Source organism: Amyelois transitella, chromosome 9 (genome assembly GCF_032362555.1).
Source record: "Amyelois transitella isolate CPQ chromosome 9, ilAmyTran1.1, whole genome shotgun sequence".
Classification (NCBI taxonomy): Eukaryota; Metazoa; Arthropoda; class Insecta; order Lepidoptera; family Pyralidae; genus Amyelois; species Amyelois transitella.
Window position 1 is genome coordinate 7,657,799 of NC_083512.1, and position 121,896 is coordinate 7,779,694.

The 121,896-nt window shown below is 33.7% G+C and overlaps 1 protein-coding gene across 1 annotated transcript; it reads left to right on the forward strand.

Annotated features, from left to right (window-relative positions):
• Positions 1–29,088: 29,088 nt before the first annotated feature.
• On the forward strand, positions 29,089–118,036 carry LOC106143237 (uncharacterized). Its single transcript, XM_013345261.2, has 21 exons — positions 29,089–29,195; positions 29,284–29,487; positions 101,268–101,374; positions 103,534–103,647; positions 104,134–104,360; positions 104,664–104,999; positions 105,335–105,488; positions 105,963–106,063; positions 107,797–108,030; positions 108,734–108,808; positions 108,998–109,145; positions 109,479–109,668; positions 113,505–113,547; positions 113,769–113,901; positions 114,912–115,135; positions 115,245–115,574; positions 116,031–116,177; positions 116,260–116,361; positions 116,468–116,713; positions 117,262–117,484; positions 117,849–118,036. Exons 1-21 carry the CDS (start codon positions 29,089–29,091, stop codon positions 118,034–118,036), a joined length of 3,633 nt encoding a protein of 1,210 aa, XP_013200715.2.
• The last annotated feature ends 3,860 nt before the right edge of the window (positions 118,037–121,896 follow it).

Sequence of the window (121,896 nt, forward strand, 5' to 3'; positions counted from 1 at the left end):
ATATTTACAGGTAGGTTAACCCACACTCCTGAATTTGACAGAGTCTTATAAAAACTTTCATGTCTACCTAGCCTAGGTAGAACATGTCCAGAAGGAAGCTTCTTTAACTGCAAGATGTGTTGTGTCTATCCAGACATTAACCTCGTTTGAAAAACATCACCGATAACAGGCACGCCTCTTTGTTATGTCACTGCATGATTAAATTTAACTATGATTACGTTCAAAATTATTTTTCGATGGTGAAATTTAGAGGACAATGCTCTTATAGCGTGTATTTATCTATCGTCGTATGGAAATGGCGACCGGACGGACGGGAGGATAACGGCGGGCCGTTCACATAACATAGTAACGCGACCGTGTCCGGCAGTCATACACCGTGTAATACCACGGTGTATGCGACAATAACTGTTTGTATTTAGAGCGTTTATATATATTTCACACTAGCTTTTCCCGGGACTCGACAACGTGGAAAGTAAAAGCTGTACCTTCTGCATACCTTTAGAAAAGATGCTTGATTTTATAAATATATTATGTATATATATATAAATATGTTATGTATATTTATTATAAATTATAAAATAAATAAAGCCTATTCATATCATAATTCAGCAGCATCAAAATTCGCCAGATGAGACTGCCATCCTCGCATTTCGATCTATAAAGTTAGCAGCGGCTTGCATCCCAAATGTTCTTACATCTTCAACTTTAAAAGTTCAAAATGAAACTTACTCGGTCTACTCTATCCATACATCTAATGTTTGTTTTTTTTGGTTTGGAATAAATAAATTAAAAAACAACTTATTTTGGTTGTCCCCATAGGAGTGAAGCACTTGTCGCAGACTGGTTGGAAAGAAAACGACATTATATCCGTATTTGTAGATTACAGATCTTATTTTTCAATCAGGCACTGTCCGTTTCCTGGCAGCCAGATCTGGCAGCGGTCCACAGCCCTCGTGTATATATCATACTGTTGTGACACCTTCAGCGTCCTGTCGCCGGTACACTAGCGTTATTTTCTGATGGAAAATATATACATATATATATCCCTCGCAGGTTAGACAAAGCCAACAATCTTGTAAAGACTGATAGGCCATGTTCAGCTATTTTGCTTAATGATAGAATTGAGATTCAAATAGTGACAGGTTACTAGGTAGTCGCCAAAAAGAAGAATCCCAAGTTTGAAAGCCTATCTCTTAACTGCCTTTAACGACATCCATGGGAAAGAGATGGAGTGGTCCTATTCTTTTTTCTATTCGTGCCGGGAACCGCACGGCACTGATCCTGACTCAAGCCAGCCTTTTTACAAATTTTAACTATCTTACTCTAAGCTTGTCATGTTTTCTTTTGGAAGCTAAACATATATAGGTACATATATATTAGTTGATCATGCCATCAATTTACTTAAAGTGCACTCTTTATATTTTAATGAACATGAATAGATGATATGTAGCTAGTGATAACTGTTTGAGATTAGAGACCTTGTTTATCAAGCGAGAACTACGTTTTCTGGCAACCTGGTCTGGCAGTAGTCCATGGTTCCAGTGAATATATCATCGTGTTGTGATATCTTCAACGTCCTGTCGACGACATTTGTATATCCAAATGTATCTCCCAATGGAAAACCCTGACAAAAATTAAAACAAAATTTGATCTTCCTTAGCAGTGGGTCGTACAAAAACCTTTTCAGGAGTGCTATACTCAATGTCAACGATCATATATCCACCAAAAAGATGTTTACACCAAATGATCAACATATATTCCTAAAAAGAAATCCTATGTTTAACGAATTTAAATATTATCGCTTTCTCCTCTTCTTGGAAGTAAAACAAACTCTATTTTTTAATATACTTCTTTAATTCGCGCTGTAAATTTAGTTTTACGTATACCTATTAGCTAATAGCTTTTGCGCGGAACTTTGCTACTATGGTGATTTCCAGAAACATAGTCCATGTCCGCCTCTCCTCTAAATATCACCAAAATCGGTCTAGCAGTTTTAAGTTTATTCGTTATTCCTAGCGTTACAAAAAATGTCACTTAATGGTCCCACTTCATTAAATAGGTACATACGTTAATCTAGAGCTTTAGTGATGTGCGTTTTCACACTTTCGCCTTCATTACGACAGGGGTGTATGTTAGCAATTAACAGTATTCTGCAGGTCGCAGGTGAGTCTGGTTTCATTAGCGGTCTGGACTTAATGTCATTTCATGCTTTATCTGTTTGGGATGTGGGTTTAATTTGCGGTTCGGACTATTTCATTACAGTTCCAGAGTATGCGAAAGGATGGCTATTCGCTTTGATCGAGTATGTAATTAAACTTGTAATTATCTGAATCTATTGTACTATTTAGGTTCGCATAATATGAATCTTATTGGATAATTTTTAAATAGGTAGATGAAGAAGAGAATGGAGGAGAAATTCATGGAGTGCACTGCGTAAGTAAATTACGAGCACTTATTTCTTAAATCTATTCTTATATATATCGAGATGATCGAAAAAGAAAATCTCTAGTAGCAAATAGTCGTTCGTAAAAACTTTACCAATTCATAATTTAATTTTAAGGCAGAAGAGGAAAAGTTTTAAAATCTGCCTGCCAACTTTTGCTTGATGGACTATCTGCATTTTCATGTTCCTTCTCTCCAATTTACATTTGATACAATTATCTTCCGGCACCGCATACTGCAAATTCACGAACAATGTAGACTCAATTTTCTTACAACGCGTTTTGAGTTACTGCACTTATTTCACCCCCAGGGTTATAATAAAAGGCGCGTATTTCCAAACTATGTCAGAACGAGAGCTGTATTCGCGCAGTCTATCGCAATTCCGCAAGTTCTCGGTGTAAGTGTATTCCTTGTGGACCTCCGGCTAGGATTATACTGTTTCTGGAGATGATTGTCTTTGATAAAAGTGGTCTAAGTGCGATCTGATTTATTTTTACTAGACAAAGCCTGAATAAGATTTATTTGCATCTAGGGTAATGGTTAATTGAATAAGAAAAAATATTTCGTACTCACAAAAAACAGGTTTGGGACATTTTGCAAATGAAAGATCCAAAACAGCACTCATAGCACAGTTTCGAAGCTAAACAAGCAGTTACCTTTAACGTTTATCACGAAAGTAAATTATACGTTTCGTATAATGGAAAATTTAAAAAAAAACGTTATGATTAAATTTATGGCACATGAAAAACCTTACACTTTGGATCTTTGTATTATTTTCAAATAATACAAAGATCCAAGGAAGAATTAAAATATGAAACAATTCGTTGTTTGATACTAAGTGGCCCAAAGCTTTAGACGCCAAGAGGAGCCAGCTCTACTCGCAGTCTTATGAAATAATCAAACGAGCGAGTAGGCGGCGACAAGCTTCAGAATACGGTCATCAATAATGTATGAGTTTCAAACGACAAAGTATGAAGACAAACAGGACGTTTGCAGGGTGGTTCATTTGCGCGTACCAATAGAATCGAACAGTACTCACATCACATGCGAGAAGGGTGCGGTCATGTTATTAGCTTAGCATGGGATTGATTGATTTTTATTTAAATTGATATAAATAGAAACTTTATATTTTATTCAACGAATGAAATGAAATACATATATGTCGTATTTATTTGAAATGTAGTTTTATACTATCGCCAGAAGAATAAAACCTTTTACTAGGAGTAGGTTCCAAAATTTTTCCAAAGACTCTGTGTTTTTAAACACTTCTCCCTGTCGTTAATATTAGGTTTCATAAAGTTTTTTTGAATACACGAAACACCTAAAAGAAGGTTATAGAATATCTTGTAATTGTCGCCGTTCTTTAATACATTTGAAAACTTAAGCTGGCTGCAAAATCAGTGTAAGTAGAAATACTGCATTGAAACTTTACACCGACTGCACGGTCCTGGTGCCATTAATATCAAGTTTCTTGGTTCTTTTCTTTACTTACAATCAAGGTTTATTCACTGAAACTTCAGACTGTAGTTGTATTGATCGTACAAACTGTAACTTATAGCTGGATTGTAGTAACTTGTACAATAGTTTCCGTATTAAATTAATATTTATAAAAGTTTTCTTAATCCGGTCGTTTGAAAGGTTATTATTCTGATGAGTAATAATGATGAAAAGTACATGAATCGAGAAGCTTAATGACAAGACTGATAAACAGGAATGGATTGTAAAATGTTGAAAAAACGTAGTCATCTATGTGGTCTCGTATTTTTCAATGTTTCGTTACCTTTTCTAATCTTGTGTATTTATTATTTTATGGCGCGACTAAGTAATTATTGAATTTTATAAAAAAATGCGTCGATTCGATTGTCGCTCGAGCGTTTCTCAGCCGCTGCCGCTTCCTCCCCTAACAATTAAACCACACCTTAAAACTCGGTCGCAGAGCAGTCGCGACAGAACGTGCCTTGCATGCCTAATGTCGGAAAGCGGATTGAATGAAAGTATTGTTCAGGAACAGATAAAATGAAAAACGAACGAACGACTAAGGTGTAGGAAAAATACAATGCCTTTCAAACCCAAGAACAGTTGTCTTCCCAGTCAAATTGAATAAGACCCCACAGTGCATTGTTACTGGGCATTCCGTAGAGTATTTGAATTTAACATGTTTGAACAAGACGTCTCGTATCGTATTCTTTTTACTTACCCTCTGTTTTGCTTGATTTCGTCCATCGGGAATGCTGGTTAGAGGGCGATGTGGAATAAAATAATAAAAATATCGGTGAAAATTTTATACTGAAATCAAAGAGTATTGATAAAATATTCCCAAGGAGGCAGAGGCTACTCTCTCATTTCAAAATCCTTAGATATTATTTCTATAGAGAAACTAAGGATTAGCTAGCTAGCATTATTAACATAAAGCAACCTTTCAATGGCTTAGACCAGGCACTACTGAGTCTTATAGTAAAAATTATCTTATTTGTAGATAAAATCAAAACTAAAGGAATAACTACTACGACGATAAATAAATCTTAAGCTACGAACTAGTTACGAGAAGCTACGAAATGCTACAAAAACAACGCATTTCCATAATATGTAATAGCGTGGCCGACATCATCGTGTATGCATTTATTAAACTTTTCAATACATAATATTGCGAAGCAAAATTTGTTTTAGCATCTGTTGCCGTGTATGCCATCGTCAGCTGTCTCGACAACAAAGCGAATTCAAATTAGGATTCTAAAATGGCATATTAGAACAGTCTATTTGTTTTATTAATACTTAATTTGTTTTTAAAAATTTTCTTTTACTTTAATGAAAATACTGATAATATGATAGTTATTAAAATTACATTTAATTTCTGTAGAGAATTTAGCGCCGCCTACAAAAGAATTCAGGTTTTCCGCAAATCCCACAGAGACTTTAGTTTTTAGCGGGATGAAAGGTATATCCTTCTACAGAATCTTACGGGTAGTTTCTCATGGTAGACATATACGTGATATTTCAAGAAGAATAGTTCAGTAGAAAGCACGTGAATAGGTAAGAAACAACTTACTTTCGCATAATTTATGCTAAAGGGGATAGGTATATTATATACTAGCTGACCCGCGCAACTTCGTTTGCGTGTATCCCGCTACTTCGACAAATACAGTCAACGCACCAACACATATTGGATACTAATTTTCAATTCACAATAACTTCTCTTTCCCTTAACCGCGTTTAAAATATTAAAATGTTTTTTGGTTTCTGTGACTCTTCTTTGATCGCCCCCCCTATCAGTTTTTGGAAAAAATATTTAAGTAATGTACAGATTTTTTTTTGTCTTATAGGGACGTTGCCCCCGCCACCGCGGCCGGCCCGTACCGTGGCGCAATACTAATATCGTGATATCTCCTAAACTATATGTCTAAATAACACACTGTAAACTGCAAAAATAACCTAAATTAAATGCTCGTGATGATGAACTTACTTATTTTGATAAGGATATATGTATTATTGGTTATATCACCAGTTAAACATCACCCAACGAATTAAATGTTTTTTTAATACAGAAAAGTAGTTTTTGTGACTTAAATAAAAAAGCTGGATATATATCATCGCGGACTTTTTTGTAGAACTAATAAAGACCAATGTTTTTGCTATACATTGTTCTTACTTGTATCCAACGGTATAAGCGGCGCACGCACAAATGCAATCTTCAATTAGATTTTTTTTCTGACTTCTTGGACATAAATCGCTATAACTCAGCTAATATAGTTTCAATGTATTTCAATTATATATAAAAACCTGTCGGAGAAAATACTCTTTCTATTAGTGAAAACCGCATCAAAATCCGTTGCGTAGTTTTAAAGTTTTATGCATACGAAGGGACTACAGACAAAATGGGCGACTTTGTTTTATACTATGTAGTGATGATAATATATTTTATCCCTTTCCCAATGTATATGCTTACACAGCGTCTTTTGATTAGAAAATATATCCTTGAAAATCAAGAAAAATCATCTATCAACAAACTATAGTTAAAAATTCTGGCGCCAAATGAAAACAATAATGGCCTCAACCGACTGGCCGAAAAGGAAATAAAACGAAACCGCGTTTGCAAAACGTCCAGGTCAAAGGAAAACTCCCTGAAATTGCGAGCATAATTCGGCTTCCGACAATGTTTTTCGTCCAGTTGATGGCCGCAGAAGCTTTTTATACAATACCCTTCCTTGAGGTCTATGTCACAGTAATTGCCATTTGTGGAGTATGAATAATACATTGCCTACGTCTGAATTCGATTGTATGAATTGTTAAGAGATGTCTATTTTGTTACAAGGTTTCTGCGTGTTAAAAACTTTATAAGTTGAGTTTATGAAATACATATCTAAGTATAACAAAGAGTATATTCACTGATAGATTGATTGACACATTGAAGCACAGCTCAAACTAGTTTTAAAATGATTTGAAATTTGGCATGTCGACTAAGGGAGCACTACAAGAGGATTTCTCCGAATTCCCGCGAAAAGAAATTGACATTTTAGGCAACACGCGGGCGGAGCAATGGACCTACTTTAGTACTTACATATAACGCCTTTCCTCCCCTCTTTCCGCGATAGACAGAGCTACAGGTAACGGTGTCAAGACTTTACTACTACGATTGGCTTAGTGGTTTTATATAGAAAACTAGTTTTAGCAGCTTCGCCCGTGCGAATTTAGCGCCATCTACAAGTAGTGACGAGTTTAGCACCACCTACAAAAAGCAAGAAATTTAGCGCTCCCTGTACGTACGAATTTGTATTTACGCAAAATTTCATATATTAATTCAGTATAGTAACCTGTGTAAAGAAAACAAACAAACAAATAAATAACAAATGTTGAAAACGAAATGAATATTGAAAATTATAATTTCTATTCTACCAACCTAAGCATCAAACTTCACCTTGGGTTTATTTTGCAAACAAAAGTTCAATTTGATATCGGTCATAAAAAATGGAAAATTCCAGTGCTGTCGCTGTCAGAAATATAATAACCGCTGTTAAAGGATAAATTATAGCTGTTCACATAACACGAAGCTGCCAGCAAACAGGTTCGTGTCCACGCATAATTAATTTAAGGTTGTTTTATATAATGTAGTTATTAGTACCACTATACTACTCGTTAATTAAGGACGTCAAGTGATGTGTTACATTGTTCTAAGTATAGATAAGTATTTTAATTGTAGTTGGAAGGAAGCAAATATACATATGTATAAACTTTATTCCTTACGGGGTAGTCAGATGTATCTTACCAGAATAGCCTAAAAAGTACACTGATGTACTGAGACCTCCCCATAGACGCGGGGATTTTATCCACAGTCAATACGCTGAGCGGGCGGGTTGGTGACCGCAGTGTCTATTCATTCTGGACTATGTTGTCAAATCAGCGCATCCTAATGCGCTACTGCCTACCTCCCGCTTAATCCCTACGATCCCACGGGCAGATATGAGGTGGTGCTATTTTACTCTGCCGGCACCACACGTCCGTCCGTAGTCGGATGTAATAGTCGTAAAATCAAAGGCCACGTTTACCAAGATGGCTATTTAGATATCTAAATAAAGCCTTTGATTTTGATCCATCATTTAATGGAAATGAGATTTCGTGGCAGGCAGTTGTGATAGGTAACAAACCCATCGCCTAAAAGAAGAATCCCAAGTTTATCTTTCCTTTTTCCCTCTCATATCATTAATCGAAATAATATCTATCCTAATATAATATTCATGGCGATACCTGACTTTTATTTTGATTTCCCAAAACTCGCTTACAATACAATCACAAAATAATATTGAAACAAATTTTTAAGCTGTTTAGGAAATTCCATTAAAATGCCATAAAATGTTATAAGCCTACAAACATTGTAAGAAGCTCATCTTGTACTCTTAATCTTCAGTTTATCGTCGAAGATAAAATATTCAATCTTCAGATAACAATCTATAGAATAAATGGATTTAGTACAGTTTATAAAGCTGCTTATTCACAAGTTACTTTAGTACATAAAACAATATTGACAATTAATGGCCCTAAACATAAACTAAAGTAACTATACGGAATACGGAAGGAAATATTCCGTGACCAAGTAATTCAAGTGGGAAATTAATTATTTTATTCGGTCAAATGTAACAAATAGCACAAGGTCATGCAAGTTAGTCAGCTTAATGTCATAAACTGAAATTAAAGTATTTATTGAAAAAGAAAATAAAACATTAATATTTGTAGGTATGTTAGTAAATTATACACTTACACCAGAAAATACATATATCATTTGCAAAATAAGGTAATATTCATTCTAAAGTGACTTGTTCATTTTTATTTTTCGTTTATACATTCCTCTCCTTATTGTACATTATCACGAAGATTAACTTACAATACCTGTTGCTATCTGGTCATCTGGTCACTAAAACAATCGCCAATCCCGCCGCGTGCAATTTAACAGGCATTCCTGTTAAATGAAAAATTCTCTGCTGTATCCGACACGACACATTAAGCATGCGACTCGCCGCGGCTGTCTATCAAAAAGCACTTTTGCGGCGCGGACGCCACGTGGCCGCGCGGATTTACCGGAATTTCCATGGCGGCCATTTTCAGCAATATATTGTAGAAACTTAATTTTACTGTCTACCTTATGCACGCAACGTCGCTTTTGTAGATGAAGCAAATCCTACGATGATGAATAAGGTGTAACGTAACGTATGTCCTTCTCTTGGTCCTAGCTTTATTTTAATCAAAAATCACTTTTGCGGGGCGGACTCCGCGTGAATTTATCGCTAAGGAATTTCTAAAGCGGCCATGTAAATACTTAACTTAAAAATTCTAATATATATTTACATATATACTCGTATATATTAATATATATGTAATATAATATTTACACACACTTACATACATTTTAGTATATTTACATATATATATTAATATATATGACACTTTAACTTTTACTGTGATTATATCCTTCTAAAAGCTCCTTCGAGACTAAAGGCCACGTACAGCTTTATGCCGTAATGATGGAATTCGCCTTTTAAGACATCTATGGGAAAGATATGGTCCTATTCTAAAGTGCCCAGAACTAAGTAAATCCTTCTAATGGTTCTAATTCCTGCAGCGCGTACACCAAGTGGGGTTAGAGCGAATTCATCACAAACAAATTCGCGCTTACTGCCTCGACTTCATTCTTTCTTTTGAATCTTTTCAAAATATTATTATCATAATTACATAGCTAATTCCATACATTTATACTTGATAAGTAAGTAACAGATGCAGCTGGCCGCATAATCAAAATTGTATTCACTCGAGTAACTAATGTTGAATTAATCAAATTTACGCAGTAATTTCAAACTGCAGGCGGTATAGTTCTCAAAGTAGATCAGCAAAATGATGAAAGAATAGAAATTGATACTTATAACCAAATTGCGTTCTAGTAAATCTGGAGGCAAATAAAAGAAAAAAGATCTGCGTAATAAATTCCAATCAACAGTTAAGGTTAATGGTTAATCAATAATAATATTATACTTAAGCAATATATAAACAGAAATATTTAAGCATGACATCCGCGTTTCTTACTAAGATAAATAGAAGACAGAAAGAAAAACAACGAGGCAAGTTTAGCTAATTGTTTCAAATTACACGAGAAAAACAATTATGTCCATACTTTGGATGTTCTTGTTTTAAATGTTTCCCTTCTGTAACTGTTATATTTAATGAACAGTTATGCAGTGTGGACGCGTTTTGCATTATTATGGCAGATAACGCGGCCAATTTGGCACAGCTTCGCTTTTTCAGATAATTTCAGTCGCTAGTTTTCATATGTGGTAATCGTTATTTATACAAAACAATTTATTTTTCGATTTATATTCAAAAACAATTGCCTTTAACTCTAGTAGTAGGTATCTGTTCGTTGTAATCTGTTAATTTTTCTCTTTGAATCTGTGTACTTTTTCGTACACGAGTTTTAAGTACTACTACAAAATTAAGCACCCATATATTGGTCTGTATTTTCTTACCTTGATTTATATACACGCCACAAATCAGACTTAGATTAAGCTGACACCCAAGAAAAATTCTTTAAATTTTTATGTAATTGAGTACCTACCTTCTTTTTAATATATATATTGTTTATCTTTGAATGGTATTTTTATTTGGTAAGATACCTTGATAGTAGCTACTTTATTCAAAATTGTTCTGAATACTGTGCCCTTCCTGCAATTTCTTTACGTAGTTTAAAATCCCTATTGCCATGTTACTGCCATTTTTAGAGGGCAATTTATCTAAACAATCTTAACGTCAGCTCACCTCAATGGTGGTATTATGCTTGGAGCTAAACACCCTCTTCCCTTTAATGTCGCACAAAGCAATTTAGATCTTATCTGTGGTGAGTTCAGGATCAACATCTCCACGGCATAAGAATGTACAAACAAACACACAAACTCTTGATGGTTCCGTGATTGCCTACAAATTATTAACAATCCTACGCGCCAGTGATTGTTGTTAGGTTTTAAGTGCGTACTTCAGATATAAAAGGTATTTTATAGCTTTGTCATTTGCTAAATATCTTGAGAATGAGGTTCGAATAAACTTTCAAAAGCTACATTTCATTTTATACGGTTTCCTATATTTTTTTCCAAGAACCGTTTAACTTATTATACCACTTTTTAGTCATTATTAAGTCGTCACTTTTAATATTTTTAAACAATTTTAGACAACAATATAAAATAGAAACTTGGGATTTTTCACTGGGCGATAGGCAAGCAACATGTCACTATTTGAATCTCAATTGCATTAAATCTATAGAACTGAACGTGACTTTTCAGTCTTTTCAAGACTGTTGGCTCTGTTTACCCCGCATGGGATAAAGACGTGATTACATGTATGTATATATAGTACAGATCAATGCAAATAGGCGAGACTAATGAGATAAACGGGCATCCGAATAGTATTGAGGGTTTAATCCAATTTGCCCTCTAATCTTCATCTCTTTCTCATGTATGACGTTAAAGGAGAGCAAGCACGTTTTTTTATGCAGCTTTTACCTTGATCAAAAAGTTGCGGAAGTCAGACGGGGGTCGCTTCGTATGAAAATCTGACTTTTTCAAACCAGTACTATGGTTAAAAGGTACATTCCGGACTTCTTACTTAGAAAATATAGAATGGAACAGAGATAAACGCTAGGAGGAAAAAAAGAAAACTATTAATTTCTCGTAATGTAAATGCCAGTTTGATGGCAGAAAACACTGTACACTGGATGTTTTACACACCTATATAAAATTGTACATATTTCAAGTCCATCAATATCGTAGGTCTCTCTGTGCCCGAGAATTGAGATAAACGAGCATCCGAATAGTGTTGAGGAGTGAATCCAATTTGCCGGTTGCAAATTGAAGAGGGGCGTACAGTTACGTGTGATAGAGCATCGACTAAATATTATGTAGGCAATGTTCACCAAATATATTGCAAATGGGTTAAGACGTGTAACGGAATGAAGATGTCAATCTGAATCAAAAAGTTTGATATTATAAAATACACGAAACGCCACGTAAGTAAAGGATACGAAAGTGTATTGGTGCGTTCAGAAGTTTTCAAAAACAAAATGATACAAATGCTTAATCACTTTATATATTCAAACTTCTGATCCATTTGTAAGGTGTTTAAATTTTTTTTAATAAATTGTTAAGTTTGAAATATTGGGACTACAAACTGAGATATCAAGTGATATTATTGTGAGTTATTTTGTTAAAAGACTTTTCTCATTCTCAGTTCTTTGTCATGTTCAATTAAAAAAAGTAATACAATCATAACCTAGTTTTGACTTTTAGTTTACCCTTTATTTAACTTAGCGCAAAACATTTTCCAATTTGAATTTTTATCAAAATATTGAAATCACTCCAGTAACAATATTTATCAAATTAAAAAATGCGTTGTTAGCACAACTCAATTCCAAATGGTTGTCATTTTTTATTGAAGTTGCTTTAAAATTCACCGTTTATTCAATTTCGTTTCACCAACCCCACGTTTACAAATGTAAATTTTATTTTGCGTCCCCTTGTATACGAGTGCACACGGTATCCAGAAATGATGTAGAACTACAAAATCAAGATAACCCAGAATATCATCATCATCATCTGAATGAATACGAGCTTAGACTACGATCCTGGAATAAGTCAGGATTGTACACGAAGTGACTGCCGCCTGAACTTTACTTTGTAGGGGCTCCTAATCTAGATTGGATTATTCCGAATAAAAATTGTAATATATTTTTTGTTTAAATACCTTTTCTGTTTATTTTACGTACAATGAACAAATTTTTTAAGTGCTGTGATCGATAATCATAATCATAATCATTTATTCCTCGAATATGGTTACAATAAACTTGGGATAAGTTCTTTTGGTTGATGAACTAACAACTATCACTTTCTTAATCTTAATTCTATCATAACGCTATCCAGATGAATGTCATAACTTCAGTTACTCTCTGTACTCTTTTTATTTTTTCAGCCGTAACCCCCAACAGTCAATTTCATGTCGTATTATAGTGAATTGTTTCATAAAACATGTCTTGTGACACAAACATCTGTAGTGAATGACGGTTAAAAATATATTCTATGCCTACGCAATATACATACATACTTTTATTTCAATACATAAGATAGAAGATTTTAATTATTTGCTTTCAATCAAAATTATTTCAGTAAATATTTAAATTATAGAGAGCATGTCATTAAAAAAAAGTTATGATATGGCATACGCGCATACCTTCAAGTGTTAAATTGCGGTGCGAAAGCGGTTATCACATTGCATTAATTGAAGCTTAAAAATCGAAAGTTGTAATCCCTGCCTATCCCTCCGAGAAAGAGACACGTTTTATATAGTTTTTATATATGTATTTGTATATTAATATAAATTAAATTATTTATAAGCACGAAAATGTAATTGACTTGATAAACGTGGTTTCTCACATGCGCTAACGCGATGATATATAGCACAATTTTCTTTACGACCAAAACGGATTTACCACGTAACGTACCGTGAGCGCGAAACAAAATTCATGGAAACGTTTGCATTGTAACTTCGTTATTTTATTTATTCATTTTAATCTTTATAGCACAGAATAAGTATTAAAAGAGGACATTCTGTGAAGTCAAAAATAGTGTTGGGTTATGCTTAAGAGAGTAAACCTTTTTTCTATATTTACAAATAATGTAAATAATATACCTAGTAGATTTTGCGTACAAGAGTTACAAATATACGAAGCCAAAAAATAAGTTAGGTCTTGTATCCGATATAAAACGTGTCTGTAAAAACGAAGGGTTACAATACCCTAGCACATATTTCAAAGCATCACGTACGGTCCTAATACTGCCGACAATCATAAAACGAAACATCATAAGGGGAATAAAAACTGAAAAGAGGCCGTAACGACCGAGGACGGGGTTTTAACAAATCGGTGGTCATCAGTCAGGGTTATAGCCAGGGGGTAGCGGGGTCTTTTGACCGTGTGTATGAAGATAAGTCGGATTTTCTCTTGCTGTGGATAAATTATAGCGTATTCGATTTTTGATAATGTTATACATAAGTTGTTAGTTATTCTGAAAAAAAGTAACAAGAGATGTAAATTAATTTTATGAAATATTCAAGTGTCTTCTCGAATTTACGAATAATGAACATAAAATTGGTTTACTTAGCCTTAAAAAAATATGTGCCTTTTTTAGGTTGGATGTGCTGAAAAGGATTTTGGAGTAGTTGGCTCTGATTCCGGTAGACAATACTTTTGAGTTATAGTTTCGAGTCTGGCTTGATCTACATGGTTCTGATTTTTATATCTGTCAATAATATTTCAAATCCTCACAAGTTATTCATCAATCAATCGTTTATTTGCATTAACTTATATAATTTAATTGCGAATCACTTAGAAGCAAATCTATACTAAACATCAAGTCTTTTAATCTGCTTTTAATTAAAGTTATATCCAAATAAACCCGTAAAATATGACTTAATGAAGCATTTGCAAAATTTCATCAAATCGAGTCTCTTTGATATAAATTTTAATTTTACGCCTAATAATATTAGTCCCGTTGATTAATGTTTTTCATTATAAGAAGTCCAAGTTTCCAAATTGCCAACTTTTTAAAACAATTTGTCTAATGGTGGAGAAATCTATCTCTGTCGGAAAACAAAGGAAAAGTTAGTATCAAAGGAACACCGCTTTATGATAATCGTTTTTAGTTATTATTAGCTTTTAAATATTTCAACTGATCTTTAAGGACTTATACAGAATTCAGTGAAACGGTATGAACAACATTTTTTATTAAATTAACGAAATATCTTTGGTATTTTTGGAATGATATAATTGATTCACTTTATTTAAATAATCAGCTTTTTAGTTTTAGATGCAAAAAACATTAAAAATAGTATATATTTAAAGAATTTCAATGGATTGTAGCTTTTTCTTAATAAACGATGGACAAGAAATGACAACTACACTATTATTTTGTCCTTTTTAAGACTCATTTGACGCAACAACTTCATCATTCCTATTCTCTTCTATTCATTTTTACTTTCCATGTCAGTCGTGGTGAATTTCTGAAATATCCCAAACATAAATTAATAAATAACAATGTCCTCCGCGTTACAAAATAACGAATAAATTTACATAATCTCTCTATCATATAAAATATTTGTTTATTTGCCCAAAATGTGTTTTAACAAATATTTATGGTCAGCATGCGACGCAGTCGTAAACGTATGTCAGGCTTAAGGTTTCCGTTAAAATAAACACGAACAAATCCAACGATGTATACCGACTCCATTGTTACATTTCAGGGGATTATGTCTATTAAACTCGACCTGCGTTAGCGGGTAAATAGGTTTAAGTACATAATTTATTTTATACATTACATACTTCTTCGTTCTCTTGCCGTTAGTCCCGGTTTTGTCATCACATCTCTGGTGAACGTGGCCTAACAGTCTTTTCAAGACTGTTGGCTCTGTCTACCCTGCAAGGGATATAAGCGTGACTTTATTGATATACAGTACTAGTTCATTTGCGATAGATGCTCTTGAGGTATCATATAACCTTGATCAAATGTGGGTTTGGTTCCCTTATAAAGGAAAGGGGTCGCTTTGTGTAAAACATGACTTTAATCCAGAATTGTGGTCAAAGGCAGACCTCTTCTCTAGTAACACCACGACGCAAACGCACAAAATGCTGCATATATACTTAACACACAAAAGTCACAAAGTGATATTAATTTAGCGCCCCCTGCAAAATAATATTTTTTGCAAATTCCACGACAAAATCAGTTTTCACCGGGATGAAACGTGCCCTTTATCTTTTTCTCTTAATTAGAGTATACTTTCGCAATTCGAAAGTTAAACTAACAAACTGTTTGTTTAACTTTCGAATTTAATATATTAGTTGAGATCAGTTTTTTCATAACCATCTATTTTAACTAGGGTCTATGATATGGAGAGGTCATAGGAATACTGTACATATATAGTTACGTTAGTAACCAACTCATCATGGCGTTGAAATAATTTACCCAAAACGTAATTTATTTTTCATTGCCAATTTAATATCTGAGCTTGAACATGATTGCTACATTGTGGCAAGGCCAATTGCGAATTTAAAATTTATGATATCCACATACACAGTAATTTCCGCAGTTCTAAGATTCAAAAGAAGAACATGTTGCGATGTTGAGACAGATTATCGCGTAATCAGTATTAGTTAAAACATAATATTAAATACCATGTTTTGATTCATGAAAAGCATGCTTCTCAGCGGAGCTAGGAAGGCACGCGTGACGCCGTTTTTATTGTGCGATAAACCATCGCTATTTCCCTTTCTATTATGCCTGGTACGGGAACCTCTCATATTTTGAACATCTCTTTGAAATCTTTCCTAGATTAGTTTTTATTCATGGGATCTTAGTGCAGGACATAGGTACAGAAGGCCACGTAGAAAAGTATATCACTTGGGTATCCGCCGTATTAAGATTGTTGGCTCTGGCTGCAAGGGATACAGGCGTGACTATATGTATGTATGTATACGCAGTATCCAAGTTATATCGTCGACGTATCAAAGATGATATACTGTTTTTGTGGCCCACTGTTCATACAACTATAGCATTGCTGCGGCATGTAATACAAGTGTTTGGATAAAGATATAAATGTTAATGAAGTCTTATTAAAATTAATATTAAGAACTATATAATGTACAATGTTCACTATATGAAACAAAGTGAGCACTTTACGACTTACCTAAAAGAACCTTTCAATCATTAAAATACAACGCAGATGCAATAAATCCTGTAGCAAGCCCATAATCTAACAAACTAAGAGAAAGTGCACGTAAAATGGGGGCATTTGGAATTTATCGTCGGAAAATATTACCAGTTTAGAACCAAGTTGCTAACTTGGCAAGCTAATGTTGCTAGCGTATGTACGCAAATAAAATGTAATAGCCTCAGCGAAGAATAAAAACGTTAGCGAAATTCGTGTTGGAAACTTATGTGTTAATTGGTATATATCACCTAAAATATAGCACATAAAACCTGTTACTGTTAATTGGCGGACCCTATACTCAAGAGAGATGAGAATGCAACTGAGACTAACTAACAATTATTTTATTTTAAATTCAATTAATCAATTTCAATAGAACGTACCAAAAATAATAATAATCTCAGCACTTCCGTTATAATATAAATAAAAGTATGTGTAACATCAGAAGGTAAAATTACAAATAACCAGTCAGAAAAATTTAATTTTCATGATGGTCTGGCGGAAATTAGAACCATGTAGCTACACTGTATCTCGGAGGCAAGAACACTTACCGCTGCGCCACAGATGCCGTCAAAATAACACCAATAAATAAATTTACTTCAACTTTTTTAATCAACGGTTTATTCCAGCGTATGAAATGAAATCCAATTCAAAAGTACAGTGAATAAAAAGTCTTAGTTCATTCGTTCGGTCAATAAGTTGGTTTGGCGGCGTGAGTCTCACGTTTCATGGCCCCACTTGGGATCCGAAGCCCGCACTAGATAAGTGAATTGTAGAGGGCGCTCCATACGTGACGTAGGCGGGTTTCACACTGGTGATTTTTACGTCGATGCCAATAATCGACATAGTACGCACAAAGTACAATCAGAAAACGTTTCTCATGTTTAAATTAAAAAATATTAAATTTTAATAATTTATTTAATTACAAAAAAATTGTGCAACAAGGCTTGTTATTGTATTTTAAAAAAATTGAATAATAATTGTGCTGTAACACGAGAGCTAAAAGAAACCTTATCTCTCGCTTACTTGCCTGTTTTTTTTTTCTTTCTCTAAATAAATTTAAAGTTTGCATTTCATTTCAAATGTAAAACAGTGTGATAGCGATTACTATATTTGTTATGAAATCCATGTTAAACTTTGTCATTTTTTTCAGCGTGAAAATAAGTTTAAACCTGCGTTTTAATCCTGCACTCCCGCTTTTTTTCTACAATTATATTTTTTGTGTTTATGCCAATAACCAAAAATACTATGACCTAATAGTACAAAATGCTATGAAGATGTTGTTCGTCTAAACATGCTGACAGAAGTAGACAACATCACACGTATTTAGATCAAAGCGTGAAAAAGAGTAATATTTTCTTTAAAATTTAGTATATCGAGATGTAGGTACGTTTCCTTTCACGGCACAGCTCCAATCAAACGACATTAAAATCATCCTGTTACAAATAACTCTTAAATGGCTTTATCTTTTATTTCTATCGTAAATTTAATTTAGTAACTCGTTCTCTTTTACGACGCTGACTACACATATACCACGCGACTGGGTTTAATAGCAAGTAAAGAGTTTTATAGTAAGTGGAAAGGAGTAGTAAAAAACGCCAGTGTACAACTGGCGTGTGCGCTGAATCTGTTACTTCAAGGTTTCAGCTGAATGGAACGTTATCCAAACTTCTCAGCAAAGTTAGCCGACAGGTCTTTTATTTGCGAAAATGTTTAACTTGATTCTAATTTACTACTTTGATCAAGTTTTAGTACATTTGATAATGTCATGTCTTATTTTGAAACGGACTTATATACTTTTCTATTTTTATAAACCTACTTTTTATTATTAAGTACTTTATGTCTGCATATATAATATTATTTAGACATATTTTGCTAGTAAATTTTTTTAAAATCTGAATTAAAACTTTTTAGGAATAATTCATAACAACTTTTCGTCATACACTTGTATGACGAAATACTAAATTACTTAATCTACCTGTATTATTCAAACGAAACTATCGAAATCATAATAATTAGTAATTAAACTTTAAGAATCTAATTTCCCTTTTTGACTACAGTGTACATTGATGTTCTCATATTTGAGCACTAAAAACGCTATCGGAAATTCAAATTGTACACCAAATAAATTCGAAATTTAAAAATTTACGTGCCAAAACTTCGAGATGCCGTTTATTTCTAACGACGAATCGGCAGTTTTGGAATACCGTTTACCGGCAATCGGGAATCGATTTAATCACGGGAATCATGCGAAGTTTCCGTACAAAGTTTGTTTAAACTTTGGAATTGGAACAAATTGGAGCAACGTGGCCTGCGGCTATGTATTAATGGTAGATTCATGACGCCGAATCTCAGCTTTGATTTGTTACGGATCTAAAAGCACCGGATATGGTACGAAATTTAAAGAGCCATTAATAATGACGTTATGAAATAAAAGTTCTTGCAGTTCGAAAGGAATCAATAATTATATTTGGTCTTTAACAATATAAAATAGAGATTTGTTTCAAGTACTTCAAATAAATATAACGTCATTGAATCCTAATACAATCCATTTTTAGCTCCACAATATCACTACAGCAACTGAACTTCCAAGAACTTTATGTCTATTACGGCTCAATTGAATTTTCTACTGCGGGTACCTTGGCGCGGTTACATACAAAAACAGTTCGACAATATGGCACAGTAAAACGAATTAAGTAGGCCTTATGATTTCCTGCACTTTAGGATAGGATCACGCTATCTCTTTCCCATGAACGACGTAAAAGGCTTCTCCATCTAGTGGAGCTTTTACCATAATCCAATATATAGGTAAGGTTGCCTTGAATGCGGAGGTCCGACGAGAGTCGCTTCACGTAAAAACCTGACTTACCTACTCAATTCAGAGATCATAAAGAAAAGACGCCCTCAGTCTCCTCTTTAGAGAGATATAACTGTGATTAATGCCAGGACAAACAAAAATATAGCACTGTGCTACAAATCCAGGAGGTAAACTGAAATCTTACTCGCAGTCATACACAATGTTACGCTAAGCGACAGGTGGATATCGGGACTTCCATTACGATTTATCGTCCTAACTTAGTGAAACGTGACCATTAAATTCATCGTCAAATCTGTCAAAGAAAGTTTAACAGCTGTGAAGTGGAACAATTTGATAGATAGATAGCTCCAAACTTCTGTCGTAAGTCTCCGATAGTTGGGGTTCCGATTTGACCTTTTGTCTTGAAAATGTTATTAGTCATACCAATCGCAGAATGATATAAAAATGGCGAAAAAATTATAACATTTCCATTTTTTGATAAATGGTTTTCTTATTTAAGTTTCGATAATGGAATTATTTTTTAACATTAACGAATTAATAAATGCCGATTTATTTTTTCACAGTATCGTTTTTGATACTTTGGCTATAAAATAGTTTTCGATAAAAATTTTCCTTTTTTCCTTTTTTTTTAATAAAAATTTACCGCGTTTACCTATAAATGCCACACATCAAATTCCAGCAAACTTCATTCGGACGAAAAATAAAAATTATTTAATGAAAATTTCTGACCTCATCCTCCCAAACTTTTTTGTTAACAAAAATAGAAATCAATACATTTTTCACAAAGCCGCACTATCGCACGCTTCTGAAAAAATTACACACTTCATTGTAATTCTGGCTGCGTGTACGATACGAGATCGATAAAAAAACGACTCCTGAAAGTGAGAACCTCCTTGCTATTCAGCCGGCGACTCTTTGTCATTGAAAAAGAATGCCAGCCGTATTTATGCAATCTTCGACGATAAAAAGGGATAAAATATGGTAAGTACTGTTTTCTTTATGTGAATTTTTATAGCGATGTTAAGGGCGGATGTTACATTTTTCTATGACGTTACGAAGGACTTTTTTATTCTTCAATAGTTGTTGCATGCTTTAGTCTAATGTCAATGTTTATAATGTAACAAGACCAACAAAAATAATATTAATTGTGTGTAATATAATCATAAGTAAAATAAATTTATATATGACTGAATGACTGAATTTTGTTAATTAAATATAAAATAAGTAGCTCTTTTTTAAACTAATATATTCAGTACTAATGAATTCTTGATTTAATATAAAAATATCAGATAGTTACGTCTTTTTTTTTTTGGAATACTTAAAAGTATTTCTGTGTGTGCCATCATACCCTTCAAATATTTTCACGCATAATAAAAAAAATCATAAAAAATCCAATAATTTTCATCGTTGCGCACTCATCACAATTCCCAAGTGTAATAGCACAAGGAGTTCCAAGCGACCATTATAACAAAGCGTTGGTACTTGAAATATCAAAAGAGGCAAAAGAGCGTAACATAGAATTTACATTTAATGAAGCAGCGTTAAGTGCGGTCTGCACAGGCCAGCAATACTGTAGAAATTTGCATTTTTATGGAAATCTCTATGTATCGTCCGGTGTATGCGTCGAACGAAACAATATTTTAGTTTTCAATACATTTCCCCGGAACGTTTTTTTGGAAGAAACGAGAATACATACATATAATCGCGTCTGCATCTCTTGCGGGGTAGACTGGGTCTGGAAGAGACTGAAAAGCCGCGTTTAGCTGTATGGATTAATGATGGAACTTGGATGGATTGATGGATGATGGATGGATGAAAAATTTTGAATTGTGTGTCTTTGAACACTGTTTATCCCGTAACAGTATGACGAATGGACTAATTTGATACCACTGTTGATAACATTCATTAATCAAAACATAAACTTACTTTATCAAATTCCATACCGAGGTGGGCTTAAATTAAATTAAATAATTCTGTTAGCATTACTAATTTCAGGATTGTTCACGTAACATGCATTGATGTATCGTTTATTAAATTATTTTATTTAGTTAGGATACAATGGTGTAGAGGTCCAGATGAAGATCTATAAATAATTCCAACAAATTATTTATAGAATTATAATGACTAGTAATCTATGAAATGATACTATAGTATTTATATTTTTGCTTTGTGATAGTAATCCGGTGGATAGTTATTATAAAAAAATGAAAACGCGAATCGTTTAAATTATAAATATTTGCAAGCAACCTGTGAAAATTTGAATCTCAATTGTAAGTATTATCAAATCCATACACAAATATAGCCTATCAGTCTTTTCAAAACTGTTGGCTCTGCTTATCCAGCAAGAGATATAGACGTGACTATATTTATGTATGTATAGATATGAACACCTTCGTGTGAAAGATAAGATTTAAAAGCATACAACTAAACTTTTATTTTTTTTTACTCGACTACGGCGAAGAAAAACTTAGTATGTGTTCATCTCATTTCTCATAACTTCAAAACTGGTTTAAACAATATCTAGATATCCTTATCTATTCTACATATAACCAGCCAAAATCCTGATAACTTAATCATAGAATGATAAAGGGTACTATTTTCTAAATGTTAAAGAAATCTTTGAACCTCTCCGGCATTTCTTTAGTTTTCTTAAAAACTTTTATTTCTTATCGAAATCACTCAAATTCCAAGTTGAGTAAATTATTTTGCGTATATTTGTACATTAACAAATTAGTCCCTGAAGGTTTCAACGGGCGTCTTATTATTCTGCTCGCTTATCCCCAGTGTCCCGGGTTATTTGCAACGTGTCCCCACATGTCCCCACCTGCCCCGGCTAATTGCCCGGTGCGCTAACAGGATTTAAGTTTGAATCTGGTTAGGTAACGCTTAACGAATTCAGTCTCCCTTAGTTAGCGTCCCACATGCAAGCTTTATACTCTTGTTTGATTGTACTCGTAGTAATAGATTTAAATTTAGAAACAGTGTTCCAATTTGATAATTTCAAATACTGGTTTTTAAACGTGAAAAAAAGTTCTTTTGACTTAGTTTGTGATCGTAAAGCACTGCACTGCACTCTTGAGATCGCCGCGATGATGATGATGGTTTGAATACTCTATTCTTCTCCTCCTTTCACGAAAGATACCTACATATGTATATATGTCCACAAAAATTATTTATTTATAACTTTATTGCACAAAACAAAAGTGTGCAAAAGGCGGACGTAATGCCGTTTGGCATTCTCTACCAGTCAACCCGCTGTCCAAACAAAAAAAAAACTTTAAGTTGGTGGAGCGATAAAGTGCACATGCATACTGAAAAAAAATACATATATTACAAAAAAAATGCATAAATAATATTTATATAGGAATACTATAAAAACATCCATAAAATTCAAAAGTTAACCGCACTTATGGTTTGCTTATGAACTCGACCTATTCAATTAGCAGGTGTATTACCCATAATCATAACACAACTCATCAGCCATAGCCGGTGTCAGTGAATACCTAATGGTTCGAGACAACTGCATTATCTGCGCTCACTGCTCTTGATCGCATCTCACGTAGGACACTGCATCTACTTAGGTAGGCTGCACCATTTTTACTTTAGCTTTACAGTAAAAATTAAAATGAAAATTATTTTGGTAAGCCATTAACCCTGTTACGCCTGTCAAATTTTATGAAATAATTTACCGAATTTATATAAATAACAGCCATTGTACCACTAAAACAACATTGTTAACATTATGTTATTTAATCTAGAAACCATACTTAATAGATTTTATGGTAAATCCCTCTCAAATAATAAGAACTATACATAGGTTGGAAAAGACATTTTTACTATTATTTGTTTAAAAAAATTTGGATTATATTTAAAGAATTTATGATTATAATAATAGAGAATTTTTATTCTGCTACAATCACTTGTATGACACAACTCTGCAAGACATTAATATTTTTATAAATCGGAGTACATTCGAATACCAGGAGACTGAAATAATTCCGGCGATATACCTACAATGATCCGAAAATCCAAGCGTGTGACGTGTGGCGGAATGGATTACAAGCGGTCAACGGATAATTTGAGAGACGATCGTGATATCCGGACACAATCCCTGATATCCCACAAAATTATACGAGTAACGCGGATGTCGTGTGGTCCCCGGCACTTTAGAATATGACTATTAAATATGTTCCCATATTTATATCGTAAGAGGTGACTTAGGCTAATTCTAGACTTCTAATCTTGTGATTCTTCTTGTAGGCCTAACCCATAGGTTAGGTGATGGGCTCTTTCTACTCTGCAAGGGACATAGACGTAAATATATTTATGTATTTTATACGGATGAACCGGTTGCTGAGTCGCTCAATAACTACCCAGTGATCATTGATATGCTCATTGACTAGCGAATGTGAAATTAAATTAGAAATGTCCTATTCATCGCGTACATTGATTAGTGCTCCAATTACAGATTCAATTAATGGTGTCGAATCAATTGATTTGCTGAAATGAATTAATTCATTGAGTTATTATTTATAACTAAAGTACTACAAAAATAAAGCTTTGCAGTTTACCAAAATGTGAGAAAACTTTAGATACGAGAGAATTTTTCTAAGTAACAGTAAACTTTAATATTGATACTGGAAAAGACTATCAACGAAACCGTTGATATATTCTATTATATCATCACATTCATATAAAATTAACATTAGAGTGAATTTTGATTTAATGAGCTATAGAATACATGTATTACGTAAAATAGCACAATTTATAATATCGTTCATTTTGAACTTAAAAATGGTAAGGACTTTCTTTAACTCCACTTTATCTACTATTTCTTAGTTCAACGGTTGGCGAGAAAGGTACAAATTATTGTTACTTATGCCGTCAACTTGGGACCGCTTTAAAATTTTATCTAAACTGTCACCTCCGGAATACACAATTTAAGTTTGCACGTAAAATCTTCCTTTCCTAGTGAAAAATTCACCGCTGCTATAACGTTATATAACCTTAAGTTTGATGAAGTCACGTAGAGCCACTTATTTTTAAGCTAACTAGTTTATTTATTACGACATTTTGTAAGGAAACTCTTTAGTAATAATGGTCTGCTTTCGAACTGAAGTAGTTTTTCAAATAAAATAATAACGAGTTACCCCGTTCGTTGCCTTTTCGGCAGAATTGCATAAGACCACTTAGTTCAGTTGTTGTAAGAGAGAGAGAGCGAGAGGAGTAAAGTAAAAAGGCACAAACTGGATCAAAAATTTTAATGCCTTATCTATACTAATATTATAAAGCTGAAGAGTTTATTTGTTTGTTTGAACGCGCTAATCTGAGGAACTACTGGTTCGAATTGAAAAATTATTTTTGCGTTGAATAGACCTAGACCTAGACTATAAAACATCACGCTGCAACTATAAGGAGCAACGATATAATGGAATATGTGAAAAAACGGGGAAAATAATTCATGCTTGAGGGCTTTAATGATGCCCAAAATAACTAATCCACGCGGACGAAGTCGCGGGCACAGCTAGTAGTAGGTACGTTTTTCCTTTAGTAAGTCCTCAAATTCATCATATGAGAAACTCATTGGGAATATACTGGTTTCAATTATTTATTTAATAAATTAATTGTAGGTAGTTTGATAAAAATATACAGCTATGTGCAGTACAATTCATGTATATCTATAAGTATTCAGAATACTTATTTAAATAAATATTACTTACCTAAAACATTTTCACTCACGAACAAAGTAGATTGTATTAAATTAATACGAAAACATAATACAAAGAAAACAGTCAAAGCGGAGATTTTAGTTCATATTAAGTTTATCCAAAGTTCGCGAGCTTATTGTTTCGTTACTGCAGAAGGAAAATTGAATTCTTACAATCCACAAGATTACGCCCCGCTGCCGTATCAGTTGAATTGTGACCGCTTGCTCGGCTTCTACGATTCTTTACAACAAAGTGAGGATTATAGAACTTTTATTCTGGAGAAAATTAAATATGAATTGAGTACGGAGTAAATGAAGTTGCGGAGGAAGTGTATTATGTAGTTTTATGTTGTAGAGGAAACAATGTTTCTAGCGGAGAGTATGTAACTGAGTAGCTTTGTCAGAAATTAATAGTGTTAATTTACACAAATATTTGCTTGTAGAAATATATCCGGAGTATATGACTGCAATGATTCTCAACGAATGAAAGAAGTAAAAGAAATACAAAATGAGTTCAAATTCAAATTTTTATTTGCATAATATGAGTACAACAAGGTCTTAAATTTATATGTATACCAGATCTTCATATTTACCCTTTCGGATGTTGCAAACATTTATTATGTATTAGTAGCCATACATATACATAGTTTCTAAATAAATGTTACATGTAATGTCCTAGTATATGCATCGGAGTTTCAGATACCTCTGCAAGAAGCCTATGGTTAAGCTCAGTCTTTTGTCGTATTTAAGTATCTAATTTTTCGCCACTGGGTCAGTGGTCAGAAGTAACATTGTGTACTCCCAATAATGCACGAAATCGAATAATCACTGTACAAAATACAGCCCAAATATTTCCAACGTACTTAGTATACGTAGGAACGAAACGTATAAAATGAAGTCTGAATTTCAGTGCAGCAACCAAGCGTGCAATAGCCTAGGCTACGTATCTTAGCCGCTTTCCCTGGAGCCTGTAAGATTCCACGTATTTGATTTTCTTGGGGAATTCCGCCCAATTGCCATAAAATGTAACCGCAAGACTTCAAAGTTGCAGCTTATCTGACGAGCTTTGCGGGAAAGTTAGAGTAATTTCTATTTTGATATGGGGAAGCTTTCAGCTCCTAGTTGGATAAAAGTGTTTTATCCGATCTCCTTTCCATAATTTATAGTGAAAGTTGGCGCGATGTGTTGGTATGTATAAATTTTCTTTCTCTTTTTTTAAATAATGATAAATTTTGTTACCTGTATAATTTAAGTTACCCCGGGTGATACAACCGATTTACCCTAGGCATTTTATATAAAACTTTACTATTACTAACCTAATTCAAAAAAATAAAATCTATCTACCTACATATGTATATATGCATCCACATTCATAACTCTCTTCATGTATGTATATACATGAAGAGAGTTATGAATGTGGATGAAGCGAAGGAAGTGTGCAGAGATGGCAAGTGGAAAGAGGTAGTCTCTGCCTACCCCTCCGGGAGAGAGGCGTGATTTTATGTATTTATGTATGTATACATACATAAACTCACGCTTTTTGCCGGAGGGCAGAGACTAAATACATAGGTTCTTAAATGTTATTAATATTTCAAATGTTTAAAAAAAACTATTATAACCAGATAAGTATATAAAACGTAATGAAGTTTGTAATGTTCGTCCTCAAATAACCGAGTGAAAATGAGCTCTGGTAAACTGGCTTTGCTTATCTTACGCTAAACTGTAGACTCGTACTACTTAAATGTAGATCATTTACAGTAAAATACTATAACAATTATGCAGACTTATCTCACAAGTATTGAAATTTTATCTTTTATTATTCCATAGTATTTTGCTCATTCACTATGTAGATAGGTATTTAATTAAAAATTTAAAACAGTCGCTTATAAAAATGATAAAATAAAGATATCAATAATTGTTGAGAGTGTTTATGTACAATGGTATAAAATCCTGACCTTGCTATGGTATTGTTTCATATGAATATAAGTATAGTGACGTTTGTACTGTTGACTCTAAATTATAAATAGTAAAAAAGCTTTTATTAAATTTTGCATAAATATATTAAAAAATAATATTTAGCGTCTTAGATCAGTCTCAACATAATTTAATTTCATATTAATATCACGGCCCATAAGTTCCGCTTCCAATTTCCTCCGAGACTGATTACGTACTGGTTAATTAATTAAACGAAATAATTTATTCCACAATTGCTATACACTTGATTTTACGATGTTATGGCTTATAAGTAAAGAAGATAATTTTATACACATACTTCATTGCAAATTAATTTTAAGGTAACCTAGGAGAAATCGTTTTTAATGCTAAGGTCGCCTTTTACTGAAATGTTTTTTTTTTAATTTAAACAAGAAATAACAGAGCAATCTGTCTTTTCTTGAGGTGCAATAAAAGGCTTATGTGAAATTTTTGTAAAAATCAACCGAACCGCAGTCTCTTTTTCTTTTTTAAAATACTCTTTTTCATAATTCATTTCTCATTTATCCTGATGTTCAATCAACTGGTACGCTGCGATGTAAGAATACAATAAAAAAATATATGTATCTGTAATATATAATATATGATACTCTAGAAGTTTAAAGTCCATTATTAACCGTTACACTAGACCTAGTAGTATGTATTTTTGCTTAGTCAACCTGCTTTCATTCATTCACTTCGCATAACCAAACCTCCCTCTTCTATCTTCCACACATAGAAAATGTCGTCATTAAATAAATTTTTAATCTTGTATCGAAAGACACTTCATTTATTGGTGTTATTTCATTAGCATTGTTTCTTTCTTATTGGTCCCACAATCCAAATTGTACGAGGGTTGGCGTCAAAGGGACCCGTGTATCGCGCCGTAAATTGCCTACAATAAAATCGCAACATTGTGTTCCTATAGGGTAACTAGAAGCGGTTAATACATTTTGTGCGGTCTCTTTCACTCTCGTTCTAGCAGCTGTTGCCTTCGAGACCTGGCTGCTTATTTACACGCTGTCAGATTATTTTACGAAACACTTGTGCAATACTTACATTAATTTTTATGAAGAAGTTGAAAAGAAATCGATTGATGTGGGGTACAAAAAAAATTTACCATTACCCAGTTCTAAAATATTGTGCATGCGAAAGTAAGTTTGTGTGTTAACTCTTTACAGTTAAGCACTGAAACGATGTCCATTAAATTTTGCGTACCTATCGTGAAGTATGTAAGAGGACATTTTCACGCGAGCGAAGCCACAGGCGAAAGCTAGTTCGATATAATTGACTTACATGGCAACATGGACTAAACACAAACATAAAATTTAGGTAAGAGTGAAATAAAGAAGCGGCAATTTATTCCTAACTCAAAAAAGACTAAAACTAATGACACATCTAGCAAAATTAAAGGGCCATGACGTGCCCCGCTGAATAAGCAAAAGGGAAATAAGGGAGGGTCAAGTAATTAATGCTTACGTTTAATTGTATCTGAAATTGGTACAGACACACCCTCCGAGACGTTAGACAAGACGCGACGAAAAATGATTAATTCAAAATAATATTATTTTTATGTTTCTCCTCTTGGATTTCACGGGTCTATACACCCCGGATTTTTGAGAGGCTTGCGTGGCGATATAAATCCAACACGTATAGGCCCTTTGGAGAAGTTGATGTTATGTTGTTCTCCTGCCAAAACCCGTTCCCGGGCATATCAATAGACGAGATGTCCTTGAACAGGCAGGAGGTGTATCTATTACAAAATAAGGAAAAGGATGATGGGTTATGGAGTTGACGTTTGGATGGATTTAAACTGGGCTATTGCTGGAGAAGTTCGGACACCTGCCATAATCATGGATACGTGACTATTATGTGGCAGGTGGTGACTCACCACTCACTAAATGGGCCCCTCAAATCAGTCACCATAATTGGCAACAAAGGGGCAACATCGGCGTGGGTGGCTAAGGACGTCGAGAGGTGAGACTGCGGGGCGTGAAATCGTGGTGATCCAGTCAGGCACCCCCGGCGTTATGACATTTTACACTTCCATCCTTCGAGCGTATAGCTCTCACGACTCCGCTCTGACCGGCCGGTTAAGGCAAGCTTCAGGTAGGGGTCCTGTCCCTCATCGGTTTCCACTCCGACCTTGGCGAAGGAAGATCGGAGGCGAGGAACAGGGGCCTCCCCTGGGAGCACTCAGGTCTGTGGGGTCGCTACTCCCCAACAGCTCGCCACAAGCTGCCCTGCGGGGACTGATTGCACTGGGAAGGTGACTCAGGAGGCGATGGGGTAGTCACGTCCATATCTCTTGCGGGATAGACACTTTCCTTTATCTATTGTTTTCCTTTACAAAAAAAAAAAAAGAAAAAAAAAACATTGTCTATCATTATTCATTTCGCCATTTAAAACAGTCACATTATACCCACAGCAGTAAAATGCAAGAACAATTATATCCATTATTTAAATGCTGCATGTGAGTCATAGGTCAGCTGGCGATGACAGAATGAAGTCAGCTGTTATACCATACAAATATTTTGTGCAAACCCATGTCACTCAGAGTGGCCAAAAAAATATTTGTACAATGAAAATGATGTGAACTTTTTAATCCTACACTGTTTTTCAGCCAAGTTTATTTAATAGCTTTTGTGGTATGTTTATAAACTGACTTATAACATAGGTAAGTACATACGTGCATTTATCGCGTTTATACCCTGGACAGGGCCAAAATTCAACAAAAAAAAGACTAAGGCTATTCGAATTGAAAATGTAATTACTTGATGATAGATTGAGGTGAAAGATTTCTAGCTTATTTCATAAATAAAAAATCCCATATTTACTTACTGGATATCAAGAGAAATCACTTCATCAAAATATGTGTATTAAAAATTAACTTTTTAGTTACTTTGGGCAAAATGCGTCCACAAATAATAATTATCCAACTTGAGCTTCCATCAGGTAAAACGTTGAAAGTGAAAATCTATTTCTGGGCTGGTATTAATCCCGGTTGCGACGGTTGAAGATATGTCAATAAGTGAAGTTTTCAAATAAAAGGACTTCTCTCCGATCTGATCTGATCACCACAATATTGAAACAGAGAAACCCCAGTGACCTTAATGTACAGGTTTCCCCACGAGATTTTTCCTTACCGTACGACTATCGGTTATCAGTCACAGAAATGAACGTAACTTAGTAAATAATTTTTACTACATAAAAAGTGATTGAATACTCTTTTTTGAGCTATAACAATCCAATAACCGATGTTCACCAAACTATTTTTTCAAAATGCTATAAGAGCGAATTACTCCCACATCAGAACAAAAACACTATTTTTTTCTGCGTGAAAGAGAGCGTTTAGACTCAGTTGTGCAATAAAGGAGGGTGTGTGAGGCTGAATCCAGGAAACTAGCCCCGGGGGCTTTAGATTGATGACCCAATGCCCTCAGGTGATCTGAGGATAAATTGCCACGCCGTAGATGTTACGTTTTTGCTTTATGACCCCTGTTTAAGAAATTATATTTAGCTAGCTTATTGTTGCGTTTTCAGGGCTGTGTCTGAAAAGGGAGACAACTTTTTAATGGGAGTTTCTGTTGTACGTATTTGTCTTGCTCTTTTTACATCTCTTGGTAGAATTATCTATTAATCTTAACGCCAAATGTTTTATTATTTGAGCGGGCCTTATCACCATTATCATGTTAATCTTTTATAAACCCAGTCTCATATGCCTATTTTCAATCTTAATATAAATATATATGTATTTCTAAATTGGCGCCAATCTCTAAGTGAAATTCAGACGTCTTCAATTATTGGATCCCTTTTGCGTAGGCACTCTTATCCATCCAGATTATATTTGAAAAGAGGACTCACATGTGCAGAGGTATGCGTAAAGGTTTTATGATTAAAGAATACTCGAGAAGCAACGTGCATTCAAGTAAACGAGGGAGCTCGTTAAAATTGTTAAAATACCGTGAAATGTATCTCGAGTCGGACACTTGCGAACCCTAACGATGAGACTTATCGGTGTATTCTACTTAGGCTCTATTTATTTGCCTCCCATATTAAGTACGGTTGCTGGATGTAGCTTTACAGTTTTTTGAGATAATTAGCTCTAATATCCCGTTAGGAGTAAAGACGTACATTAGATGAGTACTTACGCATGTTATTGTTTTTGTTTTGATAATACGGTTTTGAAAAAAACAAGAATAATGTGAGCATTTAAAAGCAAGGATATTTATGAAAATGAAGACTGAAACTCATCCTGAAAGTATTAGCTTCTTTTTAATTATTTTATAAATAATATTGTATGATTGTTGCTTTAGAGGCAGATAAAACTGCTTTAAAATTATAAAATAAACAAGACTAGAAAATACGGCTTTTAAGCAAGATCAACGTAGCAGAGACATGTGTTTATGTTACTTATAGAAGTTGAGGAAGTAAAAGTTTAGTTTTGAGTTAAACCTTTATACGATAATAAACATTGACTGGAAGAAATGACAATAGGAATAAGTCCGCCATTGTATTTATTATTTATTCTAGTTACTGTTTTGTATTATATTATTTTATTGTGCAATAAACAGTTTAAAAACAAACGATTAGGAAGAAAATCATTATGAACCATATAATTGAAACTTCGTTGATTATACTAATAAATATTATATTTATTTATTCTAATTAAGCTTTATTTTATAAATCAAACTGTTAACAAGGTGTATTAAAAATAATTTCTTTTTTGAAGGAAAGGCACTAATTTAAAGGTGCAAAGTGTACACGTTCTTTATCAGTTTTATATTTTTCTAATACTTTCCACAGGGATTTTGCATCTTAGAAGTCGGTTCAGTGAACTCAGAAATGGAATGTGGTTAAAGATGATTTTAAAAGGTATATGTTTAAAATTGCTGAAAATAAATCGAAAGTTATTCAACCCCCACGAGGTAAAGTAGAAGAAAATTTATACTAAATATCGATATCCTGTATTCCGAATATTTGTTGTACTCCGCCATTACTTAAGCCACCCAGTTATATTTATTTGCATTACGAGTACCTTTATAATTTATGCTTCTCGTATAAACCAACGAACAGTATTTAATTTTCTACACGCATAATTTCATACAAAACTTTAAGTAATTTTAGCTATTTTCCTACAACTTTGGGTAACATATCAGGGATTCTTCTCAAGTATAAAAGACGACACGGAACAAAGTACAGACGTGAACAGAATTTTCTTTAGCACGTTTTACAATTTGTTACATCGCTTAAATTGTAATAAACCTGCAGGGTAACACTTTTGTTGACGATTACTCTTATCACCATAATGTGAATCACATTTAAAAATGATCTTAAATGTTGTTAATTTTAGAGTTGCTTATCCGGTGGCTATGTGTACGCTTTAATACGTTTTTCCATCAGAGGATTTCCATGAGCTTTATAGAAAGAGGTGTACTGTGAATCCCAGTAGGTTCGTTTTCTATTTACCTTAAGAGATCCCGTCATTATTCTTTAAGCAATGCTTACGATACGACGCTCGACGGGCATATTGACAATGCCTCTGTGAACTTGAATTAACATTGTTCAGTAGGTGTGGTATTTTGTGGCATTGTAAAAATTATCTTTCCATGGGAAGTACTTTTCATTGAAAAACAATACAAGGATTCTTGTTTTAGGCAATGAGTATTTTGTCATTGCATCGGAAACTCTCCATCATAAACACCTAAACGTAGCTCTAGAGTCTTGTGACTATTAGTTCTATCTACGCCGTAAATGAAGATAAATAAATATATAAACGTGAAATATTTAAGTTTATTTAACTTTTCATACTAATTTAAAACGAAGTTTATATTATTTTAATTACATTCCGAGGCAATTACTGGCCAGTACTTTGATAATAAGAGTTCCTACTTTTTATTTCATTTTATACCAATACAATGACATTGCAAGTACAGTCACCAAGATAGATGTGTAAGCAATTAAAAGCAGTTCCGGCCTCGGACTATTAAACACAGACGTCCCTTTATTTCCCGACTAGACGGCGCGAATTAATTGTTAAGTCGTACTCATTATTGCATATTTCATTGTAAGGCAATTACATTGTATTCCAATGGCAATATATTTGTTTGAATTTTTCATATCTTCATATAAATAATGTGATGATTGCTACTGTTCATTTTTAATTATTTATAAACCATTTTTTCTTACCTGACTTTGACAAACTTTCAGTTAAAATATACTAGAACTATTTTATCTGAAATGTCTGGTGAAATATTTAGAAAAATAAATGTGCAAGTTTATTTCAAATCCATCTGGCGGCTATATTAAATCTCCAGACTTTGCGAGTCCTCATGTACCTTTTTCTCACTTTTCTGCTATTCAAGCAACATTTTACGAGTGGATATATCAATTTGTCCTAAAAAAAGTCTTCTAAAATGCGATCCAAACAAACTGAAAGCGCAATTTATCAGAGTAACGAGGTTTCTCGAATCTCCTTTAGGTGACACTCGGTTCATTTATTTTTTCTTCTTATCCATTTTAGCCCGATCACATGTAGGTTATTACTCTTCTCCTTTAAAACCGTTATCGGTGCCCTGTCTTGGTGCGAAAAAGTACTATTTGTCAAGTCGGAATCTTGGAAGAAAGTGTTGGACTGGGACATATTTGATTGTATGTATGGCTTTTACGCTACTTCAGAAACCAAAAAGGTTAGTTTTTCTTTATAAGAATCGTACAAAATAATTGTAGTGAATTCTCCTGGGGAATCTATTGCAATATTTTAAACACTGTGAACTCGAGTAACATGGGAAAAGTATTTTTTCGGGAAAAAAGATAATTTATAAAGATTTATGAAAAAAAAAATAACGTTTGCATGTTAAATAGGTTAATATGAAAACTCATTTTCACTTTTATTTTACTCATAATCACGAAGTAAAGAATAATCTAAGTAACATGAATCGGTACCTAATATTGGGATTAATATATTCTGTGATGACCAATTTGTATACGTGTATTTTATCTACGTAATTGTGTATAATTTATAACATAACAAGCAATTATGTAGTATTAATTTAATTATGGATTCAGGATTTTATTTGCTTTGAGACACGCTTCTCCGAAAAGAAAACGGATCAGAAAAGCGTTAATTTAAACCGGAGTTAGACTTCTTCAAAAAAGGTATTAAACTTCCAATCGTACTTAAATATTTATTCATGCAAGTTAAGGAATCTCAACTTAGCTGAAAGGATTCGGACGAAATTATAATAATCTCTCAAAAGAACCTGCGGAATTGAAAGTATGGATCAGATGGTATTAGCATTTATATTCGGCTTTGAGGTAGGACTTACTTATCACTGCTTAGCATACACTTTGCTACTATTTTGTCCAAGTTACTGAGTTTTGTACTGGCTTTAATGTTGCCCTGTTTAATTTATGTAAATTGTTCCGTTCAAGGGGAACTTATTTTCGATAGTTACGAGCCCTATCTTGTCTCTGCTATCAATATATAATTGTTTTCTTAACACAACAATTTACTAATAAAAATATTAGTAAATCGTTGTGTTAAGAAAAAAATTTAATAATAAATAAAAATTTATTAGAATAAATAAAAATTTATTTAAACAGATATTGCTTTAGACTTATTAGTACAGTATACAAGAGTAGACAAAATAATATAGTAAATAAAATATACTTCACGTTAATAGATTTATTCGAATAATTTAATATAAACAAGTATTGGTAACAAGAGATTACAACAAACAACGTATAACTTCAGATTATCGTGATACTTTCCTCCGCGGATCGTGAGCAAACTGCTGAAATCCCTTTATCTGTGCGGGCGATAAATTTTACTTGTTAATTAACAATAAATAATTGCCTCCTCTTTTTTAGGCAGAACGTTATAATGATAATTTATCGGACAAACCGTAAGAGACATGATTTTTATCATATAACAGATTGCTTATAATATATTTACAATAACATCAATTTAATTAAGTCAATAAAATGCTACATTCGATAAGTATAAGTAAAGGAAAAAATAATATTTCAAAAGAAAGAAACCTCCACCCACCCGGCTTTGGTGCTAAAACAATAAATGTTAGCCCATAAAACAGCGTTTACTGTCCAATGGCTGTCGTCTAAGTCTCTTCATACAATATTTATGCGGTTCCCAAGCTAGGACGCTGGTTATTTTATCACTATTATTTATTTATCGGCACCTACGTGGAGAAAGTCGTTCTCTTTGGACGCTCGTTGTTTAACGTATCGTGTGGTCAGGTTTCAGGAAAATGGAGATTTACCTTTGAATATCTAAAATCTCTTTTTCATTCATCTTATACTTACTTATAATTGTCACTTATACTTTCCGTGAAAATATTTGAGTTAGATATATTTGGCCGCCTGTCTGACGTAGAGATCTTGTTGCACTTGGTTGCATCTTACAACTTCCACAGGAATGAGATGGAGTATTCTTAAGTGCCGGCAACATAAAGCAGTTGATGTAACTGTAATTATTTTCTGGTCATAAATGACCAGGTTAGAATGGTTCTGGTGAAACCTATGAACGGTCAAAGAAAAGAAATAGATTTAAATGGGTTACTTAGATTGCGATTAGAGGTTTATATCAAAAAGAAAATAATCACTAGTAACCTATGTACATGTGTGAAGAGAGTTATGAATGTGGATGAAGCGAAGGAAGTATGCAGAGATCGTGCAAGTGGAAAGATGTAGTCTCTGCATACATCATCACGCCTCTCTCCCGGTACCCCTCCGGGAGAGGCGTGATCTTATGAATGTATGTATGTAACCTATGTACTTGTAGTAGGAGTAGTAACTAGATTACTAATGATAATTTTCTTTTTGATATAAACCTCATAAAATGAACGAGTAAAAACCTTCGCTCGCTACTATTCGAAACTTTGCATAAGCGGCTTTAAATCAAACTTTATGACGCCGGGATTGCATTATACTGTACAATGAGATGAATTGGCTGGTAAAATAACTTGAAATTAATATGTTTTTATTTTAAGTGTTATAAGCAAAATTTGTGGTATTAGACTTTGCTCCTGTTGGGTTTTATAATGATAACCTTTTTTGCCAAAAAAAATTACAGTTATTTTACATAGCAGTCTTTGAAGTAGAAGTCGCTGTATAATAAATTATTCAGATTGAATTCTTTCTGTTTAGACTTCAGAAAGAAAAACAATTTGTTTTTAAATCTAAGAGTCTTTTGTTTTATGCTCACTGGCCAAGTATAAAGCAGTTATAACTTAGACAAATGGACCATAACAACGTTGAAGTTAGCGATCTTATAATAGCAATTAATTTTTCGGTTGAACAAGTCAGTTATTTTCTGATTTTTTCTTAAACTTTATTTTCAAGAATGGTGATTATAACCACAAAAAAAATCACGCCCTCATTCCCGGTGGGGTATTCAAATAAAAATGCAACCTGTTACTGGTTTTTTATCTGTACAAGAGATGCATGCGGGTTATTTACAGGAACCGCTTAAAGACTAAAAGTAAAATAATGCTATTTTTAGATTAGACTTTTTTTCCATCTGTCGGTATATTTGAAAGCGCTCTCTTATAAAAAGTCACGAAAATTTGACACTGTTCTAAGAGTTATTCATAATCTATTATAAAACTTGCACGTTTATAAATATTGAACCTGTGAAGATAAAAAATAAAGATGCCGTGTGTTTGAGTAAACGTGAAACGATAAATCCTACCAATTTTCTCGCGAAAAATCCTCTTTTAGTGAACCCAAAAACCACATAAAGAACCTGCATGTCAAATTTGAAAGAGATCTTGCGATTTTGCCTGTGAATTTATGTAAATCATTCAGTCACTCAATGTCCTCTTTTAAAAAACTGCCTATATAATGGGTAATTATTAAATGGTTGGTTTATTTCAATTACAAAATAAAATACAGACTACCATCAAAAACCCAGTGAAAACAATGGACTTTTTCACGCATTCCCGTCAAGTCTACAGATCAAAAAAACATTTTAGAGAAAAAAAATAACAAAGAATAATGGGATGACCGCGGACAAGCCGTAAATATGTTGGTATAACGTTTTGTGAATAATTTAGGGGCGCGGGCCTAAGCAAACAATGCCTTCCTTGCTCATATTCGCTCATGCACGTCACACCCTAACTTATCGCATGTATGTACACTGCTGAAATGTATAGCGCGGTAACTGAAATATGTACAACTACTTAATAATCATATTCACGTTATAATATTCTGGGCTAGCCATTGGTGCCAGCCTGTTTCTCTCTTATTGTGGTAATGTGAGGTCAATATGGGATGTTAATTGGGAAACTCCGAATATCGTATATCAAAATCACCTATATACTAAATTAATTTTTTTTACGTAAAAACGGACAAGTTTTTAATAGGAAATCAAATGTATATTGTGTAAGTTAAGTGAGAGCAATAAACAAGTTTTTATTGTCCAAACATACATGCAGACACTGATAAATATACCTACAAAGATTTCCCTTTCTTTTTTATCTTTTACCACTTTTTATAGGTTTAACGAAGAAGGAAAAATTTTAAATATTCGTTATTCGCGAACGCAGTTTGAGTGTCTAATTTAAATTTCCTCTTAATTATCTTTATAAGTACATAATTATAATATTTGAACAAGACTAAACCACGCCTTAAGCATTATAAATGAGTCAATTAAATAAAAATTACGTAAAAAAAACAAATTTGTTATTTCATTTCTACATTTATTTTTCAAATAAAACTTTTCTTTTTACCGTTTCATTGACCTAAAATTTGTGTCCGGCATTCCGTAAGTCGATAAAAACTAAGTATAAAAAGGTCTCACAAATGTTTACCCCGAACATTACCCAAACATTTAAGATGGGGTAACAACTGAAAGGTACCAGACAAGGCCTGATAGTGGGCCTTTGGGTGTGCCTTTCGCTTCAAGAACAATATTATTTGCATTCTTATAAGGGTTGCCTTCCAATAACTATTATCTGTAAGATAGGATGCGCCTGTTTCACTTTAAATAAGATAAAACTTTTACTGTTTTTAAAATAAACTCAGCCAGCGTAAAACGAAATTTCGGGATATTCTCTCTTATTCCTCCTTTTTTCCATTCCAAGAAAGATACCTAATATTAGCTTCCTACACCCATTAGTTGGGCTAAACGTTGCCTATCAAACACGCGATGATTGCAATTACTTTCACTGTCGCACTAATACTCGTTTGGATACTCTAAAGTATTTAAGATTTTATACAACCAAAATCTGCAAAATTGTAACTAGACAATTCTTGCCTCTTAGTTCCCTGCGCGTCTAGAAACTGAGAATACAACAAAACGTAGCAACAAAATGCTGAAACTTGGCGCGTACGTGTTGCCGCCATATCGTTTTGTCGACTGGTGTTTTGGGTGAACGTGGTTACGAAATTCTGCGAAATTCGCACAGCAGCGGAACAGCCAATGAGCACAAGTGATTTTAGTGATGCTAAACGTGAAGTCAAAAAGTTATAGTTCTTATAGTTAATAAATCAAGACTGCTTCTTGGCATAATGGCTTGACCCTGAACTTCTGAACATGTTGACACAGGAGTACAGCCAATGAGCACAAGTAATTTTAGTGATGCTTAACGTGAAATCAAAAATTTGAAGTCCTTATAGTAAATAATTCAAGACTGCATCTTGGCATAATCGCCTGAAGACTGCATCTTGGCATAATCGCCTGAAATTGTTAACGTCGTGATTTGATTTATTTTCAAGCCAAAGGTTATAATATTGTAAGATTTATCTTAATCTTAGATGTTGATAAAAGAATTTGAAAATACCTTAAGCATCGCTGAGTGTACACCCAAAATTACTTTTTAACTTAACCAATCTGTTTGTTTCGTCTGAATATTATTTATAGTTTGGTTGCGATCCAATTAATAAATAATGTACGGTTTTTTTTATTTTATTATATTTTTATAGAGTGGTTTAATCAACAGAATTGAAATAAAATTCAAAATATTCGTTTCGGAGGTTGTTATTTCATAAAAACCTAACGATGCGATATGAAAACGAGTCATCGACACCAGAATCGTGATTCGATTTAGCCAGCAGCACTATGCAGGAATCTTGGGCTCACGTATGTTTTTGCTTTGTCCGTTTCCTGGTAAATTAGTGATCCAAACTATGTTTACGTTACTGAAACTGGGACGTGCGGGAAATTTCCTTTTACCATTTGTAAAGCTTTGATAAATGTCTATGCGGTGCGGGTATTTTTTCTAATTGTTCAGATTTTCGACATTGTGGTTTTATACACTGTTATATTCTTCTGTATGCGAGCAATTTATTTTATCGGGAACTTGTTTTTTTTATAATAATCCCATTTACTTTTTTACTAAATAATAGTTGGTTTGTTGATACCTATATTGTGGCCAGTTGCTTTTTGATACGTGGAAAGCTCTATTGAGTGTGACGACTGTAGGTAATATTTACTCACATGAACAAGAAATTTTATATAACCAAATGTAAAAAATATAATTGGGTTCATATGTTTGAAGAGAATTTTATAAAAACTGATATTTTTTTTACCCTATATTTTCAGTGAATGTAAATTCATTAAAATCTTAAATTAAGGTCAGATCGATTGATCTAACTTGACCTTGGCTTACTTTTCGTGTTACTGCGCTTTGTGATCAGAAAATTGTTTGTTTTGCTATTTTATGATAAATCTTTTACTATTAGTTAGTTTACAATAACACTAGTATAAATTAAAAATAACTTATATTAAACATAAAAAGGTAGGTATCAAAAAAACTTAAAGTTAAATTTATATTAGGGTTGATTATATACAGCTATTCTCCGCGAAATTGGAGTTGTTTGTTGACAAATTGAAGTATCTCAAAAACTATTAAACTGATTTTGATGTCCCACGAACGTAAAAGTTATATTGACAAAACCTTCATTCTCTAAATATCATTTAAATAAGGCTGACGGTTGGAAAGTTATCACGTTACAAATATACAAACATGTGTTTTCACCCTAAGTTGATTGGCAGAATAAAATTCTAGTAGGTACTTAAAGCAAATTTATAAGGTTCGTTCATATTAAATCAATACTTTCGTATGTATTTTCAAGTACTTATTATAAAGAAAATATGTTTTATTTATGTACTTTTATTTGGAGTGGTTATAAATTTGGACCAAGCTTAGACTAGACCTTTACAGGGAGTAAGACAATTTGTTTCTGGAATCTTCTCGATCGTGAAGTAAATAGTGTAGTATGTTATATGAAAAATGGAAGTTTGATTTTCAAGCCACAGGGGATTGATTAAAAAGCATAATTTAAATTATTGAGTACAGCAGATTTTACATTTATATATCAGTCTGATTTAATTATTTAAAATTATAATATTATTACTAGCTTTTACCCGCAGCATCATCCGCGTGAATTTAGCGCCACCTACATGCACGAATTGCGCCACCTTCAAGAGAAAACAGGTTTTTCGGATATATCCTGGGAACTATAGTTATTACCGAGATAAAAACGACTACTCTAATACTCTTAAATTATACATATGTACGCGAAATTTCAAGAACATTAGTTCAGTAGATAACGCGTGTAGGGATAACAAACAAATAAACTGACATTCCCATTTTTAATATTAGTTTTGATTCGTACGTTTTACTAATCGTGGGTTGAATATTTGCCATACATAAACAGAATACAGTGAAATAGTGAAAATGACGCAAACGTGAGCGCTGTCCGTCATACATAACGAATTTTAATCTGTACCTTAGTCTCACATAAAGGAAACATAAGCCATCGTAACTTCGGCTCGGTCACCTATCTAAGAGGCTATAAAATTCTTCCTTCTCGACGTTACCAAACCAGGGTCATAAATATGTATAGTGGGAATCAAGCATGCGTCGCGTATAAAACGCCGCCGAAAATGCGATCTCACGGGAGCGAAGTCGGCACAAGTGTGTATAGTACATGACATGAGTCACTAGATGTGCTATTTTTATCTTTATTAGTAATGTAATTGTTTTCCTCTATATGATTCATTCATTCGTTAATATTATCATGTCTATATCCCTTGCGGGGTAGACAGAGCCAGCAGTTTACATGATGTTACTAGAATACCCCCGGAGCCTTCCTGGAGCCGTGAGCAGATACCCGCGTTATTTCAACATATTGTGTTTATTTGCGTATAAGCAGGAATTTCGAAAAATCATAACTTATTACTTGTCCATTAAGTTATACGTATACTAAAAGTACTACAAATAAAAAAAATAATGACGGCTTATGATTACAGCTTCTCTGTTTTTAAAAAGTATGGGAATTCGTTTTATAGTTTTAGCTGTATATTGATAGCTTGGTTAATCATAGTTTCTTCATACACAGATTCTATAATTGACATGACATAATTTAAAAAAAATAGTCTCTTCTAGAATATTTTCATCTGTGCATCGCCGACTCGCACTCGGTTTATTTGCCCCTATTTGCATAGAAACGTTTTTTGTGGCCGTCCTTGTTTGTATAGTGGATAGAGGCTTTGGAGCTCGCTGAAAACTTGAGCATGCGTCGTCTCCTACAGATTTGTTTGAATTGAATGTAGCGCAGTTTCGCTAAGACGAAACCTAAATAAGGATTTTCACGCGCATGTAAAATAAATTTTGTTTGCAAGTTTGATAATGAGAATGTTCATGTGGGAAATAGCAATTATAAAAGGTATACCCAGGGCTTCGCTCCAGAGAGGTGAGTATGCAACCGGGACTAAAGCCAGGAGGAAGAAGAATTAGCAATAATAAAATGTGTTTAGGATATATAACTGCTCCACTGCCCGCGCAGATTGTGAATAGTCAGAAAGCCTATAGCCCGATGAGGTTCTCGGTATGATTCCTTAAATTTGGAATTTATATGACCCACTATTTCTTTAATTTGAATCTACAATATAAACAAAAATGTAGTAAAAAGCAGCGAAAAAATAAAATTCAAAGCGTAATTAAATATGATACTATAAATTTTTAATTAAAATGTCGTACACTCACAGTTAACAACGCTGCTTCGTACGTGTCACCGAACTCTTTTGTTGAAACAAAATTTGCATATTCATTTTCAAGTATTTTTCGACAGCTTTAGCTCTACTTTATAGAATTATCAATATGCCTTCTTGTAACTTTAAGAACAAATGTCTAACTACGTTGCCATTGTTGACCCCCGAAGCAAGGAGCAGGCCAAAGAAAACCTTACTTGAAGTCGCAAAGGGCTTGATAAAAAAAGTTAAGTAAAAACGCCAAGATGAGAGAGAGTCTTATAAAAATACGAACACAAAATCTTTCAATCTGATTTCGCTTCAAAATAACTTCATCACCGCGGCTTGGTAGTTCTTTCAAAAGTTTACTGCGTCTCTAGAGAGCTAGACGTCTACTTGTCTGGATTGTACAAATTTCAAAAATAGCAAATCTGAATTAAAATCAATATCAAAATATTTATTAAAAAACTTGACCTTCTTAAACGAATTTAAGAATTTCATATTATTTTAATTAGGTAGATTTATTATAAGTATAGTTAAGAAATTGTAATAATCTACATTTTGTTAACTTTATTCAGAAATCATGCAGTTTTATTTTCTTATACATATCTGTATTTGACGATCTGGCTAGGTTGTAAATCAAACGTAAGCCAAAGTCAGACGAAAATCTTAATACTTTATTAAGTTAAATTTTTTGGAAAGATGATAACGAGAAAAGGTCAATAAACTGCGAGAATAAAAATGAAAAAAAAAACAGCTTAATTTTATACTTTTTAAGCAATAGGTACGATTCTATTCCGTACAGCCATTTAAAATTACACAAAGTCTCAAAAATTAGCTCGAGATTTAATAAGGCGTGTTCCACCAATGTAATTTTGTTTACAATGTTTAATTGCACGTCGTGACGGTCACGGCATCCCTTTCTTTATCCCGGTATTTGTACTGTAATCCCTTGAAAATTAATTACCAAGCACCAAGCCCTTAGATATACCTACCTATTGTAAAGATTTCACTCGACCTTAGCAAGCTTAAGCAATATTTACTTGCAACATGATGTAAAATTACTGTTACAAATAAACTGTCTTTTATTTTTTAAATCCACTTCGGTCGGATTCATTGGTACATAAATAACTTTAAATATTTATTTGATGGTATTAAATCCTGATTTTAACGAAGGATTACCATCAAATAAATATTTAAAGTTATTTATGTACTAATGAATACAACACTAATAATAACATTAATTTTAATATTAAACACATTATTTACCTTAAGCTGTTTATATGCTTTGTATAAATACGTAAGTTTAGCACCTATATAGATAATCAAAATTAATTCATCAACATAATTTCACATTTAGGTATAATGTAAAAATTTTATTTTTCCCTTTTACATTACAGAATAGGATATACAAAAATATGAATATAATATGCATACACACATTTAAAACTTTATCAAGACGTAAGGTAAACATGTCTGGAACAGTTGTTTTCTCAAATCAAAGTATAATGAAGAGGGGTTGCCCGCAAAGAAAATACAAATTACCCTGAGGCAAATGAGATCCGCAGACTGACATTAGACTTGCTAACAGTGGCAAATTAACGTTTACCTACCGCGAACAAGAAATTGAAATGTTCTATCATAAGATGGGTACAGACTAGAAGCATTTGAGGTAAGAGAGAAATGATTTTTGTTAATTTTTTATTGGCAACATTTGTTTGGCGTATAATTGGCAATATTAGTTAAATTTTAAATGACCTAATGGAGAATGAAGCCGTTTTCAAGAATAACTGAACTGTAACGTCCTATCCATTGCACCACAGAGTTATTTTTAAAACCTGACTGCTATTTGCACAATTTGAAAGGGAACAGCTCCCTTCTCCTTCTAACACAGGTTAGAAGAAGTTAGAGTAGAAGAAAATATTTTTGGACAATGTGTGTAATTTTTTACAGTTCTGATGTACAGGAAAGAACTGAGACTCTGTTCAGTTATACTAAATTAATTCTTTTTACTCTTTCATTTCTGTCATGTATATACTTTATGTACGTCACCATCAAATCTGTTAAAACAACACATCACATTTACCTTTGTGGAGTACAACATTCGTATTATTATATGATTATATATATTCGTATTATATGCCGTGTGGTTCCCGGCATTAATACAAAAAAGAATAGGACCACTCCATCTCGTTCCCATGGATGTCGTAAAAGGCGACTAAGGGATAGGCTTATAAACTTGGGATTCTTCTTTTAGGCGATGGGCTAGCAACCCGTCACTATTTGAATCTCAATTCTATCATTAAGCCAAACAGCTGAACGTGGCCTATCAGTCTTTTCAAGACTGTTGGCTCTGTCTACCCCGTAAGGGATAAAGACGTGATCATATGTATGTATGTATGTATTATTTATGAAGATAACAATGATGATTTATCCTCGGATACTTCCGAAAATTCTGTATTACGAGTATCTTAGTCTTGTCATGTACATTGTGCGTTACACTGTACAGTGGATGTCAAGTGTGCGAGCACCGTAAAGGCGGGCCGTGCTTCCGACAAAATATCGTATATCCGCTCTATTCGTATTCCTTTTCACGTCACTTTAAGAAAATATTGCAGATTTTCCTGATGCAATTTGAGCTTTTGTTATTGACCTGATGCTATTTGTGATAATGTTGTGTGAATTTCGTAAACGTAACATAGGTACATTTTAGTATTTAAAATAACAGTTTTTTTAATCAATTTCTCCAAAATATTCTGAATATCTATTAAATTTCGAAATTGTTTAAACAAATAACTATGCTTATAACAAACGCATGATCAGTTAAGTTAAAAGAAAAATTATCTGTGTCTAAAGTATATTGGAAAAATGTAAAATTTTCCATCACTTTCCCATAGATGTCGTAAAAGGCTATTAAGGCGCAGAAAAATAATTGTATGTGCCAGCTGCTTCCCTTCCCGTGCAGATTGCAGAAGTAAATCAAGGGAAAAACGGATTGAATCAATGCTTTAGCAGGAATAGGAAAAAGACAAGTGTACTAGTGCCACGATCGCTAAACGAATAAGCCCGTGTATTCACGACAAACAACCGGGTATTCCTTTTTCACGTCACTAGCGACTATCGCATTTGGTCCAAACATAGAATGATACAGCACAAAAGCCTTTCAACGATTGTCTTTCGCTTTTGTCACACGTCATTGTTGCGAATCGAGCTAGATTGGTTTATTGACAAATTCGTTGAATTGTACGTAAAAGAATGACAATTGTTTACAATTTCGCTGATGGGTTGTCGCATTTTTTTCTTTTAAACAGAACATTTCCTCCGCGCATAGTGCTTCAAATGTGTAAACAGTTTGCCAGACAGAGAATGCTATATGGCGTTGAATTGATCTTTTATATAAGTGCACAATAATGTAAAAAAATTAAAAAACAGGCACCTGCTGTTAGGACACTTTTGATATAGGTTTTTGTAGACACTGTTAATGATAACCGATTTATTACAATAATTGGATGGTATGTAAATTATTAAAAAGAACATTTTAGTTACGCTGCGTATATTTTCAAAAACTAAGGCTATGCTCGCGTATCGATTTTATAGGTATTCTGTTAATCTGATATAGATGTATAAGTGACATACTGTAATAATACTGAAACACACAAACAAAAATTTTCTCATTATAATTTAAGTGTAAAATAAAAAACAATTAAGTAATAGCAAAAGTTGACATAATTAACATCAAGTAGTGGCACTATACAAAACAATTTAACAGTTCTGACGGCGTCACGGTAACGGTCTGCGCCATCAATCAAACACACGAGGAGGTAACGTGTTTGAAAAACGTGCTCGGAACAATTTATCATGAACACTAATTATCCTAACTGGTACATGTTCAGGCTTGGCAGGAAAGGGTTGGCTTTATTAAGCCACGAATATCGGTCAATTTTAAGAAATGTCCAATGATTTTTTTTTTGCCCAATGACGCTCTAGTTATGTATTCTCTTTATTTTATTTTTATAACCGCAACTCATTCCGTGAGAAGAGAAGTAAAAAGTATTTGCAGACAATACCGTCTGAAAGAGATTTTCTTCTATATTTCATTCATTGGGGTGTAAACACGACACTATCTTTCGCCAGGTGAGTCGTTTGCTTTCTTTATTATGCAGCTGGAAATTAAAAAAATATATTCACTAAAGTAGCAGAACACAGACGAAACGCATTCGTTCTCATTAGCTGCGGCGCTTTCTCATAACATGTTGAAATAACACTCGGTGTGCTTTGAGAAAAGAGTGCTTCAGGTTTTTCTAAATTAAGTAAGTAGGTACGTAGGACTTAATTGTTTTAGAGAGACGTGTCTAAATAATATATTATCCTCATCCTAGTGTGTAGCATTAAAGATAAACAATCAGATCATGTAACACATTTTGATATTGAAAAACATATGTCAGTTAAAAGTTGCTACGAGTATATTAATGCAAAACCCAGAAGAATTAGAGCAAGAACACGTTTTTAATTATTTTTAAAGAAGATTGAGAAAAACAGTAAAAAGTATTATAACAGTTAACAATAAGAATGTATTAGTAATTCATCAATAAAAAATACGTTTATTATATTATTTATGAATAATACAATGTATTAAACACGCGCGTAAAATACCTTTTATGTTACCATTTGGTAGTTACAATAATATTTTTTTTATCATTTTAGGTAAAAATAAACTTGGGAATTTTCTTTTAGGCGACGGACTAGTAACCTGTCACTATATGAATCTTAATTCTATAATTTAGCCAAACAGATGAACGTGGCCTATCAGTCTTTTCAAGACTGGCTCTGTCTACCCCTCAAGGGATATAGACGTGATTGTATGTAAGGTAACAAACAGCTTGCAAAAATATGGTCCACATTTCCTGGTTTTACTTTTACTATACAATCGTAGTTAACTAGTAGCATTACTGAAATCTTCCCAAGATGTAAATTCCGTCGTCCACAGGTGCAAGGGCGTCCATCTAATTAGGTTTACCTTAACCGGGAGAGACCGGGTAAGCCCGCGATATTCTCCCTACAGTCTAAAACTATCTCGGCTTAGCCTGGTATTATAAATAATTAAACTCGCTTAGGTTGGCATTGAAATGGACAAGGTTTAATCAGTTCATATTATAAACATCGATTAATTTATAAATGTAGTATCCGCGGCATCTACTGTATTTCAAAATATAAATTGACGAATAAATTCCCACTGCCGAAAATATGAACCATCAAAAATAAATAAATTTAGTTTAATATTCAGGTTATTACACCAAGCGACTCCCGTCTGACCTTCGCAGGTGAATGTATCTTATCTTGGTTGCCTTTTACAACAACCACGAAAGATATGGAGTGGTCCTTTTCTAAAGTTAAATTAACAGTAAAACTACATTCATGTAATAACAAAAAAAATAATATAATTACTATACAACATTCTGTTTAATTTTAGTATCGTCATTGTGACAATAAACGCAGGCTTTATCATTATCATAAGCCCCGCGTTCATTTGGGAATATCAACGATAAAAATATACGGTTAGAAATTTTGTCAACATGTTTCTTCTTCTAAGTAGGAAGTTAATCAGGCAGGTGGGCGTTCGGATAATCCTCATAAAGGACAGAGGGGTATAAAGTTCATCAGTTACGAGTATTTGTTACGTCAGTTCAGTTCTATCGTCGATTTTATACTCAGGCTTTCCATATAAAACCTTAACATTAATTCTCTAATTTTTTTCCACACACGCATAAATAACAAAATTATATTGCATTACGCCTTTTTATGTATCTATTTAATCTGATTGCTTGAATTCATTCCAACAACTAGTCTAAGTTTAGCATATTATAATTAGTGAAAATAAAAACCGTAACGTTTACAACTGAAATAGCAGCACGTATGTGTCCCAAGACCCCCGTTTCTCGCACATGTTTATCCAATTTGGCGTAGTCTGGAAAGTTGCGAGTTCGCAGCACGTGTGCCGCTCAAATTAGAGATTCATATTAATTTAAGGCTCAACAGTGACAGTGCTGTGGCGTGCCAGTTGCGAAGACGTGCCCGTGAAGTTTCTCATCTCCTGAATTATAACTACTTACTTGTTTATATCAGAACTTTCAAAATTTCCGTGGGCTGCGACTACGGAGGCGTAATTTTTTTCAGTACTAAACTAAATCTTAACTTAATATTATTTATGACAAAGAATACTGTTTCCTTATGTACTACTCTAAAATTTTTAATTGCACATAAAAATTCACGTACAAAGTTCATAAAGTGTGTTTTAATTTAAATCTCTTTTTTAAGTTTCGCTATCCACGTGTAACTGACAGGCTATAGATTTTTACTGCTACTGTTACTAATCCCTCCATTAACATGACAATAACATACTAAAATATAAAATAAATAAGTGTTATTCATTGGTCACAGCTGATTTGGCGCCTTACTGTAGGCATGTCTTAAATTTAAAGTAATCATGCATATTGTCTGCAAACTCAATGTTTCAAGAATGTTCGTTATTGCATTGAAATGCTGTGCAGTGCCGTCCTTATTTTGGATGCAAGGCACAAAATTTGCCGAAATAAGTCATTCCCTCGGTAGGGTGTGGTCTCTCTTTATCTTTTGAAAATGTAATAACAAGATCTTAGAACCTTTCGAAAGGTAAACATGTCATACAGATTTTTTGAGTTGTTGCTTATAGTGAAGATTGTTCATTATTGGATTGCTTTTTTGCGTTAGGTACTCGTACATGAGCATATGGTTTTATTTGAATTGAATTTTACTTTGTATTTTAAATTACAAGAACATTGTATAGATGCAAATCGAAATGTTGTCTGTAATTTTGAATGTTTTTGAAATAAAGTCATAACCTAACTTATTACGTAAACTATAATTATGTAAGTGCACCACCGGTACATCTATTTCAATTTGGTTCAAAGGTTCGGCTGGCAGAGAATGCCTTGTGGCATTAAGTCCACCTGTTATACATTTTACGTGCATAAAGTTACGTTTCTACATATAGTTACAAAATCGAAGGTTATAAATGTTTCCTGTACTCAGACAGTACGAAATATATATAAAAATGAATAACAGCAATGATTTTAACGACAACTTTCGGGCACTCGAGTCCGCTACTCAATATTTTAATTTGGCTTTAATTAATACGCGACGACACACCATTCGTCGGAATTATGCCCGCGGTGGGATTTTATTAAATGTAGCGTACGTTCGGGAGGCTGACAAAAATCACGTTAGTGACTCTGGATTGAAGATGTAGTGAGAATAGATGCGACATGACCGTTTTGAAAATATTAATTATTGATTAGTTAAATAGAAATACTTACCTAACAACAGACAAGATGGTTATGTTAATTTAACTGACAATATCTCCCTGTGGATGTGAAGTCACGCAGCGCCAACTTCCTTCAAACAGTCCTGACTGCACCACTTGTCACCCTATTTATTGTTTCATGACAGATTCCTCAAAAAGTGAATAACTGTTGTACTGCTTAAGAGTTCTCCAGTGCCTGAAACATAACGGCCAAAGATGCATGAGAGAAAGCATATCGTAAACTCAGCGTAGTCTGTTCCAGAAGCTCTATTCCTTTATATCAGAATGCATTGATATACAAGCCCACGGCGGGTAGCGGGGTGTAGTCTCGACTCGAGGGTCGTCTGCCGTAAAGTATCGCTTAATGACGTGTAACGAGCGGGCTCCAGCGTACGTGAAAAAACATAACCCCCACTTTTGCAGGCGGGTAAAAAGACGCGACGAGACCAAATGAAAGGACTCTGTTACAGCGATTTGTTAAGAATATCAAGAGCAATGGAGTCCAGCTTTGTGTTTTGTTGAAATAATATTTCTAAGGTATATTGTGAACAAAGAAAAAAATTAACATATCAATTGAGAAAAATTGTATCTCACACTTTCTTCTTATCGTTATCTTAAAGACAGATATTATAATCTTAACCAAAAAATATTATGAACAATTTCTAAACAATTTAAAGTCGCCAACTTTAGGTTAAGTTTAAAGTTACGCTGTCTTTTCCTCGAAGTTGACAAAGACAGCATTTATTTTAAACTTGGATAACTTTAAATTGTTTATTTAAATTTAAGCAAGGCAGGTAGGTATCAGGGAAATAGATGACATTAAAAACTTTGTCATTATTTTTAAAGCATGTAAGTTAGTGTTAGTACGTATTACTTAATCTTTTAATTTTTTAAAAAACGTGGAAATAAAAATGTTATATTTTCTGAATGTGGGCGGAAACACGTAGGAACCTTATTTATATAAAACCGGCCAAGTGCGAGCCGGACTCTCGCACAAAGAGTTCACACCATTTTATTTTTAACAAAATTATTTATTTATATAAACTTTATGCACGTAAAATTTATAACGGGTGGATTATTGGACCAAACTGAGGTGGAATGAATGAAATATCACTATCATAAATAACTTGATCGACTTTGGTCAAACCAATTTATTTTACTAAGTCAGGATTTTTCCATTTTAGACGCAAATACTCCACAAATTACATGAAAAGCTATGGTTTCTAAAATATATTGTTTCTTATATGAAAACCAACACCACTAGTTACCACCTTAAAGTTTTAAAATCATACTATACAATTTTGTAATTATTTATGAAATGTTACTCTCTTTACAATTTTAAATGTACGCATAGTCCCGAAATAAAATAGTTGTTACATACGGATGTAGATTGTACAGACAAACTTGATAATACTGTAAATAGGTCTCACATCTTTTGTTTGAAACCCTAAAAATTAACTCATGGCGTTCCAATTCTTCACAAAACAGAACCATAACAACATTTCTGTGGGTGGCGTTGATTATGATTTTCACGAGTTTCTCATCAAACATATTAAAGATTCAACATTTTTCCATCGAAATGATTTAATCAGGCTCGCTACGTGTCTGGCACAATCTCATTATCTCGTTTCGTACAGCACTGACTCGGTACGACTTTTTCGTCAATTTGCATACGTAATTAATTAACTTTTTTTTCGAGAATGTTTTTCTTTTTTTCTGCTACAGCAGGTGGAGGAAGATAAAAGTGTACTACCACTGGAAACGGGTTTGTTAATCCAATTTAAATTTGTTTCTCTAGGCGGACCATTGTGCATTGTTTATTGTCGAGATGAAAATATTTTTACTCGCGTGACTTTGTCTACCAAATATTGACATTATTCACATACTCGTGCGTATACCATATCACTTAATTGTTTTTTTATTATAAAAAATCTAGAAGAATGATTAAAACCAGTAGTTACTTGACATTATCTTAGAAACGTAAGCACCCAATTGCATAATAGAACGTCTAGAATACTAATGAAATAAAATCTCCACATTGCTACCCAAAATCGTAATGTAATAAGGCAACCGACATTAAAAGCACCTCAAGATGGGTCTCGCTGGGGGAATGCTAAATATTTAACAAATTGGTTTCCGAGGTAAGTTTAGGGACGTCTGACCACACACCCTTTCAGCAACGGAAGCTCCTAAGGAGCTTGGTAGGTATCGCGCTCCGTCGGGATGGGAGGTATAACGCTATATATAAGGTAGATAAAACGCTAGTTAAGGTCGCTACATTTGATACTGAAAATAAATTTGTACTTTTTGGTGTCACCTATTACAAAATTGTAACTGGTCTCTATAATAAATTTTCATGATTTTCTTGTTTTTTGGTTGGTATATTTATAAGCATACAAAAATGAAAGAACTAAATCATTTTAATGCGGAATTCTTAATGATTTCACTGAATAAATAATTATTTGGTAAAATTTTATTTCAAGTTATATAGTTACCTATACCACAAATTAAACGCAAGTGTAAAATATTAAACAAATTGCGACATTGCAAAAACGATACGTGTATTTTCATAGTATTTTTACGTAAGATATTTTTAATATCATTTAACGTTAAAATTTGAACAATATTCAACAATTTTTGTTTTATTTTGTACTCATCTTGGGGAACCCGCTCTTGTTTAAATACTTTTTTGGAATCATTAACGAGAGTAACAAATGTACTTACCAACACTACACTCACATGTGGTTTCGGAGGAAAATTACATCAAATCAACTGAATTATTTAAAAGTAAACCGGAAAGCTTCTATAGTTTAAGTGTTGTTTGGTTTGAAACTTTGGTAAAATACCAACCACTTTCACATTTCCCAGGAGATTAGGTGCTTTCAAGGGTTTTTATAAGAAGCGAACAAATTAAACAAGGTGTTCTATATTATCATGTGTTAAAGAATTACGTGGGTTCTATAATTATGCTTATATAGCGTAAGTTTGTGAGTATGTTTTTAATTCTTTCATACAAAAACTACTGAACTGATTTGAATGAAACTTTACAGTAATATTACTTTCAATATATGTACTTCAAGATAGCAAAGTATTCCAATAGTCAAAGAATTTTATCTAAATAGTACCAACACAAACTACTTATCTAGAGTACAGTATAAATTCAGTTTATTAAAAAAAAACAATTAATATAATTTGAAAGATATATGAATTCACTTGCCAAAACATAGTATATTATCGCTTCCCTACCATTTATTTCAAAGCTGAGAGATAATAGTATCTGAAGTTAGCAGTGTCGGCGAGTTGGAGTCGGCAACTTGTATGTTTGACATTAATAAGTTGGCTTCCTGTTGATGTTGCAAGTTATACGGGCTGAATGCACACAGAGCGGATAATTATTTCTTCATAGTTTAACATACAGTGGTACTTCAGTCTTTTCGAGACTGTTGGCTCTGTCTACCCCGTAAGAATATAGACGTGACTATATGTACGTATGAAGTTTAACTGAAAAATAAGATGCCAATATATGTACTTATAGAGGACAATTACTGACTGACTGATTGACTGACATATAACGTACAGCCCAAATCGCTGCTGGGTCCATACAACTGATATGACATGTAAGCCCATTATGAAAGGATTCGTTACAATAAAAGATTTTATTTGTTACGTTGGATGTAGCAAAAATAGTATGCACGGATCGTGGCAAGTGGAACGATGTAACAAGTCTCTGCTTACCCCTTTTGGAAAGAATGCGTAAAATACATGTATGTTTAAAATGTAAAACTAACGCTAATTCTTAAAAAAAGCTAACGAGCTAACATGTAATTACTTTGGCTTCGTGATGTCCATAGATTTCAGTTTAATATGGACAGACGCATGTGCATCATTCCTTATACAGGCTTTCTATAGCTCTTGAACTCCCAACTGCGATCGAAGCTCTACAAGCAATTACAGTAACATACAGTTCGCTGAGTTAGTTTTCTTAAACTTTGTGACTATTATTATATGTTAAAACCTACATCCTCATACGAGGGATCTTTGTTAACTCTGTTCATAAAATATGATTTCACTAATATTTTTTAACATAAATAATAAAAAGATAAAAGCTGTAACTTCTTGCATCTCAAATGTTTCTTGTATAAAAGAGCAAACTGAATGACTGACTGAAATATCAACCTAAAGTCGATCTAATGATTTGACATGTAGGTTCCTTATATGGTCTAGAGGTGCACCAAGACTTGTTTACCTGGAGTTCTCACTAGTATGGAAATTAACGGTATTTTATCTTAACGTGGACGTAATTTAAAATATCATTCTAAAGCTGATTTGAAATAGGAATCTCACTCAATATGATCAATACAATTATTTTTATATGAACACATGATAAAATCACGTTGGAACCGAATTAAGTATTAACCTTAGTTCTTACTAATAGCTTGATCTGCTGCAAACACTAAATGAAAAACTACAGAATAACAGCTAAGAGAGAAATTTTAAAGATTAAAAATTCCTCGTGTTCATATCGACGCTTGGTGAATTTTTATGATGTGGAGTTCTTCAAAAATTCACTGCACAGCTTTACAAATGATATGAGATATTGAGCATTGTAGAATTGTATATAATTCAAACTAAGTGGTACATTTGACGGCCTCTGTGGCGCAGCGGTAATACGCTTGTCTGTGACACCGAAGGTCCCGGGTTCGAATCCCGGTCAGGGCATGATGAGAAACGAACTTTCTCTGATTGGTCTGGGCCTTCGATGTTTATCTATCTAAGTATTTATTATAAAATATAGTATCGTTGAGTAAGTATCTCGTTACACAAGTTTCTAACTTAATTCGAGGTTAACTCAATCTGTGTAATTTTTCCCGTATGTATTTATTTATAGATAACGATTTACAATAATTTAGATATCCATTTTTAACTCCAATGTAAAATATTTTCCATTTTTTTTACTAGCACGGTGCAGCGATGTTGTGGAACTATTCGATAAGTAGTATAGGTAGATAGCGACCGTTCATTTCCTACCTCGGAGAGGAATTCAGTGATCGTACAAATAAGAACAAGTAATTTTTTGTCTTCATATGGTATTTATGAATGAATAAATGGTAGGTATCTTGCGTTGCGTAAAATGAAGTATACAGAATGGATGATAGGATATTAGTACGAGTATTATTAGTACCCTTATTCTAAAAATATTGCTTTCCTTCCCATTAACTACTTTAGAGCTAAATTGTCAATTTCACTTCTAAATTTGGTATTTATAAGAGCCGTCTCTTTTGTTTAGTCCGGTCCAGTGTTCAATGTTTATTTTATACCCAGTTAATGACTCGTGAGTTGTTTATTGACTGCGGCCAGCGCAAATCGCCGATTCACTCGGAAATAATTATAAAACATTGTTTTTTGATTACAGGTTTTATTAAAGGTTTTTTTTTATGATTATCGTAAAAAGATGTAAATTTTGTAAAAAAATAAATATAATAAATGTGAGGAGTATGTGTGTGGTTTTTTAATGCTTATTCAGATTTCTATGGTACATTGTGATCCCGCTGTATTACACAAACTCCTTCAGTATCATTGCAATTTTAGACCTTTTTCTCTCTCTCATTAATCTCTCAAACATCGCCTCTCTTTGCATTAAGCGCAGTAGCGTAAAATTTATTTTTTATTTCTCTTTCAAATCATAGTAAATATTATTTTAAATATAATAATATAGTCTCCTAATGTGTGCATAGCTTGAAGAAACTAAACGAAACCGAGCGCGGCTTTCGATTAGCATACGGGAGATAAAAATGGAACTGTGACGTTTTCGATATTGTGTCGTATGATTTCATTTTACCTAGACCGAATTTTAAAGTTTAAACAGCTTTTGCATTTCTGGTTCTAAGCGGCGCATCAGATAGAAACTACGACATTTCGATGTTATACGAGTATCATTAGCAATACACTTTCAAAAATACAAGTTAATGACATGATTAGATGTGTCGAGCAAGTCAGACGAGTGTCAGATAATGGAAGTGCAAAGTGAATATAGAACCTAAGTATTTAAGTGACATAATTTATATGTGATTTAATGTATACTCATTAAAATGAAATTAATAAACATATTTGAATGATCTCAATAAACATATAGTAAAGCAAGAGGGAAATCTTCAACAACATGCAAAGATACATTGCTCATCATTCGTTTCATAATGAGCTGGTAGCCAAATTTTTAACATAATTTAATGGTAGTTCCACATTACGTATTGAGATATTCTACTACTGTATATCCACAAATATACTAGTGGTCCTAACTTTGCCCGTCTCTTCACTAGGGCCGAAGAAGGCTATGCTAACTCCACGACTCGAGCACGTTTCAGTTTCACAAATCTAATTTTTCTCTCTTGGGAATGCCTTTTTGAGAACTATCCGTTGAGATCCGCACGGTATTGGCAATTCGGTGTATCGGTTGTACTGTAAAATAAAATTAAGCTCGTTTTATTTATTTTTAACAAATGAGCGTACCTTAACATGGTTTGATTATAAATATCACGACACGATAAATCGGTTGTCAGAAAATTGTAATAGAGATTGAGTGACTCGCATATTATCACACATATTTACTTAATTTTATTTTCACCTGTGGCCCCGGGCCCTGAAACACTTCTCTGGAGGGTGCAACGGGGAACACGTAGAGATGACTGAGACTTATTTTTATTTTTACCTCTAGCCTATAAAGAGTATATTTAATTTATCACTCTTTACGCCTTAAGATAGTCCAGTTAATTTGGTTACGGCGTGCCACCTCCTACTAAGGATTTTAACTAAAAAGAAGAGAAGCGCCAAAAACTCAATTTATCCGCTTCGCAACGAGGAAAACGTGGAAATCAAGTTAACGTACACTAAGGCGTCATTATTCACACCGTATCGTAACTCGGAAAAAGATATAAAACTTGAATGCATTTGGCACGAGAACGATGTTAATTTTGCAAGATGGCGAATTTTTAACAGCGCCGTTTAGTGTTTTTGTTTGTTATGTTCACAGCCAGTATAAATTATTAACAGCCTCGATGTTATGTATAAATGTATTTTTCTTCGGTCAGGCGAAGTTTTTCTGAGTTTTATCCCATTATTTCTTAAGCCGACTATAACTCATGCCTATCGCAGGCAATTATATAGGTGATGGGAGAATCAATCAATTTACTGATATGGCAATTAGTACACCTACCTGTAGGTATATATATATTTTTATATATATATATGTATATATTGTCATATTTTCAAGTACGACACCAACTTTTTTGTTCAAAAAAATATAAAATAATCTAAGCAACCTGTAAATGCAAACTACGTGTTGTTAGGGGTCCCGTTTTGATTAAAAGGTCCCTCGCAAGTGTCGAACAAATTGAATACAAAATAGGCCGGATCTGAATCGTTATATGATTTCATGTGCAGAGTCTGAAGATACGCAACATTTCTGTTGACTAATCTGAAACAAAAGAGACTTAACTGTTAAAAATATAGCGAACTTTCGGAGTTCCGTACATCGTGATCATGAACATTCTCATTTTAGTAATTCGCCACAGCTTACCTTTGAAAATCAAAATCTAATCATACTATCTGGTGATTCGATAGGTGTATTTTCCCAAATTAGATTTTATGAAATAATATTAAGATTTTTTGGAATAAACAAAGATTACTGCAATGGTATTGTTAGTTTCTTTTATGAAATTTTAAACCCTTGGGAAATGTTTAAATATTGTAAGCAACAGCAAGTAGTGATACATATTTTGATACTAATTGTAATTGACCCTTTTCTTTTAATTGAAATAATAAGTCTTACTTATGTGTATAATATCTAAATAATAAGTCTTACTTATGTGTAAATATTTTTAATATATAATTTCTATGAACTACAATATACTATTTACTAGGGTTGACGCTGGGGCCCAAATGATTCTTAGCCTGTAAACAGACACACACAGACATACCCAAAATATGACAAATATCAATTTCTCTTAGAACCCATTCTGTTAATAAATAATATTCAACATACATACATATGGTCACGTCTAGGGATGACCTATATCCCTTGTGGGGTAGATAGAGCCAACAGTCTTGAAAAGACTGATAGGCCACGCTCTGCTATTTGGTTCAATGAAAGAATTGAGATTCAAATAGTGACAGGTTGCTAGCCCATCGCCTAAAAAAAGAATCCCAAGTTTGTTATCCTATCCCTTAGTCGCCTTTTACGACATCCATAGGAAAGAGATGGAGTGGTCCTATTCTTTTTTGTACTGGTGCCAGAAACACACGGCACACATTGTTAATATTCGAATTAGAATTATTTTTAAACTAATCCTTGAAACAAATACCTGAAAATCAACCGGGAGCAGACAGAAAACAAAATATCTTATATAACCTTTCGTAAGTTAAAATTGATATCAATTTGATAATAGAAAACGTCATGAAGTTATAAAGCTAATTTATACAGTAAAAGTATATATTAAACCAAAAATAACTCGACAGGGCAATATGCATTCACCTTTTGAACAAGCATAATGGAAATTTCGGGCAACCACTTGGAGAGCCTTTTGATCTTGAGAATTTTACTAAAACCTTCATTGAAAGGTCTTAAAAGGTTTCATTCGAAAGTTCCCTAAGTTTTGAGTTTAGTCTCAAAGTATTTAATCATTAGATAGAGATAAATTTAGCTTAATTTATCCCAAATCAGGGATAAATAAAGCTAAATTTATCTTATTATCGTACATATACATCGTACAATAATTCGATTCGAAGCGATTCTTCTTCTAGGCCCTAGCAGGAGGTTTGTAAAAAAATGTAAAAGTGTTTGTACAAATTTTTTCTACGATATGATCGATATATATTTATATATATATATATTATAAGAAGACATGGTTTAATTATAAACGTACTTTTGTGAGAAAGAACGCGTTTGTAGTTTTAAGGACTAAACTGCAGACGAATTGATTGGTTTGGATTTAAATGGATTTATGGCGACTATTAATATTTCAATATTAATAGTCGCCATATTAATCAAATATTTCATGTAGCATTAACACCCTGAAAATCTGTAAATAAGCAAGTATTCATAGTTTTAGTACCCATAAATATTTATATCAAAAGAAACATCAGCACAGATACTCAACAAGTAAGCTGAGAAACTCCGTGCCAAAATAAAATTTCGCTTGGCTTGATTGTCGAAATTCCGACGTCTTTCAAAAGCTTGCATTCGTAAACTGAGAATACGCGGTAGTGGTCTGAATTTCTAGAACCTGAATGGGTATTCACTAAATGCAGGTCTTTTTCACCTTTTACGGCTCGGAAGACGGAAGGTCTTAGACTGCTTTTTTCTTTCTCATTAAGATTTTTTGGACGCGGTCTCGCCGTCTGAAACTCTTTGTAAATAGTGGTGGTGTAAAGTTTCTGTTTTTCGAACAAGAACGTTTAAGATGAATAAGAAAGTTTAATGACTTTTCATTTTAATGTTTGAAACAGTATTCTTTTTGGCAAAACAAGCTTCAATAATTATAGGAAAAACGATCACCGACAATATAAAATACGTGGAAATCAGTCTGTATTTAACTATATAATATGCTGTATAACTATATATGTATATAATACTGCTATGTTTTCCATTAGGTCATACAACGTACTAAAATAGCATAATATAAAAGTATTAACAATGCGGTGCTACAAAAATACCTACTGATTTCTCTTGTACAATGAAGCGAGCATTTTATTTCCCCGAGATCTTAAAATCTTATTTTCCTCGCAATCTGTATGTATCCGCGAAGAATCGTCTTGGGAAATATTTGCTCAATTTAGGACTTTATTAACAGGGACATAAATTCGTTATTCAATTCGTAAAGTTTAATACAGAGCTGCAAAAGCTCAATAAAGTATTGATTGGTCCATTTACGGATCCACTCTCTATTAAAGTTTAACAATAAAAGTACGAAATTGCTTGTAAACTCCAATTCGGAGGATTTCTACTACTATTTCATGGATTTTTTCCATTGTCATTTACAAAAAGACAAAAAAAATTCTTTGTTTTGTTGTCGTTATGCATTTTTGGTGGAATATTTACTAAATGTCACTATAGTAATGAAAAAGTATATAATATGTAACATTTTCAACACTAAATTCTTAATAGCTTTCATTTTATTCTATGCAATAGTTAAGTTGGAAACATTTTAAGTCCTTAGTGCTCGTTAGAGCAAATTCTAATTAAGTCGACTAAGGCACCGACTATTGAATGGCAGAGTTGCAGCCAAGTGAAATTTTATTCTTGCATTATTTTTATTTTGTCTTAAACTTTATATAATTATTTTCACCCAAACAAAGATTTGTAAAGGATATTATTTAAAAAATAAACCTAATGCTGGATAACAAATATTGAATAATACGAAACTCGTATATCGTAACGAAAATTGATAAAGCAGGAAACAGACTAAGTGCAAGTCATTTGCGTGGTGTGACTACAGCTTTATCCGACGTCATCATAACTCCGCAATAAAACACGTCAACGCTGTGTGGTATTATATCTTTATCTCGGTCGCACAGCTCCGTTTCATTTGTCGTACTCATCATAATGGTAGCTTGGTGGCCATATAAATTATTGCGGCCTCAAGTTTCTGCACAAGAGGGTAAGATATGTTCACTTAGTCTTTGTGCATTAACAATACATTTTAGGAATTTACTAGTACTGTGTGGTTTAAGGCACTTTTCTATGGATGTCGTAAACGGTAACTAAGAGAATGGGTACGCTCGTCTAGAGCAGCTTTCACCGTGCTCGAGTATAAATTGGTTCCCCTGCAAAGTTTGAGGAGGTCAGACGGGAGTCGCTTCATATATAAACCTTATCCAATCTAGTATCATGGTCAGAAGGCGCACTCCGGGCTCCTCTCCAGAGAGGTGAAGATGTCTTTCTATTGGAATCACAAGTGAAGAATAAAGCAAATGGGGATTATAAATCCATAATACTGTCATAAATGTTTATGTTCTTGTTTATACCACTAAACCGATCTCAATGAAATTTTGTACACATATAGCGTGGAGTACAGAGAAGGACCCGACATAGGTTATTTTACACGCGGGTGGAGCCGGGTGAAAGCTAGTATTTTAGAAATAACGCACCAAAATGATATTTTTTGCCAGAACACACCATACTTGTTCGCAATCTTTGCCAAACATAATTGCATATTGTTCACCTGATACTGTGTATCACCATCACCTATCTTTCCCCTTTATATTGTTTGAGAAGTTTATACACGCTTCAGGCACCAGACATGCCTTTAATCTCAAAAGTATATGGCCACATTGTAATTTAGATCGTATCCGGGAGGACCATTGAATCTACGGCGTGGTGAAGGGTTGTAAGTGACGAAAAACGCGCAAAAAAATACAAAATCAACGTTAAAGCTAGGTCTACAAAAGGATCGCGCGGTCGGCAATTTTAGGTTTCGCGTGATTTTTTTTATTACGCAATGCTAAGAGTTTTTGGTTTAAGTTTCAGAAACTGGATGTGTGTACTTTAGTTTGTGGATATTGTCAGATGTAGCTTTATAAATAACTATAATATTCACGTGGTAATTGAAATAAGGAGCTGTGTGCAAAAGCTAGTATTTTTAATAAGGATTAAACCTCTTAATTTCGAAAACGAAGACTAAAGCTTGAGACTTATATAAAAAGCTTATATCTGGAGCTGCTTTATTGGAAATTTCCGTATTTTTTTTATCCATATATGTACATGGCAAATCCGTTCAATAGTTTCGGCTTTTTAACAATACTCAATGTCAGTCAACTTTGCCATTAAACATGCATTTCCATTTTGAGATTGAAAATTATCGATGAAATTATGAAATCGAACCACTGGATCCCGATTTGCATGCGTCCAACTGTCCACTCGGCACTCTCATTTTCCATCGGATCAAATTCAATTTGCGAGACGTGAGCCTGAAGAGGGTCCGCTGATGAAACGTGATGGTGCCAGTCCGATGCCTCTTGATATCATTCGGTGAATACCCATTATACGTATTGTTCTAATGATAAGAGTTTTTTGATGTGAGAAATTTTATTTTAACGGTAATGCGCTTGGCCCTTAGGGACGAGATATTATAGCCTTTAGTCACAAGTCAGTCACAAGTCTGTAACTACAAATATAACAGATGTTTTGAACAGAAGAAAACAGAGAAATATCGACCACTGCATTAAGAGTGTCCCAAATTATAAATAAATAAAAAATATCTGTACAATATTTTATCATCTCCATTAAAAAAAATTTGCTACTGATGAAGGCAAAACCTGAAGCAGAAGATACCAAAACCCCGTAGGTTTTGGATAATTGACCAATAGTACGCTAGTTCCGCATAAACTGTTCGTTAAAAGCTACGTAACGTACGGGACGTTCGTACGTAAATAGTGTTCAAATTTAGCTCATGTATATTCATAAAGTAAAATCAACAGCCACTTTAGCAGAGCTAGAACTAGCTAACTTTTTAGGAATATTTAACATGAAAAAATAACTTCTGACGTTGATAAATTCTACTTTATGTGAAGTCAAAGTTTACTTTTATAAATACTAAAAAATATTTAGTAGTGGTTTTCATGCTTTAACTTCGGGACGGACAATCCTAGTATTCAATATATTCTGGAAGTAAAACTTTTTTAAAGGCAAATCAACACATACAGTAACAAAAAGTGTTATCATTTCTTCGAATACAAAATGAAATCGTACTGAGAGAATTTAAACAAAAAATCTGCTAAGATAAAACATTCATTTTCGAGACGAAGAAGTTTTATGGTTTGTAAAATATTGAGGACATAAATAAGGAGCTGTCGCGTGTAGCACGTCCCCCGCCACCTAGCCGTATTTTATACAGGATTGTCTTATTCCCGGAAAATAAAAAATGGTTATAAAATTGCTTACGTGTACCGTTTTAGATGGGACGTCTTGTGGAAAAACATTTTCTGCTGCGTCGTTTTGTGATATGTATTAATGTTAAAGAAATCATTTCTTACATTTTCTTCTAAAGTTACCATTACTATCAAGCTTCCAGCAGTAGCAAGCAGTTGTTTTGAGTGCACCATGCTGTTGCTGTGTCACTCAATAATGCATGAATTATACACACAACTAATACAACCTTCACAATTCCAACATTAGATTACGAGATTCAGACGGAAATTTCACCTGTTTGCGCGTTGAAATACCAAATTTTTGTACTAAATGCTTGGATAGTTCCTTTTCGATTCGAGTAGCGAAAGTGTAGAAGGAATTTCCTGCGACTATATTTCCAGACAAGTACTGTCCGCGAGCATTCAAAAGTAGAATAAATGGGTATATCTTGGTTAGGAATGTAATACGAGTATCTTCATCTTCATCGTCAGGTGAGATAGAAGACAAATGTCTCCAATTCAATACTGAATAAAAAGAAACATGCCCATACATAGCGTCGCGTGTTATTTTAGGAGATAAATATTAATAGCTTCACTTGCTTCGAATCCTGCATTCTTCTTATGCTATTCTTCTCAATATTTACGTGTTATTTTCCTACATTTCCGTTTCACTGTTATGATAATGGGATTTTAAGAATATAAATAACTTATTTATTTTTAGAAGCTACATTTTTAGCATAATTATTTTAAAACTATATTCTATTCTTTATTGAGCACTCAGTAGTTGTAGTAATCAATACATTGTTGTGTGCAAAAGTTTAACAGCTCGCTTTAAGTGCGGAAGTTAACGATTGGATCTTGGGCACTTTGCGGGTTCCTGCGCTGAGCAGTTACATTTTAACAGCATTCTTAAAGTAACTGATATTTTATAGATGAAATGCACCTTGTTTAATAGTATTTTCCTTCATTTAAAACGCATGCCAAATTTCAAACCAGCTGTTTGGCCCATGCGTTGTCAGTTAATCATTTAATAACGGCAAAGTTTTATAATTAATAAATGGTCTCAGTTTCCGCCACTTTTCTCCATTTTAAGTATCCCGCTATTATCTTAATGTCATTTTTCATCATTAATTTTTAAACTTAAGCGATATAAAAAGTTAAATAATTGCGATATAACTTTTTTTGTTTGATAACAAAGATTCTACTCAAGAAAATTAATCAAGTATTAAGATGGCTGACAAAAGTTCTCAGATTTTATTGCACCAATTCAGACATACGACGTCGTAAACTTAATTAAGTTCAAACAGAACACCTACGGTGAAGTTTTATACGTACGTTAAACGTTTACAGTTAAAAGTACATAATTAATGATTTTCCAAAGTAAGTATAAGTAACATAATGGTCTAGTACAGTTTATTTTTATATTTTTATTTTATCGAAAAGGAAAAGTAGTAAACAATATGTTTTTATCTTCTACATTGTTAGGAATATTGCCATCGTTATTTAATTTACTACTTTAACATTCTATAAGTTTACTTGGTACCAAAAAAAACGAAATACAGTACAGAAATGGGCCCTGTGGAGCACGACAATTACGCAGAATAGAGGAGGTCGCACGCCGAATATTTAAATGTTTTGTTTTTGTTTTTTTTTTTTTTTGTGTAATTGTTACCTTTGAAAATTTATTGTTCAATTTAATAATAAATTTCTATTATTCGTTTGAAAACCTGACCGTTATCCCTTCAAATAAAACACACCAATATTACAAAAGTACCAAAATTTTACAAATTTAAAACAGCTCTCTTAACAAATAAACAAAGAAATAACAATGTTACTTGTTACAACGTAATTACAATTGTTAAGAAGCGTTGTAATATCCCGCGAGTCAAAGCTTAATAACAAGTTGGAGCAAATGACGTTGTCTTCTTAAAAAGTATTTTAATTCGATGAAAGAAGTTCCGTGAAGTTTATCCGGCGAAGGCAATACGTTGTCGGCGATTTGCATTTTTATGAAAACGTTTTACGACGGAACGGACAAGGGTCCCTTCACGCCAAAGTAAAGCCAGCAGTCCATCACTGAGCATAAATATACTATTTCTAACGTTGTTTAGCGTAGCATTCACTTTCCAATACGCTGAGCCTGTGCAGACGAATATGAGTATATGCGACATGGATCCGTAGTTGCAACTCGTTGGCCAAACAATTAAGCTTCGGTTTGGTGTACCACAGGTTGGAGGACTACAGGCACTTGCCAACAGGGACCATTCTGATCAAAGCTTGGGCGTAAAATACAATATGAAAATGATATAAAAAATAATATAATATATTTTACTAAAGCTGCTATTATACCTACACTTTTCTAGTATAATTTTACAGACCTTAAACAAACTAACACTTCTATGCGGAATCATCTTTATTTCTACGCTTTGACGTATCTTATGCAGGCATTGGACTTCAAACTTTAGCGTAGGACCCGAATTTTATCGAATCGCTACAATCGAATCGAATCCTAATCGAAATTGAGTGGTCAAGCTTGAGGAAGGCAGATAGTTATATTGATGGTAAAAAGTCGCAAGAAAATAGTAAGCATAAATATTTTATTTATTTCGGGCAATAAAATGGAAAGGTTAGACAATTTGGGAATTTTAGACATCGAGTTATTCTTAATTTGGAATGGTTAAGTTAATATAAGTGAAATTTTAAACTTAATCTTAAAAAAACACATAATTACAGTAACAGATTTCATCACACTTTCATAACACTGTTTAAGATAACGTACGAAAACTGTTAAGTTTCATTCTACATTTACACACTCCTACTAAGTACATTCTCAGACACAAGTGCCTGATATATTTCGGCCATTAGCAGTTAATGAATAATTTGGCTAACGAGTCACCCTCGCTGTTATTGGCTGAATTATTTCTACATTTCTACCTTTTCTGCGCTCAAATAGCATTTTCCGTTAATTGCTGTTTGACTCCGACTCTAATTGCTTAAGTTCTGGATCTCATGCCCTCCAGTTAAGTGGTCGACTACTATTAAAGTAAAAATTTCTTAAGTCTGTTTTGAACTTCGTCTGTTCATAATTTCTGAATGGTAAGTTTGTACAGAAGTTGAACTCTTGAAAAATGTACTGCGGAATAAATCTTAAATACGAATATTCTTTTACTGTTTCTTCTTTTTATACCGCACAGTTTTTGAAAGATTATTTAGTCTGCAAGCTTAGTACTTACGTACTTAGTATCTTTGGATGGAGATCAGATGGCAATTGTTCTGAACGATTATATTTCAATTTTCCCTATGCTTTATGTTACTGTATCGAATCAGAAAATTACACAATTTTAATAAGGTACTCGTAAGTAGTGAACCCTTAAATCTTGATGCCTTACTACGAAAAAGCAATTTAGTATTGAATAGATATATTAATATTAATGATCATGACCTGATCATATTCACCAATTTGGCTGTAAAATGGCAGAATATTTTTAGTGGGAAAGTTTGATTATCATTAGAAAGATGTCATAATGTCATACCAGAAAGAAGTATAACATAAAAATTGCTTGAAACTATAAAAACTCTATTTTAAATAGTTAATATTGGGTATCGTAATTGATTCATTAGTTTCAGAATTGTACCCTTCCTGATAAATAAAAGAATATTTTAACCGTCTTATGTTCGTTTATTATGTTCATGTATTATTGAGTAATGATTCAATTTTTACATATAAAATGTCACACGGAACCACGAAGCAGCATGTAGAAAGGTACGCTGGTATGAATAGCACGAGCCGTGGCTAGGTCCAGATGTTTAACATTTATTACCGTCGACGCCCGCCTTTTTTGTCCGGTCTACGACCTGCTTTTTACATTCTATACCATGTAAAACTGTAGATAGAAGTTCCTTATACAGTATCAGATCTCTGTAATATGGTCGGTTAGTTAGTCAAAAGTGGATATACATATGTATAACAATGAAAAAAGTATTAAGTTTATATGCTGCTTCAATGTATATACTTGCTTTTGCACGGAGCTTTGTCTTCGTGGGAATTTTCGAAAAAATAAACCATGTACCTTCTTCTGAAAATTCTTTACTTCTTTAAATAATGTTTCTCCAAAATCTTCTTTCTTTTGAGGTCATTAACATCTTTGTGGCAAATTTCGTTACATACAAAAAATACAAATCATTTCATTAGAATATTAGTGTGAATAATATCAATGCATGTATAATATACGCTCGTTATATAAACATCACATAAAATTCGTCTACCATACAGCCAGCTATGATTGGTTAGGTTAGGAAAGGAAAAGAAAAAATAAAACACCAACTAATTTGTACCCTAATGTAATTTCCCAATTTGTTGGGATTTCAACTTATCGCTTTTCCTAGTTTAGCCAATGAAGGCAATAGACCTTCGAAGTTTCGCAATCTCCAAAATAATTGAATTTCCGGCGTAAAATTCGGTGAAAAAATAACTTTTCCCACGATCTCGCGAGCTACGCACGCAGGCTATTCTAAACCGATGAACAAGAAAAATGCTGTGTCTGAAAAATGGATTCTGCGAGCGATCGATTAGTCTTCATTAAACGTGGAATATAAAATTATAGCTTCACTTTACTCCACTTAGTATTATTAAAATTTGCTTACAAATAACTCATAATAGTGGACTCGACTTACTTATATTTTTTGATTTTGATATGTATATATAAATCTCGATTGTACTTCTAGCTGCGAAATCGATCTCGTAAAGTTCAATTCATCATTTGACTCTGTTTACTCAAAATGATATAAAGACGAGATGTATGCATGTGTGAATTTCTATCCGAGTAGCGAACAAAAAAGGCCATACAACAACCATAAAACAGTGCTAAGCGTGATTTATACGAGTATATGGTTTCGCGAAGTTCACGGCTCAAGTCGAGCCTGATTTTGAGACTTACACCATTAATTTCCATTACCTGCCACAACTTGTAAGTTAATTAATTTATATATTTCACGCCTTACAACTATACTATATCATCAGCTTTTTTTAAACACTGAAATAAATAGATTTTTGTACTTTAATCATCACCATTCATTATTTGATAAGACCGCTTGTAATGTAAAGGAACCTCACGAAATTGAATCACGGTCCTCCCTCTATGCCTACCAGGTCCAGAGAAGCAGACCCCAGAGTATTTTTCAAAGGTTTTTAAGGTTAATTCTATTGAATGACATCTACTTTTTTTCTGGATTCTTCGATTTGTACTCAGTTGAGATAGCTTGCCGGACAGAATTCCCGAAATAGCCTGTAGTTTCAGTCGACCTATAACGACGATTTATAAGTTTGTTTTTTTTTGTGGCCTTTCTCGTCTGCTCTCCAATGATCAATAATTATGACAAATTAGATAAGAAAGTTATAGTTTCCAAATAGCTGAACGTGGCCATTCAGTCTTTTAAGACTGTTGGCTCTGTCTACCCCGCAAGAGATATAGACGTGACAATATGTATGTATGTATGTATAGTTTCCAAATAACATAGCCTAACACTATTTCCTGGTAGGCTAGGCTAGGAAAAGACTACATCTTATCACTTTTTATATGCTTCATCTATCTGTTAAAATATTTTTTTTAAACCTCTTAATTTTTTGGTTTTAGGAGAGCCTTGCTCTATTTAAAAATAGTAAATAGGAAGCTGCATCAAGAATATTTCAACTTCAAACAAAATGCTCCAGAAGTTTATCAAAAGGAAGGAATACCTATAGTGCTATCACGTAAGTTATGTTTGAATAGTTAAATTTGTTTAAGACGGAATTTGGAAGTTGAAATGGTATTTAAGACGGTAAGGTATGGTATTTTTGTGGATTTATTTATAGTTATTCGGATATTAACATGGATAGTAAGTAAACATTATGTGCTTTATTCGCACTAAAGTTTTTATTACTATATTTATAGATAGAGATAGAGATTATTATAAAAATACTTAATAGGCATTAATAAAAAAAACACGAGCATTATCCCATGGGAAATTTATGTACCTTCGTCACTTGACCGGATATCGGGATGTTATTGGTACGTTGCGTTGATAAATGAGAATTTTCAGTCACCATGACATATTACTTTTGTTTTTAATCCAAAAAGCAGACAACATTTTAAAAATAGCCTGTAACATATTACAGTAATGTTCTTGCTTTAAAATTGATGTTTAGATAATTGGAATATCTTAGTCAAGAATTAATTTTACGCTATAAACAAATTAAGTGGGTATTACTATTCAAACATACTAAGCGAATCCAGGCACCAAGGCATTGTGGTCTCCACCTCAGAGGTTTATTCCCTCCGGAACTAGAAACAATCAAAGATGAAAAAAATGTGGTTTAAAAACCTTGGAACAGCTGTTATATAGCTGTATGTAGTTATGTTGTGTTTCTAAAACAGGTCATCGCGTTGAACACCTAATACTAAAATAGTCGTTAAACAAAGACATTTCTAGGATAAATGGAATGCTGAAACTAGCAGATAAACTCGTTTCGGAGTCAATTCTACGATATCGCGGCACATACACGGCACATTTGCATTTTTATTGGGAGCGTTTAAAGAAACAATGAAAACGCTCGAATTTCGTATGAGAGCATCAGTTTCTATGGTGCAAAGCAAATATTAATTTAGAACTTAAATTATTTACGATTTAATATTATAAGACGACGGGTCTGATTTGACCAAAAACAATGTTGATGCATAAGTTCAAATCATGCTACGCCCAAGTATCTATGACTTTGCATAGCATACCATACCTGAATTGCTTATCCATTTTATTACGGTGAGAGTAAACATCAAGAAGAAACCACCGGCTCTGCGTTACGTAATGTCTACTTTTTTCCTACGGCTATATTTCTAAAATTAGTTTAGTTTAAACAAATTAGTTACGAGTATATTGTACTCTGCTGGTAATAACACGGCACTATAATAAACACATCTTTAAAGTTAAAGCAAACAACGGGCTTCCGAAGCATAACAGGTAAAGATACAACTGAAAACATGAAAAGACTGAGAGATATCTTAAACTTTATACTTTAAGACCCGCAGTAAAACATGCTATATGTCACATTTAAAACACAACATGCAATGTAACCCACGCAATCCAACATCTAAACGAGAGTGCATCCCATATAGTGAAACACAAAGCATATCGCATCGTGTTAGGAGCATTCTTTACATTCATATGTGCTCATCCTAAATTCTTGAGGGTGATTCTGCAAAATGTCTGGCAGTTTAAAAAAAAACTTTTTTATGCGTCGAAATTAATTACGTTCCAATTAAACAGTTGTACTGGGACACAGAGAAATGTTTGTCATAACAATCTACGCTCCAACAATTCTATGTGGCCCACTGAACATTACAGGAATAGTTCATTCATAATTCATTTTGCAGTGTTTAGTTCTTTCTGAAAGATTCCCCTAAAAATTATATCTTAAGTATTTCCAAGATACTTGGAAACAGCCATGATGTTTTTTGTAGTTCATGTTTTTTTTATATCAGTAAAACCTACCTCTGTAAAATCACTTATTTCAATCGCACCTTTTCTTAATAAAACTTCTGTGTCAAAATGAATTTCCAAAATTTACAATTCCCAGAGTGGAATAACCTCCCCTTTGTTCCCGAGCGCCCGCTAATGTCACGAGAAATAAGACTAAAACAGGGATATTAAGATGAGAGCCGCCTTTGAAGGATTGCGCTGCACCGAAAAGAGTGCAGACGATGATCCTCCACGGCTATTGTTGCTGAAACGACAGCCCGCTTTGATACAACCCAGGTACATATAACATTTTGGATTTATGTCCCTTGAAACTCGTCTGGGTTTTAGGATTTTTAAACTTGGCATCGAGTTTTTGCAAAATTTTTAGTATTCGGTAAAAGTGGAAAGTCTTTGGGTTATTGTACCTTTGGTTCGTAAACAATATCAACAAATAGGTATAAGAAACAATAATAAATTTATTTAAGAAGCAAAATAAACGTATCAAAGTGAACGTACTAAAGAAGCAGACTATAAAAAAGTATTATAATTTTTCAAATTGAGGGTTTTTTCATATATCTGAGAGATTATTTATATTTCAATTTAAAATTAATATATAATCATATAATTCGCATCAAGATAAAAAGGCAGATAAAAAAGATTTTCCTTGTCAGAACTCAATACAATCAAGGGAAATTCTCATATGTATATATGTACATACATATGTCAGCATAGCAACGAAAGGTCATCAGTATTCAAACTAAGTTCACAAGCGCCATACCTGTAAGTTAGTAATTAGTGGCGTAGTTGTTTCAACGCTTCCTAACTAACTGTTGATTTTAATCAAATATTTGCGGAACAATTTAGAGTTAACTTATTATACATACAATTGAATTATTAATAAATCAAACACGCAAATCTTGTAGGACAACCCGCTTAGGCGAAGTTGTAATGAGTGAGTTGTTTGTATAACCCTTAATTGATTTATAGTAATTGTTTTATAAACAACTAGAGTACGCCCGCGACTCTGCCCCTGTCAGATGAAAAATCTCGATTTTTGTTCTTAGTGTACACCACATGAACTTACATGCCACATTTAAAATCTATCGACCCAGCGGTTTAGGCTGAGCAGTCAATATGTCAGTCAATCAGATCCCTTTTTTTAAATATGTGTGTAATTATTATTATTATTTTATATTATCCTACCTAAGTACGAAAATCATACAACTGATAAATCTATTGGTATAAATCGGCAAAGTCTCAAGCACAAAAAGAACGATGCTAGAATTCAAATGGTGTGCTATTTGGAAAGCAACGCTTTTCTCTGAGGCACCACTAATTTGGCTGCAATACAGCACATAGCCTAGTCACAAATTAAAGAGATGACAAATATTTGTATAATCCATTGATTCGAAATAAAAAAATATATATTTATAACGATTTAAATAATTATCTAAAATCATTACCAATTTGCCTTTGACTCGAGATGTGAAGATTTTTTTTTTCTCTACATTTAAGTGCTTATTTGTTAGGGTACTGTTAGGTTTTCTCGAATAATACGTTCTTAATTACACTGAATTACAATTGAAAAAACTTATTATTAGGAGCCTGCCATGTTTTCATATACAAAAAAAAGTCGATTGAAAGAGTAATTATTTCAATTAATAAAACATTTCTAACTACATAACTTCTAATTGAAAAAGGTGGAATCAAAATAAAATTGAAACTTTTCCATGCACTTATTATTTTGTATCTCGGTCTTCAACGCTCGGTGCCAAAAATGGTCCGATTTTACCACCGTCCCTGCCAGTTTACGTCCCAAACTCCTATAATTGCGCCACATTATGCTAATATGTGCTTGTATTGGCTTGTATATAGAAACAAATTAAATATACTCAATTTAAATGCATATTTTTTTGTAATACCTACTAGCAAATAATTGCGTAAGAGAAAAATAGTCGTATTTGAAAACAAGATTTACGAGTCAGTGTTTTTAAGCTAGGTGATGCGATGGACCAAGATTCAAATATTTTACTATATTTGAGTCTTGGAGCTTAACGTGATCCTCGAAACTTGTGGCTATTTATTGGCTTTGTCTATGGCATAAAGGATAAAGACGTTACAGTTTAATTTTTAGTGAATTTCATTGCTCTAAACTGTGACCTGATCCTCTGTTGTTCCAATAATACCTTACTTCTAAAATATAACAATACCTAAACAGAATCTAGAACCACATAACTCACGCTCACCGCTACTAGAATAAAATCATTTTTTATTAACAACTCCATTATGCCGGCATCATGGCGTCTAAGAAACGATATTTTATGAGTTAAAATGCGGCTACATCCATCGTATAGGGAAGAGCACTTCAATTTATGTGCGTAATTAAGTGGAGTTTGCTTGGAGCCGGTGCTCGGCACTTTCCAGCGGTAAATGAAATTTACGTACGCCTCCACCTTTCGAACGTATCTTGAGATTGTGGTCTGAGTAATAAGCTTATGGTTCACGATGCAGTACAAGCAACAAGATACCATTGCCAGCACAATGTAGACGATAAGCGATTTACTTTAAGTAAGTAATACTTCATCTTCCTCCTGGCTTTAGTCCCGGTTACATCCTCACCACTTGGTGAGAAGCCCGGGGTAAGCCCTTGACCTGAATTGGGTAAGTTAGGTTTTTACACGAAGCTACATAGCCCATCTGAACTCCGCAACTTTTGTAGGGTAGGCAGTTGCCTGAATGTGTAGGGTTCCCCTTAATGCTTTCCCTCATATCAATTTAAAGTAATATACATACACAACTCCGATAATGGTAAAGAACTTTGGGATCATCTCAACAACACAATAAAGTTTCATCTTCTTTCTAAATTAAGCAATGATTGCTGAGAAACCATGGTTACATCCAAATACATTTGGTAGATTTTGCGTAAAAGCGTAGCAAAGCGCGTAAAAGCGTAAAGCGTAATAGAAGATAATATAATATATTATATTAAAGTTAGAAAGGCACGATATTGTATTACCGTATTTATGTACAGAAAATCGCTTACCGTTTGTAACTTGCGACTGTCTATGAGGCTTTTAGTCTCGAAACGTAAGAGAAAAGGGTGCCCGAGACGCTGACTGCGCTCAATTACATTAATAATCTTTAGTTTGCCTAAAATGATAATAATTACTTTGAAGATAACCCACATTCCGTGAAATGAGAACATTTTAAAAAGATATGAAAATTTTTTGCCCAAATAATTTACATAATCCTTATATAATAAAATAAAAGATTCAGGCGCTATTTTATTTTGCAATATAACAGAATAGACTACCAAATTAGAAGACCACTTTTTAATAGTTATAGTATAGTTGATCTGAACCAAGTTGAATGTAATTGAAGGCGTTATTCGATTTGTTCTAAAAATCGCTTGCTAAGATCTTTTCTATATACTACTCTACAGAAAAGTATAGGATATAGGTATATTTAATGAATAAATTAATACATATTTACATACATAAAATCACACAATCTTTTCCGAAGACTCCATCTCTCTATTTGCCACGATCTCTGCATTCTTCTTTCGCTTCATCCACGTTCATAACTCTCTTCATGCAAGCACGGTACCCGTAACAAAATAATAATAATACTAAAATTATTTCATTCACTCATACCGTTAATATAATTTATCCATTTCTACCACAAAATTAACAAATTACTCTTGCTACCCAAAACCAAAACAATAACCGCAGAACGCATTCCACGCCCGGTGGTAAGAGATTAAAAATTTGTTAAGTAAACGAGTTTTCTTTTTGCCAGCAACGCCACGGATTTTCATCCGAAATATGCGCCACCAAGCTCACACGGGGCCCTCAAAAATTCAACGACGCGAGACCACGTCATTATTCTGATATTTTTTAATTTACTGATTAAATAATGAATGAATAAATAAAAAAGAACTTTATTTTTCTCCACAACATTACAGTTAGTTCTTTAACAATACTATGGAACTCAATTATTTGAAAATAATTTCATTTTTATTTTTCAGTCCACGATCTTGGGTTGGGAAGTCAAGTTTAACACGCTACTTCCGTGTAATTTTCACTACCTTTACAAGGGAACCTCATTAGATCATAGTTACACATTCAGTTTCCTGAATGTGCAAGTATCTTCGCGATGTTTTAATTTACTTATGACCATCAATAGGCAAACAAAGCATTCTAAGTAAATAACTCATAAGAGAGTCATTTGTGCAGAGCTGTAGGTAGGGTACCACTCTTTTTTCATTCGGGTGCTTAAACTGTACGACTATTGATACTTATTTCATATGAAATAATCGCTTCTAAGTCGCTTTCGCATCGTAACGTCCAGAATAATCCTCCGTCTAGGTTTCGGTAGGCAGAGGTAGGGTCTCCAGACGGTGCGGATGAATATTTCACTTCATTATAACAGTCTGCCACTGCGGCCCTTGTGCAAAATTAAAGGCGATGACGCGAATTTCAGTATTTGGCTTGTTATCGTTGCATATGGATCAGTTTGTAACTGTATTTTGTTTTTGTGGAGTGAATGGTACTCGGAAAAATGCAGCTCTATGATGGATTCCTATAGTGTTTCTCAACTTATTTTTGATTTAGTATTTTATTTTCAAGGTTGGCTACTGTTAAAAACCTATTATACCTACTACTATTGACATTTGCGACACAGTTAAATAACTACTGCAGATGTCACCGTTATCCCATGTAATATAATTGTTCTTGTCCTCGTTTCCAAACAAATATTTTTTTAATTTCATTTTTCACCTACTGATAAATAATTCTTTTCGCACCAATTTATTAATTGAAGTTTGCAAATTGTATTGTACTAGTATAACTTTCCACTATATGCCTCAAATAAATTAATATTATATCTTCTTATTCAGATACATAAGCATTGATTAAATTATAATCATGCGATTACAAGCGAGTGTGAATTACAATTATATTAAGTTAAACTTTTAAATAATAAACACTCTGTGCTTTTTACATTATATGTTATTAACCGGCACTTAGTTTTCTATATTCTCAGTATAATCAATAGAACATTTGTAACATAATGCGATCACGGATTAATAAAAAACACAATACACTACTAAAGAAGATCTAGTTAAGTTTTTCACCAAAAACGGCCACAAAAGTGATTCAAAAACCAAAAATGCATACATACAACGTAACGTATCCAAATGAGATGTCAACGAACCACAGCCAGACATTACTGCTTACACGTCAGTTCATTATCCGCGGATTCCTTCTGCAAAAAAATGCTTTCAGTCGTCTCACACGCGGAGGGCACTCAAAAATTCATCGCCCGTCTGCAAGCTGAATGGCTACGGCTTCCTACGCTGGTAATCTGCTTAATAAGTACTAGCTTATAGTGCATTAATGGAATCGATGTTGCTTGAGGTTGGGTGATTTGGGTAATACTCGTATTTTAGTCTTAAGATGATACGATATTCATTCTTTATGGTATCTTAATAGCTAGGTGACCGAGCGATACTTGGCGAAGGCCACAAAAAGTATAAAAATTAGTAAAAAAAATAATTAAATCTATCAATTTCTAGAAATCGAACCTGGGTTCTCCGACATAAAAATCGACCGTTCTGACCACTGCACAAATAGTTATACCACGAAAATATCGTAGGCTCTTATTTTAACTATATCTTCAGTTTTGTTGCTAATACAAATATATAAATATAGCTACCCATACAAAAATTGTTCGTTAAGTATAGGATAAATAATTGTTCATCTAAAATCGCCCAGGTCGTGGGCGTGGGTGCAACCGTCATAAACATATCAACATCGCTATAAGTTACATAATAATTTGTGTTAAACACCGCATTATTTCGCATATATTGGTACTCATGGCAACCGATAAGGTACAACAGCCATTAAATAGGCTAACCTTTTTTTTTCATACAAGCAAAACCCTCTTTGTCATATCAACACAAGTGCTTCAATATGACGCCAACAAGTACGAAAATAATTAGAATGGAACCATTCATCAACCGCGTAATAAACAAACTCGAATGACAAAAACAAAGGGAATCTTAACGCCAATCAATTTTCGAAAATTCGACGAATTTTCATTAGTCATAAACAAATTCTGGGTATTGTCGCCGACGAATATGCGGGGAGTAACGACGAAAAATAAGCTTTGAAATTTTTGAAAGGATCTTTTGTCATTAGAGTGTTCCTGATAGGTCTTTACGTTGTTGTTAAAAATGTTGAAAGAAAAACGCAAGTGTTAAGCGTCCTGATTTTAAATACGAAATTTTGTAAGAGAAAAAAAATCACTCCTTTCTTTGCTTTAGTCCAGGAAATCTATAAAACACTAATTAAAATTCGTACGGATCAATCATAATTCTCCATCCATCAAATAATGTGTATATAAGTACTGTATGTCCACAAAACGAACAAATCCGGAATATTTTTATTTAAGGTTAGTAATAAAATTTAAAATTTTGAAAAGAAATATGTATGGATGTGAAAATCTGAAAAGATAAAGTTTCTTAATAAACCCAGATTTTCTTCTTCACGTTACAAAGGGATTGTGTGTATTAAGAGAAAAATAAACTGAATTCGTGTAAAGCTTAACACGACATAAATTCACACAAGACGAGAAGGCATTTTGAGGACATATGAAGACGAACTTTCAAAAGCACATCGCAGACTTAAGGGCACTTCAGCAAGTTTCCTTCTTACATAAACTCTAAAATAGCAGATTCTTAATTTCTCTGAACTTTTAGCCTTCTGGTTACTTTTACCTTCATTTTAATAAGCATATATGTAAAATCCTTCTCTTAAAAAAATTTATAAATTCATTTTTTTTTTAATGACCTAATACTACATTTTTACTTACAACTGGATAATCTTTGCTTCTGATACTACCTTTCATTATTTACATTTAATTTTGTTTGACCCTTTTAGCTATTTTAAGGAACAAAAGCAACAAGTTTATCCCATCTCTGAGTCAAATAACCCAAAATTGGTCCAATAGTATTTAATCACTATTTTAGTTACCTTTCAAAACAGAAGTGAGACTCTTGCTACTTAATAATTTTGGTACAGAGAATGAATTAGCTATGGTAAATGACACTTGCAGTTCGAAGTTAAGCAAGTGGCAAACTGAACAGGCAACAAGGCCAGACCACAACACTGATGTTCCTCTTGAGTCAACGTTACCGCAGAACTGCCAGCGCTGTGGCCTACACTTGCGGGAAAATTGGAAACTGCACGAAGCGTGTGACTGATTATTAGGTACCTTCTACATTATTATATTGTTGTTGAAAAACATGAGGAACTAGATATTTTAATACGCTGTTTAAAATTTAATAACGCTGTAACTAACACTTCTGGAAAAATTGTAAACTAGGCGAAGCATGTTACAGTTAGTTTAATTTTCTATTTCTATTCAGATTTAATCAGTTGTTACCTGCGACTTAGTCCGCCAAATAGAATATGTAAAGGTGAAAGGCAAGTGTGACAGTATTGCGTATACATTATAAAAAAGTAGCCAACATTTCTTTGTGGAACTTTGTTGAAAAAATTGCGGAAATCATTGGTTCCTTTTATCGTTTTAATATCTGTCTCGTTCGTTTAAATCATATTATTCCCTAGGGGACAAATTTAATTTAATGAAATCCTAAAGATTTCATTAGCACTAAACTTAAGCAACACTTTACAGGTAGCTGCAATTGACGGCACGGCTTTGTCTGACACTAAGTACGAAATAACATTGTGTAAGGCTACCTTTTAGGTAAACTCTAATTAGAAAACAGTGAGGACCGTAATTAGGTGGTACTTAAAGAGTTACGATCTCATCTAAAAGCTTTGACAAAGCTGCGAGAGCAAAGACGAAAATACTAAAATTTATTCAAAATGTTTTGCTTTCTTCCAAAACAAAAGTAAAAAGTAAGTCTTTTGTTGTTCAGTGTCTTTTGATATCATAATTTCTTTTTTATTTCTTAATATTTTCATTTAAACGCTTTTAATATACACAAAAAATATACGAATTTCCAGACCTCCATGCATTTCATAGCGAGTGAGTGTATGATTCAATACTGCGATCCAGTACCGTACTCGTATTCCTTCAATGTTCATTCTCTACAGGTGTAATAAAACTGAACAAATTATGTACATTTAAATATTAAACATTAATAACATGTTACTTAAATGTTAAACCGATCTCAAAGACCATAATAAAAAAATATGTTTGTGCAAGAATGATGCAAATACTGGTTCGATAACCAACCATGAAATTTTGCGTTACTATACTATACCATTAGAATAGTTACTATATTAAGAGTATTCTTTAAAAATCTTACTGTGATGTTACTTTCTGTAACTGTAACTATTTCTAAGTATTTTTTTTTTATTTCTAACTAATGGCTCTCGAAATAGATGTAGAATTGACGTGACACTTGTATATGTGTATGCGTGTAGTTCCAAATTTATGCACCCAGCGTTCGTCAAGGACCCGACTCACTCAATAAGTCGAACCCGAATCAAATTCACACATGAGCGAGTTTCAAATGAAAAACTCGATCGCTTTTCTGTCTGCACTCATTCTAACGAGCCAGTAGACACTGTCAGTATGAATGCGTGATGGCACACATCCCCATAGGATATATAAGCCACATTTTTCTTTTACTTTATATGTTCGCCAGTTTTTTAGAATTATTCAAAAGAAGTTAGCATTTTTTTCCTAAATACCTTCAGAAAACTTATTAATGGATTTCCAAAAAGTTTCATCAGTAATAGTTTTTGAAATATCTTTCCTGGTGAATACAGTGTGTTGACTATAATTATTGGGAAACCGGTTACATTAACAGTTCACAGAGGTTAGCTGGCTTCTTCTTTGTTAGCTTGCCGCTTATCACAGAATGTAATTGTATAATCGTATAGTAAGAAATTAGGCATAGAGCGATGTTTTATTTGAAGGCTCTCAAAAGTAGGCATGAGGCTACCGATTGTTTCAAGTTATTGGAAATTGAGCTACAAAACCGCTGCTTCTGTATTTGTGCAAACTGATAAAGTCAATCAATCTTATAAATTTATAGCGATAGTCAACCACCTGTATCTATCTCTGGATCTCAAATACTGGGAAGTGGCTTTTGAATCTTATAACTTTTCACTGCCATAATAGATGTAAGTGATAAAGACGTTTTATGTGTAGTTTTAAACAAATCAAGATTACCCTAAACGAAATTGCATGGAAAAGTTATGAAGTCCCGTGTGGTTCCCGACACTAATAGAAAAAATAATAGGACCATTCCATCTCTCACCCATGAATGTCGAAAAAGACGACTAAGGGATAGGCTTTTAGAACTAAGGATTCTTTGGCGATGGGCTAACAACCTGTCACTATTTGAATCTCAATTTTATCATCGAGTCAAATAGCTGAACGTGGCCTACCAATCTTTTCAAAACGGTTGGTTCTGTCTACCCCGTAGGGGATATATACGTGATTATACGTATGTATGTATGTAGTTATGAACTTGGATAAAGCGAAAGAATAAGCAGGAAATCATTTGGTCTCTGCCTTCCCCTCCAGGAAAGAGGATTGTTGTTATATGTATATGTATGTAATAACTCTGTATGAAGCTTTGTGGTAGTGCATCAGTGCAAGTGTCCTGAGTCACGTCGCCGTTGTATTACCGCAGCATAATCTTTGTTAGGTGAAGTTTGACAAAGCCGCTCAGTTCGGCAAGAGGTCTCAGCCGCAACCCGTTCTGTGTACATATATGAACTACCTTCACAAAAAAATATAGTAACATAAGACACTTCCAGTGTTCTAGTTGATATAAATCATAATTTAATTTCATGTCAAATCTTTAATTAAGCAAAATTTCTATTTCGCCAGTTAAATTTGTCAAATTGTGGTCGTTATAGTTATTATAGCTGTAGTAAATTTTAGGAAGGCTATAGCGCGCTTATTGTTACAGGGTTTTATGCATCTAGTAGATATAAGATTCTCAGATTAATTATCCTAGTCAAAAAGTAACATGTGACTATATTTTTTATGACAATCATGCTCACTAATGAAGGGAATAATTTATCAACCCCTAGAACGAAATTAACACATGACAATTTGAAAAATCATTTTGACCTGACCAGAGTTTACTGTGTTCCAGTCAACACTAATTACTGGTCACAGTTTTATTTTAAAAATCAGCACTGCTGTCGTCTACAGACCATATAAATTACATTCCAAGTACCTAAACTCCAAAATCAATAGGTACAATGAAAATCTCATTACTCGTAGTCTGAACACGATGATCCTGTGCTCGACTTGAGGGCTGCGCTGTAGGGCTCTCGACCTTCCACAATACAAAGGGAGGTCTGTTTTAACTTCATCTTGACGGCACTTGCACCTTCATTGATTATGAACGTGGTCTCTTTTGATTGGTGTTCAAAATGTTACCAAAAATCGGTCCTTTTTTTCTTAGATTTTATGGGCTTTCAATGTTGACACCTAGTTGTCGTAGGTTATCAGCAAGGAAAACATATCCAAAATGTGCACGTTTTGCTATTGACAAGAAAAATTTTCTCTCAATACACTTGATGATCAATAATACGATATTATAATTAAAAAAAAATTAAGTTTACACCGATGAATATAATTAAAGATTTCGCTATAAAGACTTGTCATTTCAACAACAATACCAGTTTTATTAGAGTGCTTTATTACAAAAGCCGTTTATTAGGTAAATTTATTCCCGTCATTAACTCAACACTACAATAAAACGATTGTCCCCGACAAAAGCCTAGTTAAATCGTCTAACAAGACACAAATTCGCACGATCGCCCGAACAAACAAAACAATTCGTCCTGTGAATTGCCGATTTCGCTCGGGGCGCCTTCCGCATAGCAAGACGCAAAGAAATTTAATTAGTGTTCGTCGAGATAATTCACTGGCTCCACAATAGGCCGCCGTAAAGACAACTTTCCCTAAGTATGAGATACACACTGTTACTTCAGCTAAAGAACAAACGATTGGAAAATATATGGCTGCAATGCTTGACATTCATGCGAAATTAATTTCTTCGTGAACAATGTCCTGTTTGTAGAAGCCTGTGGAGAGAATGTTTAATTTAAGTATATAACTGTATGAAAAATATTTATCAACACAATATTTTTCAATTTTATATTTACATCCTTCCTTTTTTCGAAACCCATGAATGGCTGATATTGTAACATATTTTTGTGCCTTTTAATATATATTTTTTTGCCACTGGGCATAGGCCTTCCCTTTTTACTTCCACAAACCTTTAAAATTACTCTTAAATATTAGTTGTGAAATTATTTTTTCCAAATAAAACCAAACTTGTATTACCAAACAGACAGTCCGTATGTCTCAGTTAAACAACAGATCTTGATCCAATTATCTGACTGTAAGAAGAGATAAGTAACAAAGCGAGGAGACGAAATGTTGGGCACTGCTTGCGTATCAATTATTCAATGACTATTTATTACAGGACCGGATTGTGCGTATGTTTATTTCCACTTACTTAACGGGAGGTTCTTAATGTCTTATTTATTGGACACTTTCTTTCAATTTAATTCTCCAAATATTAACACTTAGCTACGTGATCATTTTGCCGAATTGCTGGGCAGTTTTAAAATAGTCTTGTAATAGTAAAATTGTTTCAACTAGAAAATTAATTGTTTCTAGTAATTCTTGATTTTTGCTTATGAATAACGCAGAAGACAATCGCGAAGACATCCAAATCTTTTTACAGCATACTTAGTATGATTTGTAGGTACTTCCATGCTATCTTCTGCGAATTCCATGTTGGGAAAGACTAATGCGCAAGAGAGAGAGAACTACTTAAATAATATCACGCCTCTTTTTCGGAAGGGCACACAGAAACTACATATTTGCATTTGCTTTAATCCCTACATACTTCTTTCTTTTTATGGAGAGACAGTTTTTCATGTATCGTTTCTGTCTAAGGTTGCTGTTTTTCAACAACCTGTTGTTATGAAATTAAATTCATTACTGACTACATAAGACTATGTATTTAAAACTGAATACGTTTGACTCAACGATGTATATATTTCTAAATCAACAATACAGTACGGTCACGTTTGGTGCTATCAACTTAATTCGCGAACCAAGTCACGATTTTAACTTATAACTCATCGCACCCCAGGTATTACTCTCTTAATTACTAGCTTTTGTATCTAGCAGATAAAACTTGTGAACGTAGCATTGATAAATTATATTTGATACTTCTACTTACTGGAAAATCTGGTAAAGATCAAATAACATTTGTAAGCTTAATACAATTTAAAATGTATTTAATAAAATATGTATCATGAATGTATTGGCATATTATTTTCAATAAGTGCAATTGAAATAATGTTTTGAATAAAAACCATGATTTAATCAAAATGTAGTCTGCAATACCGCCACCGCAAAAGTTTACTCCTTCAAAATTCGTATCTTCAAGGAATATAACTGAAAATTTGCTGCTCCAGGTTCAAATTTAAAAGCATCTCGATTTTGAAAAGGTGAGCGATTTATAAAATTCCATAACGACCTGACTCCAGAGCTGACATCACGAAACCGAGTACCTTGAAATAGAAAAATTGTGACTCGTACAAAACCACTCTGAAAGTTGTCACAGAGTACAAAATATTCTATCATTATATTGTGTAAAGTGATAGTGGAGTAAGGTTGTTTTATTGAGATTTTTTATTCTGTGTCCTATGTGAAGATGGAGTTTGTTAGGACCCCGACGGTACGATTGCGGTGGGTGACGTCTTCTAATATTACCATTTAAACAAGTTTTATGTAAATCGTTCCTCACCGCCGTCGGGAGCTTATATTCGGACGAAATTTTAAGGCCCGTTTTTCTTTGTAAGTTTAAAGGCGAAAGTTACAAGATTTCTGATACGGTTCTTAATAGGATTGGATGTTGTCTTGGAATAATTTTACATTAATTGAATAACTTTTTATTTTGATAAATTTTACTAATTTGAGATAATGAAGAAATTTTAATAAGATTTGTGGCTTTAAGAGTTTTTATTAGTTTCGAAACAACTACATTCAGTTCAACATGCAAACATATATAAATTATGTCTTTCTTCCAGAGTAGGCAAAAACTACATCTTACCACTTCGGTTCCCACAATCCCTGCAATACTTGTTTCGCTTCATCCATATTCATAACACTCTTCATACAAGCTCTTCGGTTTCTTCGGTACTCTAACAACAGATCTATAAAACTTTTGATATTCTAGTAATCAAGTCTTAAGCTCCCAGTATTATTATCAATTTCTTAACTATCTCGGCACCACAGTCAATAGTTTTCATATATTATAGGGTTTACTTACACAGAGTTCACGGCATATAAGTTGTGTAACATAAGGAGCATCGCCTTAGAGTTCTTCATGATTATATTGTAGAAGGCTTTCCTTCTAATATGTGTAAGTAATCTTTTAGACGCCCCACAGTGGTTTCATTTTATTCTTTTCATTTCCATTGGCGTTTGTATATAAAGCACCTTTAAAACTTCCCGTGTGTTTACTAAGTGGTTATATATTTTTTTTATATATAATGACGTTATTGTAATATCTTATTTAGGAATTTATTCAATAAATAGAATTTAAAGCGTTGGTGATCGAAACGTTCAGATTCGAAACAAAATTCTTCCGTGGAGGGTGCAACCGGGAACACGCAGAGATAGGAGAGCGAGAGAATTACATAAGCTTCACATGCGTAGAACTAGATATAATTTATAATGTACACAAACATATACAATTGAAACATATAATTATTTCTACTTGATTCCTCTCAGGGTAGACAATAAAAATCATCACAAGGCCCAAAGGCCATGAATATTACCACGAGCCTGGTTCGCACTGTGTTTTTCTTTAAAACCAAACCATAAAGTCAAATTGCTTACTTTTTAATGGAAAATCACAAAGGTGTTATCCTTACAATGTTAAGTAACCATGTTTATATACCTACCAACATTAAAATGTCGAGATTTACGACGCAACAGTTAAACTTTTTGCTGTTTGCGTGAAAGTTTTGTTTTACGCGTGAAGTTTTTATTGCTAAAACGAGTTCGGCCAACTTGTACCGACACGATATGGGAGGACAAAAATTACATGATGATTATTTTCATGAAAAATTGCAATTAATTACATATTTTTTAATAAACAGGAAAGATTCCAAATCGAATTCTTTCGAAAGACATAATAGGCCGCTTAAAGTCGTTGTAACATTTTTCTGCATACATGCTTTACTAAGGGATAAACAACTGATATGTAAAAGTGTCTACATTAAATGAGCACAAAAATAATCCACCAAAAGAAACTGAACAAAATAACAATTTACAATAGCAATCTCATCGTCCAGACGTTCGATAATTTCCAGATCTTTAGAGACGTATAAAAGAAAAACGCGAATCGAAAATAGATAAGAGTCAGCTCCATTACAGAGATAAAGAGGGAAACACCTCAATGGCACTTGATGTCGTTCTCCAACTGTGGAATCGATCGCACAAACAGTTTTAACAACGAAAAGGCAATACTCGAACCATTTCAGTAAATAGGCGAGCGTCGTAACGCCACCCTCCCTAATTGCTCTGAAGAAACTAATAAGAAAAGGATAGTTCGTTCATGCTTCTGCTGTAAACGTCTGATAGTTTTAATGTCACACGATTTTATGAAACATAATACATGTATTTTTGCGTCGTCATGTCCGAATCGCAATAAAAGTTTATATTTTTTATAAGGTTTTATTTTATATGTTTTATTTTATAATTGTAAGAAAATGTATGTATTCAATTATGTATATCGCTCTGATTGAATATCGACGAGGACTTTTTTGATCTTTTAATTTTATATAAGTAGCATAATTTTCGGTGGATATTTTATATCCATTGTTCAATTTAATAACTTAATAGTAATATAGCCTCTTGAGAAAATGACAACATTTATATATATTTAGTTATGTAATAAATGGAATAACAGATTCTTAATCGTATGATTCTTTTATTATTCAATTGAAACACACGATTTTGCACGATACGCTAAGCCAATATACATTCAGTCAGAAAAGTATCGGGAATGGATTATTTATTTATGGTTCCAAATTCAAATTTTTGTTTTTTTTGTTGTTGTTAGATTGGCACAACTGTTTTCCATTTTAGCGCGGAGTTTGAGTTGCATCTGTTGTTTACATTAAATACAGTGCTATTTTTAGTTATATCATATCTAGTGTGTATTGCTAATTTCATAATGGATAAAAACATCGAACAAAGAGTTTGTCTTAAATTTTGCATTGCCAATGGAATATCGTGTTCGGGGTCACTGAAAATGTTACAGAAGGCTTACGGTGAATCGACTTTATCAAAAACTCGTGCTTATGAGTGGTACAAAGCGTTCAAAAGCGGTCGAGATGTGATGGAAGATTTGCCTCGCTCTGGTAGGCCATCAACGTCTGCAACTGAAGTTAACATCGCAAAAGTGAAGGAAATAGTGACTGAAAATCCTCATTCAACTTTGAGAGAGATAGCCACCGAACTTTCTGTATCTCACGAGTCGATCCGTACCATTTTAACTAATAATTTGGGTATGAAACATGTTGCCACTCGGCTAGTCCCAAAAGACCTGAATTTTTTTCAAAAACTCAATCGCATGAGAGTCGCTGAGGACATGCTAGAACGAGTCAATTCCGACCCAACATTCATGAAACGCATTGTTACTGGTGACGAGACGTGGGTTTACGAGTTTGACATGCAAACTAGTCAACAAGCTTCGGAGTGGCGCCTTCCAACTGAACCGAAACCGAAAAAACCACGCCAAAGTCGTTCAAAAGTCAAAGTCATGTTGACTGTTTTCTTTGACTATCGCGGTGTTGTGCACTCGGAATTCTTGCCGGAAGGTCAAACGGTAAATAAGGAATATTATTTGAGTGTTATGCGGCGTTTAAGAGAGCAAATCCGACGAAAAAGGCCAGATTTGTGGAAAGAAAATTCTTGGATTTTGCACCATGATAATGCACCTTCGCACAAGGCCATCATTGTGAACGAATTTTTAACCAAACACTCAACAAATACCATCGAGCAACCACCATATTCACCAGATATGGCTCCAGCCAGCTTTTTTCTTTTTCCTAAACTCAAATTACCACTTCGTGGCACCCGTTTTCAATCGGTAGAAGACATAAAAGAGAATTCGCGGCGAGAACTGACCTCAATTCCGGAAACAGCGATTAAAAAATGTTTTGATGATTGGATTATTCGTTGGCGTAAGTGTATCGTTTCTAAAGGAGCATATTTTGAAGGTGATAAAATAAATTTGGATGAATAACAAACAGTTTGTGTATTATTGATCTTTTCCTGCTACTTTCTTGACAGAGTAGTAAAAGAACCATTTGTTCGCGTAGTTACTGAACTTAGACATATATAGAACTTAGACTTATTACATAACACTATTATTACCGTTTACATTTTCATAGGAAGTATAAATTTGTTGACCAATTAATTGAATTTTTCAAATGGAAACTACTTATTTCCTTTTAAAAAGACATCTTTTAAAAGGTTTCCTAACGAATAAGAGCATCTCAAGAGCTTAACTTTTTAAATGGCGGCCGCGCCGTGGAGTGATTTATTGAGCTAAGGCCTTATCTGCAGGGAAACTATTTAAATGAGAATGTTCCCAAGTAGGAACACTGGTGAGGATGGAATTATCAATTACCATTTGAATTAGCTGGAGGAAGTATACAAAACATCTTTATATCATTAACATAATATACATACACTCGCATATCACGCCTCTATACCTCGGATAGGTACGTTTCTCTTACTTCGTCCACATTCATCACTATTTTCATACATGCATGCCAGTTTAGGGATTCGTTGACCAGGACGTATCCTAGTTGGTTAAGATACGGTCCGGTTTTATATTTTGTAAAAGCTGACTGAGAAGATGCATTTAGCATATGTTCGCCAAGCCTTAGTAAAGTTTCAATTAAAAGAATGCATAAAATTACCATAATTAAAGCTGATAGGGCGATACAGGTCAGATCAGTATCTTAAACAGATGAGCTTGCTTCAAGAGAATAACAAATATGAAAGAAGCGAAAGAAAGAAAGTCGTGGCCAGTGGTGGTTTTGAGTTTGTTTATAACATAAGCTGCTAAAACTTGGTATGGTTTATTTTATATATTTTTCTTGGTTTATAGATTAAGAATATGCACAAGAGAATACTAAAATGAACTCGTAAGGAAGAATGCTTAGGTAATCAATAATTCACGGCCGTTGTGTACTGTGCCTTACAAGGTATATTCACATCTAATATTGTTTTAACATAACATGTTTTTTTTTTAAGAAAACTATTTCTTCCCACCCCTTTCACTTGGTTGTAAAAAAGTACCATTTTCGTAAAAACGAGATTTTACTTATCAATATATTTTTTTGTCAGATCCTTTATTGTGTGCACCTACTAAATTGTTCGCATAGTATAGGGGCTTTTCAAATTAATGTTTTAAAAATATTTTCTACGTGTAAGTTATTGGCATTTCATGCATTGCCTAAGTTTCGCATCGATTAATAGATTAAACAGATTTCCAGTAAAATAAATTGTAAAGAAACACTAAACAATATTGTAGATGTGAAGAACCCAGCTTCGTCGTGTCTAATCCGTATTTATTTCCCCAAAACAGCGGAACAGCTGGCTTCAGTTTGCGTCCCAGAATTTATGTTCGTAGGTACTCCTTGGTCAAGAATAAAAAGGGAATAGATGAATTACCATATACTTTTATAAATAAAACATTTAAAGGATAAGAGCATTGCACATATTGAAATGGATTCGTAATTCTTGGAAATGTAGTTCTTACCAATACAAACAGTTCATATTATTACTTTTAAAATTCAGTGTAGTCTATCATAAAAATAGTTGATAGTTGAATTCCACCAATTAGCCTGAGAAAATCAGCCACAACTAGTTTCTAGAACTAATAAAATTTAAAATTGAAGTAAAAAAACACTATTGCGCCTAAATGATACACATAATGACTTCAACAGAGAAATAAATAAATGTTTAAAAGACAATTTTTGGCAATGGCAAATTGCATTCAGGCATAGATATATAACTATGAAAAAAAGCATTTTGACAATAGAGTATGAATTGATGAATGAATTATCTAAGGTTCTTCTGTACCCGCGTTGGTTTATATTGTCGTTGTTCGGTAACTCACGTCCTAGCGATGCCGCGATTCTTGAAGCGAGAGATATTTTTCTACTGAAAGAAGACAAATATTTCTCATAAATTAACATATCATTTGACCTTTTGCCACTTATTTCGCTCAAAGTGTGACGTGGGATGGTTTAAAGTTAACCTGACCTTACCTAACTGATTTACCAGTAAAGAGGAATTCAATAAACAAGTTAGGTAGGTACATATGACATTAATATTATGAATTTCCAAGAAAAAATATTCTCTGCTCCTGAGGGTTTTATCTATCTCTGTGACAAATAACATCAAAATTGATCTATAATTCTGGGGTGAAATCGTACTTCGTAGGTACGATATCATACATACATACATACATATAGTCACGTCTATATCCCTTGCGGGGTAGACAGAGCCAATAGTCCCGAAAAGACTGAATGGCCACATTCAGCTGCTCTGCTTAATGATGGAATTGAGATCCAAATAGTGACAGGTTGCAAGCCCATCGCCTAAAAAAAAGGATCGCAATTTTATAAGCCTATCCCTTAGTCGCCTTTTACGACATCCATGGGAAAGAGATGGAGTGGTCCTATTCTTTTTCGTATTGGTGCCGGGAACCACACGGCACTACGATATCATGATATTATATTTCCTGTTTTTGTTATAAGTAAAGATAATATCTGCCAATTGTATGAGTAATTAGCTATAGAGACCCCAACTATTTGATCAAGTGGAAGGAAATGGATATAATCAAAGTGGTTGCTATTACAATGTGTCAAATCGAATCATTCCGATGTGTGACTAAATTGAAGACAACTATGTATGCGCTTATAACTTTATACTTGTAATACATACACACAGCTTACAAAAATATTTTATTAACATTTTCAACATACTTCTGAAAGGTTACCAAGAGGTTGAGTGCGATTCTGTGTTCATCTTACAATGTAACCGTCAAGGCATTCCACCGACACATTTGGGATGGCCTATACTTGTAACGACGTGAAAACTTAGGTATTTTCAGCATTAGAACCTACATATATTCGTGAAACAAAAGGTATAGATTTAAATGAAGCTTGAATTAAGCAAACAAAAGGATTTCTATTCGCAGTATTCCTATTTCTAAGAGATGTAATTAAGAAAGTAGAGTTAGTATTCCGGTCTGTAACTCAATTTAAAACGTTGAACCTCCGGCCACCTCGGATGCATATTAAAATAGTCAATCTTGTAGATAGCTCTATTAAAGATATGGTAACGTACGAGAAGTGATTCATTCCAACTAATATTGTGAAGGCGAAAGTATGTTTATTTGTTTGTTACCTGTTCATTATTTACTGTAGCAATCTTCATGAATTTTGGCGTATAATCAAAAGTCTGGAGAAGGACATAATTTTCATCCCGATAAAAAACGTGTTCCTGTGGGTTTTGCAAAAAACCTGTATTCTTTTACAGGTGGCGCTAAATATGTGGGTTTAGGTGTTCTAAATTCGCGCATGTAGCATTAACAAAAATATTTAGACCAGATGCTACATCAAGATAAATAAATAATTTTATAATGTTTTGTTTCCAATAACCACTTCCATTTAAATCAATATTACTCTGTGTTAGACTTGACCCCTCAATGTCTTGAGTGAGTGATTTGAGGAATTGGTGTCCAAGCTTCCAATTTTGAATAACCTTAGATTGAGCCAACCTACCGCTACTTACGAGTATTATTATTTTATCATTATAGACAAATATCTTCATCAAATCAATACTAAGAAACAAAAACTTTACAGCATTACGACGTCGATAAATAAAACGTAAACCTGAAAACTTTAATATGACTTAATACATACAAACATATAAGCACGTATATATCCCTTGCGGAGTAGACAGAGCCAACAGTCTTGAAAAGACTGACAGGCGATGTTCAGCTTTTTGACTAAATGATAATACAATATGACTTAATGAAAATAACAACGTTTTTTTGTTTAAATTTCGTATATTTCTTTATCCTCACTAGCTTTGACCATGAAACAAATATTTTATAACAAAGACTTATTCCATACGTTAGTATAAACCTTCTTTCTTATTTTCCTTCAATTATCTCTTTCCGTAACGGATGCTTACGCCAATATAACCTGTTTGCCAGACATCAAAATTCATTTAGTGTTTTTTGTCTGTCCATTCACTAATAAGTCAATAACCTTTTCCTACATTATATTCAGAGACAGGTTTCTGAGATGCCTTAAATACATGTAAATGGCAATTAAATAGTGCCCGCATGGCACCCCGTAAGTTCATATTTGCTTCTCTTTGATTACGATGTAGACTCAATATTTACATTATATTCGTGTGTAAATTGTAACTTTGTAATGAGAATTAAATTATTTGTAGGTTGTTAATCTCGATTGGGAATCTGTATAGTGGCTTATGGTTAACATATGAACGGAGCCCAAAATCACAATATTGAAACGCCATGTTTAGCGATGAAGCCATGATTGGCAAGTTGGTCAGCCCATGGTAATTTTAGTATCAAAAACATCAGAGATGTATTATTTTTAGAAACTAAGTAACTATCTAAAGCCATAGTACCTTAATATATTTTATGGGTACAAATTCTTTATCATAATGGATAGATGAGGATGGGCTGACAATCTGCCATCTGAAATATACATAGAATAATATCTGTAGGTAATATTATTCCATAAAATTAATTTCAATTGTGGGGCATCTAGCTGAGCGTGGATTATATTAAGTGACCTTTGTCTCTGTCTATCCTGTAAGGCATGAATACGTGATATGTATATAAAGTGTTTACCATAATTCAGAAGTTGTTTTCAAATATTTGTATGTATCATGTAAACAGCGTGCGTTCAATATAAGCACCAAACTTTCATACGGGCAACACTTTCTAACAACTCCCTCGGGAATATTCAAAACAAAGATAGTTATTTTGTTTGATGGAAAAGACAAACCGCTTTCTCAGCTTGGAGGAATAACAAAATAGTTTGTTGAATATGTGTTCTACAAGTTGATAACAAGCGAAAACATTGTTATTGTGAGTACCTACATATTTATATTGGCGCATTACAAAAAGTATATTAATTTTCTTGTATCGTAAAACCAATCTATTATTTACTTGTGTCTATACAGTTTCAAAAAGTCTCAATTAGATTAGATAGTGACAGGTTGCTTACTCGCCGCCTAAATGTATTGTGAATTATTATGTATTGTAGATAAACTTACCTATAATGACATCAAACAAAATCTACCGAGTTAGAAACTTTTATAGAAAATATTGGTTTGATAAAACTACTATTCAAGAAAAGCGATTTTGACGTAAAACACAATTAACTGTATGTTCGCAATTTTATATTGTTTTTCAAAAAAATCTTTAACAAACTGAATAAGTCATAAATATTAACATAAAAAAGGCATATCTGGTCGTTTAATTCAATGTTCGAAAACAAGACAAAGGATTTGAGATGAAAGATTACCGAAACTTTGTTTGATGCCCTGTAAATTTGATTAGCTCAGTAAACTATGTGCAAGCGGGCAGAAAATCCTTTGAACTTCAATCAACGGGCTAATTTGTCTTCTAATCTCATGGGTGTAACGCAAACTTTAACTTGACTAATGAACTAACCGCAGTTTTCTGTAATTTTTTACATTTAGTAGCTATTTATTTCATTATGTTATTCCAATGTCCAAGCTATGTATATAACTGCAACGTTGCATGAAAATCCGTTGAGTACTTTATGAGTGAAAGATTTCCAAACACACATCAGTCTTTCCGGGACTATCTGCCCCGTAGAGAATTTAGCTTGAATTATGTAGATAGGCATTATGAATATATATTAATAAAATTTGGCGGAAAATGCATTTTTTATACTTAATTCATTGTCATATGGTCGGTTGACGAAAAGCTAGAGTAGTATTTTCTCTATTCTTCAGGAATATATACATCAAAAAATATTCAAAGCACCTTAGTCCAGTGACTATTTATATAACAGTAACCATAACAAAGCATCAATTAGTCACTGGACGGTCAATGGGCTCCTAACTCATTAACAATTTGGGGTTTTCAACTTCTCTGCTGCATCACTCTGCGACTTACTTCGATAGTCTTTGGGGTGACGGTTTCCTCAATAACTTACGTACAAAATTACTTATCTAAGGATAACTTGTTCAAAATAACTTACGCTAAAAGTCAAGTCAATAGTAGGTACCCTGAACATTGCATGAAAAGAATAATCGTGGCAAGTGATAAAGATACAATTTCTGCTTGGCCCTTCGGGAAAGAGGCATGCTTTTATGTACTTATGTAATACTTACGTACAAATATCTAATGATATTTTTGCCAACTCACTTCTTGCAGTGCAACTTCGTGAACATAGATTTATTTACTCATTATACACAGTTCTAACTATGTACAAGTTTAAGTTGTTGCAAGTAAGTCCGCTTCACAAAGTGTCGTCAGTCACCGGGCAAAGGTAAGTTCAAGCAATTTGCGGCTTCTAACTTCAGTGGCAGCACCGTCTATATTGACAAAGCTATGCGAACAAAGTAAACATTAAGTTAACAAACTAGCCAGGATAAAGTAAGTAAAAACATTTGTAAAATCTTTCAATCGGTTTGTTAGTTTATAGGAAAATCATAGGAAAAAAAAGAAGTAATAACTAAATAATTTTAAAACTCTTCTATCTTCAACTCTTTTATTTTAAGCTCATAAAAAAATTATGCAAAAGAAAAAAAAATATTATAAATACGTATCGGAATGCAAGAACCGGGTTTCTAATCGTAATGGCTGAAATTGCAACTACTAATAATAGTAAAATTTTTCATAGACAGAGGAAATTGGTAACCTTTGACATTACAAACATATTACGTTTCTGGAGATAACCTCGGGGCACGCCTTTAGATCATGCTCCTGGATTGGGTAAGCCAGATTTTTTCATTAAGGGCGACCCCCTTAATGTTTTAAAATCTATGGTAAAGCTTGTCTTATAAAACCTTTACAGAGAAACCCCACTCAAATAGGATAACAGATGGATTATTTTTACATTTTAATACTAGCAACGATTAAATCACAATTTTTTAGTCTAATACAATTCACATTTCCTCTATTTCTCTCACGCTTCTAACCGCAAACCTCGGCAATATCAGGTAATAAGTCGAGAGATGGTCGGGAGCACGTTTTATATTGCCTGCATGCAGACATGACACTCTATTTATGTCACCTCGGATAACGTACATGGAGTCATGAAATCTCACCGAATATTATTATATATCTGAAATAAAGATTCGAAAATTATCTAAACTACACCACAAACACCTCTAAAATAGTGTTCATAATACTCATTTATAATGGTTCCATTTGATCTTTGAATAAATTTTTATACTTAAATCGTTTCTAAATATTCCAATTATTGTATTGGATCTTCATTTTTAATACAGTTCCTTCGGTCTTTAAAATCAAAAATATTTCATAAAGCAAGACATGCAATTCTATAATGTTATAATAGATAAGTAGTGACTTTATTATCATTGATTTTAATTCTATAATACTAGATTAATTTGGTAAACGTCCATCTAGCTGAACGCGACCTCTGGGTCTTGTTCCTGTAGGCTCTGTTCACCCCTGGCTCTTGTTCCTATAGGCTCCGTCTAAGCCGTAAGTAATTAATATGTCTATCTATATTTTTCATATATTTATACCATATCCAATGGCTACTTCAAAGATGATCAGAGCTAGGATCTCTGTCAAGTCGGTATAGTGGTGTAATTAGTTAAACTTTAACTACTACGCCAGAGTAACACAGAATAATAATAATACATACATATGTAAGTAGTGTAACAGGTAGTCCACAAGTTTGTTTAAGCTAGATTTTGCCATTCGAAAAATCCTATGTACTTAACTAAATTATGATCGTTTCCGACGAACGAAATTTCTGGATTTCATCTCTTGCTAGGCTTCGCTCCCAAAGAAAGTATCTACAAGCCAAATTTTATTTTCCTACGCCCAAAAGGGTATGTTGTCTGCCAGCCAGTAACCATATAAGTAACGCCAGTTTTATAAATTTGAGGGATAAGTTATAAATGAAACGAAATACGAATGTCATCTGCATGAAATTAGTACAAAATTTCAGTGCTCCACAACCACAATACCACTTGTGGAAAATATATCACAAAAATATCCACAACTTAACGACTTCCACACAAGTCCACTACAAGTTGACATAATAGTGATTTGTAGTCCAACTTTCCCGACTTGCCGCAGCCGACACCCCAGAGAAATAAGTTCACTCGTACTTTCTTAACGAAATGATTGCCTACGTGCTCGTTGTTAGCCCTATTTATTTGGGTAGGTTTTATTTGCTCTCTCTCCCTGATGGATAATTCACTTTCTAAGCATCCCGTATCGACCAACTGGGACGTATAAAGAATTTTTCGCATTTAGTACAGAATAATTTACACCCTTAGTTGTTCTATTGTCTGAAGTAAATTAATAGATCCTTTTTCTTATCTCCACTTTATTCATTTCTGTACATAATGACATTAAATGGTGCTTACAAGTAGTGTGTTTACAACTTTCAATACATCTATACTAATATGCTAAAGCTGAAAAGTTTATTTGCTTGTTTGAACGCGCTGATCTCAGGTACTACTGGTTCGAATTGAAAATTATTTTTGTGTTGAATAGACTATTTATCAAGGAAGACTTTAGGCTATATAACATCACGCTGCAACTATTAGGAGCGAAGAAATAATGGAAAATGTGTAAATTATTCATCCTGGAGGGCATTCAATGATGCCCAAAATAACTATTCCACGCGGACGAAGTCGCGGGCACAGCTAGTTAGTTATAAAGTGTTAATTTAAAATAAAAACTAACAATATAAATAATATAGGTGCATGAATCCATTCCAGCCATAAGGAAGTAGATAATACAGCATATTGACAGTCCACAATTCTGCTAACACATAGGATTTTTGAGTAATATATGTATATTTATATGAAAATGTTTCTTTTCCAAAACCATAACTTTCCACTAAGTTAATACCAAATTATTTTATTCTTGCGTGGTCCTACACTCCTAGGTCCTTTCTGCTTTAACATTAACGTCAAACCATTAAATTGAGCTCAACAACCGTCTATTACCCGTAAGGCAGTACGTACAGAAAACTTAAAGGTATTCAGCAAAGTTCTTAAGAAAATACCGTTTAGTCTTTTGCCCGCCGGCTACTGCTAAATACGAAATACTTAAAGCAATAAGTGCATGCTTTTTCTTTGGGAATCAAATTCTAGCTAGTTGAACAACTCCGCTGTTTTAAGTGGAGTTTAAAAATTTATATTATTTTTTGTTTTTTGAAGTATTTCGGCGCTCGAAAGTCGAGCCAGTACAGAAGCTTTAAACTTAGTCTCTTTTCTTCTTTATTTTCTTCAGACTTCTTAAAGTTTATATAGACGATAAAAGTCAAGCCTTTACTCAACCGCCTTCAATTGTCTTCAAAATCTTTACCTTCTGTTTAACAGTTGATTGATGATGACTGATTTTAAACGCCGCAATGCATGTACGAAGCACATGTCAATGCGTTCAATCACATAAATAGATGAGAGAGATATATTGTTTAATAGTACTAAACAATAAATGCTTTTTTTTCGTTTAGTTACAGCTTTTTGTGTTATATTTAAAGTTGATCATATATTTTACGTAGCAAATACATAAAATGCAATAATGATCTAATGCAACTCAATACGCAAAAATTGGTCGTAGTTTAACAAGGTGTAGCTCTCTATCAGTTGGCTTACATATAGCGATGAAATTTCTAAGTAGATTCACATCTAATGGAGGCGTAATTGGTCGCCCCGTGCCTTAATGGACAATTATACAGGCCCGTTTGCCTCGCTGACGCTGCGAGGATTTTAATAACGTCGTCCCTGGAAACATTTTATTACATTTATTGCAATTTATTGATTAATTACTTATTAAGATTTATCTAGATAGCTTTCAATATACACTTTTTATTAGATAAAAAAAAAAAGAATTATCAAAATGACTACCCATTTTACGTAAAAGTTTTGTAAGTGATAATGATTTTTTAGTCATTATCAATAACAGTTACAAAACCCTATAGCAAATAAAGTAGTCTCGAATTTATTCATAACAATACTTTTATGTACTTTGTTTGCAAAAGCAGCAAGCTTTTAACCCTCATAGGTCATGCAGAACCAACAATCTCGAGAGGCTAATGGGCTACATGAATGGCTGAACGATAGAATTTATATTTTACTTAATCATAAGAAATAATCAGTTTCTAATCTTCACACTCAGACTTAATTTCAAAAAAGTATAACGTAAAAATGGCCTCATAAAGCAAGGCACATATTATCTACTACAAGATTCGTAGAAATCAGAATCATCTGAAAGGTGAAGTGGGCAAATATGCCGTGATCGGCTTGTACGAGATTAGCAAATATTGCCCGGCGGGTCGGAGGGTGTGGACACAGCACTTCAGTTCTTCTATCGGATATCCGCAGAGTTCACGCTTGTTGGACACTCTAGTGTTAGATTAGAAGCAAATCCGGATTTCCATGGGAATTGATATTGTTGTTATTTTTTACTTATTCTGCCATTTTCTAATGATCTTCCGGTAGAGAATGCTTTCAGCGTTTTAAGTTCACTTGTTGTCACCTTAACATCAATAAAGTTTAAATAAATAAATAATTTTTCAAAGCTACCAATTAATTTGGCTACTTGCTTTATAGTAAATGACCTACGTTATTAAAGATGGTTAATATTTTGGTTGTTATGTTGGTTTTCCTTAAAAGCTGAATGTGGCTTTCGAGGTTGTTCACTCTATTATAGGGATATATTATATTATTAATTCATGGTTTAAGAATGTATATTTTCGAAAAATGTTTACAAATCATAAACACAAATTTCGTCAAGAAACAACAACTCTTACATTAATTAAATATAGGTGTATCATAATTTTATGACTGCTTATTACTTCTAAAAAATATATCATTTAATACGATTATTAAAATTGTTTAATGTATCAAATAAAATAGCAAAATATTAATAAACACACTTGAAATCCGAAGGGGAACGAAACAGGGAATATAATTAGTTCCGAACTTACGAAAACATTATGACGGTGCCATGTTGCCCCATGTCCCCTAGTATGCAGTTGTTATCTTTGGTTATACAACAACAACAACGATATTAGAATAAAGCTGCATCGTTATTGGTATCTCGTGTTGTGCTTGTTTCAGTAATTGTTAGGATGAAATTTGAATTTGGCCAGCTTGTTTTGATATCGAGCTGCAAAACGTTTTCGCTAATATCTGTAAGCAATAGTTTTGTTAGAAAGAGAAATGCATTTATAGAAACTAATTAATTATTTTTAACGCTGCTTTGTGGTGTAATGGTAAACTTTACCGTACAAAATATAATTTATTTCATTCTACGTAGTTAAATCCGAAGTTTTGTGAGATGTTGGTTTGTTACGCCTTCACGTAAAATCTTACTGTACGAATTTGAATAGGTAAACCTTTGAAATAAGCTTCCTAACTTGAGCGGGCGGACTTAATAAATATTTGCCATGATTATTAAGTATTCCTATAGATAATGACTATGGACTTCCAAGATTTTTCTTCACGGTCTTCTTATCTCATTAATCACTCTTCATATACGCTTGACGATTACAAGAGCCCCTTACTGCACATATGTATAACTCATATTATGAGACAATCTCGCACATAACATTATACATAAACAAAAAGGTTTAAATTTGGGTTTAAAGCCATAAACGGGGTTGAAACATCCCTGCAACATAACTTGCTGCGTATACTCAAGTAGTAAATGCGGGTATTGTACCACAAACTGCTTTTAAGAAGTTTACCATGGCGCGTGGCCTATAATATACGGACCCTTGAGTACACATACGAGGAATGAAATTGCTAGAAGTGACGGTAGATTTCCAATCTATAAATTACATAACTATCTTTACCCAGGTTTGCGTATGTAGGTATTTGATAAATCTTTTTAATTGCGGTCGTACCTAAGGGATTCCAAATTGAAAATCATAAGTGTTTATTCATCTTTTTTTCTAGTGATATTTATCATGATTTTCAGTTAATCTAACAGTTTACAATTACTTCATAAAAAGTAGTTATTTTTTACGAATAGGCAGAGATAGCACCCCTTTACTAACCGCGATTCTTGCAAAAGCTAATATTCCTAACAAAACATAATTACTATAAATTAAAGGTATACTTCTACTATTCTAATGAAATGCCACCTCATGAAGACTATAATCCATGTAGTCATGTATAATAATTCAGTTACCAGAAGTTTCGGTCAAGCCCGTTAGTTTACGAGTAAACTTTTTGGATGTGCCTTCTTCAGATGAAAGTAGAAGTAGTTATTATGTTAAAGATATAATTTAAATAAAAAAATTATAAACTTTGTCTTCTCTCTCTCATCTCTGCGTGTTCCTGGTTGCACCCTTCACAGGAATGTTTCGGGGCCCGGGGTCTGCCTTTCGACTTTTCTCTCTCCACTCTTCACTTTGACTTATAGGATGAAAAGGAGTTTAGTATAATTGTAAAGAACTCTCTACTTTAACTACAAATGCATTATGTATTATGTAATTGTAACTGCTTATTCCATAAACAAAACACGTTTAAATTTCAAGAAAAGGCATAATTATATAACCTTTTCTTTTTTCCCAGTTGCATAAATTTCAAGAAAACACGTTGAATATAAACAGGTTAGAAGCAAACAAGCCCCACACAAACTTTGAATTCAATTTGACACATATAATATGTGCCATAAATTCCCACATTAGGAGGCCTGCGCTGAGAACGCAACTTTCCACTTTGGGGGTCGTGTCCAAAAATTAGCCTCGTTATGATGTAAGTAGCAGTGGTTAAAAGCCTTGGTAACTTTGTTTGTCACACTCACTACCTGTTTTAGTTGTTTTATGAGTTTATGGTGATCTAATTTATGAAAGTAGGTAAAAGTCAATACAGTTTTTTTGTTATTGTCATTTAAAAAACTGACTGAGTTAAATATATCCATTCTACTTCATGTCATGTCTCATAGTCTGAAGAAGCAGATCTAGATAGGCAAGCGACCAACAAGATATTACCAAATCAATTCCCAGCGTATAAATAAATTAACTTAAGTGTTGTCAATAGAAAAACCTTGAAATTAAGAGTTAAATAATCACTATGAGAGAGAAAAAACGCAGAAACTGAGCGTAGGAAATATTCACAAGCTATCGTAAGCACATGTATTTCTTTGGTGTCAACAAAATCTACAAAAAAAATCCCGATACTACGGACATTTTTACGTTAAGTTACAAAAGCAATAAGTTCTTCAAGCGCCAGTGTTTATACAAACGGAAAAACATTGGAATTCTACAAAATAAAGTTCACCAGATATCAATCAATGTTATTTCGACAGTTTCGGCGTATATTGGACCCAATCCAGATGTCACCAACTGATTGGAACCCTGTCGAGCGTCCTCCAACAGATATCCAGTTTTTGTGTACTGCTATGTAGTCAACACTTTTTACTGTATTCGAATTTTTAGAAAAATATTGCCCCTCTAGTGGTTTTTGTATTGTAAAGTTTGTATTGCTATTCAATTTCACGGAGTTAAAAAAGTTTTAAAATCAGGTATAAAAGTGTGAAGAATGATTTTTCTCAAAATTCCAATGGAACATAAAAAAAATTATATAAGAAAGTTAAACACAAATCAATTTTATATTACCTCCGGACAAACGACATTCAAGTTTTAGTTATAAAAGACATTTGCTTTTTCTTAAATTAGATAATGTTGCCTTCCAAGATACATTTTTCATTTAAATTTGCCCTAAACTTCCAATTCCTACATTCCGCAGACATTTAGTATGCCTCGAATTTGTTTGCGCCCCAAGGAGTCATTTTCGTAGAAATTTACTGCTGCCGCAGCGCCAGCTGAAATTTGTTTGTGGAGAAAAATATGAAAGGTATTGGCCCTCGGAAAACATAATTAGAGGGATTTACTTGACCTTCTTATACAAACAAAATGGCTGTTAATTGATTTTCTGACCTTTTTTTAAACTCCTTTCGTCAATATTTTTATCTTGTTCAGTCAACAATAAAATTAGTTATTCACCTCATTATTTTTGTTTATCTAAAATTACTCGAAAAAAAAATTACTCGTGAATAATTTTAGGACAAATGTCAGTTATGTTCCGTGAAAGAACTTTGAAATTTATTCATAGTACAGCACTTCATAATTCAGAGCCTTTCGAATCGGCGTACCTAACTCGTAGTCAGACTAACTAGCTCTACGCCTAAATTTCATATCATTAGCTTGGTGCCAAGAATGGTGTCAATCTATTTAGAAATTTGTCTAGAATGGTATCGGGCACTGCGGCATATCTACCAGACAAGTTCGTTGTGTTATAAAAATCTTAAATTGCACATAAAAATTTCGAAGAACATTATATCATTAAATTGAGAGGTATCAAATAAATGTTCTCCCTAAAGAATGTTTCATCTTCGTCGCTGTGCTGTGTAAGATATATTCCAAGATTTAGTGAAAATGAATAATGAATAAGTCTCACGGACGAAGAGGTTTCTAGCCATTCCCAGTTGGATCGAGGTTCTCCAGTTTTAGTCGGATTTTGCACTTAGTTTGCCCAGGTGGGGCTGCCTCGACTGATACACCGGAAGTTTTATACAATTGTGAATTCCCGTAATATTTCAGCTTTAAGCTATTTTAGAGTTAAGTTTGTAAGTATACTAAACTTAAAAGCAACTTATTAATGCACTCTTTTATTTGAATAAAATTTCATGACTTCATGTAAATGTCATAAAAGTCGGCTAAAGGAAAAAAACACAAGCACCTTGTCAAGCACAAAATCGAAATAAATACAGCTAAGTATCCAATTGTAGTGGTAAGCATGTATAAAGGTCGCTTACCCTATTTTGCCTATTGGCGCTTTTCTTATTTTGAAGCCTAGCTAACAATATTTTCTTATAATGCGCTGGATTCATAATTATTACAGTGAAAGACAGTATACAGTAATATTAACATTTTAAGAACATAAAAAATTTTCCTTTTTACAGTTTACTGGTTAGGTATTCCAGATGGAATAATCAGTTTGATGACGACGGGTCACAAGTAAAACTTAAAGATCAATGGGGAATCGCTCACATAAAACATCTTTGTATTGGTACAAGTTGATATCCTGAGTACGAGAATCCTTTCGGTGAAATCGTGCGTAGAGCTTGACTATCGAAAATGTATGAGAATTTCCATCTTCTGTACAAAATTAGATTCGTTACCCGAAGTATAAAATAATGAGAGTGTAGAAAAATTTATTGTTTTTTGATAAAATATGAAATTTAAAAGCAAAATCAACCCACACATATAATGACCTAAAGTCGCTTATAATCCGGGCGGGTTTTCATTGGGAAGACCTAGACTAACATACTTGATCAAACCGGAGACGTTTGGGAAAAAGATAACGTCAAGACTACCCGAAACCGACAAGCATGCATGAAGAGAATGATGAATTTAAATCGCCCACATGAAGGATCCCAAGTTAATGAGTCTGTCTCTTAGCCGCCTTTTACGAAATCCATTGGAAGGAGATGGAGTAATCATTTTATTTTTTCAGATGATGCCGGGAACCACAAGGAGTGTTATTTCCTTTTTCTTAATTCTCAATTTTTTTTTTCTTATGGGGCAGTAAGTGTTTTTGCTTACTTATTTCTGTTCGCTCCATGTTTTTTCCAGTTTAAGAGGAACGTATGGGGCCTAGCGAGTCTAGTGATTACCCGGAAATCAGATTACCGGTATTCGTATTTGGAATATTACTGTCTTTTCCAACCTATGTTATACGCTGAAATTAAATAATCCTTTGTACTTAAGATACCTACAGAGTACATAATTGTAAACTAAATAACTGTAACGGAGATGTGTTATTAGATAAATTACATAACAAGTAGGAAGGTAATGACATTTTATTAATTTGAAAATTATTACTTTTTTCTTTTTTTACCTTAACTCATCACTCTGACAATGTTTACATATTGTATATGGTATATTTATTAATACTAGTTATTTACTTATAACTTTTATAGTATCTACCTTAATTATAAATAGTTCCTTAACTTACATCAGTCACAAAGATTATTACAGTCTCTAGAATAAATAAATAATACATAAATATTAACGCCTTAGACTATCAGTAAGTTCGAAACTTTTGTTACGAGATGATTACTCAACGATACTATATTTTATAATAAATTCTTTAATAGATAAACAAACATCCAAGACCCAGGCCAATCAGAAAATAGTTGTATTGAGTCACGGTTAAATATATTTCAAATCTAAATTTAAAGGTACACAAACGAGCATAAGAAACGTATAATATAAAACTTTCATAACACGAGTTGAATAAATAAAAACAGGGAGATTCCGCCCGGGGCTTAAATAAATCTTGCAAGATACAAGATGTCGCCCGCAAGCTAACTAAAAATCAACATTGCCACGGGCCACCCTTGTTTGTCCATTAGGCACCCGCAAACTGTTCAAATATAGGAAAAGAATGGAAGACAAGGCTTTGTTACTCTGATACTTTATTTTGCCTATTTATGATTATTAAGTAATTCGTTGAATGCGTTGCATTTGAATTGAATGCTCCGTATGCGTTATTTTAACTGAACATTAACTGACCTGACCACTCCCGGATATTGAGATGTTCGTTAGGTACTTTAAATTTCTTTTTGATGTTAACTTTTTTGGAAAATAATTTTATAGCTATAAATTTGATGTAAATGTATTGTAAGATTAAGATTCAGAGTCACCTCATAGATGAGACAAGGCAACCACAATATTTTCAAGAAAAGAATTAAGATAGAAAATATGTTATGAAAGAATCAAAAATTAAACAGCTAACATTTGATACTCTTTTCAAATTTGCCTATCGCTGGCAACAAAAAATATAAAATAAACAAATATGACATAGCTTAAAGTCAAATATTATGCGTTAATATTTAATCAGTAGATAGGTTCATATTTTTAATAAATACATTAATAAAATATTACTACTACTGAATGATTATTATTAATACTACTTTATTGCTATCGATAATCTTTGTAGAACACAGGTAAGAAAAATATGTAATACTATAACTAGTTTTTCTAGTCTTAATGCCGTGTATAGGTTACTGTATCGAAAAAGAAAATTTAAACAAAGACTCAAAATCTTATAATAATAAATAATTGGAATGCTGCAAAAAACAGGTCGGAAGCGCTTATATTTAATACCTACCTTTTTGGAATTTACCTCACAAATGGTGTTATAATGCTTTGAATATTTTTCAGATAATATGGCAGTGCTTGTTAAGCCTGACTTATTTCTTGGTTACGAAGAGGCGATCATCCGCAAAAAAGATGTTTTCAATTTATATAGATTAACTTCATTTATAGTTACATTCAGTAAGTATTTTGATATAGTCAACATATTCCTCGCAACGTCTCGATTCTAGTAGATCGTCATTCTTGCGAGGAACAAGTATGGCGCCATCAATATATCCATATAAGAGATATCATGCAAATCGAAGAGCGTCGATGGTCCCACGGTTAAGGTTAACATGCGTTAAAATCTCTCTCGGCCATGTACCAATGACTCCTGAGTCTTACGGTGAGGTAAAACATCAAACACAAATGAGTTATGTTTCCCTACAAAGGATGGGGAGGTCATATGAGAGTCACTTCGTTTAAAAACCTGGCTCATCCAATCCAGGATCGTAATAATACTGTAGACCCCGAGCTCCTCTCCAGAAAGGTGAGGATGTAACCGGAACTAACGCTAGGAGAAAGAACAAGAGGTATCATGCAGATCATTTAGTGTACAGGAATTTCATTCAGGGCGCCTCTGCTCTAAAAAATTTCCAAGTACAATCAAATAAACAATCGTTTCAGGTCCAGAGGCTCTAACGTACATTGATATCCAAAACTTTATAGAGGCTGGTTTACGCATTATAAGGTTTAGAATGAACCTCGTGAAACGGGAGGAGAATTTAAAAGTTCTGGCGATGTTGGATGACGCTATAAAAGGCTGGTGTGAGAAATTGGAGATCAGCAGTTGGCCTATAGCCGTATCAATAGATATACCTAATGCAGTAATACGAACAGGATTACTTGACGAAGTAATATTCTCACTCCTTTTATTTTTCCATTAGGGTTTAAACATTTACCTACCTATACCAAGTAATATATATTTCATTTCAAAAATGTATAGCGCAACGGCAAATTCTATACCATAGACTGTATGTAGGTATATACTATATATGTATAAAAAAAACTACTTGGTCTTTTTATGCTTTTTAAAAAACCGAGTAGTTTTTTTGATAAATGAAAGTTCAGTGATATACATAATCACCTTTCTAGTTTATTATTACAGTTATAATCGAAAAAATCGTCAAGTTCAGGAATTATTATAATTTTCACAGAGTATACAGGAAGAGTCAGTTTCTCTTAAACACCTTGATATAATAGAATTGACATCAGACAGTAAATACTGGAACAAGTGCAACTCTAATCGTATTTTCATGGACGATCATTACACTTTTCCCAACATAAAAGTGGGAACTGAAATTTCTATAGGATTTGGAGTCATAAGACTTGTTTGCACTGAAATTGTTTCGAAAAAATCTATTAAATGTAAAGTTCTTCGCGAAGGAGAGTTGAAAGCCGGTGAATTTTTAAATTTACGTGGTGTGAGGCATTTAAGACCACCTATGGGGAAGAATGATATGGACCTTTTGCATTTTGCCATGGAGAATAAGGTAATTTTTCTATACAATACTTTCTAAATGTTCGCAATTTTGAGATTCAGAATAAACGAGTTACAAGAAATATGTATGTATTTTTGTCTGTTATAAAAAATACCATTTACACTGTCTAGGCCTACATTAATAATGTGCGTTGTTTATTTTAACCTGTAATCCTCAGGTTAGGCCGTACTTACAATATGTTCCTTTTTAAAATCATATTTAAATAATATAAGTATGTTATTCTTTCCACAAATCACTTATTATATGATGGTCTTGTCTTTTAAAATGACAAGCAATACAATAAACATAATGATATGTATAAATTAATACGATTAATAATATTCTAGTTCGATGTCATAATAATCAATTGTATCCGATACCCGACGACTATTCAAAGAATCAAGAATTACTTCGTCGACCACCACTGCAAAGTGCCTATTATTGTGGCGACTATTTCCGATCAACAGGGTTTGGACAATATTGACGACATTATCAGAGTAAGTATTGTTCGAAAGTAAGTATAGTTACAAGAGATCGCGTCGTCTCCGGCAGAGTGGACTAGGGCCACTCCATTTCTTTCCGTGGATGTCGTAAAAGGCGACTAAGGTGTAAGAGCACATACATCTTAGTGCCACAAAAGCATACCCATAGAGGGTTGATATCAGGCAGGCGGCTGATCATAAAACTTAAGCCAAAACTTTCTAGTATGATTTGTGATAAATAAGTATCAAACTGTACCCACCTCACGTAAAGAGTGGGTAGCATAGATAACGACAAAGAAATAAGATTTTACGCGGTACATCTACACACATACATATCATCACATATTTATCCCTTCCGGGGTAGACACGATCGAGGAGAGTCGATTTTCACTCCTAGATAAAATTAGAAATACGTATAAATCTAGTGTACGAATACCATGTAGTGGATATACATTAATTTTTAAACTTAATTGAGACCAATAATTCCAGGAAGCCGATGCGATTGTTTTGGCCAGGGAATTTCTCGCCCATGAGATTTTAAATCCAAATTTAATGATTGCTATTCAACTGCAAGTCAGCGCTAAATGCAGAAAGGTAAATGTTTAATTTCAAACAAGAGCACGTCCGCGGCTCCATCGGCGTAAGTCGAAAAATCCCGTTTCCCGCGAGATTTTGAGAAACCCCTCTTAATACATCCCTAGAATAAGGAATCTACAGATTCCATCCCAAATCTTTAGACCCAGCGTTTTGGTTTGTTCGTTGATATACTACTCTGTCAAGAAAGTAGCAGGAAAAGATCATTAATACACAAACTGTTTGTTATTCATCCAAATTTATTTTATCACCTTCAAAATATGCTCCTTTAGAAACGATACACTTACGCCAACGAATAATCCAATCATCAAAACATTTTTTAAACGCTGTTTCCGGAATTGAGGTCAGTTCTCGCCGCGAATTCTCTTTTATGTCTTCTACCGATTGAAAACGGGTGCCACGAAGTGGTAATTTGAGTTTAGGAAAAAGAAAAAAGTCGGCTGGAGCCATATCTGGTGAATATGGTGGTTGCTCGATGGTATTTGTTGAGTGTTTGGTTAAAAATTCGTTCACAATGATGGCCTTGTGCGAAGGTGCATTATCATGGTGCAAAATCCAAGAATTTTCTTTCCACAAATCTGGCCTTTTTCGTCGGATTTGCTCTCTTAAACGCCGCATAACACTCAAATAATATTCCTTATTTACCGTTTGACCTTCCGGCAAGAATTCCGAGTGCACAACACCGCGATAGTCAAAGAAAACAGTCAACATGACTTTGACTTTTGAACGACTTTGGCGTGGTTTTTTCGGTTTCGGTTCAGTTGGAAGGCGCCACTCCGAAGCTTGTTGACTAGTTTGCATGTCAAACTCGTAAACCCACGTCTCGTCACCAGTAACAATGCGTTTCATGAATGTTGGGTCGGAATTGACTCGTTCTAGCATGTCCTCAGCGACTCTCATGCGATTGAGTTTTTGAAAAAAATTCAGGTCTTTTGGGACTAGCCGAGCGGCAACATGTTTCATACCCAAATTATTAGTTAAAATGGTACGGATCGACTCGTGAGATACAGAAAGTTCGGTGGCTATCTCTCTCAAAGTTGAATGAGGATTTTCAGTCACTATTTCCTTCACTTTTGCGATGTTAACTTCAGTTGCAGACGTTGATGGCCTACCAGAGCGAGGCAAATCTTCCATCACATCTCGACCGCTTTTGAACGCTTTGTACCACTCATAAGCACGAGTTTTTGATAAAGTCGATTCACCGTAAGCCTTCTGTAACATTTTCAGTGACTCCGAACACGATATTCCATTGGCAATGCAAAATTTAAGACAAACTCTTTGTTCGATGTTTTTATCCATTATGAAATTAGCAATACACACTAGATATGATATAACTAAAAATAGCACTGTATTTAATGTAAACAACAGATGCAACTCAAACTCCGCGCCAAAATGGAAAACAGTTGTGCCAATCTAACAACAACAAAAAAAACAAAAATTTGAATTTGGAACCATAAATAAATAATCCATTCCCGATACTTTTCTGACTGAATGTACATTCATACATACATATAATCACGTTTTTATCTTTTGCAGGATTTATTAGATTATGTGGAAGTATGTGTGTCTGTATTTCACGCGAAAATTACAGATCTGGTCTCAATACAATTTTGCATATATAATGGGATTACAGAAAGGGACATAGGATACTTTTCTCGCGGGCAAGCCGTAAGCGAAAGCTACTTTAAGCAAATATTAAATTTTTATTAACTTTATTTACATCAAAATTCCAGCTTGGCACACCAATCTATATATCTGGAAACATACTGGATAACACTCTACTCAAAGGAAAGCCTACTTACGACGAGATAACTGATATAACGAACATAGTATTGCAAGGGGCCGGTTTGCTTTTAAGGTCCTACTCGGACCCTAACTACGTGATGCAGGCTATGAAGCTCCTGAACTCTGTCAGTAGAGCCGCCGAAACCGTGTCCAAAAGTGATTTCTGGGATTTAGTGTTGGCGGTATTTCAATTTTATACCTATATTAGATAGATACATAACACCATGACTCACTCCCAAAAGAGTAGGCAGGGACTAAATGTTTAGCCACGATCCATGCACACTCCTTCTGCTTCATCAAAGTTGATTACTCGTCGACTTGACCTCAAGTACATATTTTATGCCAAATGAATTGGCATAATTTGTATACTACCTTTCATTTCATTGTAGCGTACGGGTTTAAATTTTAAATCTTTATTTGCTAGCCTACAGATATGCAGATAGCTAATATAAAAAATACATTAATATTCGATTTTAGTTCAATGTGAAAGGTCTAAATCCTATGGATAGAAAGGATTTATTCGTAATTTTTTTTTATTGAACTATTATCGCGATAAAAAAATCTTTAACATGAAATAAACATTACTGAGAATTCCTACAAAGGGAATTGTAATTGAGCAATACTTGGTTTACTTGTAACTCAAGGGGATCTAGGAGATTATCCCCTCCTCGACCAAAAGAAAAGGACTTTACCTCTAGCTTCTGAGACTTATCGAAATAAGTAACAAATAGATTTGTATTTTACTCTTGAAGTATCATTACACTATGCTACGCATAGCAGCCTGAATCTGCTCACGGTTATAATACTCCTAAGGTTATCCGTTTTGGAGAAGTACTGAACGAACATTGTGACATGTGGACTTTATATATAAGATAATAATTACAGATGAAACCCCCAGTAAATGCCGCCGAAGCGTGCGCTTTGGGATGTGCTATCATGGCGAGACAAACCAAGTCCAAAGTAAGTTATATAAAAATCCCGACCTAACAAATAGATAAGTATAATTTATTTTTAACAATTAGAGCGAAAAGGATATAGATTAAAATTTTTGGAAGGTGCTTGGAAGTAGGTAGTATTTTTTAATCTATAGACAAAACAGGTATAATCAGATATAATTAAATATGGTGGTAAATGGTTTTATATTTGTAGGTAATCATTGTGCTGACTGTAACCGGTAAATCAGCCATTTTATTGGCACATCTATGCCCAACGGTAGTGGTAATTACAGTAAGCGCTGACTCTTCTACTGCAAGAAAATTATTATTCTACCGTGGCATCATACCTTTAATATACACTGGTTCGTAAATTATCGTCTTACTCATATTATAAACAAGCATTTGTTCGCAGCTCCGCTCAAAATGTTATGCTGATCAGTTCAGTGGTTTAACTGCAAAGACAAACACACTAAATTTGACTTTTTATTATAAGTACTTATTTAATAGTTCATCATCGAATCTGTTTGTATCTCCTTCCCACATAAACAAATAAAATATTTTTTATGAAACATACGACTAGTAATAATATAGCTGGCCCTGCAGACGTTGTTCTGCCCTAGACGGCAAACTTACATAGCATATAAAAATACACTACAAAAGTTATTAAAATTTCGTATTTTCTTATTCTTTACCAGAGAAGCCACTTAAGAATTGGTACCACGAGCAATACGCGCGCATAGACTTCGCTACTCAATACGCGGTCAAACACGACATGTTGAAATACGGCCAAAATTACGTCGCTCTCCGGAAGGCCTCGCCGATCAGCTGCTTCGCTGATAACGTCAGCAATTGGAAGGTTATATTGGGAGAAAATAAAAAATATGCGTAAATATTATTTCCTTTAATAAATTATGTAGATTAACTATCTATTAGATATGATACTCGTAGATGTTCTTCTGAATACTGGGTTGACTGTAAGAGTGAACTCTTTATAACACCAAAAATATCCTGTTTTTTTTTCGTATTTGGTATAAAAACTGACATTTTATTATTTAATATGCATAAAAAATTGTACAGTCATACCTTTTTTAAGATGGAGAGGTAAAGACTACATTTTTTTAATGGCCATAATACCAACATATTACCGTACAATAAATTTGTTATTGAATTAAGTATAACGAACTGAAATATATATACGGTCATCCATCATATTTTTTTTTTATTTCAGCATGGTTTGTGATGACGTGTCTGAAAATAAAATCAAAGAAGAAATGAACCGCATATCTCATTTCCATTTGATGGCATAATTTTTAAGTTTTAGTACTTGATTTTTTTTCAATTATGACAGCAGTTACGGAAATATGGTACTTTTTGTTTTCTATATTATTTTTATTTTTTTTTATCCAAGAATAGCTTAAATACCTATAAAGTAGCCTGCTTTTAAAAATTTAAATAATACTAGAAACTAACATTTTTATTTTTATATTACAGGTAGAAGAAGTCTTCTACTTATCTTGGGTGTTCAATTTTCATGTGAGCAATATATATCTATGTTTTATAATAAATGCTAATAAATGGATATAAAGCATTAAAAAGCCCCGCTTTATTATTTTTCACTTTTTTACTTTCATTATAAAAAGATCAATTATTAATAATTGCTAAACCTGTGACCTACAAAATACCTGCAACCTATAACTTCTTTATGGACGATTTATTTATATAAATAAACATTTCATGCAATAATTTACCGCACATTATAAAGGACAGTTTGTTCTTTTATATATAGTCCATTTAAAAAAACACTCTATTTAAATAGCGCAAAGCAAATTCTCAGGCTGAAAGGCCACACAGAAAGCGCTGATATATTCGGATTTTTCGCCTCCCTTTGAAATTCAACTTCATGTAGAATACATTACAAGGCATCGCCCTGAATTTCATTGTAGCGCTTGGTGCGGGCCCGTGAGCCGCACAAGCGGCTGTAAGTTTTAAACCGTAGACATGTTTGGAAAGCTAGACTTGGAACATGACATCATAAATTTCAAAGAAACGAAAAAATCTTAACAAAAAGTTTTATTCTGGGTACAAGCTTACAGAGACATCCGTATACAATCAATTAGTATCCGATAACGAAAACAAATTTCTCTTGCATTTTTAAGTAGGTACAAACAAATATCAGTGCAGACTATGAATTAAAACATTTTCTATAGTAGTTAAGTATGTACAGCTTTATTTGAAGTGAAGAAAAAAAAGCCTATGCTACTTATCTTTTTGTACATACAGATTTGAATAGTCAATCAAATATATGGGTTAACAACTTGTCACTTTCTCTGGATCTCAAAATATCTCTAAGCCGGTTTTGGCATTAGTATGATGCATCAAAACCTTCGATTCTTTCTTACTTTTTAATTCTATCCAGTGTAAAAGCTAAAATAAATGGCGTTGCCTTTTACAAAACGGTTTTACGCATTGGACCAGAGAGGATTTTATAGATGATACATCCACTGGGAATCCAGCACAGCTACGGGCTTCCACTCACAATTTGCACAAGAATACATTGGGGACGATCGTGACCGTTGGCCCTTTGTATCAATTGCATTGCACAACTAAATCAGGTGAACATATTACCAGAATGTGGACCAGGTGGCAAATTTCTTTAAATATATTGATAAGTATTATTAGGAGCGTCTTTAATCGTCGAGTAGTGTACGTAGATAAAGAGAGTTCTGGCAAGTAAACATCACAGTTTCTATGCCTTTCTAGTACGTAAAAATATAATTAAAAGCGTAAATATGTACGAGTAGTTATCGGTAATTCCGTTTATTAGTTAAATAATAAATTTGAATCTTTTGGCGTAAAAACTCTGGGACGCTGGAGCCTATCTGCTCAAATTATTTATTATTTTTCGAAATAGTTGATGGAGGTGGTTTCGTGACTAGAGGGCTGGAAATTATCTGGCCCAAAACATCAGCATTGCCATTCCATATAGCAATGCTGCCGGCTTCTGGACACTCCCACAGATGGATACGATGCGGGTACTGTCCAATTAATTTACATGTAAATCTTCTCCCTCTGAATTGTGTAATATAAAAATGACTTCTAAGCCCAAACATCCAAAATTTCAGCCCTACAAACGTAATACGCTCACGCGAATCCAAATTCTGTATTTTTCATTTATCTCTTGCGTAAACCTCGTTTTGATCCCCTAATGGTTTTCTCACAAATAAAACTTGCTGTTGTTTATTTTCGGAGGCTTTATTTATTTCCGCAGCGTTGTTAGCGACAGCTGTGCGTTTGTTTATCATTCCGCTTAGCCTGATCAGGATTCTTTGCTTGAAATTCACCTGACGCCACACAAGAGTAAAGGTTAGAACATACAAAATACTTGTACTAAGGGAGATTTATTACGAATATAAACCGCTTTTCTATTATAAATATACATATATCTTGCAAACCATAGTGAATCGTTGGAGTGTTATTTGTTAATTCATTTAAGTAATATCATTCTTAGACACAACGATTTCTTTTAAAGTTATACTTTTGTACAAATGACACTAAGGTAGAACTAAACTAAAAGGTAATTACCTTAAAAGATCTTAAAGTCTGTATTAGTATTTAAAAATACACGTCGTGGTGAAAATCAGTGTTTCCCGATATAAAAGTAAAAAGTGTAGTATGGCCCTTAAGGTAATCCAAAGTTATCCTGTTAAAACTGTGAATTGCGAAAGGCTTTATTTAGAAGGATACTAATGGATATTTATGCGCCGATTTGGCCTGAAAAACGTAAGCTGACTTTTTGGTTTCAGTAAGCTCTATAGCTGATAGAAGAATCCAGGAATAATTTTAAAGGTTGCTTGTTTTTTTTATTTTATAATACGCATTTATGAAATCATTATACTCTTGGCAGTATTGATGAATGCTGAGCTGCAAAATAAAAGAGCATTGGTCGTTGAATCGATAAGGTATAAGCACCAAAATGCGTAAGTTATGAGGCACTGATTCAAATATAATCCACCTCTCCCACGTACCTGCAAATGACTCAGTTATGTATGAGTGCTAATCGATACTCTAAAGATGACAAATACCATGAAGAAACCTGCACATTCAGCTAAATGTGCAACCATACTCCAATAGGGGTTAGTTTCCCCTAAAAGGTTTCGGAGGTAGATAGGAATCGCGTCGTGTTTTAAACCTGACATACCCAATCTAGAATTATGGTCAAAGTTACGCACCCCGGGCTCCTCTCTAGAGAAGTGGGAATGTGACCGAGACTAACGTTATAAGAAAGAAGCGGTAGAGCAAAATTAGAGATGTGTCCACTCCACCTAGCCTACCCCTCCGGGAAAAAGGCGTAGTATACGTTTGGCGATCCTGGTTGAGTCGACCGCGTGGAAAAAACGGGGTCAGCTTTTGACCAAAATGTAAAATTTGTGACATTGCTACCACCCTGGAACTTCCTATTTTTTTGGCTTACAATATAAGCTGAATGTGAGTTCATTAGGTAAACGGGGGCAGCTTAAAGGTATCCGTGGAATAATTAAATCTTTTTGCAGAATACTTTTTAATAAAATAACATAAATGACATAAGTTAATGTGACGTATACAATAATGACATATAGTTTTGTAACATTGTAGGAGTTTTGGTATATCCCTATAATAATTTGAATCTTATAATCAATATTATTTATTTATAGTTAGTTCCTAAAGAAGTATTTTTTATTTTGAAACATGGTTTGGCCGACGGAATTTGATACAAAACTGAGCGAGGTACTTCCTATATTTTTAACCGACTTCAATAAATGATGTGATTCTCATTTCGTCGCAATTTCTTTGTTGTGGATGTTAAAAGTAAATAAACTAGCACTCTTAGTTGTACAATACAAACAATTTTATTAAGTCTGCACAACCCTTCAACGTTTATAAGTTGCGTACATATAGGCCATTAAGTAATAACAAAATTTAGTATAATGGACATATTTCTGTTCAAGTATGACGCAATGGAGTTGCCTGGGCAGCAGCTGGCATCAGCTCACGCCTTCACCCCACTAGACCATGTCCTAAACCTGGATATCAAAGCTCCTCCGCCTTGTCAACGTCTTACAGGAATCATGGCGACTATGGGTATGCGATTAATAATGTATATTTATTTTCTATATATTTATTTAATTTCCCTTGTAAATCTATGTAGTCAACAAAGAATTAGTAAGCATTATATATTTGACCTATAGCTCAGTCAATCCCATAAAAACGTGTAATGCTACACACAATTATTAAGAGGACGCCTGCAAACATACATACATATAATCACGTCTTTATCCCTTGAGCGGTAGATAGAGCCAACAGTCTTGGAAAGAGTGACGAATAAATGACTCTTTAATCACTTTTAAAAAATTGGCAAAGATTTAATGTTTGGGGGATCAAACACAAAATAATAATGTAACTTCAACATAATGTATGTGTATTACATTATAGTGATGGTTATGACATGGCATAATTGTTTGTTATATCTTTATTGCATAGAAATTTTCACATTAACAAGAAATGTATTATTTGGTCATTAAGAGACAATTCATATGTGAATGCCTACTAGCCTAAAGATTAAATTAAATAGAAAAGTCAATTTACCATCAAATTTAATGGCCATATACATAATACGGGTTGCGATATAGTTACAACATTTTTGCGAGATCATTAACAGCGGCCACGTGACCAAGAAATGTGGCACATGCACTAACGGGTACAATTGGTGTGACCGCAGGCTATAATGAAAATCCCAAACAATGTGCGTGGCTCCACGCGGTCTGGTAGCTGCTATAAAACTGTGCTGGTCATTCCGGTGGTGTGCTCCCAAAATAAATATAATTCAAAAATGAAATTCCTTACTATCACATAACATATTACGGTTTATAAGATGGTCCTTAAATGTGCAATCAATAGTGCGAAGGCAACTCATTTGAGAAACAGTAGTTAATATAAAGCATAAGAAAACATTTAAAATGGATAAGATTTTTGAATTGATTTATTGAATTGTAATTAACCTCTTTTTGATAAATAAGAACTTACCAACGCACGATATTTTAATTATGTCGTCATTTTCATATTTAGTTCATAACTAAATGCCTTTTTTACAGGAAAATCAACGTATGACGTTGAAATAATGGAACAGATGATTCAAGCTGGGATGAATATAGCAGTGATTAATTTACAATTTGGGCCTAGAGATGAACATATAGAGACAATAAAGATGTTAAGACAAGCAGTTAAAAATGTTAGCGCTAAAATGGGGAGACTTTACCCATTGGCGATTGCGGTACGATTATCTGGAAGAAAAATAAGAACCGGAAAGATTGCTGAAGTAAGTTGACGTAGATGTAGATGATTTTTGTTTGCTTGTTATATATTATCTCACGCATGTCGCATAAATGAAAAAATGATTACTATGATTGAATTATACCTTGTTGCAGAGTTACGGTCAAACTGTAGAACTAAAAACAGGAGAAGTGGTGAGACTAACTACAGATGAATCTTACAGAGAAAGGTGTTCGACATATACCATCTATGTCGACTTTATGAATTTCGCTGACCAAATGAACAAGAACAACATTGTCTTAATAGACAATGAATCTATAATGCTTAAAGTTGAAATTATATCTACAACAACACTAACATGCAGAATAGAAAGAGGTGGTATCCTTGGATCTTATAAAGATGTGTTTGTTCCCAATGTCCACTTTGATATGCCCAATTTCTCAGAAAGAGATAAAGTCGATATTGAAATGGCAGTACATTACCAGGTTAGTGCATGTGTCTTGCCCTAGAGGAAAATATTATATTTTATTCCAAAATGCATACTATCGATATAATATCGATTAAACAAATGGTCATCGTGCATTTTACCAACAAAAACCTTATTATTTATAGACTCAGCTAAAATAATGCCGTGTGGTTCCTGGCACTTTTAAAAAAGAATAGTACCACTTCATCTTTTTCCCATGGATGTCGTAAATGACGACTAAGGGATAGGCTTACAAACTTGTGATTCATCTCTTAGGCGATGGGCTAGCAACCTGTCACTATTTGAATCTCAATTCTATCATTAAGCCAAACAGCTGAACGTGGCCTGTCAGTCTTTTCAAGACTGTTGGCTCTGACTATCCCGCAAGGGATACAGACGTAATACATACATATATGTCCGCTAAAATAGTTTCCAAAAATTCTGCAACTCATGTAAGATTTTTACAAATTTGCAGATTGATATTTTCATAGCTTCGTTTGTGTCATCAGCAAAACCGATTGAGGAACTTAAAGGTCTTATAGGCGAAAAGGGGAAGAAAATGTCCATAATTGCTAATGTCCAGACTGTAGCTGGTTATGAAAATTTTGACGAAATTCTTGCTGTAAGTATGTATGCTAAAATTATACTGTTGAGAAAACATGAATTTATTCAACTTTTTAAAACAATCATCATTAACGTTGCAGACTACAAATGGTATTATGATCACAAGACAAGAATTAGCATCAGATATAACGCCAGAAAAATTAGTGATTGCTCAAAAAAATATGATAGCTCGTGCAAATAAGGTAATAAATAAATAATATCGTTAATTAAATAACTCCTTTGATAATATACTGAATAACCTACAATGTAACCTAATTTATGACATTGTGATGAAATTTAATATTTCAGGCAAATGTACCAGTCACCATCAGTGCTCACATCCTATGTAGTATGCGATACAAGCAATTGCCTCTCAGATCTGAACTACTCGATATAGCGAATTGTATTATGGATGGTACTGATTGTATTCTACTCTCCGCTGAAACTGCAGTGGGAATGTTCCCGGTGGAAACAGTTGCTACTCTTGCAGGGACGTGCAGGGAAGCTGAAGCCTGTTTGTGGACGAAACAGATATTCCATGACATGATCGACAAGGTAAAGCCTTTTTGATGAGGTTGGTTTAGCCAAAGTAAGCTTGATTATAATACGAAACGAGGTCATTTCGTTTCAAATTATTTTTGAAGTAGAGATTTTTGTCAGTTATTGTACACTTCTGTTTGCCTGTTGACTAAATTCTTGAAGTCTCTTCATGAAATAAATCTGCCATTGCAATATTTTCTTTATTATAATTTGTTTTTGTGCAATGAAGATATAATAACAACAAATAGATTTCTTTATCTAACTAGGTAGCGAAAATTATAGTCACATGTAAATCGCATGAGATTGAAGTGTATTGAGCGATGTTTAGCCCAGTTAAGTCAGGGCGTCTTGTTTCGTTTTTATAAATTTATCAATACAGGTGATTTTCATAAAGTCATGAGATTTATGAATACTTATATTTTATTTTAACTTCCATTAAGCCAAACAGCTGAACGTGGCCTATAAGTCTTTTCAAGACTGTTGGCTCTGTCTACCCCGCAAGGGATATAGACGTGACCATATGTATGTATTTCAACTTAGTTAAGATTTTCTTTTTGTATCAGACCCCAATACCCTGTGATCAAGCCACTGGAGCTTGCATAGCTGCAGTTTTAGCGGCGCAGAGATGTATCGCAGCAGCCATCATGGTGATCACCACTAGTGGGAAATCTGCTCAGATCGTGGCCAAATACAGGCCCCGTTGCCCTATCATAGGGATCACAAGATACCCTCCTATCGCAAGACAACTACATATGTGGAGAGGCATAATACCGGTGCTATATGATGGTTAGATATATAATCATAGAACTCATTACACTCTATAAGTCTCTCTTGTCTGCCCAGATCATTACAAACATGGGAATTTCAAGGAATAAAAGTAGTCTTATGAAGGTCTCATCTGTCTCTATGCAAAATCTTATATTTAAAGTTGGTATCGAATAGTTCTAGGTTTATTCGTTTCAAACAGAAATACTTATCTTTTTTCTTCCCATATCAATACTAAATTATAAATCCAAACGTTAATTTGTTTCTTATACTGTTTTTTATAACCTCTTCACATTTAAACTACTGAACCGATCTCCATGAAATTTTGCATATATGGGCATATATAGTACGGAGTAAATAAAAAGAAAATGCTTTTATTTTTCAGATTCCCCAGATTCAGATTGGCAAGTTGACATAGAGAGACGAGTAAACTTCGCTTCCAAATGGTGCATTGAACAGGGTTTCATCAGAATCGGCGATCCCGTCGTTCTCATTACTGGCTGGCGACAGGGCTCAGGGTTCACTAACACCATGAGAATAGTTTATGCCTCTCAAGAGACTACGCTCAATTAGTTAGGCACTAATAACTCAGCCATTTCTATTTAATTGTTATCAGGAAATAGCGTGCCAGCAGGCGTAGCGTTGGAGCAGTCCTCTTCTTTTCAATTGTAGACTAACAACCGATGTATTATTACTTTAATAGTACTACAAAGGAATTACATTTCGATTATACCTATACTTGATACTTGATTTCTTTCGACAAGGTATATCCCTATTTAGTTGCATTCTGCGTGTTAGTGTTGTGTTTTGAAGCAAGTTGTTCAATTGATGAAAATCTTTGGAGGCTTGTGTTCTTAAATGGACTATTGCATCTGAAATGATGGCTAAAATGAAATCGAAGACTGTTGGTTCTGCTGATTGTTCCGACGCAATTTGTTGCAATATTGAAGGTCAGGTAATTTCGAGTAGAAATTAAAAAAAATTAAGACTGTTTAATATTTAAAATTAGTATTTATTTAAGTTTATTATTACGTTAACTCTTATTTCGTCTTGAATTATATTGATTTAAGTTTGCTTATTCTATTATTATTTACCAATAAATAAATATTATTAATATCATGATCTTTTAATTTCTTACTTTTCCGAACACGTAGTATTTATTCAATCTTAATTAAATTACTTTCTTTTTTTTGAGTCATGTCTTCAAATATCTTTTTACGAGTATATGCTTCTAGCTCTCGCCCGCGGCTTCGCCCACGTACCTAATGACGTTTTCCGTACTCCACACTATATGTATGCAAAATTTTATGGATATCGTTACAGAGGGTTTGTCCTGAAAGACAAAAAAAACAAAAACGCTTTCAGATCTAAATATTAGTATAGACAAATAGTTTGCTAAATAAATGCTAATTAAAAGAACAAACCTGAAACCCTTTTAAGTTCATCCTAAGAGTAGGCACTAAACCGGCTCCCAGATTATCATTTATAGAAAAAATGTTGTTACCAAAGTATCAAAAGCCTTAAGTAGTGGTTACATTGCACCACTGTTCTTCGATCGGATTTCAATATCATCCATTTTCTACTGAAAACTAGTTCAAACCAATAGTGACAAGAGACACAAGGAAACGTTATTCCGACTATTTCGTTTCAGTTCTCTAAACTTCAGAATACTGAAGCCGATATTGATACAATTTCAATCAAAGGTTGGCCAATCCACTTTTCATGGAATTGTAACAATATCGACGAAAGTGCTAACATAGACTTCATATAAATGATACTACGAATATTTCGTATTCGTAATTGTCATTATATATACATTTATAGGAGTATTTTTCTTATTTATAATGGATATAAGCCTCAAATTTACAACCTAATTTTTATTTCTTCCTCGAAGTCAAGTTAACCTTTTTATATGGCGAAGCTATACCTCTTAAATTTATTATATAGGTTAAGATAATCCATTCTTTATAAGGTTAGCCAGTTCCCATTATTAACTTCTTTTTACGCTTTCTCTTTAATTATTTGCCAAGCTGTGTTAGTCTTTCGGCGAAAAAGAAATGTAATCACAAAAAACTTTTCCAACGTTATATTGTCAATATCATTAAAAAAGAAGTTGAACTTTTATACCATCTAATCATTGTTAAGTCTATGGTGATCGATTTATTGAATGACAAAATTGCGTCAGTTACAGGGCTAACTCCTCTGGACGAGGCAATCCAAACCTCTCTGAGGTGACCAAATTTAATTTCTGAGACCTAGCCTTTACTTTACGCTGTAAAGTTCATCAAACTAACTTAGAAGCTCTGGTAGACCGTGTGTAATCTACTTAGTGAGCTATCTTCGGCCCAGAACAATAATAACATTAGCCAGTTACTTACTTGGAAGAATATTTACTACTAGTGGTTGCTCGAAGTTTTGATCGCGAGAGCTTCTGAGATCTGGAGCTCTACTTAAAATTGACAATTAATTAAATACAACCCACTTTATGCATCTAAGTATGTGCTACACGAAGAGAATAAAACATTAAGAAAGATTGTTGTTTACTTGTATAGTGAGCCACACAGGTAAGTAAAACCAATCGTTATTGTACTCGTATATCTTTTTATGTGGACTTAAATATAATAAAATAAGTTTACTAAATTGAACCGTAGCTCTGTCCGCATAAAACTTTTTTCCCGTTCTGAAGGAATAATAAAGGTGAGGACACGACCAGGACTAGCAGTAAGATGATTCTTCATTAGCAAATAAATATAAATTGGTAATCTATACGGCCAGTCTCAATCGCTCACGCACGGGTGTGAACAATTGAATATTTAAGCAGAAGTCGAGCCATCAAATTGGATTCCGTGGTCCTTTGAATTGTGGACACCTTCCCTTTGACAATGACCGCATTTGTCCATCCGCTGCCGAGTAATTGTATCCGCAAGTCTGCTGTTACAAAGACATTATTGTTTTACTTTGACATCTTGGAATATGAATTATATGGTTTGTTGTTTGTGGTAATTTTACTTCTCTTAAATAGTTAATTTTATTTAGTTTTTCTCAAAGAAAATTTTGGGTTTTTACTGTAGATAGGTGTGATATATAGGATATCATGATATTAACGAACACTACGCCACATTAATAGGCATAGCAGAACGCTGAAAAGACTACATTTTACTATTTAGTACCGAGTTTCAAATACGAACGCCTAAATTAAAATGATACCTACACATTTTTATATTTGCCGGTTGTATCCATCCTCACTATTTAATCAGCGTACTGCTGAAATAAAATATTGTTAAAGTTACTTCATTTCAAATCAAATAATAGTAGAATATTGTTCAGTTTTGTTTTTCAGTGATTTCTCTTTTTCTATGTCACCTGCCCGATGCTTTGGACCAATTAGCTCGCAGCATTCGATCTTCGTCGCGAGAGCACTCAAAAGAATATTCAATTTGCCGGGCAGCAGCGCGTCAAGTTTGTTTTGTTTCTTTGCCTGTGTCGATGGTATTGCTGGTAGGTATTGGTATAAAATCATGCACTATGTAGTAGATACTACCGAATGAGTATGAGAGACTTACATTATAACTATTCGATCGCTTAACTTTTTACTACGAATCTTCTCCGATTTCACAATATAGATTATGAAAAATAAAAGTGACTTCCGTCTGATTTCCGTGAAAATGTGTGTATGTAACTGGGCAGACGAGACCAAATAAAGATTAGATATTACTTCCTTGGTCTCCCGAAACGACTGTGAACTGATAAAAGAACTCTTTTCCCTGACAATCACTGTCTCTGCATCAAACATGTCATATTTTACACTACTATAATATATTAAAAAAACATTTGTAGTTTGTAGATACTTCTATCTGACACAAAATATTTTCTTCATACTTTACAAGATTAGTCTAAATCAGAATTCACGTTGAATTTCCAATCCAGAAAGGTTTCCACAATCTTCAGTTAAGACCAAAGCAGAAATGACCAAAGCCGTAGTAACTCACAGCGAAATATAACAAACAAACAGAAAAGAAAATAAAAATTCGCGAATAAAGGTAGGAAATAGCACTTTCGGAGGCATCAAGTCGAGATGGGCGCCTAAATTGTAATGTTTACAAGTTAAATTAGACGAGGGCTGTGGAAGTTGTTCATAATGGTGGAAGCTCACCTTTTTGCGGCGACGCCGACTGCGGGGAGATTACGCACAATTTGTTCGGAGAATTCGCGTTGTTGTTTTCCTCCTGTCCCTTAGTACTTTGACACCAGAAACAAAAAATCTTTTTCAGTATTTTTACACTGAAGCCTGCTCCCGCTGAATTTTATAGAGCCAATTCCATTAGCGCGTACTCATCCCTAGGGATCGGCCCTGATTATTACAATAATATTACCACGGCTGGATCTGTTTATACTTACGGATAGGATTGTGATTTTAATCAAATTGAGCGTAC

Excerpts from the sequence above, each read along its gene's own strand:
- LOC106143237 (XM_013345261.2), top strand. The coding sequence starts at position 29,089 with ATGTGGCAGGTGGTGACTCACCACTCACTAAATGGGCCCCTCAAATCA. Across the intron at positions 109,669-113,504 it reads GGAGAAAATAAAAAATATGC|AAACATGGTTTGGCCGACGG; the intron begins GTAAATATTATT and ends TTTTTTATTTTG. Across the intron at positions 116,178-116,259 it reads ATTTTGACGAAATTCTTGCT|ACTACAAATGGTATTATGAT; the intron begins GTAAGTATGTAT and ends TTAACGTTGCAG.